Here is a 125,066-nt window from a genome sequence, read left to right as displayed (position 1 = left end):
GTGAAATACAACAGCTCGCAGGCAAGTGAACAAATAAGCAGTCAAGATTAGATTGAATTATCTCACAGGGCAGAACTCCCAAGAGGAAGCTCACTATTCTTTCCCAGATGGCCCCCCTGTTACTTACATTCTTTTCCACAACCCACCCCCCCACCTCACCCCGCATGAGACCAGGAGGCTTATATGCTATTTGAGGCAATGCCCCTGATCAGCACATATTTGTACAAACTTCTGGTTGTTATCAGTACTCCAGGGAAACGCCAATCCTGGCTACTGGCTATGTTTACAGGTCACATAATGGTCCCTTATCATAATGCTGTGGGAGGAGCACGAATAACAAGCAGCAAATGGGGCAATGAGTGACAGCATCTGGGGGTCGACTGAGCCAAACTCCAAAGTCGGGTAAGTAGCTGGGTTCTAATCCACGTTGGGCCTCTTGCCAGCTGTTTGTTACCCCACCAGACTGTTAACCTTTTAAAATTTCAATGTGTCATCTGTAAAATAGGGCAAACAACACCTACCTCTGTAATTGCTGTGCAGATATGAGATGATCCCATAAAGCATGTACTTGCACATTTCCAAACAATTGCAAACAGTTAATATATATATTAAATATATTAATTTGTAAATAGTAATTATAAACATTAATTTGTAAATATATAAATATATATTATTGTATATTTTTTAAATGTTTATTTATTTTTGAGAGAGAGAGAGAGAGAGAGAGAGAGAAAGCACAAGTGGAGGAGGGGCAGCGAGAGAGGGAAACACAGAATCTGAAGCAGGCTCCAGGCTCCGAGCTGTCAGCACAGAGCCCAACAGGAGGTTCGAACCCACGAGCTGTGAGATCATGACCTGAGCTGAAGTCGGATGCCCAACCGCCCGAGCCACCCAGGCGCCCCTAAATATATATATTTTTTATAATGTTTATTTATTTTGAGAGAGAGCATGCTCACGTGTATGTGGGGGAGGAGCAGAGAGAGAGGGAGAGTCCCAAGCAGGCTCCATGCTGTCAGCACAGGGCCCAACACGGGGCTCAATCCCCCAAACCATGAAATCATGACCTGAGCGGAAATCAAGAGTTGGACACTCAACCACTGAGCCACCCAGGTGCCCCAACAGCCAATAAATATTAACAGTGATAAGAACACTTACCTTTGAGACATTCCTGAAACTGTCAACCGTGACCTCTCTTTTTGGTTTTACCAGCTCTTCCTTTCAAATCTCCTTCAAAGGCAGCTACCCACTCTCCAAATAGCTATCTGCAGACCAGCCTCATAATCATTTTTAAATGAAATTTTGAAGGGTTTTAAACAGGAATGAAACAGGCACAAACTCTTTAAAGTCTGAGTCATAATTTATTCCACCAGAGGGCGACATTTGCTAAAATAAACAAAAGGGATTAGCCCACAGGAATTAACACCGGACATTGTTAAGTGAACTGGCGCCCAGGATCTTGGCTGCCCTTAGTCACCTGCGGAAACTGGAAAACACACAGGCCTGGGGTCCACCCCCGGAGACGCTGAATCAGTAGGGGAGGAGGGCACGAAAAGGCGTTGGAATTCTTTTTTTTTTTTTTTAAAGCTTTCCAAGTTTGGGGCGGTGCCTGGGTGGCTCAGTCAGTTAAGCATCCAGCTTTGGCCCAGGTCATGATCTTGCAGTTTGTAAGTTCGAGTCCCACACCTGGCTCTGTGCTGACAGCACAAAGCCTGCTTGGGATTCTCTCTCTCTTCTCTCTGCCCCTCCCTGACTTGCATTTTCTCTCTCTCTCTCTCTCTCTCTCTCTCTCAATAAATAAATAAACTTAAATAAATAAATACATACGTAAATGTTCTCCAAGTTTGGGAACCACTGGTCTAGAGAAAAGTAAAATAAGATTTTGTGAACTCACTTTCTCTCAGCCCCCATCTCCTCATACACATTCAGGTCCTGCTGCTGTCCTTGTTGAATCTGATACACATATTTTTCTTGCCTTGGTGAAAAAAGAGGGCTTATCTTTACACAAAGACCATGACCTTTGCCTTGCTTAGTGGATGCTATTCAATGCAACTTCCAGAAAGGTCATCTACTGTCCACTTTCAGGTCTTTTATATGGGCAGGTACACTTCAAAGGCACCCTACAAAATATTTCCATTTCTGCTCGTATTTATCAGTGATGCCAGCTTTTGCTTTATCATGAGCAAAAAGCTGTTAAAACAGTACCTAACTGTGGAGCAAGATTATGGGCAATGCTGCCATAAATAAAACCAGAGCTTATCAGTATGAGTTGCCAATCAAGTGGAAAGCACATAAAACATGGGAACTGATTAAGTGTAAGAACAATCTAACTGGTATATAAGAAATTCTGAGAACCTATAAAAGTGCAGTTAAGGACCGAAGATTTGGTCCAACTGAGTACAAGATACAAAATATACCAACCTGGCCTGGACTTTTTGGAATGGGCTTTTCTTTTTTTTTTTTAATTCATTGGATCTCTAAAACTGATTTGTGAGTCAGATGAGTCAGATTCCCCTTTGTGTTTTATCTACTATGCTTACAGGGGTCACAGTGACATTTTGAATTGTCAAAGAGTTGCCAGAGTTCCAGCACAGAAAGTTCCTCTCCTAGACTTACTCTGTTTTAGGAAAAGCACCAGAGAAGGGATGTGAAAGTAACATTTTGTAGTCAAGCTTCTCTTTTAACTCAAACACGTGCTCTTACAGATCCAGTCTTCAGCTCACAAGCTGGACAGGTAATCATTAAAGAACTCCTCCCAGTTTCTGTGCTGTTGGCTCCTCCCTGGACACCTGGCTATGCTGCTTGGGACTGATGGAGCCTCTGCTTCCTCACATCCCTCCGTCAATCCCAAACCTCTCTGCATTGAAACATGCCGAAAACACTTTTCAAAATGTGTCTACGACTTTCACAGTTGCCAAGATTTGTCCCACTCTTAAACTGGTGTTGGATTCTCCAGCATTGGTAGAGATTAGTCCCTTGACTTCCATCCAGGCATTGGGGGCTGGGAATAGGGAACTCTGTTGCTGGGATTTGGGCTTCCTCTGAACATTTCTGCCTTATACTTAGATAGGACTGATCCACAGTGCACACAGACCAGACATTTGGTCAGTCCTCTGCTACTTCTTTGCTGTTTTCTCTAGCATTGCTTACTCCAGTCTCCCAAACTCCAAAAAAATCTTAGGCTGTCCTATGAGCAAGTTAGGAAAAATCAGAGAAGTTGCTATCCCCTTGTCTTTTCTTCCAAAGATATGTAAATGTGCTGTGAATCTTACTTTATATTGTAACAAACAATATGCCCTCTCTGTCCACTTCCACCCAAGAGGAGAGCAGCATGGACCCAGTGACCAAATTCAGGTTAATAGTCCATAATCCTCAAATAGATCTTGTATGAGCCTTCAACACACCCAGTCCCTCCAATGGGTTATGACACATGTCATCTCTAGCTTCACCAGGTCACATCTACTAAATGTCACATAAACACAAGACACAGGCTGCTGAAATGGTTTCCTTCTTTGCTTATAATTTTTGGCGAATGACTTGGCTGTGGTTTATTCCAAAAGGCATTGATGGCTGTGGGACGTGACTTGAAGGAAATTGTTGAAAGGGAAGAAAGGGGCCTTCGGACTAGCTGAGGCACAGCTGGAGGACCCCAGAGCTTGTATGCGCATGGCAGAAGTGTTGTGTTTGCTGGAATCCCTGCCAGCTGCTGACCCTGGCTCTGGAGGTTGCTCAAGATTCCATCACGACGACTGGGGGCGCCTGGGTGGCGCAGTCGGTTACGCGTCAGACTTCAGCTCAGGTCATGATCTCACGGTTTGTGGGTTCGAGCCCCGCTTCGGGCTCTGTGCTGACAGCTCGGAGTCTGGAGCCTGCTTCGGATTCTGTGTCTCCCTCTCTCTCTGTCCCTCCCCTGCTTGCACTCTGTCTCTCTCAAAAATCAGTAAACACTTGGGGCACTTGGGTGGCACAGTCGGTTAAGCGTCCCACTTCAGCCAGGTCACGATCTCGCGGTCCGTGAGTTCGAGCCCCGCGTCGGGCTCTGGGCTGATGGCTCGGAGCCTGGAGCCTGTTTCCGATTCTGTGTCTCCCTCTCTCTCTGCCCCTCCCCCGTTCGTGCTCTGTCTCTCTCTGTCCCAAAAATAAATAAAAAACGTTGAAAAAAAAAATTAAAAAAAAATCAGTAAACACTTACAAAAATTAAAAAAAAAAAAAAAAAAAAGATTCCATCACGACGAAAAGACGAAGCGGGGGCTCGGAACACCCGGCACCGCCCGTCTCCTGACCTTTCCCCTGGTCAAGTCTTACGAAGCGGGTCTCTCGGCGGGGTTGGTGAGACGGTCTGGGGAGGGGGTGCACCCGCGTGGCGGGATTGCTGTTCTCCTTCAGCCCTCGGAAAAGCTCCCTGTCTATATCGCTCAGGGCCCCTAGACGCCTGACGCCCAGGCCTGATCCTTCCCCCCAGCAACCGGGGCCGCGTGACGCCCAGCCAGCAGGAGGCCAGCCCCGCCCCGGACCCGCCCCTCCAATAGGCCCCGCCCCGAGCCCGCCTTCGGGCCCGCCCCCCTCGCCCAATTTTGGGTCCGCCCCCAGGCCGGCCCCGCCTCCTGCCCCGCCCCGACCGGAAGAAGCGGCGGCACCCGGTGCTTATAGGGCAGGGCATGGGGGTGCCGCCACCGCCTAGTCAGCTCTACGTCGGCTGAAGTCCTGCCGCCGCGGCGCTGTAGTCGCGGCGCCCCCGCCCCGTCCTCTGCCTGCCCGCCGGCCCGCACCGCCCCCCCGGAGCCGGCCGGCCGGGCCCGGAGCCAGGCCCGAGTCCTCGCCATGCCGGTCCGGCTGCTGCTGGCGCTGCTGCTGTCCGGCCTCGGGGTGAGTGACCGGGGAGCGTGGGGTGGGGGACAGCGCGTGGCGGACCGGGGTCCGAGTTGGGAGCGCGGCGGCGGCGGCCCGAGGCCCCGCGCGTGCCAGCGGAGGTTCGGGCCGGGCGTGGGAGACGGCGCCGGGCGGGGAGCGAGCACCTCCCGGCCGGCCGGAGTGGCGGCCGCGGCCGGCCCCGCCGAGGCGCACGCCACCCGAGGGGCCTGGCGGGTCAGCGCGCTGTCACGGGCAGCGCTTCCCGGACCCCGTGCGCTCCAGTACAAGTTTGTGTCGTCCCGGCGGCACCTCGGGGCCTCTGGAAGGCCCCGCGCGCTTGGGAGGCCATCCCACCTGCCCGACCCTTCCCACAGGTAGGCGCCGCCACTACCTGCCGGAGGCCGTGGGGCAAGGATGCAAAAGGGCCGTGTAACCGAAGGGCAGGGAATGTCTTGCGTTTATAATCCTGGTTTGAACTTTTAAAAATGCGAAAACTTTGGGAGGCACATGCAACTGGGAATGGGTAAGCATTTTTACCTGTGAGCTTGATTCTGCTTACCTGCCTCGCACGTTTCTAGGTCTTCAGAGGCAGGAGGCTTCCAGCACCAAGATTTCGTTAAGCAGGTTAAGCCGAGGGATTTGCCCTCTTTTTAAAGATCGCTTGTGGGACCGCGCGGTAAAGCCGCTTCAAAACTTTAAATGAAAGACCGTCTCCTTCTGGGAGAGCGCGGTGGAGCTGTCTGAAACGCCTTTTCATCTTTTCCTGGAGAGAAGCTCCTGGATTACACTTATTTAACTGTTTAAGGCCTTTACTCAGGCTATGGATTTGGGCCCCATAGCTGGGGAGGACATTTTGTGGACAGACCTGGCTTTTTTTCTTCTGGTTTGAAGAACCTAAATTAGTGGTTTAAAAAAAAAAAACAAAACACAAAAACGCATTGTTCAGGATGTGGGATATGGTACACTGGCCAGGTTCTGTTTAATGACTTCCAGTATGTACTCTTTAATATGGTATATCATGTACCAGCTGTCCAGATTGACACGAGTGTACCTAAGGGCCACAGTGTGAGCTCCTCGGAGGTTATACACTTTTGGTAAATAATAGTCAGTGCTTTTGGAGTAACAAGAATTTGGAAACAGATGAAGTAGAATATAGAAAATCATCTTTTTCAGATTTGGGTGTTTTTGTTTGTTTTTAAAGGAAAATTTGTACATACTTCATGATAGAACTCATGTAAGTTAACTTTTTCTTCCAATTCAAAAAAAAAATCCACTTTCACAGCTAGGGTCATGTTTTGAACTTGAACACTTGGCCTTGAATTGGTTGACTGTTGTTTGGTACCTGTTCATAAATAAGAGTATAAACAGAATGACCAAACAAATGATATGGAAATCGATCATTTCCTATCACAGCCTAGGTATACATGGGCTTTGGGTTTTGCTACATATTTCCATTGGCTGTTCTTTGATGGATTCTAGTATTTTAGTTATTGAGTAACTTAGAGCCAAAAATAACTATTTCGCTTTAGTTGGGACTATAGTTTCAGTTTGTGTAAATATTTCCAAATTGTATTTAGAAATCCACCCTTCTCAAAGTTCATGGTAAAATATCCCAGACCCTTATTAAAAAGTTACATTTTAGTATAACTGCTTTGTAAGTAAAACGTCAGAATTTCACTCCCAGAATTATCTACCAGTAAAAATTTTGATCCCCAAACAGAGTGAGAATTATTATTTTAAATTCCAAACGGAACTCATTGCTGAGTTTGCAGTTAAACCAGGTCCTGCAGAACCCACTGGTTGTAAAATTGGACAAACCTGAGTTCAAACTGGTCACTTGCTAGCTGTGCCCTCAGGCAAGTTATTTTGCTTTTTAGAGTCTGTTTCCTGATATGCGAAATGGGGACAGCCAGCACATGTGAAGGCGCCTTGCATATCATAGGTAATAAATGTAAACTCTCCCCCCACCAGATGCTTTTCACTGTCATTATTTTTGTTACTGCTATAGTGTACCTCTAGGAGGAATATTTTTCGATGCTATCTCTCTTTTTTAAAGGTTTTAGTTTATTTATTTCTTAGGAATCTCTACACCCAACATGGGGCTCCAACTCATCACCCTGAGATCAAGAGTCGCATGCTCTTCTGACTGAGCCAGCCAGGCACCACAGTGCTCTTTGCTTTGATTGATGAAGTAACTAGGGCATTGGAGGCAATACTGTGATTTTTTTATTTTTCAAGAGAGTGTGACTGATTGAGCCAGACATTGACTCATAGGCTGAGACTCTAGGCTACCATATCCAAAATGCAGTGACATCGGTGTTGTTAACTTTAGGCTGTCTTTTGTTCATCCAAATTGTGCATATTTAGTGAGTGTTTTCCCTCCTTCTTAGACCTGGATCTTGTGTCTAATGTTGGTTTGTGTTACATTATTGCTGTCTTCTAGTCCTCATTTAATGGTGTTGCCACTTCTGTCAGGTACCAAAGAGATCCGCAGCATGGGAGGGAACATGCTTTCTTCAGCTAGAATATATACAATTTCTTTTGTTCAGCCAGTGTTTTGGCTTTAGAGGAGAACAAACAATGTCACCGAGAACTAAGGGCCACGTATGTACAGAAACACGCTAAGAATATCATCGGAGTCTTAACTAGAAACGTACTTGCTTATCATTTACTCAGATAGTTATCACTTGCACAAATTATCCCACTAGGAGATATCAAGTATTTATACTGAGGCCATGAGGTGAATGTTTCATTAAGCTCCTATCAGGACTGCCGATCATGAAATTGGACTGTAGTTGTGCACGTGTGTGTATTTTATGTCATTAACTTGCCTGGCCATTGGGCTTTCCACCGTAATATAGCTTCTCAGGGCGCAAGAGAAAATGTATGAGAGTTCCTCTTGAGAGAGTTCAACAGTAGACCATATTCCTGAATGTAAAACTGGTGAAGTACGCAAAGGTTTCTTGTCTGGACAGAATAGTGCCACCTTCATGGCCCTGGGAGAGAGAGTTATTTGCCCACTTCGGATTTTGACTCCCATTTTTCAGGTTGAGGAATCTTGGGATAATGATGTCATTTTTCACTGGAAACCTCTGGTTTGGGGATCCAAAGTAATCTTTAGGCTCAGTATTGTCCACGTGTTAGAATGATCAAATGTGCTCCTAAAGAGATGATATAGGTGGGAAAGATGCAATGTATCATTTTAATGGATTCAGTTTTCATTATGCACAAATAACTCGGGGCCTGTAACCTAGCAATATGATTAGAGTGTGGTGCTGATTAGAGTGTGGTGCTGGCTTTAAAAACAGGGACAGTGAATCATAGTTTGTGAATAATAAACGTGCTGGTTGGCTGTATTTCCCAGGGGTTGGGGATTTTTTTTTTTTTTTCTTTCTATCTTTATCTTCACCTATATCCCATGTTTGGTGGCAGACTTTCCTGCCTCAGAGCAACACATTCTTCGTGATGTTTAAGTGAGTGCAGCAGACAAGAAATGGACTGGGGAAAGTAGAACTTTTAAATGTAATCATAAGCTCCCTGTTTGCATTTTTTCAAAAGTTTTTTAAGTTTATTTATTTTGAGAGAGAGTGCGTGCACGCACAAGCAGGGGAGGGACAGAGAGGGAGAGAAAATTCTAAGCAGGGTCTACCTGTCAGCGCGGAGCCCAACTTGGGGCTCCATTTCACGAATCATGAGGTCACTACTTGAGCCGAAATCAAGAGTGAGAGGCTCAACTGACTGAGCCAGCCAGGCACCCCATGTTCTTTTTTTTTTTTTTTTTTTTTTTTAAATTAAAATTAAGTAAGCTCTACACCCAATGTGGGGTTTGAACTCACAACCCTGAGATCAAGAGTCCCATGCTGTACTGACTGAGCCAGCCAGGCACCCTCTACATCACTTCTGATCATCATGTGATCTTTGTTCATGTGCAAACACACAGCAAATACCACAGTATAAAAATATGTGTTCTATATTTATGTTCTGTTCCTCCTCCCCCCCCCCCCCAAACGATTAGGACATTTTCTGAGTATGTCATTGAATTTGTCACTTTTACCAGCACCTTAGTAAACAGCCATCCATGCCAAAAGCATTTGAGCCTTCTGTGCCCAGTCTGAGGTTGGGGACAAGGGTCATAACTGACCAAGATCGATATGGTAGTAAACCATGCCTTGCATAGTGACCACCCTACTGGGGTCATATAAATTGTTTCCAGTTTTCCCATTACTATAAGGAGAGGTGTATTTCCCTTTCTTTAAATCTTTTGTATGTTTGATGCTTTCTATATGATAACATGGGAAGATTTTCAAAAATCCCTCAAAGTAATCATATTTATTATAGAAATGTTAGAAAGCATGGATAAGTCTAAATTAAAAAAATAAACCAAACAACAAACCTGTAATCATACTACCCAAACATTACCTCTAGTAACATTTTTAAGAGCTTGATTGACCTATAATTCACATATCCTACAGTTCACACATTTAAAGATGTAATTCAGTGGTTTTTAGTATATTCACAGAACTGGGCAACCATTACCCCAATCAATTTTATAATATTTTTATCATCCCCCAAAGAAACTCCACACATTCGCTATGACTCTCCATTTCCCACTCACCTCCCAGCCCCTGGCAATCATGAATCTACTTTCTTATCTATATAGATTTGCCCTGGACATTTCAGGTGAATAGAATCTTAATGCATGTGGTCTTTTGTAACTAACTTCTTTCACTTAGCATAGTGTTTTCATCCATGTTGTATTGCTGTTTTGTTCTTTTTTATTGCTGAATAATATTCCATTATAATGGATATACCACATTTTGTTTATCCATTTTTTTAAAACGTTTATTCATGTTTTGAGAGACAGAGGGTGGGGGGGAGGGGCAGAGAGAGAGAAGGAGACACAGAATCTGAAGCAGGCTCCAGGCGCTGAGCTGTCAGCACAGCCCGATGTGGGACTTGAACCCATAAGCTGTGAGAGCATGACCGAACTGAAGTTGGACACTTAGCCAACTGAGCCACCAGGGCGCCCCTGTTTATCCATTTTTAAGATGATAGGCATTTGGTTGGTTGTTTGCCCTTTTTGGCTATTAGGAATAATGCTGCTATGAACATTTGTGTACAAACTTTTGAATGGCTATATTTTTTCATTTTTCTTGGATATATATACCTAGGAGTGAGACTTCTGGGTCATATGGCAATTCTGTGTTTAACCTTTTAAGTAACTGACAGACAGTTTTCCAAAGCACCTGCACTAATTGACATTCCCACCTGCAATGTAGAAGGGTTCTCATTTCTCCACATCCTCATCAACATTTGATACTCTCTTTTTGATTGTAGTCAGCCTACTGGGTGTGAAAAGGTAACTCATTATGGTTTTGATTTGCATTTCCCTAATGGCTGATCTAATATCTTGATATATATCCTTCCAGACATTTTTTTCTGTGCACATATTTGTATAGATAATATTTTTCTTCCCCAAACTGGAGCGTATCCTAGATCTTTCTGTGTCAATAAATTTAATTCTGTAACATTCTCACTGCTGCATACTTCTCTGGATGCATATACCATAATTTGACCATTCAGCCACTTAGATATTGAGGCTGTTTTTAATTTGCATTATAAGCAATGTGATAAACCTTCTTGTTTAAGCATATCTCAACTGCCAGATTATTTCCTTGGGGTAATTTCCCAGTACCAGAATTTGCTAACCTTATTTACTCTTGCCCTCTCCCCCCAGCCCCCAAGCAGTATTGGATGTTTTAAAAAACACAAAACTAACCTTTAAATTGGTTTTATAATAACCATTTTAAAGTAACCCATTTTCTTTTAGCAGTGTGGATTTTAGGTCAAGTGAAAGTGGAATGTTTAGATGTTGTTTTCTTTTCTTCTATTTTGTAGATGTAAATAACCATGGTGGTCTCGCGATGACAACTTATATACCTAAAAGCTGCTGAGAAATGTTTTATCCTGATTTGTTAAGTAACTTGTTTGCAGAGTCCTTTGGTCTGCCATGGTTTCAGATCAGCTTTCTAGCAGATATGGCTCCCATGAGCACCCTGAAATACCTCGGGATGATTCTGTGAGTTTGGTTTTGAGGGTAGCCCATCTCCTGCAGACAAGATTCTTTCTGTAGTTTGTTGTGAGGCCATTAAATTTTTTTTTTTTAAGTTTATATATTTATTTTCTAGGGGAGGGGGAAAGAGAAAATCCCAAGCAGGCTCTGCACTGTCAGCGCGGAGCCTGATGTGGGGCTTGAACCCACGAACTGTTAGATCATGACCTGAGCCGAAATCAAGAGACCCTTAACTGACTGCGCCACCCAGGTGCCCCAGAGGCCATTTAAAATTTTGCCTCAAGACTGTTTATATATAAATCCAGAGTTGGTGCATTGATTGTCCCTTTTGGAGGCTGCAGTTCTTAAAACATATAGCTTGTCCACACAGCTGTTTTTCCTGGGAAGACTCAGGTAGCACTTGACAGTGGAGTAACATGTTTGGTGGTGCTTTGTTTTGTTTTTCCTATAAACATACCTAAACTGATTCATCCAAAGAAACGTCATGTCTTTCCAAATAATCACCTCTTTAGGGGTCAGGGGTCATGTCATACGGATCAGTTTAAAAAATTTTTGTTTTTAGTTTTACTTTTCAGTATTTCACTTAGGAATTTATTTAACCAGTTTAATAATTCAACTTTAAAACAAAGGAATCCTAAAAAAGGAAATATTTACTTTTAAGCCGGTGATCCTTACCCAATGTGAAACCTTTCCCAGTTTCCTTCCAGTTTTTGCTCGACTGTAACTTCTACATGGTTCACGCTGAAATTTTGATCAAAACTGTTACTCAGACTGATGTATAATTTATTGAGGACACCTGGATCTGATTTTTGGTTTTTAAAAACTAAACACTTGCTATCACTTAGGGGATTCAGCAGTATATTCTTTGAAGGGGATTTCCAAAAAAAATCCACAAATACTGTGAGCATTGGGAGCATATGTGCATAGATGGATAGCCTCCCAAGGTTAGAGTCAGGGTGTCTTAGACTGCTAGAAGGAGTCTTGTGGATCTAGTCCAGTGAGCCTCAGTATTTTCCCCACCTCACGTTAGGAATAGAATGCATATCCATCAGTAACAGTGGGAGTACATTTGGGGCATATGCCATTCCCTCCCCTCCCAAATTGAACAAATGCTCTCTGCCCTTTTCCCCAGAGCAGACAGATGAGGAAGCTGAGGCCAGAGAGGGCTAGTGACCTGTTCAAGGTCATGCTTCAGTGACCTTGCTGCAATGAGAGATTGGGTGTGGAGAAGGACTGGGAAGAGAAGAAAGCAGACTTTCTAGTAAGCTTCAGGAACATGCTCAGATAATGCTTTTGTTCATCCCCTTAGGATTGTGGCCTCATACCCTTTGTTCCAGTACTCGAAAGATGCAGCTTTGAGGGGGAAACACTGCCTTCGCCTGAGACTCTCCATCAGCAAGAAGGACCATTTTTAACTCTGGAGCCGAGTCCAATGATCATGGATAGAGGAGATTCAGGGGCCCTAAGCCTATTTCATAGTTGAAGCTTGTTTCTATACTCAGATCTAATAATATCCAAGCAGGTGCATGTGTTTCAGTAAGATCTTACCCAGAAATGTTTCTGAAATAGCAAAACTGAAAGTTCATATCTTAGAAGCCTTTAAACCAGAGTTGCTCTTCCTTGGTGCAGTCTTTGGTATAGAATCCTGAAAAGATCAAACCTTCTAATCATCAGTCTTGGCCTGGTTTGCCCTTGCAGAGGCCCCTGCCTCCCAGCCAGTTCTGGTACCAGGAAGTGGGTCTGTGGTGACAGGAGAGAGAGTGGCCTTGGCCCTTGGACCACAGTGGAGGGACGAAGGTTAGTTTAGGTGGATTTCAGGAGAGTAATGAGGGAGAAAGGAGGGCGCCAGGAAGGTGCTCCAGGGAGAGAGGGGTATCACTTCTCTTGACATAGAAGGCAGGGACCCTGTCTTGCTTATCTGCATCCTCTGTGGCATTTAGCACGGTGAGTTGGCCATACCCACTGTAGGGAGCACTCAGCAGATAATGATTGAGTATTCCTTTTTGAAGTTTTTTAAGACCAATAAAAACAAGGGGCTGTTTTATCATCAGGCATGTGGGTTGTGGGTTTCATAGGGGGAAGGAGCGGGAGGAAGATGTTCCTGTGTCCTTTAATGGGATCTCATCAATAGTGTTTCTACAGAGGGAGAGGGGTTTCTGGAATCCTTGCACGGGTGGCCATGAACCACACTGTGTGGTGTCCTCTTGATGGGCTTCTCATGTCAGTAACGAGATTAATTTTTCCATTGTCAGACCCCGTGAGATAAATGGTTGGTAATCATTCAAGTCAGTTTCATTTTTCACTCAGCATGATGTTTCATTGTTAAAAAACGAACCTTGATCTAGGGCTGTCCTTTTATGTATAAAACATGATTTCCCTAGTTAGTAGACTAATTTCTAATTATAATTCAAAACCACCCCATTCTCCAGTGGATTATTTTCCCCCCTCTATTTCAGATGAGGGAATAACTGTTCGTCTGGGTTGCAGAAGTGTTTGTCATGGAAACTGAATTTTTTCATACATTTTCTGAACAAACAGTGCTGTCAGAATCCTTAGATCCTGATATTGTCATTGACCTACAGTTGGGTCACAGGTGTTTGTTGACCAAACTGAGTCAGATCTCTTTTAAATTAAACGACCCATGACTCCTGAGGAGCGTCTAAGAGTGAGAGAAACACCTGTCTAGGAGGCCACATCTGCAACTAGGAATGTGTGAAGTTGAGGCAATGCCTCTCAGCCCTGGCCGAATTAGTCATCTAGGGTCACCTGGGGAGCTCATTAAAAACCCTGAGGTGCCACCCAAGGTGACTGAAATCAGAATCTCTAGGAAGGGAGCCCAGCATCCTTTCTTTTAAATAAAATATAATAATTGTATACATATAACTTTAATTTTTTAAATATGTTTTATACATAAGAAGACAGCCCTGGATCAAGGTTCGTTTTTTAACAATGAAACATCAGGGGCGCCTGGGTGGCTCAGTCAGTTAAGTGTCCGACTTCAGCTCAGGTCATGATGTCACAGTTCGTGAGGCATCAGGCTATGTGCTGACGGCTCGGAGCCTGGAGCCTGCTTCGGATTCCGTCTCCCTCGCTCTCTGCTGTTCCCCCACTCGTGCTGTATGTCTCTCTCCTTCAAAAATAAACAAACATTAAAAAAAAAATTTTCACCAATGAAACATCATGCTGAGTGAAAAATGAAACTGACTTGAATGATTACCAACCATTTATCTCACGGGGTCTGACAATGGAAAAATTAATCTCGTTACTGACATGAGGAGCCCATCGAGAGGACACCACACACTGGTTCATGGCCACCCGCGCAAGGATTCCAGAAACCCCTCTCCCTCTGTAGAAACACTATTGATGACATCAGAAGCCCCAGAGGACTCTACTACGCAGCCAGGTTGAGGCTGTCAAGTAATTCCCGTGTCTGAATCCTGGACAGAGCAAGTGTGTTTCCCTGTGCCCTGGAATATCACAGCACCGGACCAGACCGGAGACAGGTTTGGCTCATTTTGTAGAGAAGTTGGAACTGATACGTTCTGCCAGTTAGTGGCAGACCTGATAATGGAGAATTTAGCATTGTTTTTTCTAATACATTGTATTTCCCAACTTTTAAAGAACAGGTAATTCCAAAGGGCTTTTTTTTTTTTTTGAGTACTAGCTACTGAAGTTGCTTTTTCGTCAGCCTCACAGCCCTCAGGGATTTTACAGCAGGTGCACGGGTAGAGGGCCTGACTGTAGAACGCAGGGAGCTGGCCAACGTGTCCTTTTAGGGACTGGTCTCGCATCCGTTGTGACCCCAGCAATCTGAACAGGTGGTTTAGAAGCAAGGGGGACTCTCTTCTAAGTGTCACATTGACCGAGCTGGACCAGATCTAAAATGCTGCTGGAACAATGGTGACAAACGTCAGTAGGATTGGGAAGTCAGTCTTTGATGACAGCTTCTGCATGGGGCTGGGCATCTGACCTAACAGAGTTGGGTGAACCCCGGGACAGGGGCTGTGTTTTCCAGACTGAACTTCATGCCGAAAGGAAATCCCCATTCTGTTCTCCTCAAGTAGATAGGTAGGTGTACTTTGTCATTTTAGCTGTTTTGAAGTGTAGCTTATAGGCATAGTTTTATGTTTTCATGTGTGTTTTGACCCATATGATACACATGTATTTTTTCAGTGAATGGGAGTTGGGAGTTGAGGGAGGGGTTGGTGCTAGCCGGCTAGAAGACTTTGGACAAATGAGTTAGTTCCTCTCTGTTTCCTCATCCATAGAACAAGGCATGGGGGGGCCTGGGTGACTCAGTTGGTTAAGCGTCTGACTCTTGATACTGGCTCAGGTCTTGATCTCATGGTTCGTGAGATTGAGCCCCGTGTCAGACAACATGGAGCTTGTTTGGAATTCTCTGTCTCCCTCTCTCTCTGCCCCTCCCCCACTCGCACGCTCACACGCATGCTCGCTCGCTCTCTCTCTCTCTCTCTCTCTTTCTCAAACATTTAGGAAAAAGAAAAAAAAAAAAAAAACAAGGCATGAAACTAGAAACTCTAAGCTGGCCTATTCCTGAATGTCTTCCCAAATTAGGAACACAATTCAGGTTAAAGTGACTAGTGCCCCCACCATACAGCTTCACATTCACTCCTACCTAGGTGGTCAGAGACGAGAGGGCTACTTTGTTTGAGCCTTCCAACTTTCCTAGCTCCCGAATGTAGTGGATTCCATGTGTTCATTCATTCATCCACCAGTTTTGTTGAGTATATATTATTTGCCAGGCACTGTTTGAGGTGCTTGGGGCACATTAATGAAGAAAACAAAGACCTGTGCCCTCGTGAAACTTCTACTTGGTGGAGAGAGTCAAGACACAATAGCGTGATAAATCCATAAATATATTTGTGGGAAAGTGATACAATTCTACAGAAGGAAAGAAAACAGAGCAGAGCAAGGGAGATGAGGGCCTGGGAGTTGCCCCAGCAGTGGGCTGTGGTTTCATCAGGTTACACTCCCCTGCCCTGTGGGTCCCTCCCTAACCACTGTCCTCTCCCAGACAGGAGCCCTTCCTGTACTCTGAGTGGCATCACATCTCACAGTGTTGGGGTTAATATACAGGTTTAGATTCTAGTTTGTTTCACATCTAATCATCTGAAGGACTGGTATTGATGGCTCCTGTACATTGGAAACTCCTGAGCAACTATGAGGTACTGAGTGTAACTTGCCAATTTTTAATGACAACATAGGAGAAAGTTGAAAATTCTATCAAGGAAATCTCAGAAACCCCCACAACTCAGACAACAGAGCCAGCAAGTCTTTGATTTTTGTGATGGTTCTGTTCCCAAATGTACATGTGCTTGTATGTATGTCTATGTGTGTGTATATATACATATATATATATATATTTTTTTTTTTTACAAACAAAATTAAGTCGTTTTTTTTTTTTTTTTTTTTTCCATTGTAGAAGTATCTATAAGCTCTCCAGATAAATTCAGATACTGCAAGAAAGATGTAAAGCCAGCTTGGGGAATCTGTGACCTCAAAGGCACCACCTTTCTTTGAACAAATCCAGTGACCTCATCCTTTAGTTGTGTTAGGGTTCACTTTCCACTTGCTGTGTTCTGTTTTTGCAGAGCAGAAAACGGTTTCCTTTATGTGTAGAGATTAAGAACAAGTTTATCTGTAGTTCTGGCACTCAGCTGACTGGGAACCAAACCACAGTTGCTTCGAAAAGCAATCCTAAATCATCTTGATCTGACGGTTCAGTACTTGGAAATCTTTAGGGCTTTCGGTGCCTGGGTAAAGTTCAATCACTTATCTGATTTGTGGTTTGGAGAAGACCGAGATCTCCCTTTCAGTTTAGGAGGTGGTTGCTTTTAGCATCTAGAGCAAGAATGTGTGCTTGGGAGTCACCCACTTCCTCCCATATAACATTAGTTGATTTCTATGGTATTTCTTTTCCCCACCCTGAAGCTTAAGTGAATCAGATTATTACTGATTTCCAATGTTGAAATGTTTCGAGATAAGTGGAGACAGTGGGATGTTGAAAGACATCAAGACTTTTAAACTCTCTCAAATTCTTTCATGGGTTTTGGGTGTGTTTTGATTGGTTGGAGCTAGAAGAATCTTCAGTAAAGCCTGAGGATGGACGAGGGCCTGGTAAAGCATGGACTTGTCCCATTTCTGAGACAAATGGCAGCTTCAACCCGGTCTTCTTACTTTGTAGAGTCGGAAACTGATGCCCGGAGCCCAAACCACGACACATGCCCCCGTGCCCCATCTCATTTCCTTTCAGCTTTCCTCACCCAAAAGCGAATGTTGAGCATGTCAAGTTTTTTTAACTTGGAGTTTTGAGAGGATGATGAGCGGGCTTTGGAGTTACAGGAACGCAGGCTTAGGCTGCAGAGTGTGAAGGCCTGAGCAGGGAAGCGTGGGCTTGGAATCTGAGGGAGCTGCTCTGGGCAGGGCCTGAGGGCACTGCCAGGTGCTGCCAGGAGATACGGTTGTGGGGTTCCCGTCTTTTCCCTTGTAAGGTACTGCTTCTCCGATGGATGGTACACTCCTGGGAGGCAGAAGCTTCGCAGGCCTTGGGGCTCCAGTGCCTTATGCATGACAGGACCCCTCTTTCTATGTATCTGGAGAATAAAAGAGCCCAGCCTGGGGGCGCCTGGGTGGCTCAGTCGGTTGAGCATCCGACTTCAGCTCAGGTCATGATCTCACGGTCCGTGAGTTCAAGCCCCGCGTCGGGCTCTGTGCTGCCAGCTCAGAGCCTGGAGCCTGCTTCGGATTCTGTGTCTCCCTCTCTCTCTGACCCTCCCCCGTTCATGCTCTGTCTCTTTCTGTCTCATAAACGTTAAAAAAAAAAAAAAAATTAAAAAAAAAAAAAAAAAGAGCCCAGCCTGGGGGTGGGGTTGGACCGGGTGAACTAGCAAGTAAAATGGACATAGAAGAGTCAGCTGACAGGAAGAGTTGTGAAGCCGGGAGTGCCTGGAAGAGATTGATACATACTTCATATCCTTACCAGCCTTCTTGAGTAATGTGCGACTGTGATCCGGCGACTTCCCTCATTTTATGACAGAACCCCCTGGAATCTGCCTGCAGGAGCAAAAATGGCCCTGGCACTGATCGAGAGGCCTGGGGGGGGGGGGATGGAGCCCCCCGGAAGATGCAAAAGAGAGCAGGGGGCCTGTCTTACTCCTGAGGCTTCAGAGATCCCATGTGCGGTGGCTGCAGAGAGGTCCCTCTGATGAGGGGGTCTCAGCAAGCAAGAGACCTTGTACCGGGGTTTGTTCTGTAGCCGTATTTCGTCACAACAGTCTTAGTTATTAAACCCGCCCATGCGGTTTGGGTGCACTGTGCTCATACTCAGCTGTCAACGCAGCTAAGAAACATTAGTCTAACATCAGTAGAAGTCAAAACACCAGAGGAGACTCGCCTGGGGTGTGAGCACAGACTGTGTGGCATATCAAATACTGCACCTTAGCGGGGAGGGTTTTCTCCTTCCAGATTTGCTTCACACCAATCAGAATAGCACACCTTCCTCTTCTTTCCATCAGCTGCAAGGGTGACAGACGGGCGTGTGAAGAAGGTTCTGATTTTGTGGCCCACTCTGCATGAGTGCACGCTCGGGCTCCTGTCTGCTTCCCCAGCCCCCCCTCGGCCCGTTCCCTGCTCTGCCCTCTCCAGCTGCACAGGCCCACAGGTCTTCACACACAGTAACTTACCTTTAGTCTCAGGGCCTTTGCACAGGCTGTTCCTTCTGCCCAGGCAATTCTTCCCTTCCTTCCCCGCCCTTCCTATAGATCTTGATTCAGATATCACTCCTTCAGGACATCCTTTGACACTGTGATCTTGTGCACCCCCATCACAAGACCAAAGCAGCTTCTCCTGTTAGGCTCTCTTGGTTCCCTGTATGCCCTTTTCATAGCACTTGCTGTAATTTGTCATTCTGTTGTGTGACTATTTGACTAATGCAGTCCCTGATTAGACCATAAACTCCACAAGGGCGGGAATAGATCTGTTATGATTAGATCCTATTGCCTTAGGTAGTTCTTGGTTAATCATACTAATAACAGCCGACACACACATGGTGCTCACTGTATATGAGGCACTCTTCTAAGAACTTCACATACATTGACTCATCTAAATCTCCCAACAGCCCTTTGAAGTAGGTATGATTACCGTGCCCATTTTACGGGCAAGAAAACCAAGGCACAGAGAGCTAAGTGACTGCCGGGATGGTCCGGCTCCAGAGTCTGCCCTTCCAGCTGCCACAGTGTCCTGCCAGGCACTGCATTAAAGCTTAACAAATGGGAGTTGAATTATTAAGCATCATCAGAAAATAGGAGGTACTACGTGAGTGAGTTTCCAGATAATTCAGATACAGCCCCAGAACTTGAAACGTGCTGTTTGGTGAAAATCTTTTCACCAGTTATAGTCTTCTTCCGGCTTAAACACCACAAACCGAACATATTTTAGCCTTTTCTTAATGATTCCAGATTGTCTGTACAGCTACTGTATGCTTGCTGTCTGCCCAGGAGGATACGTAGGGAGCAGTTGAGCTTGTGAGACAGGGTAGATATTCAGGTTTTGAGTTTGTTTAACTTTCTGATGGCATCTTTGGCCCCCACCAATTTCTTAAATAAAACGATCTTCCCTAATATTTACATAACTCTTGTCTTTGACATTCTTAACATTTATTTTGCTTTCTTGGCATTTAAAGAGAGGTCGCTGTCCCTCAGTTTTCAAAAGAAAAAACATTTGAAAGCTTAGCCACCTTGCTCCACAATGCAGATCCCCACATAAGCCACTTTTGTGACTCGGAGAAATCGGCAGTAGGATTGGATGACCTCCAGGTGAGGCAGCAGGTTGATCAACACGGTGACTTTTTAGGAAGAGAGGTCCCTGGGAATGTGGAGCCTGTTGGCAACAGAGTGACTCCCCCCCCCCCCCATCCCTGCCCCGGACGGTCATTTTTCCTTTTTTAGGAGGGAGTTCTGTTCTCCTTAGTGTCTGGAAGGGCTTCTTCCTCGACCCCAAAGGCTTTGTAGCTGCTTGCTGGTAATGCTGTGCTGTGTCTGTTCTCTGCCCACCGCTCAGTAAGCTGGAGGAAGCAGCCTTGTTCCATCGGGACCAGTCCTCTGGCTTCACTCTTGTTTCTCAGCCTTTGGTTTTCACACCACAACTCTGTGGACTTGGTTGTGCCAACACAATCTTCTGAGCAGTCTCTTTTGCGTTTCTGGCTCTGTCCAAATGTGTGAGAATTGCATAGGGATGTTTACATTTGCCTCTCAGAGGAGCCTAGAACACAGGAAGCCTGGCTGAAATGATGGAAATCTGGTGGCTTATGGGTTTTTTCACATGAAAAAGTCAATATTCAGATCTGTGTTTCCTTCCCTTTTTTGTGAGCATCTTATTCTTGCTAGGTGTAGCAGTCCTGGCTTAACTACGTGAGGCTCATCAGTGTGTGTTTGGTTATTAAAATGGTTCTTGCTGTTCAAGGGAGTTGTCCTGTGCTAATCAGTAATGTGTGTTTCCTTGACACTGGCATGAAAAGAATGATTCGCTTCATCAAAGGAGTTGGCAGTGGTCACTATATCATCATCATCATCATCATCAAAGAGCTTTTTTCTTTTCTTTTCTTTTTTTTTTTTTAAGCCAGTGGGACTGGGCTGGGTAAATGTGTATTGCAGGAATTTTTTATGGTGGCCAACCTTTTTCTGGTGTTATTCCCACCCTCTTAGATCTACAGTGGGATCTCAGGAATTTATATCCAGAAAGTTTTTTAAAGACCCCACCCTGTATAATTTTCAGTGCCTTTTGGTATATTGGGTGTCTATGTAGAATCCACAAATTATATTTTGGTCTCCTCTAAAAGCTCCTGCCCCCTTATCAGAGCAGGGTGCTTGCAGATCTTCATCTGCCCCAGCAAAATTCAAAGGGGAGCTCCATGCCTGAAGTAATTTAAGCTTATGGTTCTCGGAGAACCGTGATTTAAAGTAGTAAAATTATAGTGTGGTGTAGTGGGCAAAGGGCCAGACGGAGAGGCGGATGCCTTGGTTCTAGTCCCGTGTCTATGGTTAACTGTCTCTGGTGCCTTGGGCAAGTCACTTTACCCCTCTGGGCCTTGACTTCCTCTCTCTTTTTCATCTCTAAGATGGCCTATCCTGGAAGCTGTAAACGGTCCCTGCTGTTTGATCTGTGTTGTGCGGAGCCATATGGGTTTCAGTGACTGTCCAGCTAAATGGAGAGAAGAACGGGGTGTGGTGCACGGGCCAGTAGAGAATCCTCAAATGTGCTGGGAACAGTGGGGATTCTGTCTAGGGGAAGTCAGGCTGGCCAGGTATCTATCTCAACTAGAGGTGCATTTCATAGTGTTTAACTTCTATTATAAAACTTGGCAACATCTGGGAAGCTTGGGTGGCAATTATGTCATAAACACAGCTTTTTGCAGATAATTTTTATTTAACTAGAGCATTTATTTATCCACTTTCTACTTGACCCCATTCGTTCCCCTCCAGGCGAAAGCAATCTCTAACCAGTATAAAGAGTAAACAATTGACAGTTTCAAATTAGTTGCAATTGTTCGGTAGAAACAATTGACAGTTTCAAATTAGTTGCAGTTGTTCCGACTGAAAAATTTGGTATCTCATTGAGTCCTTTTTTTTTTTTTCCGTTGAAATTTTCGTAGGAGGACTTCCTCATAATATGTTTAACTGCAGATGAGTATGCATACTCAAGTAGATCAAATCCGGCTTTTTTTTTTTTTTTTTGGAGGCTGGTAGTCCCCTACTGCATTTACAGTTTAAGTCAGACCTTTATTAGTTGAGTTTGTTTACGATGCAGCTCCATTAAGGTAAGTGAGCCTCCCAGGTTTCTCAAATTTTACAAGATGTCAACTGCGCTGTTTCTCTTTAGTGAATGCAACGAAGGAATAGCGGCAATACCTGCGTTCTAAATCTCAGCCTCTAAATGATTGTGAAACCTTGGGTTTTAGTTTTCATGTCTATAAATGCCTCAGGACCTCAGGGATTTGATACCACCTGAAACAATAAGGGCTTGTTTCCTTGGCCACAGTGTGCTAAAGGGTTTCACGTAGAACCTTTCATGCCCAATTGTATTTCCTCCTCCCATGGTGTCAATATAAGTTGATGGCAGAGGGACCATGAAGACAAACAGAACTGCCAGCTGCTTGAACTTAGACACTTAGCCTGGGGCCCCAAAGCCAGTTTGGGGGAAATAGAATCACCTGTTGTGAAATTAACATATCTTCACACTCAGGAATAAAGTGGATTTAGGAGGAACCTTTTATCAGAACCATTAGAGGAGTAGCCTAAACTGAAGAATTGTAACTGTCTTGGGTGGTGGTTAATTACACCACACACAAGAATTGCCACAAATGCAAGTTTAACTCTCTCCGTTGCTTAGTTTGGAAACCACACATGGCTGTTCAGTTAGACCTTGCCCTTTTTAGCATCCCATCCAGACATTTGACTCCCATCCAAAGCAAATGTCATGGTTACCTTTATTGACTTTAATATCAGGAAACATAACAGCCAATAGTCTGTTAGAAGGAACTATGTGGTTGATGGATTATTACTGACCTACCTGCAGGTGAACAAAGTATAATAGAGTTTGGAATGAATTTGTAGTAGACTGAGATCATGAAAACAGACACAATTAAACAAGAAAGTCTCTTAATACAATACACTAATGTTTTTGTTCTGTTCTTAATCTTTATCCCAAGTCAGCAGACAGGAGACTGAACACAATGAGTTTTGTGTTATCACCTTGTACAGATGGCCATATAGAACTCTCCGTGTTTGTGAGCAGGTACTTTACTGTTGGATCAGACATGTAAATGAGATGGGAGTTGGAGAGGAGAGTTGGATTAGAATAAAAATCTTTATTGTATCTCTCTAATCAGGCTTTTCCATAAGATACCATAAAATACCCGGTAGGCTTTTGGGAGCTGCTGGCTTAGCCCCCCCTTCCTGATCAGTGAGAGGCTTAAACTCATGTTTTTGTTTGTTTGTTTGTTCTTGTTTTGTTTTTGTTTTTTTCTCATCAAGAGATCTTTAATGGGTGTGTGCAGGCATTTACTGGGCACTGATTTGTGTCCTATGCTGCTTTGGTCATTCTTGATGATTTTTTTTGGCCATCATTTTTGTACAATGGGATCAAATGATATTAGAACACCAGTACTCCATTGAGTACTTTGTAAAGCAACCAGAATTGCAAATAGCCAGGCTTTGTTGAAGTTTATGGTCTGAGGTAGATAATATTGCTATAAATAGAATTATAGACACAAGATGTCCTTTTCTTCAGTATTGTGCCTACCTGGGGACTATGTTACAGAATGCTATTTTAAGGTACTTCTTGCTGAATTGGCCTATTAACTGCGCAGGTTGACGTGTGTGTATGTGTGTGTGTGTGTGTGCACGTGCACACATGTGTAAAGCCCTGTAGGGCTGGTATCCTATTATGGCATGCCAGAAGTGGCTTATTGATCTCTCTTAAACTCAGCTCATCCATCCTGTAGCTTTCTGCTAACTATGAACAGGAGAATAATCCAGTCTGTCTGCCGTTACCCCTCACCTTTACCTTCTTATCCATCAGACACCACCTCCTCTACCACATCCACACATGCACACACACTGTCTTCCCTCCTGTGGCATTGTACATCCCCCACAGAGAATGCCCTTCTCCCCTCTGGGCATCATTGCTAAGGTTAATAGTTAGAAGCTCTCATTCTTTAGCATATTCTAATCCATTCAGAATCTATTATTCTGCATTTGGTGACACGCAGCTTTAACTGGTCTCAAGATTGCATGTGTCCGGGGTGCCTGGGTGGCTCAGTAGGTTGAGCATCTCACTCTTCATTTTGGCTCAGGTCGTGATCCCAGGGTTTTGGAATCGAGCCCTGCCTCGCTCTATGCTGAGCTTGGAGCCTGCTTGGGATTCTCTCTCTCTCCCCCTCTCCCTGTCTCCCGCTCTCCCCCTTTTCCTCTCCCCCTCTTCCCCTCTCTCCCTCTGTCCCACTCCCCCTCTCCCCTGCTCGCACACTCTCTCTCTCTCTAAAATAATTAAAAAAAAATTTTTTTTAAAGATTGCATGTGTCCTTAAGTAGTAAAACAAAAGAACGTGGAAATCTTTCTTATGTAATCCTTCCCTCACTTGGGGACTTTGTTTTATGCCTTACCTGTAAAACCATAATGTGTACATATTAACTAACCAAAACGAACTTGTAAGTCACTTTACCTTCACTTTACCTCTGTGGCCAGCCATCCAGTGGGTTTGAGCCCTGGCAAGGAGCCGCTGCACTGCATAAGGCAGACTGGTTGTTGATGGCAGGTTGTAGTTTTCCAGGAATTTAGGTGCTCACTATGCTGTGTAATAATATTTTATTGGAAACATGCCAGTATCCTTGCTAGAGTTATACAAGCATTGTACTTTTAGTTCGGAGGAATGGTTTTCTTAGCATTAAATTTTTTTTTAATGTTTATTATTTTTGAGAGAGACAGAGTATGAGCGGGGGAGGGTCAGAGAGAGAGGGAGACACAGAATCGGAAGCAGGCTCCAGGCTCTGAGCTGTTGGCACAGAGCCCGATCCGGGGCTCGAACTCACAGACCGCGAGATCGTGACCTGAGCCGTACTCGGACGCTCAACGGACTGAGCCACCCCGGCGCCCCTGGTTTACGTAGCTTCAAATAAATAAAACTAAAGTTTGGATTATGCAATATAACGGTAGTCCAATGAACATAGAGGAAAAATTGGTAAAAACAAAACAAACCAATAGCCTTTGAATATATCCTGGAAATTGGTGTGGTACTCCTAAAAGAAAAAAGAATCATTTTGTTATTAGCCACATTATTGTACTTGAATATTATTATGAATACTGTGGTCTGTTGGAGTGGAGGTGGGAAGTAGAGAAGAGTCACAAAAGATTTTAACTATTTTTACTGCTTCTGCTTATCAGACTAAGCCAGTGCTACAGTGTTGCCATTTAAATTTAACTTTTGGAGATGTGCAGTTGGGTTTGACTTGATTGATTTGCACGCCACCTGAGAAGTGTATGGCTTTCTCGTTCACGGTGGGGCGTCTTCTGGATGTGTGCGTGCACCTTTTTTGTGGGGGTGGGACGCCCCATTGTTGTAAATAGAACCAGCACTGCAACGCTTATCAAGCGTAGATCACTTTGGAGAGCTGGGTGTGAGACGTGTGCATGGCACCACTTCCTCCCCCTGACTTCAAGATGAAAAGTCTGTGCTATTTTTATTAACTTATTTATGACCCTTGTTATTAGGTAGTCAGTTAATGTGTGTGCGGACTATTTCTTGAAATGTGTGTCTGAAACTTACGCATTGTATTTCTTGGGAAGATGCAGCATTTCTGGAAACCCTGATGAAAAGCCTTGGGTTTTCCTCTGTTCTCAATCTTGGAGGCGCTTACAATATGCTTGCCTGCTGTTCTTCCTGGGGCTGGGGGCAGAGGGTGAGTAGGAAGGAGCAGCCACCTCCGTGATAGACATAGCAGCTGAAACCAAGCCTTGGGCTCTCCAGGTACTTGTGAGCTGCCTCCTTGCCTGACCAGTGCTAAGTACTAGTTCCAAAACAGGTGGGTTTTTAAGAGAGGCAGTTTCATTTGTTTCGTGCTGCTTAAACACATACCTATCTCGTGTGTCCATATTCTCTTTACTGAAGACATTCTCTAAACAAAGTTACTTAACTCATTTAACAGTTTGTTTAAAGTAGGTTCCACACCCAATGTGGGGCTCCAACTCACCACCCTGAGGTCAAGCGTTGCATCCTCTACTGACCGAGTCTACCTACTGAGCCAGCCAGACCTCCCTAGAACTCATTTTATTTTTTTAAGTTTTTAAATATTTATTTTTGAGAGAGAGAGAGCGAGCGAGCCAGGGAGGGGCAGAGAGAGGGAGACACAGAATCCGAAGCAGACTCCAGGCTCTCAGCTGTCAGCACAGGGCCCGAGGTGGGGCTAGGAACCCACGAGATCATGACCTGAGCCAAAGCCAGACGCTTAACTAACTGAGCCGCCCAGGCGCCCCCCAAAACTCATTTTAGAAAAGATTTTTTTCTTACCTGAAATACCAGGTGCTGAGTTAATTAATGCAAGAGCAACTAACAATTAGCTGACTTTAGAATATTAGGGTGAAATTGTTGGTGGCTCACCTCTTAATCATCTCTGTATAAGCTGTCGGTAGTTGCTTCCGGGTCTTTGTAGTAAAGCTAAAGTGAGTGTTGCATTTTATGAAATGGTGTGGGTGCTGCACTTTGCTTTACCATCGGAACACTGAACACAAGGACACAGTCCCTGTCCTGCGTTTCTTTTCATGGGAGGGAGATTCTTGCTGAAGTCCAGACTGAGCAGGGCTTTGGTGAGGGCTGTTTTACCACTGAACGAACCTACATGAAATAAGTTGGTTTTAGTAGCAACGTTTGTCCTGCATCATCTGCCCTGAATTACCAGGCTTCCTTCATAGTCCTCAGGCTGGGTGTTTCTGGGATTGCTACCTCAGGGTCACCTCCTGGGAGAGAGCGTGCGTGGCCAGACTTCCATGAGGACCAGCTGGCTAATGGGTGTTTAGTTTTAGGTTAGAGTAGGTTACCTGCCACTAGCATTTTCACCCTCCATAGTGTTACTGGGATTACTTGCTAGAAGTCATCATCCAAGCCAGGAGTACATATCCCACTAGTTGCAAAAATGAGTCAGATTCCAGGGAGTCAACTCGAAACAGTTCTGCAGAATCAGGGTTTTTTTTTTCCAGTTTCAGGCTGTCCGGAAACGAGTGTGTATAACACACACCTATGGCCATTTCATCCATCATAGAGAGAAGAGAGCCCTAATGGCTGAAATGGCTGGGTGAGGTAATGTGCAAGTTCATTACTGTGAAGCAGCATTTTTAGATGTTCAGGTACAAATGGTTCTCAGCTGTGCTCAGTATCCCAAAAGGCATCTAGAAGCTTATTTAATTCACGTTAGTGATAGCAACTGTATCTGAGGGCAGGCAGCTTTCAGAAATGCCAGGGGAAAGGCGAGAAATTTTGTCATATTAATTTGCCATGTGAAAGAATTACACCATTCAGAGTGTCTCCCCAGACATTCTAATTGGAATTTGTCAAGAGCCTTTAAAGAGGAGAGAAGCTTGTGACAGGGTTTGTGACGTCCGTATGGACACTGTGATTAACTGTTGGCACTCTCAGTTGCTAAATTCAACTTCTAGCCAAACCTGGTATTTTTAAGATTTTCATAAGACTGTGTTAGTTATGTGATTAGTGTTTTATTTCGATTCACCAACCAACCATAGACAATTGCTCTTCCTGTGGTTTCCAGGATGATCAGACGAGGCAGGTGGCTTTTGTTTCCACACTAGTAATGAAGCAGCACTGATATGTTTTAGTAAATATTGACCCTTTTTAATACTAATACCGTGATAAGCTATATTTGGGGGCATTTAGTTCATTATCATTGTACTGTAGGCTTTAATAGCAATGACAAAACTCATCTATTCCTGGATGCACACTGTCTTACTGAGGGACCTCTTTGTTTCTAAACTTTTATTTCTGTTTGTTGGATATTAATGATCAAAGGTGGTTGAGTTGCCTAATATGCTGAGGGGCTTGCTGAAGCTCCTCTAACTTTGAGCTTCTGTCCCACCTGCTAACTTGTCCATCTTCTTTCCGTTTTATAAAAAATTCATCGCAGATTACATGATCATATCATAGAAAATTTAGAAAATACAGGAGGAAAAAAACTGTTGCCATAGTTTTGTAATATTTCTTTCATCTTTTTTCTGTGTGTGTGTGTATATATATGTGTGTGTGTGTGTATATATGTATATATATACATACATAGAAATACAAAATAAACATGAATATATGTAATATAATAAACATGAATATATATAATATAATAAACATGCATATATATGTATGCATATATATGTATACATATATATGTGTGTGTGTATATATATATATATATATATATATGTATTCATGTTTATTTTGAGGGAGAGACAGAGAGCATGGGGGAAGGACAGAGAGAGAGAGAGGGAGAGACAGAATCCCAAGCAGGCTCTGCAGTGTCAGTATAGAGCCCAATGTGGGGCTCAATCTCACGAACTGTGAGATCATGACCTGAGCTGAAGTCGAGTCAGATGTTTAACCAACTGAGCTACCCAGGTGCCCTTCTCTCCATATATATTTAAAAAAAAAAATTTTTTTTTTTAACGTTTATTTATTTTTGAGACAGAGAGAGACAGAGCATGAACAGGGCAGGGGCAGAGAGAGAGGGAGACACAGAATCTGAAACAGGCTCCAGGCTCTGAGCTGTCAGCACAGAGCCCGACGCGGGGCTCGGACTCACGGACTGCGAGATCGTGACCTGAGCTGAAGTCGGCCGCTTAACCGACTGAGCCACCCAGGCGCCCCAACTCCATATATATTTTTAATGGTGCATGTGTGTGTGTGTGTGTGTGTGTGTGTGTTTTAGGACTGTTTTGGATTGCGAGTGACAGAAATCTAGTTCCAACAAATGTAAGCAAAGAGGAGGAGTTTCTTGTAAGGGATGATGTGTGTCTGAGCCCAATGACAGGAAGTTGGCCTGAGGAACAGTAGAAGCCAGGGCACTCTGTCCGTCTTTCAGCTGTTTCTTCTCAGGCTTCTTTCTCTGTTTCAATCTTTGTCTCTCTCACATCCAGCAAACATCCACAGAAATCTCTCGAGTTTTAATTTCTTACCAGTTGAGCGACCAGAGAGTTCACAATTCTCGTGTGATCCCGAGACCTGTTGTACAAAACGACAGGTGGAGGGGCCTCGGCAGGCCTTTCCACCTACTGGTCCCCGGGTATGCAGGCACTCTTCCCTTTTCATTCATTCCAGCTCTAGACTGCCCCCAGCTGATGTGATCTCACAGTCCCACGTCCTGCTGCAAACCCATCACCTTCTCAGTGGGGGATAGCCTTAAGTGCCCTTCAGCAACAGGCCTTAGCAGTCTTGTCCCAGGGCCACTGTTCTGCAGGCCCATGTGCTCCGGGCAATGTCCGTTTCTCCAATTCAGGTGCGAACAGGTTCAGATGAGTCTCAACAGCGGTCTTTAATCTGCAGGCTAAAATAATCCTATCCCTAAAACACTTGGTATGCACGACCTCTGGATTCCCAGCTAGGGCAGGCACCACCTTGAGGCTTCTGTTTTCCTAGCCAGGTCGTACCCAGACTAATTTCCTAGTTCCCAAAATAGAGTTAAAAGTCTTCCTGTGATTTGGGGCTTTACACTGAGAATAGACTCCACAGGCAGTGATAAAGCTTGCTCTTGTTTCTTCCATTCCAGGTGAGTGGGCCCCAGGGGCTCTGGGCAAGGTAAAGGGTGGAACTTCTTCACCTCTAGGCCGGAACCAGACAAGAGCGGAGATGAGTCAGGCTCTGGCAGCTGCTTCGCCCCCTCTGCCAGTGGGTCTCCACAGGAATGCAGGGACTGGGGTGTCTGTCCTGCCATCTCAGGCTGCTTTGGAAAGAGCCATCGGGCTTTCCTTATTAAGGTATTAGCTGGGTGCCATCCTGGTTCTTACCGAGAGTGGGCAGGTATTATTTTAGGGTTAGGCTGCCTTGCACACATAAAGCCCCAGTCTTTCCTGTTTAGTGCTACAAGCCAGCCATACTCCTATATTTAAAAATTTTTGTGCCAAAATCCAAACTCTCACAGCATAAGCAAGTTGCGTTGGCCTAGTTTTAATTTAAGACCCACAGGAACCAGGTAGCTTATGGGACAGTATGGTGACAAAGAGAAAGTCTTATTACAGGGTTGGCATTGCTGGGGGCGCCTGGGTGGTTCCATTGGTTGAGTGTCCCACTCTTGCTTTCAGCTCAGGTCATGATCTTACAGTTTGTGGGATCGAGCCCCGCATCAGGCTCTGCTCGGGATTCTTTCTCTCCCTTGCTCTCTCTGCCCCTCGTCCACTTGCACAAATGCCCTCTCTCAAGATAAACAAACATTTAAAAAAGCAAGCTGGAATTGAACACCTCAAAAGGGTGTTGTCTCAGGAAACCTTACCAGCTATCACCTGCACATGGATGTATTGCCTGTGCGCATGCATGAGCCCCCACACACAGCTGTTCCCATGGCAACTGCAGATGAGGGTACAGTTCTTAGCAAAACTGGAGGATAGGCAGACAAAGAAAATTTGTCCAGTATAATTATCACCACGGTGTACATTAAAATTTGGATTCTGTATTTTTCACGTGAAAATGTATAGAAGCATTTTTCTATGTTGCTGTAACTTTACCCAAGTGCTATTTTAATGATTACGTAATATTCCATTGGGTGTTTATAGTTTATTTCAGTCATTTAGATGTTATTGGAAATCCAGATCTTTCTAGTTTCTGTGTTCGTAAATGGGAAATGGGATATGATAAGCATCATTGTGCACACACCTTTTTCTATTTCTGGAACTATTTCTTTAGGATACAGAATGGGAATTATAGGATCAAAAATCTGAGCATTTTTATACTTTCCGGAAAGATTGCACTGACTTATAATTTTTATTGGCACCAACAATGGATGAGAAAGTGAATTTCACCACCTTTGGCTGCTTTCTGTAAAGAGTGTGTGTGTGTGTGTGTGTGTGTGTGTTTTAACACATTAAGCATAAAAAATTTTATGTAAATTACATTTTGACCATAAGTGAAGAACAATTTGCGTTATATTTTTCATATATTTTCTTTTATAACCTGTCTCTTTTGAAATCTTGGTGTTTTATTGTTCTATGAACTTTTCTTTTTCTCTTTTTTTTTTTTTAACTTATTTTGAGAGTGCATAAGCCAAGGAGGGAGAGGGAGAGAGAGAGAGAGAATCCAAAGCAGGCTCTGTGCTGACAGGATGATACGGGGCTTGAACTCAAAAACCATGAGATCATGCAGACACTTGACTGATTGAACCAGCAGGCGCCCCATTGTATGAACTTTTTATGTAATGAGAGCTGCTTTTCCTATTTTGCTTTAAACACTTTTTCCTAGCTCTTTGCCTTTTTAAAATTCCGTAAGTGCACGTGGGCAAGTGTGGGTATGCTGGCGTTCTTCTTTCCCAGTGAGTCTTGCAGGATGACCAAGTTTTAGAAGGTGCAGTATAACCAAGAGAAGGAAGTCCGTTAGAAAGCTGAGCATACTTTCTTCCTCTGTTTCAGTGGAGCTGCCCGTGGATTATTTCAGAATCCCTGTCATTGTTGTGTCAGGTGATAAGCCTGTCTGTCTGCGGGAAGGATTGCTGCTTAGGGAGAATAAAGCAACTAGGATCTAGTCCTGACTCAACTGTTGTCTAGACATGTGCCTTGGATGCGGGCTCTCTAACCTCAGCGTCTTCATCTGTGAGGTGGCAGATTTTAGAAGGATAACTTTTGGAGTGGGGTGGGGCGGCGGTGGGGTGGGGAGTCTGTCTGTGGTTGTACGTGCCCAAGATGAAGATTACTATTGAACATGAACATCTCATTGCAGATTTTTGGAAGTCCCAGCACAGTGACACTTCCCGAAACCTTGTTGTTTGTGTCAACCCTGGATGGAAGCTTGCATGCTGTCAGTAAGAGGACGGGCTCAATCAAATGGACTTTAAAAGAAGGTAATTTGGATATGGTCCTTGATTGACCTGGGCATTTGCTCAGCTACTTCCCAGGAAACATATTCCAGAAAAACAGTTATACATTTTAATAAAATTAAAAAGGATAATGGAGGCAAGGAGAAGAGAGGGAATTATACTCAGAGGGTATGTTTACAGCTTGAATTGTGATTATTCACAAGGTGCATCAGTTGAAGAGGAACCTTTATCTTTTTTTTTTTTTTTCTTTCCAGATTTCATGTTTAAATGGCTCTAGGCTTTTCTATTAATAGTTCTGGCTGGTAGGTCTTTTACAAAGACATGCTGCATTAAATTTTTTTTTAAGTTCTAGCTAATGATTAGAATCTTGTAATCATAATTATAAGAACTATCTTCTGTAACCTCAAATTACTCGTTTGTTTTTACAGAGGCTGAACTACTTGAGGGCTGTAAAGTTTGACATTCATCCAAGTAGCCGCTTTATTGGGTCTTTACGTTGAGGGAAGTGAAACGCTGAACTTGTTTCTCATTTAATCTACTCTGCCTCCGTTTTATGATCTTGTCTTGCTGGTGATAGTTAGCACGATAGAGTCCTACAGCTGGGAAATTGTATTTGATTTACAAAGCAATCGTCCTGGATAAAGCTATGCAAATCCAAGGATTTGGGGCTTTCAGAGTCCAGTAATAATTCTGATTTGGCCCTAGATTAGAGTCTGACCAGCATACTCTCTTTCGTCACTGATCTGTGACTCATTATTTACATGAGCACAGCAAGTGTGTTTCCTTCGCTAATAAAATGTTCTCAAAACAGTGTTTTGAATGGAAAAATATTGGCATATATCGTAAGGTGACACATCATTTTATCAAGCCAACAGCAAACCTGGTTACGGTCCATAGATGGCAGCAGCTGGGGCATCACAGACCACCCTGCCTCACCTGTCTGAGTGGGTCCCTGCTTGGATCAGCAAGAACCTCAGGCAGCCGGAAGGACCAGCTTTCTCAGGAGTGAGTGGCCACAAGAAGACTGTAGGCTTTCAGCATTGTATTACAGCCTCCCGGAATGTTATCTGTACCGTCTCTCCTTCATGTTTAAGCCTTCTAATGTTTCTAAAACAAAAGTAGAGTCCTTTAAATTTCACAGTGTCTGATTTTGTCCAAAGGTGAAATCAATAAATCCTCAACAAAAGGTTTGAGAGAAACACTTTTTACCATTGAATGTTAGGGCTGGGCCACGGTTTTCTAAGGGCCTCTGGGAGGTGGTAGGAACTGCTCTGAGCTTGGCCAGCTGAGAGCAGGAAAGATTTCTGAAGCTGTGGTGAGCTGAGCCTTGTGAATTTCTGTTGGGAGTGAGGCCTGCAAAGGAGGCAGCAGGTCTAGGTCCTGTTTGGGAGGAGCTTAGGGAGTAGAGGTGGAGGGAAAGAAGCAGAGGGCATGTTGAGCCCTACGGTAGCATCCTGGCTTTTGTACCCGGACGAACAGGAAGCTGGGACCATTAATATGACTGAGAGTGAGTGACTCAACACTAATCCTGCAGTGCAGTGTGGGAGTGTGGGCCAGTGACAGGCCAGAGCTGTGGGGCAGACCTGAAAAGGGGAGCAGGGGGATGGGAAGAGGTGGGAAGGATGAGAGGCGGGACAGAAATACAAATCAGTGGAATCCAGGAACAGATTAGGGAGGCAGAACAGGGAGGTGTTAAGAGACACTTAAAGGGAGAATTTGAGAAATCTCAGTAAGGTCTGATAATTTCAAGTGATACTCATTATGTTCTAAGTCTCACTTTTTCTGAGAATAGACTGGCTTTTTATTTATTTATTTTATTATTTTTTTTAACGTTTATTTATTTTTGAGACAGAGAGAGACAGAGCATGAATGGGGGAGGGTCAGAGAGAGAGGGAGACACAGAATCTGAAACAGGCTCCAGGCTTTGAGTTGTCAGCACAGAGACCGACATGGGGCTCGAACTCACGGACTGCGAGATCATGACCTGAGCTGAAGTCAGATGCTTAACCGACTGAGCCACCCAGGCGCCCCTAGATTGGCTTTTTAAAGTTAAATTCAGCCCTGGATACCAATCACTATCTATATTTCTACAATAGATGTAAACACTGTGTATATTACAGTATATCTATGTATTTCTACACAAAGGTTAAGGGTGATAATGCATAGAGACCCTGAGTTTTTGACTTAGTTTTGATCTTGCAATTATGACTAAAGATTTCAAAATTGATATTTCTAAACCATTCATCTGTAAATCGCCTATGATGGTATCCAGATACTGTTCCAGGCCCTGTGGGTACAGCAAATGAAAGAAACAGACAAAATCCTCTCCCCCCTAGAGCTTTCATTCTGGCAGGAAACAAGGAAATAAATTACGTAGTGGTGATAAAAGCTATGACTTTATTGAAGAAAAATAAAGCAGGGGAGTGGAATAGAGAGGGCCAGGGGTGGAGGTGGGGGTGGGGGCTGCAACTTTCAACAGTGAAGGCCCCACAGAGAAGGCGCCATTTGAGCAAGAACTCAAGGAGGCAGGGGAGCCTTTAGGCAGAAGGCATAGTAGGGGCGAGGGGGGAGAGTCCTCCGTGGTGGAGGACTTGGAGTATGAGAGTGGCTGCAGGGGGGGCAGGGAGTAAAGGAGAGGAAGAGGAGTAGGAGATGAGAGCGCCAGTCCTGCGGGGATGCCATGCTCTCTCCATACAATATTTATTACAGAAATGCCCCCCTACTGTCCTGGAGTGAAATCTATAGACAGTAACCAAACCCCCCCCACACACACACACACAGGCACACAATTTCAGAAAGAAATACATGTATTGTGCAGCTGGTAATCTAACAATGGACTAATAGAAAAGTAATTCTTACTCACCTATATGTAATTTAACATGTAAATACCCTCCTACACGGTGACACTCCGCCGTGAGTGAATGTGGTGCCCGCCAATGCAGACTGATAAAAACACCAGGACATTTAGCGGTGCCCGCATCTCCAAGATGGCGAGCAATTCTTGGTAACGCTCCACACGTCAGAAGTGCGACCTTGCTTGCTTTATACAGTAGTTAAAGTCTGGAAAGATTACTTGTATAAAATTATGCAAAAAGTACTTTTGTGCTTTTACATAAGTGAGGTTGTAGGCTCCAGGGAGTTATCAAAGGTTTTTGGCCTGTGGGAGTGTCTGACGGTGTACAGATTTGACGTGATCTTTGGCTGTGCAGTGCCCGCCCCCCCACAGCTCCCACCAGTCTCTGTGACCGCCAAGAAATGCCCCTCACAGATTTCCTGAGTGCTGCCTGGCAAGCTGTGCCCTCCCCATAGAGGTATAGCCTCCCCGTAGAGGTGTAGGGCCTGGTGGCTGGTGTGAGGCTGTTGGCCTTTTTGAAGCCACCACTGGAGACATCTGAGCAGGGGAGCGACTTGCCCTGGTATTGCAGACTGATGTTTGTGTCCTTCCAGAATTCACGTTGAAGCCCTCCCCAACAATGTGGTGGTATTTGGAGGTGGAGCCTGTGGGATTTAGCTGAGATGAGGTCATGAGGGAGGGACCCCCATGATGGGATTAGCGGCCCTTTTGGGAAGAGGAAAAGCCCAGAGCCTTTGCTCTCTCCCACCATATGACAACACAGTGAGAAGGCTGCCGTCAGCAAGCCAGAAACAGGGCTCTCACCAGAACCCAGCCATGCGGACAGCCTGATCATGGGCTTGTAGCCTCCAGAACAGTGAGAGGTAAATGTCTGTTGTTTAAGCCACGTAGACTGTGGGATTTTGTTAAGGCAGCCTGAGCTGGCTAAGACACCTGGCCTCCACTTTACAGGGTTAGCAGGTGCCATGTTGAGACTGAACTGATGAGGCCAGGAGGAAGCTGGAGACCAGGCGGAGGCTGCCGCACCAGTCCAGGCAAGGGAGGCCGTGGGCCTGGGCCTGAGAGGCAGTGGGGGATCAGAAGCAAATGGAAGAAACTTGCAGATGCAAACAGACCCCTTTAACTCATCAAGCCGGGGCTATGCACAGTATCTACCTGTTACTCCATTTCATGGTTTCCTGACTGTTTACTTGTTTCAAGGGCCAACAGACTGTGAGAGTTTTGTTTTCTTTTTTCTTTCCACAGAGTGGTTTTGGCAGGTGCTTTTGTTCCTCACCCAAACATGTGTTGCCGTTCCCAGAAATGAACATTTCTTACACCACAGCAGCGAACTGCACCTAGTACAGAAAACGAGTTTTATTTGCTTTCAGAAACTAACGAGTTCTGACACCACGCGAGGTGCAATCTTTCTAGGCTGTGATTTTGTGACTGTAGCAACAACACTGTCTGGCTTTGTCTGAAATTTCACCAGTGGGAGATAGTTGAGTGTGTGTTTCTTTTCTGCACTTTCAGCCCAGATGCAAACAGAAAACACTGCTGCCCTGTTTGGCGTTAGATTGGTTTTCTAAAGCTTGCTTTGGCTTGGTGGGGTTGAAAGGACTTTCTTTTGGTATTGCCTGGGCTGGTTTAAGGCTTCTTGCATTCACTTTGAGATACCATTTGACTAAAGTTAACGAGCTAACTAGGATTATTTGGAAGAATAATAAAGAATAAACTAGATAGAATAGAATACAAGAATAAAGTTACGTGAAATTGAAGAAAATCTTCCCGCCTGAGTTCACCTTTCTTACGTGTGCCTCTTCCCGTAGTTCCTCCTGGTGCCGACAGCCACAGCCCCCCCAGTCTGGAGAGTACGGTGATGCTCTGCTACTTGATCACTGAGTTCTGTCATGTAGACTGAAGTAGTGTCTCTTCAATGTGGCTCCTTTTTTTTTTTTTTCTTTTCAGTTTTTATTTATTTGTTTCGAGAGAGAGAGTGGGGGATGGGCAGAGAGAAGGACGAAAGCGAGAATTCCAAACAGGCGCCGCACCGTCAGCACAGAGCCCGACGCGGGGCTCGAACTCATGAACTGTGAGATCATGACATGAGCCTAAACCAGGAGCTGGACGCTCAACCGACTGAGCTACCCAGTCCTTCTAGCCAGTATCTCAGCCAGACTCATTTCCTAGGTCAAGAGAACAGCTTCCTGGCTGCCTGCCATCTCTGTTGTCCTTCACCCATCACACTGCTGTCAGACCTGCCCTCTAATGAGACCACGGACCAGGCTGCACCTCTGGCGAGATAGCCTTGGTGCTGTCTAAGGCAGTGCCCTAAGTGTGGTCTGCCCACCTGTGTTACCTGTCCACGAGAAGTACAGAAGGGATCCTAAGAGTCATCCGTGCTGGGTTAGAATTTTCAGTAACTGGTCCCTCGCCACAGAGAAGGCCCCAGTCCACAGAGTGAAGTCTAAGCCCCTTCGCATGCATGCGAGGTCCTTCACCATCTGGCCCTCACCCCATCTCTAGGCCTCAGCAACATGGGGCCTTCGCTCATGTGCCCTCCCCACCGGCAGCCTGCAGCGTTGGACAGGCTCCTTATAGATCTGTTAAGATCCCCTTCACCGGTCACCTTCTTGACCCCTCAAGCAGGGTGAGCTCCTTTCCTCATCTGGATTCGGGGCACTTTGTGCTTGTGTTGTGAAACTTTGTTTACATTTGTCTTCCCACTGAATTCTAATTTCTTTATTATTTTCTATAGAAAAAAAAATTTTTTTTAACGTTTATTTTTTTTTTGAGAGACAGAGCACAAGCAGGGTAGGGGCAGAGAGAGAGAGAGGGAGACACAGAATCTGTAGCAGGCTGCAGGCTGTGATCTGTCAGCACAGAGCGTGATGTGGGGCTTGAACTCACAGAGATCATGACCTGAGCTGAAGTCAGACGCTTAACCGACTGAGCCACCCAGGCGCCCCTGAATTCTAATTTCTTGAGGTTGGGCTCCGTAGACAGCCAGGGATGCTCAGTAGATGTCTCAGGCACCTGATGCTGACTCGGGTCCCAGAACCCTCTGACTAGATGTCTTTGGGGAACCCTGAGAAACAGATGAGCCTGGACTCTGCCCCCTTGGGATGCATTATCTGTCACCTGGACCACTGTCACGGCAGGTTCCAGTTCCAGTTTCTGATCTGGAATTTCGTATGGCTCTTTGTGACTTTTTGCTGTCGGTTTTTCTCTCCTGTCCCTCCGGCAGCGAGCACGTTCCTCTGAAAGAGAGATCTGCCTTCAGAGGTGTGACGGAAACATGAGCAGGGAAGTGTGAGAAGGGGCGGTATTTCGTTCATGGTTCTAATCTGTCTTCTCTTACTGAATTTTCTAGGCTTAAGATATGCATTACTCCCTTTCTACCTCATTGCTTAAGCACAAGAAAAGTGTTTATTTGCTTTCCATTGTTTGGGAGGACTGAAAATTAAGTTGTGAGAGAGGATATGAGAGGGGCCTGTTTTGAGTATCTTGAAAATGTGTTTTCTTTGTCGTGTTTTCCTTTTTATCATGGAAGATTCTAAACATACGCAAACTTAGAGACAATGAGAGGTACAAACCCTCACGTCCTCCTCATTTAGCTTCTGTGAGAACCAGCTCGTGCTCAGTCTCCTCTGTACCCCCTCTGGCGTCCTCCCTCAAGCTTGGGCTTTACCTCAGAGTGACACGTCTCTCATGAGGAGGTCTCTCAAACAGCTGTCACTACGCTTAGTGGCATAGATTTCCACTCCAGTGGGTATTCTTTGCACTCTTACTAGGTCTGTGTCGAGATCCAGCTGTGAATGTTGAAGCACGTGAATAAAATCCTTTTTTGGCTGTAACTTCGTTACCTGTCTTTTCATCTTGGCCTGACCGTACAAGGTTTGATGGCACTCTGGTTACTCACGAACGGATTCTGTGAAGCTCTGACGTCTTGAGAGGCGTTTGGGCTCAGGCCATAGCATTGAATTGTCTTGCCCTCCCCCGTTTAATTCTTTCACTGGTGATTATAGTGTGTGTGTTTAGGTCTGAGTGACTTCTGTCAGGGTGAAGGTGAGTAAGAACATGGTAGAATCCGACTGCCTCTGGAGTGGGAGCTTTTTCAGGTTCTTTGGCACGTCCCCATGATGCTCTCTGTTGAGCGTGACATCTGGTGACTCGCAGAGAAGACTTGTTACGTCCTGTCCCAGTTCAGGTGAGACCTGGAATTCGAGGGTTAGCTTTTGGTGAGATGTCCGCTTTAAAATGCTCTCCTTATCAAAGCTGAACTTTGAGAAACGTTGGAGACTTGCTACCTTACACGTTGGACCTCGCAACTTCAACGGGAACTTGAGGTTCAGATTGCAGAAGCACCTTTCCTTTGGGGGAGGAAGTGAGCTGCTGCTGGGGAGAAGCATTCCCTAACAGATTCACTTGAGTGCGTGGAACATATTTGGGGAAGCTTACCTTTTGAGTTCAGGGGGGGTGGACGGCCTTGTTTTACGAATGATTTCTGTAAGAAAAGAGTATTAGAATCGTAAGCATTTTCTTGAGGAGATGCCAGTGGTTCGTTGCATTCAGACCAGCCAGTCTAGCTTCACTGTCTTCTAGGATTAAAATCCCCATGTCCTCCTGAGGTCCTTTTTGTCCCCTGCGTTTTTTTCATCAGAACTACTTGATACGTTCCCCCTCCTCCTGCCGCCCTTCCTCCCCCTCCCCAGCACCGGTGCAGGCCGCCGTCGCCTCCCTCACTGCGCTTTTTGACTCCTTCCCTGTCTTGTTCACTTTGTGCCCTGACGCCTGCCCATCTGACCTGCCTTCGGAGGACTCCGATCCCGTCTCTCTTTTGCTCGGAAGCCTCCAGTCGGCCCCTGGTTAGCACCCACCATGTCAGTGTTGTCACAGCATTCTCCTCCATGGCCTCGCTGCCTCCTGTCCAGCCTTAGTGTCACTGCTTCTCAGAAGGAACACTTCGTATTCGCCAAGGCTGCGTCCTCGTTGCCACAGATAGGGTGATGCTTCTTCACTCATGCTGTCGGGTCCTCGCCACCCTCTGAGCCAGCCTTCGTTACGAAGTCTTTCTTCCCCGAGTACACAAGCCCTCAGCGACTTCCCTCGCCTGGGAAGTCCTGTGGTGTGTGCCACATGCTTCGGCAGTTCATCAGATACCGTTTGTGCACATCGGCTGTACCGACTCCTTTCTTTATCCCACACAGCGTGGAGCAGAGAATCAAGCTAATAGCAGACGCTCTGTCTTTGCTCTTGAGACGTGTGTGGTAAATCTCAACAGATAATTACTAAGAGTGGGGTTGTCATACTCTTCCTCAGAGAGAACGGGAGAGAGGGAAGGACAAGGCTCTTGAATATTTGGTATATGAGGAGGCTTCGTTCCTGGGTTTCTTTGGTCCATAAATACCTTTCAGAAGGGCCAGCCCAGAAGTGTTCAAATCATTGCTAGAGGTGTACTTAGAAGGGGCTGGTATGGAGAATTTCAAATATTTTGTGACATCTGAGATGTACCTAGAGAAGTCCTCTACTCAGAGAGGAAGCGGGTTTTAAATGCAAGGGGTGTAGGGGTCAGCCAGGTGGTTGTGCTTTGGAAAGGAGAGTGAGGTGGGGCAGGGCAGAAAAGCCAGTGCTCGTCTAGATTCCGCCAGAGAAGCAGTGTGTTCCAGAAATATCAGCGCTTATCTGAGGAAGAGAAGAGAATGATCTTGTAAGGTTCCTTGAGCTCCAGTCAGATGGGCAACCTGTTCTTGTGGCTTCTGTAATCAAAGGAATCTACTCCCTCCCACGTGGAAGAAAGTCTGCCCAGAGCTACCTCCATGGAGAGGCCATTAAATGTGGGCTCTGTTTTGAAAGACCTACTTAAATTTTGGTTGACTTCGTCAGAGACATTTTTCTGTTTTCCTGACTTCTCACCCCCCTGTCTTCCCACATCCTCACCAGTTTTGCTAAGCACGTTAGGGAGGCCTGTGGCAGTGCTGACAAGATCTTTCTTGCTCTCTGAGTGGGTTTCCCTCCAGTCCCTTCAAACCCTGTGACATTGTAGGATCGGACTTCACTTCAGAAAGTGAAGGTTTAGGGTGCCTGGCTGACTCGGTCAGTAGAGCATGTGACTCTTGGTCTCAGGTTCATGAGTTTGAGCCCCACGTTGGGTGTAGAGATTACTAAAAAAAAAAAAAAAAAAAAAAAAAGTGAAGGTTTGTAATTCAAGTGAATGCAGGAGAAACAGGCCTTTCTTCTGAACATATTGGAAAGGCTTTCCTTGCTTGAATGACTTCTTTTTCTTGGCTTCTCTCTTTTTAAAAAATTTATCATTTTAGAAAAACTTCCAACACATGCAAAAGTGTAGAACAGTATCGTGAAACCCTCATGCAACCAGCACCCAGGTTCAGTAGTGATCAACATGTGGCAGGCAGTCCCCTTCCTCATCTCCTTCATTATTCTGAAGCAAATACCATATCATTCCCCCCCCCATACATTTAAACAATTTTTAAATGTGAGTGAACACACCAAACTGTGCCTGGCAGCTCTCTTTAGCTTTTATCACATAGGTTTCTCTGTGGAAAAGTCCTTTTCGTTAGAAAAAACTTGTCGGAATGACACTATGACATACAGGACTGAATATGTTAAATCACGGATTTCCTTTCATTCTGCAGAGAGTATTGTCTACTAAATATGAGAGGAGCAGAGACCTGGACGGCAGCTACCCCAGAGTTCACTCTCTGATTACTCATTAAACCGTACATAAGCTTTATGTACTTTTCTGTGTATATTTCACTTTTTATGTACGTGATGTAGATGGTCCCTGTCCTTCAACATGCTTAAACTTCAGTCCAGCCCCCAGATATTTGAAAGGCCACCTGCACCAACACACCAGCCCTGGAGAAGCGTGATCAATGCATCCTAAGAACATACCCAGTGCGGTGGGTGGTCACTGTCTGATTTCCTGGAGGAGGAGGGCATTTGAACTGGCCCTGATGAACAAGCAGATTTAGATAGCTAAAGAGGAACAGGCAGTGATGAGCACAGAGACCAGCATGAAAGCGCAGGGGTGTTCTGGGAAGAGACTGGATTGAAAGAGAGTCATGGAGAAGAATCGGGCCTGCGTTTTGCACAGCCTTGAGCGCATAGGCCTGTGACTCCCAAACCATCCCGAGGGGCCCTGGGGGCCGCGGTAAACTCACAGAGGCACTGCAACTTGTTTTCAAGTTTTGAGAGAAGCATAGCAGTACTCAACAAACAAATGTCAGACACCCTGTTCGAGATAGTTTGGGGTTTCAACATCAGCTTGTGCTGCTTTCCTTTCAACGACGTATCTTTGCAAGGCTGAATTTTTGGTGGTTGCTGTAATAAAATTCAAACACCACATGAAAAGCAATGCGGAATGGTAATGAGGGTGCCAGTGTCTAATCCGATTATAAGGTTTGGAATATGTGTGGCACCCAGCAGGGACACATCCCATTAGTAAGTAGTTATGGTTAAGAATGAAATAGTTTTCTTTCCATTTACATGTATTCCTTTGTTTCAAGTGGCTTTGAAGTTGCTAGTCCCTACATACTTAGGCCATTTGGAACTAACTGCTTAATAAACGGAACTGTTAGGCATTTCTTTTTTGCCCAAGGCCCTATGAAGAATTTACTGACACACGAAGGGTGTTGTGAACCAAGAAAGTTTGGGAACCTCTGACTTGAGCCACAGAGATGGAAGGTATTCTGTAGGCAGAGGGAGGAAGGAACCATTGTAGGGGTTTATGTGGAGGAAAGACGTGAACAGATTTGCCTGTGTCAGGCCCTTGCAGACAGTAGGTAGAATGCATGTCCAAAAGCCCAAGATGCCAAGATCTGAGACAGGAAGCTGGTTAGGAGACTGCTAGGTAGACCCAGTGAGATGATGGCTGCCTAGTTTTGGCAGTGGTAAAGGAGGACGTAGGTTTTGAGAAATGTGTGCTGGGTCGAATCTTACATGACTCAGCATCTAGTTGAATGGGAGCGGGTTAGGATTAAGGGGAGAGTCGAGGACAGCTCTGTGTTTCCGGATTGTGTGACAGGGCAGGAGTGGGGCTGGCCAGCCAATCTGGGAATGTAAAGGAGGATCAGGTTTCGGGGGGGTGTGACCTCAGGGTTGAGATACACTGTAAGCAGCTTGAAGTGGGGCTGAGTCATGGATTCCACGGGAAGACTTCGTCAGATGCCATGTGGAAACCTAATAATAAGGATTTTCAAGTGTTAGATTTGGTTACTGGAACTGGACAGTGGCAGTTCTGGTCTTACTCCGAGGGTAGGGGCCAGAGAGCCGTGAGATGAGAAAGACACAGAAGGCGAGAAGGTGAAATAAGATCCAGGATAATGGTTTCCTAGTTAAGAACTCAAATTCCCTGGCCTTACCCACAGAATCAGCTTCCTGGGGGAAGGACCCAGGAACCGACATTTAAAAAACCATAGGGAAACTTATCCTCTGCTGGTGGGCACCTAAAATAGCACGACCATTTTGTTTTGTTTTGTTTTGTTTTGTTTTTAACATTTATTTATTTTTGAGACAGAGAGAGACAGAGCATGAACGGGGGAGGGGCAGAGAGAGAGGGAGACACAGAATCGGAAGCAGGCTCCAGGCTCTGAGCCATCAGCCCAGAGCCTGATGCGGGGCTCGAACTCACGGACCGCGAGATCGTGACCTGAGCCGAAGTCGGACGCTCAACCGACTGAGCCACCCAGGCGCCCCTAGCACGACCATTTTGAAGCGCCGTGTGGCAGCTCTTTGTCGAGTCCCATGTAAACAATATGGCTCCACGTTCCAGGTATTTTCCCAACAGAAATGAAAACGTAGGTCCCAGCGAAAACTTGTACCATAAATGTTCATAGCTGCTTTAGTCTCATTTTCCAGCCCCAAACTGGAAAGTGTCCCTCAGCAGATAAATTATAGCATATCCACACAGTGGAACACTGTTTAGCAATATAAAAGGACAGACCATGATACATGTGACGATGTAGATGAATCTCAAAAACATGATGCAAAGAAGGAAGCCAGACACCCAAGAGAACCTAACGTATGAACTGGGTTTGTGCAATTTTAGAACAAACACAACGAACCTGTAAGTGGTTATGTGGGGGTGAGAGTTGGTGCGTGAGAAGATGCTTTGGAGTGATGGGAATGTTCTAGGGTGTAAGGGTGGTTACGTGGATGTGTATGTTTCTCAAGACTCGTTGAATCGTACGCTTAAAGTGGCTGCCTTAGGAGAGAAAGGAGAGCGTGTGCCAAAGAGAAGGGGAGCCCAGAGGTTTAGTGTGTTTGTGGGCTGAGGGGAGGGAGTTAGCCAGGCAGAGGAGGACCCGTGGGTCCTTGGAGACATGGTACCACCTGGGGGGCTGGGCAGTATCTATGAATATGGAGGTGGACGCATTGTCCCTGTATGGAGAAGTGAAGGGTGGGATTGGGCAAACTTGAGGAGAAAGGTAGGAATTTTGGGAGAGCTCACTCTGTCCCCTCTTATTCCTCCTCTGCCACAGAAGGCAGAATCGGGTGTGGAGGGAAGGAGGCCTTGAGGCAAGGAGTGCAAGTTTGAAAGAGGCCAACCAGGAAATAGACAAGTGTATCTCCTACAGCAGGGGGCCCAGTGGGCCATAGATGTAGAATGGTTTTTCCAAGAGTGACTGTAGTGTTTTCTTCAGCACAACTCAGAGCCTGAGTGGAGGAAAGGAGATTGCACAGTAGATTTTGGGGTGACGGATGGTAGAGCATATCTGCTGGATTATTAAAAGTAATTAATGATGGGGGCACCTGGGGTTAAGCTTCCGACTTCGGCTCAGGTCAAGATTTCGCGGTCCGTGAGTTTGAGCCCCGCGTTGGGCTCTGTGCTGACAGCTCAGAGCCTGGAGTCGTCTTCAGATCCTGTGTCTTCCTCTCTCTCTCTCTGCCCCTCCCCTGCTCGCACTCTGTCTGTCTGTCTCTCTCTCAAAAATAAACGTTAAAAAAAAAAAAAAAAAGTAATTGGTAATGGATGTCCAGGCTGGGCACGAATAGAAGTAGGAAATAAACTAACATGTAGTGATTGCTCCGTTCAGTCAATATATTGAGCACCCCTCTGTGCCAGGCACTGTTTTAGGTGTTCAGAATATGGCAGACAACAAAAGATAAATCCCAGCCCTTATGTAGCTAATAGTAGCTAGAGTCAGGCATTTATTTATTTGTTAAGTTTATTTATTTACTTTGAGAGAGAAAGTGAGCATAAGCAGGTGAGAGGTGGGGAGAGGGAGAGAGAGAATCCCAGGCAGCCTCTGCACCGTCAGCGCAGAACCCAACACGGAGCCCGTGAGATCATGACCTGAGCGGAAATCAAGAGTTGGACACTTAACCAACTGAGGCACCCAGGCTCCCCAGAGTCAGACAGAGTAAGTAATGTACTGTACTTCAGAGGTGGTAAGTGTTGTGGAGAAAAATCAAGTAGGGAAGAGGGGTAGGGAATCCTTGGGGCGGGGGGGGGGGGGGCGGTAAGAGGTGGTCATGGAAGACCTCTCTGAGATGGTGATATTTAATCAAAGACGTGGGCAGAGGGGGCAGCAAATGCAAAGGCCCTGAGGCAGGGACAGGCTAGACGGTATTTGAGGAATACAGGGAGGCCAGCTCGGCTGGAATAAGCAAGGAGGAAATAGTGGGAGAGCGTTAGAGGGTGGGAGAGTGGAATTGTGTAGGATTTGCAGGCCACCGTGTGGCCATTGACTTTTTGAGTGAGATGGGGACCACCAAAGGTTTTGAGTAGAGAGTACTCTGACTTCTGTCCTTAAAAGGATCACTGTTCTCTGTGTCAAGGCACAGACTTAAAGTCTTGACAAACATTTAATCCTATTTAATCCACCTAGAGATGCCTCATGAGGTTGGTATTATTATCTCTCTGGGGTTTTTCCTTTATTGATGAAGAAATTCAGGCCCAGAGAGATTAGATAATTTTCCTGAGGTCACTCGGCTGGTAACTGGCAGAGCTAGGATTTAAGCATAGACTCGGCTGAATCCAAAGGCCACATAGACTAGACTCCTTGAAAGGGAAGGGGCTTTGATGATGTTGGAGGGATATTGGGTGTAGGAAACAAAGTGATGATTATTATAGAAATAGACCCTCAAGTTTGGCGACCGATGAGATGTATTGGGGAGAAATGAGTGTCAGCAGAGTCATTGGAGCCTGTCTGCCTTCCAAGAGAATAGTGGGCCGTTAACAAAATAGGGTAATCAAGAGTAGAAGTTGATCTGAGGTAAAAGACGGAGGGCATGACTTTGGGCAGGTGGTAGCTGAGTTCTGGTAGGAAATAGTGGAAGTGTCCAGTTGATCCAGAAAGAAGAGCTCAGGAAATGGGGGCCCTGGACTCTCCCCATGTAGGCTGAAGTTACGGAGATGGGTGTGTTCTCTGAGAGAACTCAGGGGAGCACCCGGAAATGTTCCTCCCTGTTGGGAGTAGAGAAAGAGGGCGCCAAGAGGGGGGGGCCAGAAATCAGGCTGTGCAGGGCCACAGAGGCTGAAGGGCGGGATACCCGAGGGGCGGGGCGAGCCACAGAGTGGGAAGTGGCAGTGGAGGGGCTGCCTCCGACTGCGTGGTCTGGGGCAGTGGGCACGTGGGATTGCCCAAATGGTCGAGAAGCGGCAGAAAGGGTGGGTGGGGCCGTTGGTGGTGCTGGATGGAGCCACGAAGGCCCGTAGCTCAGGAGGGGAGCAGAGTCGAGTCCACGTGTGGCCCAGTCCCGAGGGAGAGGGCATGAGGTCCCAGACAGGACGGAATGGAGAACGAAGGTGAAAGAGGTATTCGTGGAACGACGAAAATTCACATCTTTTGGAAATAAAAATGTCCTTAGGAACTTGGGCAAAAGGAAGGGTGTAAACATCTGTTTTGAGCCATTTCTGTCCCGGGTTAAAAAGGAGGATTCGGGGCGCCTGGGTGGCGCAGTCGGTTAAGCCTCCGACTTCAGCCAGGTCACGATCTCGCGGTCCGTGAGTTCGAGCCCCGCGTCAGGCTCTGGGCCGATGGCTCGGAGCCTGGAGCCTGTTTCCGATTCTGTGTCTCCCTCTCTCTCTGCCCCTCCCCCGTTCATGCTCTGTCTCTCTCTGTCCCAAAAATAAATAAAAAAACGTTGAAAAAAAAAAAAAATTAAAAAAAAAGGAGGATTCAATTAGCACAGCAGTAGCAATGAGTTGTCACATAACCTCACCCACGTTTCTCTGGGTGTGAAGACTGGGCCGTTTCGGGCTCGAGCTGGAGCCACTAGGAAATCGGGTCCCGTCCAGCGTTTGTTCCCTGGGGAGCAGTGAGGAGGTTTCTTCCTGCCCAAGTCAGTTCCTCCTCTGAGATCCTTGCCTTTACCTTGAGTAACACCTGTTTTCGTGCTTGTGAAGTAACCTCCTCTCCCACCCCCACCCCCTGCTTTTTTTTCCTTCTGAAAGTAAAACAGCTTTATGAGATGGCTTTTATCCTTATCAGTCTCCATATAGATAGAGCGGTTTATTCTGGAGCAGTGTTTGTTTATAGCCTTATAGTTAGGCCAGGTTTCTGTTCACATGGCTGAATTGTTTGTTTACTTTTTTTTTTTTTTAAAGCAAGAATCTTGCCTGATACACATTCTCGTTATTAAACAAAAACAACCACTTTTTCACGTTGGGCTTTCGTTGCACATTTTCAGATGACGCCGCTTGCTTTTATTTTGCTGGCTTTCCAAATATTTTTATCTTTAACCTTTCACGTTACGGGAAATTTCGAGCGTCGGTAGAAGGAATAGCCAAGCGACTCCCCACCAGTCCCACATTCGTCTGTAACAGTTACCAGCAGGCGGCCAGTTTTTGTTGTATCTGCCCTCCCCACTCCCCATGTGGGTTTTTTTTTTTTTTTCCTGTAGTATTTTAAAGCAAATCTCAGATTCAGGCGATTCTTCAAGAAACAAACAAACAAATGGGGTGCCTGGGTGGCTCAGTCGGTTAAGCGTCCGACTTCAGCTCAGGTCACGATCTCGCGGTCCGTGAGTTCGAGCCCCGCGTCGGGCTCTGGGCTGATGGCTCAGAGCCTGGAGCCTGCTTCCGATTCTGTGTCTCCCTCTCTCTCTCTTCCCCTCCCCCGTTCATGCTCTGTCTCTCTCTGTCTCAAAAATAAATAAACGTTAAAAACAAACAAACAAACAAAAACCCTAGGGCCTAGGTCACTGCCGTCCCTCAGAAGCCAAGCAGCGCTTGCTCGCCTGTCAGAGCTGATGTAATTAATTAATGGTGGTGCTGTTACCTGGCCTACGACTCCACGCATGTTCCTCCCAGGGACCTTATTTTACCGAGTGGGTGGGAATGCTAAGCCGACCTTCCTCTCCTCTTAAGCCCAGAGAAAGCACAGATCCTCAACAGCTGCGTAGCTGTCCCACTGGTCAGCTCCCGCCGAGGGCCTGTGCCTTTACTGGACACTGAACCTGTCTGGTGCAGGACACGTTTGGGGACTTGAGGCCTCAGTGTCAGGTGACCCGTGGACGACCTCTCGAAAACCAGGAAAATCCGCAGCTGAAGGCAAGACCCTGAGAGTGAGCCGGTGCCCGTACGGCAAAGATAAGCCTGCGAACAGGACTCGAAATCCTGTCAGTCTCCGTGTCTCATTTCTGGTGAAAGTGCTAGAATCTGGCAGTGTCTCCTCTTCCTCTGTGTGTGTGTCTGTGACGCCTTGAAGCAGCTGAAACGGACAACAAAGATGCCTCCCGACTGCCGTGTTTTCTTTGGAATGTGGCATTCCTACTTTTCCTGGCTTGTGTGGCGCCAGGGCTGTGTAGAAGTAGCGGGTTATAATTGCACCTTGACTTTTTTCGGTGGGGTGAACGCCGCGTGTCCGTGTTTCCTGTCTCTTGCATCAGTCTGTTTGTACCGAGAAGCGATTAATGGGAACGATAAACGCAGGCTTACTAACTGAAAGTTCCTCCTGTTTCCTAAAATGTTTTTGGTTTAATGAATTGTTTGTTTGCCGCCCACAGACCACATGTTCTGTGCGGTCTGTGTGGCTTCTGTCACTGTGAACACCGTATGCTTTCATGTCAGAGCTGGGCTTGTAAAGCAGAGTCAACAGATGATAAGGCTTGAAAGCGTTTTCTTCATCTGAGAGTCCCAGGTGACTGGGGGAGTCAGGCAGCCGTCTGTCACCACATGCACAGCCGGTGGAGCCCGGAACCCTGTATCCAAAAATCCTGTCCCAATATTAGCCCTCCTTACCCCCAGCTTTGAAGTGGCGGATGGTGGGTCTGTGTAGCCCGTGGGGCTTTGGTTGCTGAGAACCCCCTCACGACTGAGCTGCCTCATGCCTGTGGACTTTAGCCCTGGTCGTGTCACTGTGTTCTCATGCCGCCATTGACCCCAAGGAACCAGGAGCGTCCTCTTGATTCGTGCCTGGGAGAATCAGGAGAGAGAGATAATGCTGTTTTTGACTACTGCAGATAGAAAATTGACTTTGGGAAAACCCTTTTTTTTCCAGTGTAAAAAGTACTGCCTGTTGTTATACAAGTTTTGGGAAATAAAAAAAAAAAAGAGGGGGTCATGTATACTTCCAACAAATATAATTCACAATTAGCATTTTCTGCCTTTCTGTTTTTTTCTGTGCATTGAAGATTTTCTCCCCAGTTGCATTAATACTCTATGTGTAATGTTATCTTTTCTCTTGAACATCATAATATAAAGATTTGTACCTTTTTTAAAAAATTTTATAAGGCCTTCTAGAAGCTTTGATTTTCTGCCAAGTGGCCAGTCCTTAACTGAGCAGAAATCAAGAGTCGGATGCTCAACTGACTGAGCCACCAGGTGCCTCCTATTTTGTGTTGCTTTCAAACTAGATTTTATAGAAATGGATCAAAGGGAATCAAGGGAAACAAGCCCTTGGAGGCTCTAAGATTGCCCTGTTGCTGCCCCAAAGGGGCATTCATTTACCATTCAACAAAATTCTTATCAACAGGAAAGTTTATTCTTAAGTCATCGTTTTGATTTTCCTAATGGGAGTACCTAGTACCACGCCAGATATCTGACAGGGTGATCATTTAGGTTTTAAAAGTCCTTGATATGTCAGATAGTGACAGTGTGACCCATTGTCCACCGTGGGTTGTGATTGGTTCTTCCTTCAATGTCCATCCCCCAAGTTATGTGCACATTTCTTTTTAAAAAAAATTTTTTTAATGTTTATTTTTGAGAGAGAGGAAGACCGAGTGTGAATGGGGGAGGGGCAGAGAGAAAGGAAGATCCAGAGTCCAAAGCAGGCTCCGGGCTCTGAGCTGTCAGCACAGAGCCAGACATGGAGCTCGAAATCACAAACCATGAGATCAGGACCTGAGCTGAAATTGGACTTAACCAACTGAGCCACTCAGGCACCACCCCCCCCCCTTTTTTTTAATGTTTGTTTGTTTGTTTGTTTGTTTGTTTAGAGAGCTAGCAGGAGCAGAGGAGGGGCAGAGGGAGAGGGAGAGAGAGGAGGAAATCCCTAACAGGCTCCACACTGAGTGTGGAGTCTGACGTGGGGCTCGGTCTCAAGACTGTGCAAGATCATGACCTAAGCTGAAATCAAGAGTCCAGTGCTTAACCAACTGAGCCACCCAGCTGCCCCTGTGTGCATGTTCCTTGACAGCAGTTTTCTTCTACTCTGTTCTCTATCCAGCCTCGGAGACCATCATAAGAGCCTACGTCTGTGTCTTTGGGTGTGTGTTTTCTAAAGTACCTTCACGTACATTATCTCATGTAGGTAAATTTAAGTTATTGGTGTCGCTCGTGAGTGAGTCCTGGGGGCTCTCTCGGAATCCTGATATTTTAGAGTCTGTCTGACGATGCCTTTGTTGTTCTTTTGCACAGATCCGGTTCTGCAGGTTCCAACGCATGTGGAAGAGTAAGTCTTCTGATTTGCTTAAGCACTTTCCTTTAATTCATTTTCTAAACTAGTCAATTAATATTTAGGAAGCTAGCTGTTGGGAGTACATTATGTGCATAAAGGTAAAGTATAATGAGAGTGCTGGAGACAGGAAGTCTTACAGGTTCTATGATCAGGAAAGGGTGGTCAGCTGCTGGGGTGGGTGGCAGAGGCAGGGATATTAAAAAGTCTGATGAAAGTCAAGTTGAGTTTTGAGCTTAAGCTGCCAAAGTCCTGCCAGAGGGTTTAGATCTCTCCCTCTTCACTGTGTCGCACCATGGAGGGGAAACATGGACGTGACCTGCTTGTGCGTTATGGCCCCAGCAGGAGCTCACATGATGGGACATCCTAAGTACAGAAAAGATTCAGCAACAGGTTTCTGAGTGACTAGTCAGAGCGCAGACTTCAGAAGCTTAACGTGACCAAAGACCACGTTGTATCTGCTTCGTGAGGAGCCATGTACTGGACACCATCCATCTCCTTGGCAGGTCCTGTCCGATGTCAGGCTTTCAGAGTCTGCTTTTATTGCCTCCAGTTTAAAAATAAATGTTTGTTGAACACTGAAGGTAGATTTGTCCTACCTGTTTATGTACTGTTCCATGCTATTAAATATTGATTATTAAAGTTCTGTACACAATTGACTTGGAAACTGGAAAGCAGACTTACTGGGTCCTTTTCACTTATTTATCATCATCCAGGATGCTTTGACCAAAAGACAGTTTACTCTTCTGTGGTTTTTCGCTTTTTTTTTTTTTTTGCAGGTTGCTTTTTTCTGCTCAAACATAGCCTGTCACCATAGGGATATTTTATTTGTGGCTAAAAGTGAAAGAGCCGTGGGTGGAATTGTCTTATACGCACACATCCTCCCCCTCCTCCCAATCATGGCTTTGCATGGCTTTGATATTTTGTTTTGTGCCCTGGGCTGTAATTTATTATTGATACTCATTGCTTAATCTCTAGGCCTGCCTTCCTCCCAGATCCCAATGATGGCAGCCTGTATACACTTGGGGGCAAGAATAATGAAGGCCTGACGGTGAGTGCATTTAGCTTCTTTGTGTTCTTCAGAGGTTCCAGACCAGTGGTCCTCAACTGTCGCACACCGAGATCACCTGAGAGCTTAAAAAAAATTCCCGGAGATCCTAATTCAGGAGGTCTGCAGTGAGACCTGGGCATCAATATCTTTTTTACAGCTCCCTAAATGAGCTTTTAACTGGCAGCCAGAATTCAGCAGCATTGATCTAGACCAGCAGGTTCTCAAGGCCCAGCCAACACGCTAGAGGGGTACGATACTCCCTTTAACAGCAGGGCTTACTCCGACTAGTGATTTCAAATTGGGGGTGGAGGGTAGTTTGCAGCCCTGCCCACCTCCACCCGAGCAGACGTCCCTTTACGAGGTAGGGGGGCAGGTGATGTTCCATTCCCAACTTTATCTGAGAATCTAGACCAGTGGTTCTCAACCTTAGGTACACATTGTAATAACCTGGAGAGCTCTAAACCAAACAAAAAAAGACTGAGTCTGGGTCCCAATCCCAAAAGCTTCCGTTTAATTGATCTAGGTCATCAGGAATTTTTAAAAGCTCCCTAGATAAGAGAATTTAGAAACAGGCCCACATAGACGGGCACCTGATTTCTGACAGAGGTGTGGCTGCAGTGCAGTGGGGAAGGGTGGTCTTTCAGCAAGTGGTGAGTCACCTGGGATATCCACGTGGAAAAAGAAGCTGAGCTCTTGCCTCACACCAGACACACACAACTCCGTTCCAGAGAGATTGCATGTCTAAGTGTGAAACGTAAAAACAAAACTTTAAGAAAAAAAAAGAAAGTAATGGAACATCTGCACGACCTTAGAGTAGGAAAAAATTTCTTGGATGAGATAAACAAAACAAAACAGAACCCCCCCCCCCCCGCCCCCCACTAATGAGAAAGGAAAAAAAATAGATATATTGGACTATATTACAATTAAGAATTTTTCTTTGTTAAGAGACACCATTAAGAGAGGCAGGCCACAATGTACTTGAAGTACACCTATGACTCCAACAAAAGATTCATAGAACTCTTGGACGCTGCTGGTGAAAGTGCAGCTTGGTATATCCGGTTTGGAAACTGGCAAAATCTCTAAAGCCTTATGACCCAGTTAATCCCTCCTGGGTCAGCGTGTACCCACAGAAGTGTCTGTGTCTATGTTCCCCAAAGGCAGGTACCAGATGTCCCACAGCATGATGCAGAATAACCAAAAAGTGAAAACTGTCCAAACAGCATCAATAGTGGACAGGATAAGTAAATTATGGGATAGTGATACACCTTCAATGGTCTCCACCAGTGAGGACCAACGGCCTGTGACACTACCCAGGAGCATGGATAAACCTCACCAACGGGAGGTTGGACAAAAGATGATAAACCAGAAAGGCTACACGCTGAATGATTCATTTATGTAAAGCTCAGAGACAGGAAAAACCAGCCTATGCTGTTTTGAAGTCAGGATAATGATGGCCCCGGGAGGGGATGATTGGAAGAGAAGGCGAGGGCTTTCGGAGCGCTGGAAATGTTTTGCTGCTTCATGGGGATGCTGGCTACATGGGCTGGTTCACTTTGCAAAACTTAGCTGAGCTGTGCACTCAGTGTGCTGTTTGTATGTTCTGCTTCGATAGGAAATATTTTTTCAAAAGCCTCCAAGTGACTCTGACGTGCAGCTAAGGCCGAGAAGCAGCGGTCTAGACTATAAGTGGCTGTGAACTCTGATTGGCATATTCTGACATTGTTTTATGAACGCCTGTGACTGGAACAGATGGGAGGAGGGCAAGCCTTGTGGAGAGGTGTGTGTGTGTGTCTCACCTCGAGCATCTCTCTCCACATTCCGGAGCCTGTTTCCGAAGCACTTTTTGCTAGACCCTGTGTGGGACTATCTGTAGAAGTTGTCTCCTATTTCAGCAGCCCTCTGGGATACAGGTGTTATCCCATATAAGACGTGTGGAAACCTCACCCACAGAAGTGAAGGAATGTGCCCAAGGCCAGAGCTTCAAGTGTTGGAACTGGCCTTGAGCTCTAACCTTCAAAGGATGCTTTGACCACCACCCTTCACGCCTTCCTGTGTTCCGGGAGCGAGCGGTGGGTTTCCCCCTTGGGCCAGGGAGTCCTGTAGAGCTGTTTAGCAGACGCTACAGGATTCCAGACTGGAAGCCTTGCGATGACTTTCTGATTCTCCAAAACACCTGACAAAAATCCAGTCAGTCACGACAGCCTCTCTTTGGCATTTGTCCTTTTCTAAGGCTTCATTTAAGTGTTGGGATAATGGGAAAATCCAAACGATTGATTATTTAAAGTTCTGTTTGTTAAAGCTAGAGAGAAATCTTTTTCTTTTTTGGAGAAAAAGATGACAGTGTGGTAGAAGCAGGCATATGTATAGAATAGTTTCAAGAACACAGAATGTTCCAAAAATAAAGTATACTGAAACGAATGTTAACCAGAAGAACCCCTCAGATGTCAGCTGTGTGGACTCAGAAGAATCAGTTTTCTGATGAAATGCAGTTGAAACATGTGGATTCCTTTGAGTTTCTTTTCCTGGCGCCTACCATAATTTCTTTCTAATACTGAAAAAGGCTTAATTTTCTGTGTTTTTCAGTAGAGAATTATTTTCTGAAGCAAACATCAGAACTTCTTTTTCCACCCCAAGCTCCTGGGTCACCCACATAATGCTGACTTCTCCTTTCCCTTCAAGCTTCAGCTGGGTGCTGGGGTCGCTTCTCTTCAGAATGAATCTCTTGGCTCGCACACACTCTGAAAACATGTCATTCCACTCAGCCTCGCTGGCTCTGGGTCAGTTTTCCAAGACAAGAGAATTCTTTCTGTCCACCCCTCCCCCCCCCCCCCCCCCCCCCCCCCCCGCCCCAAATTTCAAAGATTCTGTCACTCTCCATATTTGTGTAAGTGTTTTCAGCAAAGGTTTGTGTCTTCCCCAGAAGTGCTCTGGACAAGACACTCTGAGGGGCTCCTGGAGGGGACCCGGCGGCTGGAGTCTTGTCCACAGTGGATATGGAAGCCTAGGGCATCTAGGCCCCCCTTGTTCTTGGGTTTCCAGTCAGGAAGACTCCCGTCTACCATCAACACTGCTTCTCTCTTTTTCGCAGAATTGGGTAACAGAAAGACTACAGTAAAATTATAATAATTGCACAAGACTTGGTTAACTTATTTTTTCCTTTCCTTTTTTTTTTTTTTTTTAAAGAAACTTCCCTTTACCATCCCAGAGCTCGTACAGGCATCCCCATGCCGAAGTTCAGATGGAATTCTCTACATGGGTAAGAGTTCCTGTTTTCAACACCGAAACTTTGATCTCTTTGAAAACGAGTCCCAGGTTCCGGGACAATGGTGTGTCTGAGAGAGAGGTGTACAGTCAGTCCCCACCAACCCTTCTGGGAAAGGTCTTTCTTGCCTTGGTTGTGCTTGTTCACGCCAGGATCAGCTGACCAATTAAGGAAAGGTTCCCCCCACTTGGGAGCAGACTTGACACATTAATATGGTTACTCATTTAACAAGCTTTTTAGCTGCTGTGTTGACTTACCCCTGTGATTTAAAGATTGCAACATACCCAGAAGCAATTGGATGAAATTTAAAGTGAACACAAGACTCTGAGCCAAGAAAGGGAAGCCAGGTTCTGCCTATTAATTATAGGACTTTCTTAGTATTTCCTGCTATCAGAATATTGGATAAAACAGCACTTAACAGCTTGGCTAGATAAGCTGCCTTCATACCTATGGGGGTCACCTCTTTCAAAGCATCAGATCGCCTCTTTTCTTTTACCATGTTGCTGCCAAAATGTCAATAAAAATGCATTTGTAATACAAAGGAGAGCTGTGTTTATCTTGAAATCATAGTAGTAATAATATCCTGTATTTATACAGCAGCTTTCCTTCTGAGGAACTGAAAGTTCTTATTGCCTATTCATGCCTCGGGAGCTTTATGTGTGTTTCTGGGCATTAAGTGCAGGCTGGATTTTTAAGTTTTTGCCAGGGACGCTGGAGCTGTTGCTTTCTCGCACACCTTCAGAAAGAGGAAGTCCCAAGCCTTGAAATTCAGAGGAAGTGATCAACAGAGGCTTTCTTTCTCCCCTGGGCCTCGCTCTGGGCCCATCTGACCATCTGTGTCCCTGTTTTCTGTCTAGTCTTCTAGCTTTTGCCAGCAGCTCATCCCTTATGATGCATTTAGGATAGTGTGTTTCCATCATCTTCGTGTGGTACCCTCTTAAGTGGTTCATTAAACATATTTAAAATTGTGGCAGTTGCCCCATCCATCATTAAAGAGGTAACTGAGTTACGCAGACTGTAATGGTTCTTGAAGTAAGGGTGCCATGCCAGATGGAAAGGGCTCATGGTCACAGCTGTTGGGTGATGTTTTCACTCTATCTGCAGATCTTTTTCATATTAAGATTTTGTTGTTGAGAACAGAAAGTTATCGACAAGTTTCACATATGTAGACTAGGCATATACATTACATCTGTTAGAACTAAGTGTAGCTTTAGCAAATTCTGACGACCTGTGACCTTCCTGACATCCCTGTACTCTGCTTCCACGTTTCCCTTGAAAGAGGAACCTCGGCCAATAAGTTAGGAAGATACAAGTGACCACGTAAGGCCATGCCTTACAAAACGGAAATGCACACATTACGGTGAATGCGTTGACTTTCAGATGAGAGGCCCACGCTACGGACTCACTATCACCGGGATGATGTTCTGGTGTATGTTCCGTAGATCGTAGATGCATATGCTTTGAGATTCCCCAGGAGTGTTGTTTGGCTGTGCTGTCTGCCTGTTCATACCTTTTAATCAGCTGACCGAGGAGTAGGGTGTAGTGTGTGGCTGGCAAATAACTTGCTGGCTGGCGTCAGGGGCTGAGAAAAGTTCGGCCTCATTAGCACCAGGTTGCAACCGACTACTGCCCGGTCAGAGGTATCAGCTAATGAGAGAGATATAAACAGTGACGGTAGATCCTCTTAACATGTGGGCTCGTTAGTAGGGATGCGGAGATCTATGAATAATGGTTACCAGAGAGATGAACCCTTGGGTCCCTTTCTATATATAGATCCTAGTCTATGGGAAAAGGATTGTCCTTTATACGCCAGGCTTTTCATATATATATATATATATATATTTTTTTTTTTTTTTTTAACATTTTATTTATTTTTGAGACAGGGAGACACAGAGCACGAACAGGGGAGGGGCAGAGAGAGAGGGAGACACAGAATCGGAAACAGGCTCCAGGCTGTGAGCTGTCAGCACAGAGCCCGACGCGGGGCTCGAACTCACGGAGAGCGAGATCATGACCTGAGCCGAAGTCGGCCGCTTAACCGACTGAGCCACTCAGGCGCCCCTTCATATATATTTTTTAAGTTTATTTATTTTGAGAGGGAGAGCGAGCGGGGGAAGAGCAGAGAGAGAGAGGGGGAGAGAGAAAATCCCAAGCACGCCCCGTGCTGTCCGCACGCAGCCGGATCTCACGAACCGGAGCCAAAAGTCAAGACTCGGATGCTTAACCGATTGAGCCACCCAGCGCCCCCCCCACCCCCCGCCCCGAGGCCTTTTTATATTTAAGGCCACTAATCAAAGCAGTAAAATCTATGAGTTATTAGGTTAGTAGGTTTGAAGAAATTTTTAAACCATCATTAGGTTATTAAGTTATTATAAGACCCAGCGGCTCCACAAGTTTTATTATCTCATTTCCACTTACCTTGTCACCCTTGGAGCATCACGGGAATGTCTTCAACATCACAAGAACTTCAGGCCTCTCGGCACAGAGAACGTTTTGGCAGATACATTTTTTTCTCATATTGGATGAGCGTAAACCACAGCGTGTCCTCGTGACCTTTCAGGTAAAAAGCAGGACATTTGGTATGTTATTGATCTTCTGACCGGGGAGAAGCAGCAGACTTTGTCATCGGCCTTTGCAGACAGTCTCTGCCCATCAACCTCTCTGCTGTATCTCGGGCGAACAGGTAAGAGGGAACCTTTTATTACCTGCCAGCTGCCTCTTTCCAAAAAAGAACCCGAAGTAGCCTTTGCTCGGGGCTTCATTCTCTAGAAGGTCTCCAGATCTGTTTTCTCCAAATGCAGATTTTTCCACATTGTTCCCCTTTAGAAGACCCCACAATGGCTCCCCATTGCCTGAGGGATTAGCCCAAACCACCGCAGCCTGCAAAGCCTCCACTGACTTCCCTTTTTGTCCCCTGCCTGCCTTGGCTGTGTTTCCCTCACTCAAACATTTCCCAAGCAGTTCCCGGAAGAAGCAGTGCTATTTTTAAAGATGTTCAGTAGCGGGTCCCTCTCCGCCAGGTATGCACATTTTTGCCCTGATTTGATCGTGACCTTGAGGCCTTTTTTTGCAGTGAAAATCTTTTCCAGCTCAGCTGGGGCATCGGTTCTGAACCCTCTGTATTTTCTCTGTATTCACTTGAAAACTGAATGGTTTCTTCTTCAGCTTCTCTGTCCTGCATTATATTCAAGAAACTACTCGGGGTGCCCGGGGGTCGGGTTACCTCCACCAGATCCACAAAGTTCCCAAGGTGCTTTCTTGCACTTTTCCAAGTGACTGCAAGCACTGGTCTTCCTAATAGTGTGACCACTGTGTAACCTGGGCCATCCCTTTGCAGCTTCCGGTAGCATTTCCTTACTGCTCTTTCAGTCTCCACGGTGACCTGCCAGCCTCCAGCTGCCACCTTGTCCCGGTCAATGCTACATGCTTCGTTTTTTTGTTATGGCCCTACCCCACTTCTAGGTACCCTTCTCTAAGATCAGCTATCTATTGCTATATAACAAAGTACCCCATAACAGGTGGTTTAAAAAAAAAAAAACCATGATAAAAAAAAAAGTGATGTGCAATTAAAAAAAGAAAACAAAACACCAACACCACCATGATATTGATTCGGTGAGTCATGAGTTCAAGGGTGCAGTGTGACTGGCTTATTTCCGCCCCACATGCCATCGGCCGGGTTCACTCGTGTCTGGGACTTCAGTTCTCATCTACGTGGCCTTTCTCTTTCTACGTGGATGGCCTGGACATTTTACACACAATTTAGAGAGGATGTGTCTGTAGTAATTTATTTATCTTAAAGTGTATTTATGTATTTTGAGAGAGGGTGGGAGAGAGAATCCCAACCAGCATGGAGCCCTACACGGAGCTCGATCTCACGAAACCGTGAGATCGAGACCTGAGCTGAAACCAGGAGTCGAGCACTTAACCGACTGAGCCACCCAGGCTCCCCTTGTCTGCTGTAGTTTAGATACGGGCAGCACCTCAGCGGGAGCCGTGGCCCCTCCAGGTAACAGGCTGGTGTGTGTTCTCCAGAGTATACAATCACCATGTACGACACCAAAACCCGCGAGCTCCGGTGGAATGCCACCTACTTCGACTACGCGGCCTCACTGCCGGAGGACGACGGGGACTACAGTAAGTGCTCCCTGGTGGCTGTGCGAGGTTGGCTGGGTATTTGTGACCCATGAGGAAGCAGTCTCTCCTGGACGCTGGGTTTTCTCTTAAGGCACTCTCGATCGCCAGCTTCTGGGCTTCTGGTAAATAATTTGACAGTGTTGAAGGCCGGGGCCGGGGTGAGAAGTGTGGAGGGAAACCTCAGTGAAACAGGTGGGGAGTTTAGCCTGAGAGGAGGGAGGGGTGTGCTTTGGTGAGTCCCTCCGTGTCACAGAAGGAATGCACCAGAAGCCCATGGGAGGCAGAATTAAGCGTCAGCTGTGACATCGACAGCCCACCCCGTTTCTCTCGCAAACAGTCCCCCAGCTCAAGTGGACGCTAAAAAAAGGTTTTGCCATCTGAACACCGATACCTGAAAGTCTGCCAGAAATCTCCTCTGTGGGCAGACGTGGGCAGTGTCGGTGGTCAGCTTTGACTTTCAGCCTGATCAGTCCGTTCAAAATGATTGCTCTACAATATCAGAACCATAGGCCCCTCCTCTGGCTCTTTTCTCCTCCATATTTACTCTCACTAATTGAACAGAGTGCTGAAGAATCTCCCCAAGTAAATAGCCTTCCAGGGAGTGATCCTCTTTTATGTTTAAAGAGCAGGCAGCTCTCACTGTCTGCATCGTGTCATAGAGCCTGCACGGGTTCATTGGAAACCAGCGAAATTGTCGGGAGGATATCTGAGAATACTCCAGAAGTCTTGTTTCCTCTAGCTGAGTGACTGCCACTTGCCAGGAGAGAGAGAGGATGTGGTCACAAGGTGGGGTGAGACCGCATGCTTTGTTTATTTGATCTGTACAGAGATGTCCCACTTTGTGTCCAACGGCGATGGGCTGGTGGTGACCGTGGACAGTGAATCTGGCGACGTCCTGTGGATCCAAAACTACGCTTCCCCTGTGGTGGCCTTTTATGTCTGGCAGCGGGAGGGTCTGCGGAAGGTGATGCACATCAACGTCGCAGTGGAGACGCTGCGCTATCTGACCTTCATGTCTGGGGAGGTGGGCCGCATCACCAAGTGGAAGTACCCGTTCCCCAAGGAGACGGAGGCCAAGAGCAAGCTGACGTGAGTCTGGGTTAACTCGGGGGCAGAAGAGGGCAGCTGCGACCCAGACGTCCCAGTCCTGCTGTAGCGTAGCGTGCCAGGGCTCGAGGCACACATCTCTGAAGCCGTGGGGTGTATAAAGAGCCAAGACGGGCTTACTCAGAAAGCTCATAATACGTATAAGAACCGGGGCATCCCTTGATGCTTCAGAACTTTTGAATATTAAATAAATTAAAATCATGAGCAGGGATAATAAAGACACTGCCAGTATATAGCTACAGTACAATTTGGATATGTCTCAGCTGGCGGGAACTCGGGAGGTGTATTTGTTTTTTAACTGTGGTTTCTGGATTTTTGCTGTTACTGAAACATTGTAAAAATCGGGAAGAGTGTTACAGTGTGTACGTCTAAGACGCCCCAGGCTTGTGTTCGCCATCCCTGCCTGTTAACAACCTGAAACAAGGTCCCTTGGACTCACTGCCTCCCAGTCCCCACCTTACAGAGCTGCAGAAAAGAGCAAAGGGGACTGGAAAGTGTTCTCTGAGTTGTACACCTTTGAAACGTAAAATATTTGTTGAGAGAAGTTTCAAGAATTCAGTGGACGACCAACCCCAAAGTGGCTGTTGACAGAAACCAGAAGGGTCTGGAGGCGCCACCCCGACATCTTCATGCCGACACCACAGCCAAAGCCCAAGCCCACTCACCCCGGGGAATGGAAGTCTTACCCGGTTGGAACTTTCCGTGTATCCCTTGGCTCTAGCCATCCTGATTAGAGCAGTTGACTGTCTCTTAGGGCTTCTGTAGAACCTCTAGACTCCTTGAGAATCTGGAGAGAGAATGGCAGCTTGGTTGCTGGAGCGTGCTGTGGCCGGGACCATCTTATCTTAGAGGCTTTGCGACGGTTGCAAACATTCGGTCCTTCCCGGATGATCACCGCACATGGTTCTTTCTGCAGACATCGTGGGCATGCCGTAGTGTGGCCCTGCCATTTGCAGAGGAGGAAACCCAGGCTTGCACTTAGGTGACTTGTGCACATCTTTGTTTGTAGGCAGTGAGTGACAGCGGGGGCCTGCAGTCCGGGTTCCCAGGACAGTAGCTCGGCCTTTACATCCCCACCGCTCGGAAGGCTAGGGGTTAATCTGGTTATTCTTCTGAGTGGCATTTGGGGCTGGGATACTTCTCTCCAGAAAGTCCCCTTTTGCGGGATGCAGGAATTAAATGGCTGTGGAATGTGTGTGTCTGTTTGTCTCCTAGGCCCACCCTGTATGTCGGGAAATACTCTACCAGCCTGTATGCCTCCCCCTCCATGGTGCACGAGGGGGTCGCCGTTGTGGTAAGTCTACTTTGGGGGGCTCACAGATGCAGCCTCCTCCTAACTGCTCCTGTTCCATTTAGCAAAGATGACTCTGAGTTATAAGTGGACATCCTGTGGGTAAAGCATCAAGACACAGGTCTCAAATCCTCAGAGACAATCCCTGCCCGTACCACGTTCTACTTTGTGAGGAAAGATGCGTGACAAGAGCCCTGGTCGTGCCACTTTGCTTTCATGTTCAAGTCTAGAGTCCCCAGGCTGGTGTTCACGCCTTCCTCAGTCCAGTCACGCAGGGCCCTTCGCCACACTGCTGGCGTCTCTGGGAGAGTCGGATGGTCCATCTTCTCCCCGTTTCCAGAAGTTTCCTGTTCGCCTTTCTCCACCTTTGTTCAGGCGGCGCCTCGCGCTTCAAACGCTCTCCTTTCCTTTCTCCTGTCCGAAGCCTTCCCAACCTTTTGTGACCCGTCGAGGTCTCCTCAGACCTCGCCGGCCTCTTCAGACTGCTCTGTCTCTGCACGTTCGAGGCGTGATGATCGTGGCCGCTGGTCGGGTCCTTCCAGCACTGGAGCTGTCTGGTCGGCATCTCTTGTCTTCTCAGTTAGACTGTCGGCCGCTCCTGTGAGCAGGGCAGCGCCTGCACCCGGCTCCTGGCTGGAACTTGTTCTACCCTGGTCACTGTCACCCTGCGGACTCCTTCACTTCCTCCTCACAGGAGCCTCTGGGAATTCCACACGCCTTCCGCCTGGTTCCCAGACCTAAGAATTTTAAAAGATGGCCACGATATAGGGCGCCTGAGTAGCTCGGTCAGTTAAACGTCTGGCTTCGGCTCAGGTCATGATCTCATGGTTTGGGAGTTGGAGCCCTGTGTCAGGCTCTGTGCTGACAGCTCAGAGCCTGGAGCCTGCTTCAGATTCTGTGTCTCCGTCTCTCTCTGCCCCTCCCCCGCGCACACTCAGTCTCTCCAAAAAATAAACATTGAAAAAAAAAAAAAAATAAGACGTCCGTGATAAAGATGTCAACACGGCCTTGTCACATGTCGAAGGAGGGGCCTCTGCCGTCTTAGGGCCTTTGTGTCTTGTTCCGACTGTCCTGGACCAGCCCCACACAGAAATCCCTTCCCTGGAGGGTGGCCGTCCCTTGGGTGCTCGTCCGCAAGGGCTGCCACAGGCCTCACTCCTGTTCTGTCTTCACAGCCCCGAGGCAGCACACTTCCTTTGCTGGAAGGCCCCCAGACTGACGGGGTCACCATTGGGGACAAAGGGGAGTGTGTGATCACGCCCAGCACAGACCTAAAGTTTGACCCTGGGCTCAAAGGGAAGAGCAAGCTCAACTACTTGAGGAACTACTGGCTTCTGATAGGTAAGAGTGGGTCTCTCAGCTCCTCAGGCAATGGCGTGCTGCCCCCTGGTGGACAAAAGCCCTCCGTGCTAGTTACTGTGGTTAATGCGCTGTGCTCAGTTCAGGTCCAAATTAGTCTTTTCAGACCTGGGAACAGTTTTACCCCCAAGGAAAATAAATAGAGTAGCTGTGTTACCAAGTCACTTCTCAAAAATTGCTTAATGTTACAGAACTCAAGTACCGACTAACATAAAATTCGTGCAGTTATCTGGCACGCTGAACGTCTTCCATGTCGGGCATTGGCAGTAAGCACTTTAGAACCCGTCTCCTTATTTCTCACAGCGGCCCCTTGTGAGGTAGACACTCTTGGCATTTCCACTTATGGGGAACCAGGGCAGCTCCTATGGAAGAATTCCCTTGGGGTTGGTGTGGGAGCCAGGGCTGGGGGAGGAGAGGGTTGGAGACCCGGGAAGGATTGGGTGGGGTGAGGAGTCTGGTTCAAGGCTAGACTTGAGTCAGGGAGCCACAGCACAAGTCCCTGGTGTGTGTGGGGGGGTGGGGATGGGGGTGGGGAGGTGGTCCCTTTTCCTTTCTCTTCCATTTGTTGCTGTCCTTGCTAACGGCCCTTGGGTTGAATTGGGGGTCCTGTGAGCCACAGAGATAAGTTGAGATGACACCCGAAGGCAGTGAGTGTGACAGATGAAGGCAGTCACGTGAGAGGAGCTGTGTCTCTGGCAAGTGTCCCAAGCAATTAGAGCAGGACAGCGTTTTCTTGAATCTGATTTGCCTTCCTGTGCCCTGTCTCCCCCAAATCTGCTGACTGTCAGCCCCAGAGGTGGTGAGAGGTGAGGATGTAGCCTTGTGGGAGGGAAAGAGGGGCCGGGGGTTGCCGAGGCCCAGGGGTCATGGGGGCCCCCCCCCCCACCCCCACTACCCCTTTCTCTCCCCTGCCCCCCTACTAGCAGCTGACTGGAATGGAGGAGAGAGAGGGCAGTGCCAGAGGCACAGGGAAGGGACATAGAGCGGCGTGGGCCCAGGAGGCCTCAGGATCTGTCCCGCAGTGGCATCCGGACGGGGGTGTGTAACTGGGTGCTGCAGACAGGAGCCTGAGCGTCCTGGAGTCCCGATCGCTCCCTTCGTGGTTGTCCCGGTCCTGTTCTTCTTTGTTCTTCCTGACTCCCTGTAGCCACTTTCTTCTGGTTATTTTTACAGAATAATGGGCAAAGGAGATAACAAAGTAATTCTACCTTTTTTTTGAACAAAAGTAGTTTCAAGAGCATGTGTGAGTGGACCCAGGTGAAGAAAAAAAATAGCTGATGAGTGGAGGCTATTAAAATCACAAGGTCACTTAGTTTTATGTACCAGTTAAGGGATACATAAATTGCCCACCAGTGGTCACGAAGTGAACAAACTGTTGGAAACTAAGGAAATGTGTATGTAAGAGTATAAAAAACATGGGGAGAAAGAGTCTTCATGGCTAGGTTGCAAAAAGATACCCTTTTTAAAAAAAAAATTTTTTTTTAATGTTTATTTTTGAGAGAGAGACGGAACATGAGTGGGGGAGGGGCAGAGAGAGAGGGAGACACAGAATCCGAAGCAGGCTCCAGGCTCTGAGCTGTCAACACAGAGCCTGATGCAGGGCTCGAACCCACAAACTGTGAGATCATGACCCGAGCTGAAGTCAGACGCTTAACTGAGCCACCCAGGCGCCGCAGAAAGATATCCTTTTAAGATGTAAAGGTTGTCCAAGTAAGACAACTGAGAAACTCAACAAAGTATAAAGAAGTAATTAGGGGATCCTCTCACACCTCTGAAGTCCCCTTGAGGAGCTCCAGAGCCAGTCATTTTTAAATAAGGCAGTGGAACGACTTGACCATCTCTGCATAGACTCAGGGCCACAGGTACAATAACATACGCTCTTTTACGTCCAGCCTTGTCCTTTGATTTGGTGTTTGTGGAGGACATTAAGGATCGTCCCTCTTTCCCACTGGTCTGGAAAATAAACTGAGTCCATTCACCTTGAGTGGCACAGCCTTAGGGTTTCCCCCGAGCAGTGGCCCTAACCCGGACTGCCCTTGGCTTCTCCTGGGGGCTCTGTCACAGAAGCACGTGTGACCCCTGCAGATCCCAATTCAGTAGGTCTGGGGCAGGGCCTGTGCTTTTTGCTCTGGAGCCCAGACATGGTGATGGGGACAGATAAACCACTAAGACCAGGTACTGTTTGTACACGTTTGAGGATCTCATGATTGGCCTTGTGGAGCCGCTGGTTCGGAGTGTGCAGGATGAGATTCCTAAAGGCCCAGATTCGGGAGAAGTAGCCCTGGAGGAAGCGGGCTGCGGGCTAATCAGGGCTGCAGTGGTCTGTTGTGGGGGAAGTTGCAGGGTTGGGGGAGGCCCCCGCAGCACAAGGCGGCATGTGGAAGGCACCCTGCTTTCCCCTAGAGCGAAGGTTTCTCATTAGTGAACCTCAGAGGCACCGGGAGAAACTCACATTCAGATCCCCGGGCCCCATCAGCAAGTCTGATCTCAGGGCTGAGGTAGGTGGACCCCACCTGAGGACACCCTGCTTCACGGCAAAGCATGTCTCACGGTCCTCACCTGGCGATGGTTTAAAACAAAACAAGGTTTCCCTTAAAGAGCAGTCTTCTCTTGTAGATAGAGAACTGACCTAAAGATAAAGGTTTTTTCCAGATCAAGGAATGTACACAGCTTGGACTAGTTCTTGCTTATTTTTGTCTTGGAAATACAGATCATAAAATCTTTGATAGGTTTGAGAGAACAGTGGAGGGATCCATAGGGTGAGACCCGAATCACAGTGAAAGAACAAAAAAGAAAGTATGTCAGGGGGCTGACAGCCCATCGTGAGAGTGAACTGGTTCTTCTGGGTAGTTAGTACAGGAGTCATTTGATGTTAGAGCTAAACAGACTTTCCCCGCCAGATCAAGTCCCAGTTGCTTATTTTATATTCAACTTTGTCTCTCTTACAGTGAAATGCACACAGTAGGCGCTCAGTCAGTGTGTAACATGTACTAGATAGCGTGGAGAACAGGGAGTGGGCGCTGAGAGAGCCGTGACCCTCTGCTCCCCAGCAAATACACCGTGTTTCTCTTTTATGCATAATTCACCACTTCCCAGGATGGAAGTAGATTATCGGAATAGAACTCCGCCTGAGCAATTTAAATATCAAGGGGGGAACGTGAGCCGCGTAGTAGAGGGATATTACAAGGCAACTGGGGAGAGCTGCGTGAATTTTTAATGAAGCTTCATGATGCTTGGGCAGCATACAGCCTAAAGTAGGAATTACCCACACAAGTCACTCTGCACACGTCTCGAAGGTCCTGATTCCTCTCATGACAAGGACACTTCTTTGTCCCTCATTATGAGATTCAGAATACTGTATACGTGCCACCGAGTAATCAAATTTCTGTCTCGAGATTTTTCTGGTAATTGCCTGTCGTTTTCTCTCACTTTACAAATGTGGGTGTTTGCGCTGTGGGCCCCTCAGCGGGGAGCCACTGTAGGCTAAGCTTAGCGTGGGGGGGCTTTCACCGTGTGGGGGGGGCTGCTCTCATGGAAGGCTTGTTTCCTCTCGTAGGACACCATGAAACCCCCCTGTCTGCGTCTACCAAGATGCTGGAGAGATTCCCCAATAATCTGCCCAAACATCGAGAAAATGTGATTCCTGCCGATTCAGAGAAGAAGAGCTTTGAGGAAGTGAGTGGGGGCGTAAACAGTTCCTGGCTCCTCATGTGAGGTGTTGGGGGCTAAGGCATTTGCCCTTGGCTTTAGAGCTTACGGTGAACTCGGGAGGGGAGAGGGATGCTCGGGAATCCGTAGCACGCATCACCCCATGACAGACTGCTGGGGGGTTGGTGCTGAGGGCTTAGTGACGGCTGTAAGAAGGGTGGAGGGATGGGGGGGGGGGGTCTGGCTCGGTGGGAGAGAGGCAGAGGGCACTGGAGGGAAGAGAGCAGCAGAGATGAGGTCCTGGAGGTGGGACTGACCTTGCCTGGGCACCTCTGGGGCCGATACCTACTCCGAGGCCACTGGGGGGGGGAGTCGTGAGAAGTGGGGCCGTGTCCTACAGAGGAACCATGTTACCAAGGTTCCCTGGCACGTGGCAGTGGAGCAAAGGGTTGATGAAGAGAGGACGTGGGAGACCTGAAGCTTCACGAAGCCAGGAGTGGCCCTTTGGAAGCAGCCTGCTTGGCTGCTCGGTCTGGTGGGGACCCAGGGTGCCCACGGGATGGAGCTTTGGGCAGTGGGGAGGCCCACCCAAGCGGTAGCTGCCATGAGCCTCTGACCTGGGCTGCCCTCCTGCAGCCCTGGGGAGGCAGGGTGCCAGTCAGGGTCTCAGCTGGACACCAGTGGCCACTCAGATTAGGACGATCGGAGGGCAGTGTAATGAAGAGATTGTTCACACAGATGTGGACAGTCCCAGGGCTTCTCTTAGCATCCTTTAGCCTGAAGTTGGGGGGAGGGAGTGGAAAGGGCCCCAGGCCAGGAGCCTAGAGGTTCAGTTGACATGTTCAGCAACCCTACGGAACTGGACCTCATTCTCCTCCCTCTGGCCCATCTGCTGGTGTCCCAGTCAGAAGCCAGGGGGCTGGGAGACCACTGCTATGCCCGTAGGTGGCACAGAGCAGGTGGAGAAGGCAGGAGGGTGGCTCTGCAGGCAGGTGTCCAGCATGACCAGTGAGGTGGGGGCGGGTCCAAAGGTCCATTTGGACTTGGCGAGTCTTGGCATCCTTGCCGTGGAGACCCCAGGCCCGAGAAGGGGCCTGAGAAGGGACAAGGTCCAAGGAAGACGAGAGGGGCTGGCTTGCGGGGGGACCACGATCACGGCAAGTTCACTGTAGGGGTCCAGATTTTATCCAGAGAGAAAGGAAGGAAAAGCATGTGCCTGTTGAAGATTCTAGAGCAAAATATCTTGAGTTGCCTGTTACTCTAGAGGTAGCCAGTTGGGAAAATACATGGAGTCCTAGGACAGTGATTTTGGAAAGCATTGGTGCCCTAAAGTCTCCATCTGATTTTGATCTTATCAAAGTGACTCCTATCCATCCTGGAACGCTTAGAAAATAAAAGTATAGAGAAGAAAGAGGACAGTACCCTTAATGTAACACCCAGAGGTAGCCACAGTTAGGATTTTAATAATCATCCAAACTTGAACAGCGTTTTCTAAAACTCCATTAAAATACTCTGAAGTACATTGATATGGCAGTAAGGCACCTTCTTTAAGAAACACGTTTGAACAGAATCTAACCAAAGGAGGGTTGCTCCTGGTCACGTGCTCAGCAGACATTCCTGAGCTGCCTGCTCCACACCAGCCGTCCCACCCAGCCCCATGCACTGTAGGGGTGGGGCAGCTGCTGGGAGAGAGCCCTAGGCAGGAATCGGGACGGGAGAGGTGGGTGCGTGGGGTCGGGTGTTGGGGGGGATGCCAAACCCTCTGCACTTGCCCAGAGGCCGTGCAGTCACTTCATTGGACAAGCAGTAATGGCACTCCTGGAACCCTGGATGTTCGAGAATGAATCGACGTGTTCTATAAACTGTTCTTGAAGTCCTAGAGCCTCCAAGAAGTTCAGACGGAAGGTCCACTTTTATCTGATTTCATTCTGGGCTTCCCAAGTAAAAGTTTTTTTAACAAAAGATTCTGATGTTTTTCTGAAACTTTGAAACAGAGTGGAATACTCGAGAAAATGATTTTGTTTTTGGAGTTGCACCGAAAGTTTATAAGCCACAGAAGCAAGCTGCTTCATTACTCTTCAGCCGCGTGTGTGTGCACACACATTGTTTTCCTTTTTATTTTTTAAATTTATTTATTTATTTTGAGAGAAAGGGCACATGTGTGCACACGAGTGGAAGAGGGGCAGAGAGTCGGGGAGAGAGAGAATCCCAAGCAGGCTCTGCACCGTCAGTGTGGAGTCTGACACTGGGCTCGATCCCACAAACTGAGGTCATGACTTGAGCCAAAATCAAGAGTCTGACGCTTAATCCACTGAGCCACCTTTTTAATGTGACATGGTATTAATGACCGCCAACATTTTTACCAGACTTTGTTACAGATGATTTCAGAGTTTTCCCAGTTACCAAATCTACCATCAAAGGAGGAGGTCTCTGCCTTCAGTAAGGCTTTTCAAAAGAATATGGGATCTGAAGCCATTTCCCAAAGTACTGCTGTTAGAACTGTTCCTCAGTACTGATACAATCGCTACAATAAAGCATGGCCTCTCAGGGCAGTCACTTTGATAAAGACAGCGATTGTTTGGCTTTGTGATCTTTGATGAGCTTTAAAAAAAACACATTTTACGGTGGGGGTCATTCCTGGTAAATAGTCATGACTACTCTTGACTGTTTGGCCATTTCGTATCTGGCTAGAAATTCTGCAGTGACATAGTCCCTCTGTCCCACACAAGGTTATCAACCTGGTCGAGCAGACTTCAGAAAACGCGCCCACCGCCGTTTCACAGGAGGTGGAGGAGAAGTTCGAGCATGCCCCCGCTAAGCCCGAGGCCCCCGTGGACTCTGTGCTGAAGGACATAGCCACCATCATCCTGAGCACCTTCCTGCTCATCGGCTGGGTGGCCTTCATCATCACCTACCCCTTGGTAAAGCTCGGCCCCTTCCCTTTGCCTTCCTGTATGTTTTTGAACTGTGCTGGTCACCTGATGTGCATGACAAACGAGCAGATATGTTTCCTTTCACATTTAAGAGTAAGTATGTGCTTCTCTTCAGAAACATTGTAATCAAAGAGACACTAGCTTCTCAGGAAATTTTTTTACCTATGTCTTAGAGTTAACTCATTGTAAAAGCTGATCTGTAAACCTTGCTTGCAGATCATTTTAGGGTTTTTTGTTTGTTTTTATTTTTGTTTTAAGAGAAGCAAGTCCTTCTTAAAGTTTATTTATTTATCTTTGAGAGAGACAGAGACAGTGTGAGCAGGAGAGGAGCAGAGAGAGAGAGGAGGAGAGAAAGAATCCCAAGCAGGCTCCTCACTGTCTGCACAGAGCCTGATGTGGGGTTCAAACTCATGAATCCGTGAGATTGTGACCTGAGCCGAAACCAAGAGTTGGGACGCTTAACCGACTGAGCCATCCAAAGTTAACTATTTCCCTTTTTGAGAATAGTCATAATAGATGAAAATCCACTTAACTTTCCTCCCTTACAAACTGCCTCTTAGAGACACTGGCACGAGTGAAAACGGCAGCCCCCCTTGCACTTTCTAGTTGGAAATGAGCGAGCTAAATTTACATGGTTGAATATGTTGTTGTGGGTCGGATAAAACCTTGTAGAAGAATATTCCATATTCGAGTTGCTCAGAGCATTGAAGTGTCATCACCTGGGAATACTAGTGCCCAGGAAGCTCATGTCCCCTGCAGGAATGGCGATGACAGACCCTTCCATTGGTACAGATGGGTCCACTCCACGTGCACTGTTTTCTGTTTTACCTCACACAGTCCTGCGAGGTCATTATTACTGTGCCCTGCCCACAAATGAAGAAGCCGGGCTCTGGGAAGTTAAATAACTTTCCCAGCGTTAGTCAGCCGGTGATGGATTTGAACCCAAGTTCAGAGAGAGAGAGAGAGAGAGAGAGAGAGAGTGTGGGGGGTGTACACGAGAACCAGAAAACTCCCAGGGGGTGTTGGCTACAGACCCATCCCTTCGGTCCCCTTCCCACACAGGCGGTACAATCATGGCTCACTGCTGCTTCAAATTATGACAAAGAATTTCTCAGAACAGAGAGAAGAGTGTGGGGTATGGGGGGGGCAGCTTGATGAAATGGGGCTGGAGTGGGGCCTTGGCCAGGCGCCACATTTCAGCCACATTCTGGCTGTGTGGCCGTGGGAAGATGGCAGCAAGGTTCCGAGCCCCCGCTGCTTCCTCTGCCTGGTCGGTGGCCGTCTGTGCACTCCCCTCTGTCAAGTGCACAGCCGTAGTGGACGGCAAGCCTGGAGCTGCCTGTGTCCACCATGCTCCAAGCTACGTGGCATAACCATTCTTCCTCGGTTTCATTTTTGCAACCACTCCCAGACTTCCGTGAAAGTCCCAGGATTTTAGACTTAAGTGGAGCCCCCTTCATCTGGCCCAGCCTCCACCTACAGCTCAGTCCCCCCTCCCGCCCCTGTCGGGCCCGTCCAGCAGGGGGCGTGGGCTGTCCTGGGAACTCCTAACTGGCGAGAAGCACTCGAGTCTTCCAACCACCCTATCCCCCCTCCTGTGCCTTCTCACTGGTCTCGTCCCGCCCCCCATCCCTTGGGCAGCGTACCTGCTTCCTCTGCCACAGGGAGCCTCACCCTTCCAGCCTCCCTCTGTCCCCGGGGGAGCGGGCTGCACGTGTCTGGATGTGCGTTTCTCTCCCCAGAGCATGCATCAGCAGCAGCAGCTCCAGCACCAGCAGTTCCAGAAGGAACTAGAGAAAATCCAGCTCCTGCAACAGCAGCAGCTGCCCTTCCATCCCCCTGGGGACGTGGCTCAGGATGCTGAGCTCCTGGACTCGTCCGGCCTGTACTCAGAGAGCTCGGGCACCAGCAGCCCCAGCACATCCCCCAGAGCCTCCAACCACTCGCTCCACTCCAGTGGCTCTGCCTCCAGGGCTGGTGCCAGCCCCTTCCTGGAGCAGGACGATGAAGGTAAAGCGAGTTGCCATTTTGGTGCTGTTTTCTCTTTCATTTGAACACAACCCGAGAGGCATGTTCTTCGGGGGAGTCTCCGTGGGACTGTGAAGTGTCGTTTCTGAGGGCTCACCGTGTTCTCACCTAGGTCCCTCTCACTCTGGGGGCCAGGCTTGCATGCCATCCGGGCGTCTCCCACTCAGGGGGCCTTTTGGGGTCTACCTTGTCCTCCTGCCATCTTGCCCCATAAGGGCTGGCAGTTGCTGCTGACCAGAGGTGCACTGGGCATCTGGCTTGGGGGAGTTCCTGCAGCCAGTCCGTGGCCAAGTGTGACTGCTGATCCCGGTCCCTCTGGGAAGTGGGTTCGGGCCGGTTGTCAGGGCCGATGTTCTGAGGGGATGGGTACAGAGCTAGTGTACGAGACCTGAGCCCCAGACCAGGCCACCCCTGGTCTCTTCATTGCACATCCACTGCCTGGAGGCTCCAGGCTCAAATCGTAGGCGGGTCTGTGGAGAAGCCCTGTTTTCTGACAATAATGTAAAGGCAGGAACAGAGGGCAGGAGGCGGGGGAGGTGGCAGCCCTGGGTGTCGATGCCCTGCGGGCGCTTGTTACCAGGGGCTGGGAACCTAGAGCCTGTGAGATCCCATCTCTGAACCTGAGCTCAGGACGCTGCTTCCGTTCTAGCCTCAAGGTGTTTCAGGTTAGGTTTGCTTAAAACAACTTCTTCCTGTTTTGTCCCAGATGAGGAAACCAGCATGGTGATTGTTGGGAAGATCTCATTCTGTCCCAAGGACGTGCTGGGCCACGGAGCTGAGGGCACGATTGTGTACCGGTGAGTGGATTGGAGAGCTCTGTGACTTGCCCTCACGTCCAGGTCTGTCGGCCTGCAGGTGGCACGCCAGGCTGGGGGGTGCCGCAGGGTCACGGTGGTGGCCAAGACGGAGGACTTCACCTCCGGGGAGGAAGTGCTGGCCGCGTGGTGGTCGGTCAGGGGCTATGAGGCTCCCAGGGTGGCTGCCGCATCGCAGAAGGAGCACCGTGGGTCTGCGGGTCTCCCGTTTCCGCAGCCTGGCTCGCCCCCCCCAAACCAGCCTGTGGTCCTTGTCCTCAGGGGCATGTTCGACAACCGCGATGTGGCCGTCAAGAGGATCCTCCCCGAGTGTTTCAGTTTCGCGGACCGTGAGGTCCAGCTGCTTCGGGAATCAGACGAGCACCCCAACGTGATTCGTTACTTCTGCACGGAGAGGGACCGGCAGTTCCAGTACATTGCCATCGAGCTGTGTGCGGCCACCCTGCAGGAGGTGGGTGCCCCCGGGGCCGCTTTGCCTTCGTCCTGCGGCCTCCCTGCTCCTGGAGGCAGGTGGCACGAGAGACTGTCATTTCTTTTCCCTTTATTTCTCTGTATTCACTTTACTGAAGTTACAACACAGCACACTCACGTAGATGAACAGTTGGTGCATGTGACGGGGCTCACACCCACGTAACCACAAACAATCCGGTTGGAGGGTATTTTTATCACCTCAGCTTCAGTTGGGTGGGATGGTCTTTGGTTACAGTTAGTATCTCTGTCCCTCCGCCTCCAGAAAACCTGGCAGTTGTTCTCCCGGTGGGTTAGGGCTGCTCTGGGCTTGGAGGATGCTGGTTGAGGAGTCAGGTCATTGAGACCATCCAGCGAACTCCTTTTGCTCAGTCTCCAGGCTCACGTGACACTATGTCAGTATCAGACACCTGCAGGTTTGCCTGTAGGAGGCAGTGAACTTGAGTTCCTTGCCCTCTTACCTTTCTCACCGCACACGAGCCAGCTGGAACTTTTAAGTTCACCTACGGCTGCCAGAGAAAGTCCGTGAGCAAATGTGCCTTTGGACAGAGTGTGGTCAGTACAACTTCCCGTTTCTTTCTTAAAACAGGATCAGAGAAAATGAGCCAACCTAATCCCAAACATTAATTAAGGCCAAAAGTTGCAGGCAGGACTTTCCTGAATACAACTGAATCACTTAGAGAAAAAAAGTGCTGTGTGGAGGGGCCCGTCCCCAAGGGCTGTTTGCGCGACCTGGCTGTCGTGTGTCTCTTGCAGTACGTGGAGCAGAAGGACTTCGCCCACCTCGGCCTGGAGCCCATCACCTTGCTGCAGCAGACCACCTCGGGCCTGGCCCATTTGCACTCCCTCAGCATTGGTGAGAAGCTTCCCCTGCATTTACCAGCCGCGGCCCGGTGGGGAGCTCCCTTGCTGGGGAGGGGTCCTTGCCTCTGCTGAGAATCTCCGCGTCCTCGCTGGTGTGCCTGTGGGGTTTTTAGGTGGCCTTTTGAGAATAAGAATTTGAGGAGGAATCTTTCACAGCTGCAAACCAGAAAACCCTTAGAGGTCTGGCGGGCCCGCTGGGAGTCCGTGAAGAGTGCACTCCCCGCCGCAGGAGGAGGCCCGACGCCACTGGTAAATACCAGACTGATCTGGAGTGTTCTATTAGTTCACAGAGACCTGAAGCCCCACAACATTCTCCTGTCCATGCCCAACGCCCATGGCAGGATCAAGGCCATGATCTCTGACTTCGGCCTCTGCAAGAAGCTGGCTGTGGGCAGGCACAGTTTCAGCCGCCGCTCAGGAGTGCCTGGCACAGAAGGCTGGATCGCTCCGGAGATGCTGAGCGAGGACTGTAAGGACAATCCCGTGAGTAGTGGGAGCAGCTCTGGGGAAAACTGCCAGCCTCTCGCATCTTCGGGGACGAGAGCCTCCGCATTCAAGACTTGGGGGCTGCGGCGCACGTAGCTGGAACGTGACAGTTCTTTATCAAAGAGCTTCTGTGTGAATAGCATGCTGCTGGCGTTTTCCATGTGGTCTCGTGTTCAGACAAGTGAAAGGGGCAAGCGTGGGCAGTTGTCCGTGTCTCCCCCCTACTTTTCAGTGACTTCCAACCCCAGCCAGTCGGCTCTAGAGCCCACGTTCCACTGCGAACACCGACCCTCATGCAGCCCCTGCGGGTGCCAGCGCTGCTCTGGGCACTTCTGGCGTGCTAGTCCAGTCTCCCGGGACCCTTCAAGGTGGTAGAAGCAACAGCAGCACTCCTGTCCTTGCTGCTTCTCAGTGAGGATGAGAATTTTCCGGAAGCCTCTCACACCCTGCATCTCTCTTTTCAGACCTACACAGTGGACATCTTCTCTGCGGGCTGTGTCTTTTACTATGTGATATCTGAGGGCAGCCACCCTTTTGGCAAGTCCCTGCAGCGGCAGGCCAACATCCTCCTGGGCGCCTACAGCCTCGACTGCTTACACCCGGAGAAGCACGGTGAGGGGGCGGCAGGGGACGGTCGGGGGACGGTCGGGAGCCGCTCCGGCTGACCACGTGGCCCCTGAACCCTGGGAGGGCGCCAGCCCTGTGCTTCCAGAGGCCCTTCTTTCCAACCGCTGGCCCTGTGGGCCTCAGTGCATCGCTGACTCACTCCAAAGCTGGTAGAAGGTTGGGTTGTCTTTGGAGCATCTCCTCCTGAAGGCACACAGCTCTGAGGTTCCTTCAGGTCCCCCAGTTACCTGTGTGACCCGGGCAAGGACCTCTATTTTCCAGCTTGTGGCTTGTGAGCATTTAATAGTCCCTTCCTGCGCTGACATTCAGGACAGTCGTCCGTGCTCCATAAACTCGTGTGCAGGCCAGTGATCAGGGGGTGTGGCTGGGCGGGGGGGGGGGGGGGGGGGGGGGGGGGGGGGGGGGGGGGGGGGGGGGCAGACACCTGGGTCTTGCTCTCTGGGTGCAGGGGCAACAGGTCTTTTTTCCTGACTTCAGCGTTTCCTGTGTTAAAATTGGCCCATGACACCCAGTGCCACCTTTTTAAAAAATGTGAAACTAACTCACTGTTTTGGATTAATTTTTATTATTCCTTGTAGAAAAAGATTAGCATAAAAGATCCATAATCCCATTACACAGTGATGAATTCCTGCTATTAATACTTTTGTATATCTTATTCCAATCATGTATTTAGTTAGATATGCGTACTTTTGTAAAATAAATAAGTAGTACATACTCTTTTTTGGCATGCTTTTTTTTCTTACATGCCTTTATTTTTATTTTATTCTTTTTTATGGGTAATTGTTTTTTTTTTAATTTATTGATTTATTTTTAGTTTACATCCAAGTTAGCATATGGTGCAACAATGACTTCAGGGGTAGATTCCTTAATGCCCCTTACTCATTCAGCCCATCCCCCCTCCCACAACCCCTCCAGTAACCCTCTGTTTGTTCTCCATATTTAAGAGTCTCTTATGTTTTGTCCCCCTCCCTGTTTTTGTATTATTTTTGCTTCCCCTCCCTTGTGTTCATCTGTTCTGTGTCTTAAAGTCCTTGTATAAGTGAAGTTATATGATATTTGTTTTTCTCTATTTCGCTTAGCATGATACCTTCTAGTTCCATCCACGTGGTTGCAAATGGAAAGCTTTGATGCTTTTTGATTGCCGAGTAATAACTCTATTGTGTATATATATACCACATCTTCTTTATCCATCCACCCATCGATGGACATTTGGGCTCTTTCCATACTTTGGCTATTGTTGATAGTTGGCATGCTTGTTTTTTAACATCATCTTGAATATCTCTCCAAGTTGATAGGTATTCCACCAGGGCATCGTTTTTTTTTAACATTTTTTTTTTTTTTTTTATTGTTTATTTATTTTTGAGAGAGAGCGAGAGACCGAGAATCCGAAGCAGGCTTCAGGCTCTGAGCTGTCAGCACAGAGCCTGACACGGGGCTCAAACTCATGAACCATGAGATCGTGACCTGAGCCGAAGTCAGACCCTCAACCGACTGAGCCACCCAGATACCCCTTACCAGGGCATCGTTCTAATAGCACAGCCTAGTACGTGGAGGCAGTGTTACCAAAGCCTCCGACAGTGGGTATTTCCAGTTACTTCTTTTCACAGACTGTGTGGTGAGGACTCCCCTTATCAGCAGAAGCTTGTGCAAGTTCTTAATTACGCTATTGGAGTGAGGTTGTGTCAGTAGAATCTTGAATCAAAAGGCACATGCACCGTTAAGGTTTGAGTATTTCATGGCGGCTGTGGGCCGGTGATAATCAGTTACTTGTTTATTTTCCTCCTCTGTAGAAGACGTCATTGCCCGGGAATTAATAGAGAAGATGATCGCAATGGATCCTCAGAAACGCCCCTCTGCGAAGCATGTGCTGAAGCACCCGTTCTTCTGGAGCCTGGAAAAGCAGCTCCAGTTCTTCCAGGTACATCTCTTGTTTGTGGTTTGTTTGTTATCAAAAGTCTTCATTTAACTTCTTCCAGATTTTGAAAGTACAGCAAAAAGCAAAAATAAAATAAAATAAAATAAATAAAATAAAATAAAATAAAATAAAATAAAATAAAAAAATAAAATATCAAAAAACAAATGGCTCCTAATCCCATAACCAAGAGATAACCATGGTCGACATTTTAACATACCTTTTTCATATAGATAAAAATGTGATTAGGATCAAACCGTATATACAATCTTGTATCCTTCTTTTTTTTTTTTTACAGTACATAATATTTTAATATAGTATTTTATTACAGTATTAATAGTACTGTATTAATATGGTCTTTAATGTAGAATTTTAACATAATCTTTCTCCATGTTAAAGTTCTAAAACTTTAATGACTAGTGCTCTGTCATATGCTATATTCTGGGAACTTTCAAATACACACAAAAGTGGAGGGAATACTGTAATGAACTCCCGTTTACCCATCAGCCAGCTCCAGCAATTACTACCTGAACCTCTGCTCTCTCTCCACCACTCTCCACCCGATTACTTCGAAGCAAATCATAGGCATCGTATTTCATTCAAGTCTCATAAATCTAAACGTTTACTTACATTGGGCTCTTTCTATCCTTTTTAACTCAGTCTTTGCCCAGATCTCTCTTTGCTTGAGGTGGATTCTGAGATGTTAAATTGTAGGATCAGTAGCTGTGAGCTCCTTCAGTGGTTTGGCTGTGTGAAAGCTTTGTAGTCGAGCCTTCTGGGGTCAGATCAGCATGGCTCAATCCAGACACATCCTACCCAGCACACCAGCTCTGAGAAGCAGGCACATGCGGGCAGTGCTTTTCCTCCTGGGCTTGGATCGGAGGGGAGCTTGGGTTTAGGAGTGATCATCAGAGTGTCCTGGAGTCTGACTAGAGCTTTGGTTCTGGTGTAACTCCCAACATGTAAGCGCCTTGAGGGCAGGAGTGGTTGGTTTCTGGATTTGTTGCTGTGTCCCCACTGCCCAGGACATAGCCTGGCACATGGCAGATGCTTAGTCACTGTTTGGATGGATTGGGAAGGGGAGGGTTTCGTGCCCTTCTCCATGGCAGCAGTGAGTGTGGATAACATCAGGCTCGTTCTCTGTGTTGCACAGGTCATAACCTTCGAGTTCTGAGGTCACTTGTCCTGCAGGGACTTCTGAAAACTAGCCAGGTTCCTTTGATGATGATCAGATGTAGGGCAGGAATAGAGCTCACAGAAAGGGACCTCCACCCCTCTGTGGGTTAGGATTAAAACTCTTAAGTTTTGCCAAGTCCCATGTCTTGTGAACACACCAGGCTTCCGTTGTATTGACCAGCTATACCCGCTTTGCAGAAGTTGTCCCTCCAAGGCTTGCCCATGGCAGGTACAAGTCCGAGAGTCGGCCAGCCAGGCTCCATCTTCATCAGAGAAGGAAGAGACCGTGGCCAGTGAGGCTGTGCGGCGTTAACGTGTGTGGGGCTCGCCGCTCCGTTTCCTCGGCTGTTGGAGCTCGTGCCCAGGCTGTGTCCCTCAAACACGGTCCAGGCCCTCTGCAGCCCACACTCTTGTCAGCAGCTCTCTCCCTCTACAAGAGGGCTTCATCTGTCTTCTCTAATTGTTTGCATGAGGACTGATGGCCAGTCCTAGATTTGCGCTTGTCCCGTTGCCCTGGGTGGTGGAAAAGCGCAAGATGCAAATCAGAATTGAGCTCTGGTGGTGGTGGTGGTGCTTGTTGTCCGTTGATGAACACGGGTTGCACACAGGGGCTCCGTGTGGCACGTCGTACGTGTGCACATGGGTGACACGTGGGTGAGGCGTTAGGGTTTGTGGAGAGGTGTGGCACGTCTCTGTCACGGAGATGTCCGTGTGGGCCCCTCCCCTGTGAACCCCAGACACGGCTGCTCACGGGGGAGAAGTGAATGGATCGTGAGGGGACAGAGACAGGACGCTCGCTGCCGGTTCTGAGGCAGACTTCAGTCTGGGCCTGCGGCTTGCGGGGCAGTGACCGTTCCGTGACCTGGTGTTTCACTCCTCCAGCTTCTGCTTCTCTGCACACTGACCGTCACCTGCTGCCCTTGTCACCCTCATAGGACGTGAGTGACCGAATAGAAAAGGAATCCCTGGACGGCCCGATAGTGAAGCAGCTGGAGCGAGGCGGGAGAGCCGTGGTAAAGACGGACTGGAGAGAGAACATCACCGTCCCCCTGCAGACAGGTGACCGTGCCGAGGCCCTGACAGCAGATGTTGGCAGACGCGTTCCAAGAGCAGCGGCCGTTTCTAGGAAGGGAACGTGGAATTGGCAACTCCAGGCTGTTTGGGCTCCAAATCCCCCTCGCAGGGTTGAGGCTTTTGTGGGCGTGTCCTCTGGGGTTTGGGCACAAATCAGACCTTTACACTGACGTGGGTTTCATGTGCGTCCCTTAGGGTGACAGGTGAGTGATGGCTGCCCTGCCCTCACTGGTTATTCCTGGTTGTGGGTGCAACCAGGAGGCAGAATTCAGACTGCCACTGCCCTCGGGTTCACTCTGGGGGGCACACTCCTGTCAGCCACAAGTATGGCAGAGTTATGTCGTGTCTCAGTCTGATCGCTTAATCCCGGGGAACCCCAGCAGTCCTTTTCTTTGGAAATGTGTTTGTTACATCGTAGTCCTTGTTTTTTTCCCTAGATCTGCGTAAATTCAGAACCTATAAAGGTGGCTCTGTCCGCGACCTTCTCCGAGCCATGAGAAACAAGGTAAGGGGGGTGAACCCCAGATGAGACCAGCAGCCGGGGTACAACCACCCTCCTCCTCCTTTCTGTCCTCTGGGGCCTTCCATTCATACTAGAATCCTGACCTCGCGGAGGCTCTTCCGTGTTGCCTTGGACGGGTTTTCTCTTCAGGGACGTTGTGAGGAGTTCCGCTCTGGGAAGCAGGCTCTCTGATGCTGCTGTTGTCTGTGGTGACTTTTGTATGCCCTGTGTCTGCCTGATACAGCGCCGCCGTATAAACTCCCTTAATGGAGACCTTCCCACGCAGGCCTGGCCCGCGGGCCACTCTGGCAGGGAAGCTCCCTCCCGCCTTCACAGCACTGGGCCAGGCCCAGCTCTGAGGCCCCCTCCTGAGGGAGGGGAAGCAAGTAAGATAAACAGATGGACTGTGGGTCCCTAAGCCTTTTCTCCTTTCAGAAAACCAGCTAACATCCTGTCTTCCTTGGATAGTAAGAGGGTCTTTTAGCGGTGTTTCCCAGCTTCCCAGCTGCTAACCGCCGTGTCTGTGTGTCCGCCCTGTTTGCAGAAGCACCACTACCGGGAGCTCCCCGCGGAGGTGCGGGAGACGCTGGGCTCTCTCCCCGACGACTTTGTGCGCTACTTCACGTCCCGCTTCCCCCACCTCCTCCCCCACACCTACCGGGCCATGGAGCCCTGCAGCCACGAGAGGCTCTTCCAGCCTTACTACTGCCACGAGCCCCCAGAGCTCCGGCCCCCCGTGACTCCAGACGCCCTTTGAGCCGGGGTGGCCGCCGTTCTGGTGGCCCCAGCTGTGACTGAGGGCCTGGTCTCTACCAGCCCGAGCCTGATGCCTCCCGGCTTAGCAGGGAGACCAGGCCCCCAAACCAAGTGCCTTGAGCCCGCTCTACAGCCAGCAGAAGATGATGCTCACCCCAGGAAGTGGGGAACACGACCCCCCCGCCTCGGCCTGTAGGATGCTGGGAAGCTGTTGGCCATGAGAGCTTTACGTTCGGGGGTCCTCTGCTGAGGAGGGCCCGTCGCAGAGGCAGCGAAGGAGGCATCCTCCACCTCCTCGTGGACACACGTGCTTCAGACTTACACTTGTTTGTAAACTTCCTGCTTGATGTCGGCCTATGAGGAAGAGAGAGGAGGGAGTGCTACGTTTTGCCTACAGGCAGGACCAGGAGCATCTCTCTCCTCGACCAGCTAGGCTGAGACGCACTCAGTGCAGCCTCTGCTCGGAGTGGGGCTCCAGAGGTGAGCGGCGCTAAGGAGGAGGAAGACGTTCAGAGGGTGTCGTTCCCCGGGGATCACAGATGCCTCACTCATCATGAACGTGCCCAAAGCCTCCCAGGTCACTATAACCAGTGTTCCCTGGGGGCAGCGAAGAGTCTGGAGTGTGGGGCGTGGCATTGGGACAGATCAGCACCACATGCCCCGGTGGCCTTCGGTGGATTTAAGGGGGTGCTTAGGAGCATTTGGGGGCGAGGGGTGGTAAGTTCCCCATCACGAAGAGCAGCACCCAGGCGAGAGCAGGCCAAATAGGACCCTCTCAGCCACCCTGGGAGAGCCCTGGGCCAGCAGGTGGGCAATGAGGTTCCCCCATCCCTGGACCCGGCAGGACGGGCCAGGGGGGCGGAGCCAAGGCCAGGGTCACCACTTGCTTCGTGGGCAGGTTTTTATGTTTCTCCTGGCAGATTTTAATAACTTTCTCTTTTGAACATACTGTAGAATGCTGCGTTAGCATAGGTAAGCTGAACTTGAAGTTTACTTGTGAAGAAGCTAAATGCAAGATCTATAGTACACTTTCTCTTTTGTGTGGCACCAAAAGTCTCCACCCCCTGCAGAAAGAGCGTTCGTGTTCAGAACGTGCTCTACTGCTGAGGAGTAAAACATTAGAGCAAGGCTATATACATCCATGAAACAGCTTCGAAGTGATATTCTCTACATTACGTCAGTACCATCTTTTTTGCTAAAACTAGTTTAATTTTTAACTTTAGTTTCAGTCAAAAATTCCTCTGTCTTTTCTCTACCGAGAGCCTTAGCAGTTAAGTGAGATCAGGGTACGAAGTAAGGAGATGTCTCCCGTGTCCTTTGTCCAGCCGGGTGAGCACATCATCACGCTGCCTTCAGTGCTGGCGACCGACCTCCGAGACTCCACTCAGGAGCGAGGGTGTACTGACGGACCGAGAACTCACTGTTTCTTCTGTGACGTGCTTGCTGATGGATTTGTACGAGGGCCTTCTGCCTTCGTAGAATTCAGTTCCCTTTCATAATGCCTGAAGTCACTTTTTTTCTTAAATTAGCATTATCCTGCGTCTTTAAACCTCATCAGTTACCTCATTGATACCTTGGAACCCTGGCGTTTTTGGCTGACATCGTGGGATCTTCTGCCATACTTCCCGTTTTTCAGGAACACAGCCAGACGCCTCTCCTCTCCCTGCTCTGATGCACCCGCACCATTGTCTGTATGGCTCTGTGGTTGGTCACTTCACAGCCGGGCCTGAGTGGTGATGGCCTGCCAGGCAGTCAGGCGGAGAAGGTGCCACAGGGGACGAACAGGGCCGTCGGCCCTCTGTGCTGCCGGCACCTGGCCTGCTTTGGTCTCATGGCTGAACAGTGTCCTGGGGGGAGTAGTCAGGTCACTTCTGGCTGCCCAGGGTTTGTGTCCTCTCCCTATCTGGGCCCACCTTGTCTCCAGGATGGCTGTTTTTTAAATGCCTTTTCTCTTTATCCCCTTCATTTCTAACCACCCACCTTTCTCAAACTCCTGTATTCGATGTATTTTATTTTGAGTAGTCACTGTGTGAGCAGGCAGGATCCTGGGTGCTGGGGATGCAGAGGTAAACAAGATAGGCAAAACCTCTGCTTTTTAAAGAGCGTGGAGTGAGAGAGAAAGTAAGAAAGTAAGCAGAAAGTAAGCACCAGTACTCCCGGAAAAGCCAGAGGGTGGGCAAGGGCATTCATTTGCTGTTCACACTTCTTCTTTCTTAAAGCTGCCTGTGACCCAGAACCCGTCTGATCTGGTCAAGTCTGCTCCGTTGGCCTTCTGTCCGTCGCTTTTCAGAATCTGGTCACTCATCAGTCCCTCGGGTGGTTTGAAGAGGTCTCTCGTGTGGGCACTTGTCGTGGAAACACCTTGGGCATCATCTGCTATATCTTGTTCTAATCTGTAGAATTCTGGTTTCCTGTTGTGCTCAGCGTAGCGGGAAGGTGTCTTTTGCTAGAACAGGGTTTTTCAGCCGTGTGCGTCGCGTAGCAGCTGAGCTATTTGATCTTTAGTGTGATTTCTAGAAGGCTGTTTAACTTTTTAGAAGTACGCTACTTTCATTTTTTCCGACAGAATTTAGTCGCATCTGTTAGGAACCCCAGGGACACTCTCATTAAATCTTGTCTTGAACCTCGCGTTGAATCGGTCTTCGGTGCGCCTGCCAGAATTTCTCCTGTTGCTTCTTGAGTCTTTTTGACTTCAGCATATAAAGAGCTCACATGTCACTAGGTATCAGAGCACTTGCACTTTTGGGGAATCACTGGTGTCCTTGGTAAGTCACCGAATCATCTAGTGGCCGACATAAAACCCGGGGCGCGGCAGGCTCTCCCTCCCCCTCCCCCTCCCTCTCCATGCCATAGTCCTCCTCGGTTCTTTCCGGTGAGACCTCACTCTGGCACATATCAGAGGATCCACAGGTTAGCGGGTCCAGCGAAGTATTTTCTTTCTGCCAACTCTAGAGGAAAGGTGTTTATCTCAGAGTCAACTTTGGTGAGGTTTTGTGCGAATGTGACTTGTTTCCCGTTGCAGTTTCTCTCACTGCCGTGAAAGATGAACCGGCTGCCCCCCTCGCACTTGTGGGGGGCCTCTGGCCTGTAGGCCTTTCTCCTCTCAGCTGCTGTCTCTTCAGAAGCCGCGCTCTGGCCAGGCCTGGATGTCCCGAGACTGCTTTCATTCTCCAGCCCTGTTCATTGCATCCTTGGCCTTGAAGTCCTCACAGAGGGTAGACTGGTTCTTTGCCCCCCAAGAGCTGGATGAGGAAGCACGCAGCACACCTGTAAAGAGTCTCTAAGTTCTCTTTAGCTTTCTCTCTGCTCGTTTAGTTCCTGAAATCCCTTTTCTTTGTACGTGTCAGTGTCTTTTCCTTGCTGATGCCTTCACCATCCCGGAGCAGTCCTTTCAGTTGAGTTTGGCCTGGCATTGGTCTTTCCTAGGAGAGAGTCACCAGGTGTCCCATACGGATGGGCCCAAATTCCGCCTTCCAAGGCTGGACCATTCCCTTTTAAATCAAAGTGTCCCTTCTTCCCATACTTTGTTTCTTTTATGAAACAGTGATTTCCCGTGAGTAACCCAGGTTCCCGTTTCTTGTATCCGCGCGTAAACCCTTTCTGTTTTCATTGGACAACCACAAAGAAAGCATCTGCGACGAGCCTACCACTGGAGCAGCCTTAACGCTTCTGGCCAAAGCCCGCACCCCGCTCGCTTCACCCTGTGCTCTCTGTGTGTTCGGCGGGTACAGTATTTCTTTTCAGTATCCCAAAAGCTGTGACGGGGGAGTCCCCACTTACCTAGAAAGCATTACCAGTCAAACATGCGGCATTCTCAGATGCAGACCTTACGTAGTGTTCCTTTTGCAATGACCTATTTATTTAACCTATTTATATTTATTTAATTTTTACTCTGACGTATACCCGGTTACAATTGCACTTGCTTTGAAAGCACATCAGATTTGTTTTGGACAACACACCCCTGACCATTTTAAAACTGGAAAAGTTCTACTGCATCCTTCCACGGAATGGATGCCTCACAGTGGTTTTGTCATTAAAGGGTGAATGATTTGGTCAGGATAAAAATTTTCATTTTTAAGTGATTTTTTTTAAAGAAAATTCTGTGCCATTGTGTCTTCTCTGTGGACGGTTGTTTAATGGGTATGTGTTAATTGTGTGATAGAATCCTCTTTGTGAACCTACAATCCTCTTTTTAGCTTTATATTTTATAAACTGCCAGATTGTACAATTTTTATGTGTATTTTTAAAGCTTGATGTGAGGGTAATTATCTAAGTTAAACAGCCTATTTTTGTACCTCCTGTACAGTTTTATAATTCTGCTGATTCATGATGGCGTCTCATGTTGCGCCAATGACAAATAAAGGTAGTTTTAGATCCGGAAGTTGATTTCATCTTCTTAAAGACTTGACCTTGACCCTCACCTTCAGGCGAGGGGTCACTCCCAGCTCTCTTCCTGGGTGTGATGTCTGGGTGGTGAAGGCGAGCGGCTGACTCAGCGGGTAGGGGGACGCGGTTGCCCGCCGGCATCCACGGCAGGGTCCGGGGGGCTGGAACGTCCTCCTTGGAGGCTGTGGGAAAACGTTCTTTGAAACCCTGCAGGGAGTCCCCAAAAGTATTGGTTTGGGCTGAATTCCAGGAAGCTGGCCAGGCTGGGACCAAACTGCCCCATGGCAAGTTTGGGGTGTGTGTACAGTGAATGGGGTACTGGACCGAAAAGCCCGTGAAGGGATTAAAGCCACTGCAGTCACGGCCAGCACAGTGCTGGGAAAGCCATGATCTGAGCGTGTCAGACGCACGTAATCCGTCCACCCACACGCCAGGGAACGAGCCCAGTGGCCAGTCTGGTTGGAATTTTGGATCCTGCCAGCGTGCTTCCTGCTTTCCTCCCCCCATCCCGTCTGGTGAAAGCGGAGGAGGCTCCTCTTTCTCTTGCATCATGGAAAGGGACCGCTCACAATGCACTGGGACTGGCTTCTTCTGCTCTGCCTGCCACCGTCCCATCCCCCGGCCTCAGTGGGACCCCAGGACCGTCCCCGAGAACCGTGGACACGCCCTCCCTCCGAAGCTCTGGGTCTTGGATGTGGACAAATCCCAGGAAGTGTGAGGGGGCTGCGGGATGCCGTGGACGCCTGCCCGCTGCCTCCTACCATCTGATGCAACAGCACAGACCGCTCTTGGGTTCCCCACGGAGCTGCTAAGCCAGGGCAGGGGCCACATGTTGAATTGGCCCAGGCCAGGGAGGCAGACAACTGGCTGCAGCCTTAGCTGGCTCTGAGAGCAGTGCGAGAGGTGCGGGTCCTCAGGAGGAAGGCCAGCAGGTAGTTGGGACACTGGCATGGCCAGGGCCATGGTTCTGGGCCACCGAGGCAGGGCTTGCTGTTTTGCATGCTGAGTCAATGTTGGGCTGTGAAAAAGGGTACTTTTTTCTGAGCGTTTGATACATTTCATGAGGTAAATGTGTATATACACACAACGGTATTTCATCAGCAAAGGCACCCGCTTGTACTCCATTATTTGTCCCCTTCATCATTTATGCTGGATGCATGCCATAGCTAGGAGAGCTCATGAAGAGCCAAGTAACAGCCCCACCTGCCTGCCCTTCCCACTGGGCCAGGCACTGCTGGGGCATCCTGTGCCCTGATCACACGTTGGCCTTCTTCTCTCCCCCTGCAGACCAACATTTCCTTTAAGATCAAAAACATACATCTTTGACTTTAGTGAGAGACTGACCAGACCCTTTGCCAAGGCCAAAGGTCCGGTGATGAGCTTGTATCTGGACCAGTTAGCTGTGGGCAGAGATAGTAGGGCTGGTAAGAACCTGGCAGCCTCTGGGAAACCATATTCAAAGATATCAGGCAGCAGAGGGAGCAGTTTCCAGAAACAGGAGGGGCTGGGCCGGAAGGACAGACCTGAGTGAACTTGGCCTCTGAGAGGGTTGGCAGGTGAATCCAGGAGGTGTTCTTTCCCGCCCTCCCCAGCCTATGCCTCTCCAAATTCACCTTCTCCGTCCCAGGCCTGCTCAGTGTTTTGGGTGAAGCCACTGCAGTGTGCTCATTGGGTTTGCCTGCTGGCAACACAAACCTGGAAAGAGCGACGAATCACCCAACGCAATTCAGGGCCCAGTCAAGATTCCAGAAGATCTCGAGAAACTGGAATGCCAAGCCCAAACCCCAAGGATGATGGGAAGCCCTGCCTTGACATTACAACGGGGTTGGGGGAGGAGAGCAGAGCCCTGAGGAGCTTGGAAACTGTCACAGACACTTGAAACAAGAGCTGTCGTGGCCTCAGACATCTGTCACGTGATGAGAAACTGGCTTTGCAGTCTTGTCCCGGAGGGTTTAAGCTAGCCCAGTGGGGAGCATGGTCCGGACGGGATGTTGAGCTGCCCAACGGTGCCAAAGGAGGCTTGGCAAGTGAGTGAGCGCTGGGTCTCTGGAGGGATCCAGCAGAAGGGAAAGGCCTCATCCTGAACAGATTAGGAAGAAATTCTTCCTTGGGTCACGGGCTGGACTCTGGTCCCTTCCAAATAAGCATCTATGACTAAGACCCACCTCTTGCAGTGATGAGCTTCTGGAAAACACTGCCTGACCGGGTATGAATCACAGGAAGCAGGGAGTGGAGGCCTGCAGGAGAACTGTTGACAATTGGAGGGGGGTGGGGTGGTGTTCTCCAGGATTCTGCCAGGGCTATGTGGTATTCCAGACATGGGTGCCCTGAGAGTGGTTATACAAGGTAGAAAAACCAAGGGCCACAGTTGACTCATTTAGGACAAGTTTGCACCTCAGAATACCAGTTCTAAGGAATATTACACTCAGGGAGAAAAGGTTCTATGACCAAATAAACTTGGGAAATGATGGATTGAAGACGGGTTTCATATTTACTGCAGTACTATTCAGAGGCTTTTCATATACTAACAGAGGGGCGCCTTGGCTGGCTAAGTCAGTGGAGCGTATGACTTTTGATCTTAGGGTTGTGAGTTCAAGCCCCACATTGGGTGTGGAGCCTACTTAAAAAAAAAAAAAAACAACACCATGTACTAACAGGATATTCTCTGAGAAGGTACATATATATATCTCGAATTACTGCCTTCAATTTTTTTTTTTTTAAAGCATGTTTGGAGTGGCAGAGATAATAATGGTTTTGGTTTTTTTTTTAACATTTTTTTAATTTATTTTTGAGACAGGGAGAGACAGAGCATGAACAGGGGAGGGTCAGAGAGAGGGAGACACAGAATCTGAAACAGGCTCCAGGCTCTGAGCTGGCAGCTCAGAGCCCGACGCGGGGCTTGAACTCACGGACCGGGAGATCATGACCTGAGCTGAAGTCGGCCGCTTAACCGACTGAGCCACCCAGGCACCCCTGAGATAATAATGTTTTTAACAAATCTTATTTTATTTTCCTCTTTCTGGATTCCTAGGAAGACAACATTCCCAGCCTCCTCTGAAGTTAGGTTGGGGTGTGTGACTAACTCTGGCCAATGGGGGGCGGGGGTTGGGTGGGCAGGGAGGGCGGAGTGGAAGTAAAATGTGGCATTTTTGAGTCTCAAAGCATTTAAGAGCTGGGGCACAACCCTCCAGCTCTGTCTTCCTTTGACACAGTGACGGGCCAATCGTGGGGTCTACATATTGAAAGGACACAAAATGGAAGCAACCTGAATCATGCAGTCACCACACAGAACGCAGCTGTCCTGAAAAGTCTCCTGACTTGGAATAAACTTCTTATCAGTAAAATAAATAAACAAACAAACAACAAACCCTTGTGTTAAGCCGCCCAGACGGGCTGGGTTAGTTACCACAGCCCAGCTGAGCCCATCTTGACTAAAACTTTAGGTAGAAAGTATCCAGGAGAAAGGCTGCTACACTTCACCTGAAAGTTAAAGGTCAATGCCAAGCCATTTGTGCTTTTAGCCAGCTAAGGAAGTCGTACTGTTGACAATCTGAGGGGTCAGAGAAGAAGGATCCTCCTCCTGCTGCTTTTTCATCCACCTCCCCTACCCCCATCCTGAATACCCTGTTCGGTTTCTATGGTTACCCCCGGTAACACGATGGCTTGGCGGTTAGCTGTGCTCAAGGTGACCCCTGTTGAGAAGTGGCTGAACTCAGCAAGGGAAGGTGGGAGGGGCAGGGCCATAGCACCCCCCACCCCCAACACACACACACACACACACACACACACACACACACACTCTTCCCTTGGCCCCACAGGGCCTGCTGGCTCCATAGTGATCTCTCCCAGGGCTTGGGAGGTCTGGGTTGGCGGAACTAGAGGAGGGTGAAGCTGGGAAGGAGCTCTCATTAGCACCCACCTCCCCAGAACAATTTTAGGGGGAGGGAGGCGGGGACTGAGGGGCAGAAGGTGGACCATTTATGTTAGGCCCCAGGCAGCATGAAGCTGAGGGTCTGACCTCCATTCCGGAAGGCTCAGAAGCCCACCTTCTTGCTCTTATGCTGCAAAGGGAGGAAACTGAGGGATAAACACAGACAATAATGAAGAGAAAACTCGGGTGCCTGGGTGGCTCAGTCAGTTGAGCGTCTGGCTTCAGGTCCTGATCTCACGGTTCGTGGGTTCAAGCCCCACATATGGCTCTGTGCCAACAGCTCGGAGCCTGGAGCCTGCTTTGGGTTCTGTGTCTCCCTCTCTCTGCCCCTCCCTCACTCACACTCTCTCAAAAATAAATAAACATTTTTTAAAAATTAAAAAAAAAAATAACACCACAACAGCTATTGCTTAGCAAATACTGCTTTCTCCCCTTCCAACATGTGTGCCATGTTTTGTCACTCTAAGTGGTCAGGTGGCCGTCACAGGGAGTGGGAGGGCAGACAGAGTGGAGAACACGTTGGTTGGAAAGGAAGCCCTCTCAGGTAGGATTTGCTATAACCAGGATAACTCAACACACTGCTGTTGTCTGTAGGTCTTAGGATATTTAGCTAGGTCAGTGTTTTTTGAACCTTGATCATATCAGAGTCATAGTGTGGGAAACAGGAAATTTACACAGGCCCGGTCCTATCCTGCTTCAACAAGCCCGTAGCTCTGCATTCTTTGATTTCCAGGTGATTCTGGCATACCCCAGAGTTTGAGCACCATTGATCTAGGCCATAGTGCTTATTGCAAAAAGGAAGCTCCCAAGACATACTGTCAATGCTTTGGCATATCTCTCACCTATTAAAAATAAATGTGTATCAGTTTTTAAATCCAAACTTGAATGACATCATGTATACTTTTTAAAAATCCTACTTTCCACAAGCCAGTCCCTGGGGCTGAGAAATAGCTGTGGTCATCAGATTTCCGGTGGATTCTCTTACTACAGCAGAGTGAGCAAGGGTTCATCACCTGGTTTCCTTAAGCTACCAGCTCCCTGAAGAAACGTGGCCAAGCCTGCAGTCAGAGACCCCCTACACCCACCACTGGCCCCCCGTAGAGTGTGTTCCATGGAAACTTTGGGAAGGATCTCGTTATTGCTTGTCCCTAAAGGCGTGTCTGCATGTGGGACTTCTTCCATTGTGCTGGACACTGGCGAGTTCTTTCAACCTCAAGAAAGGTTGACTTGTCTAATTTTTAAATAATTGGCTCCCCTCCATTTTCTCTGTTTTTATTTTCTGGGAGTTTCAACAGTAGAATGTTAGAACTCTGGGTTTGATCCTTGGTGTCGATTATGGTTTATTTCTTATATGACATTTGTTGATTTTATTCCTTCTGGAACACTTTTCTTAGTTTCAGCAATAGTTTTTATTTATTTTTTAAATTTTTTAATTTAATAAAAATTTATTTATTTTTGAGAGAGAGAGAGAGCGCGCACACAAGCAAGTGGGAAAGGGGCAGAGAGAGTGGGAGACACAGAATCCGAAGCAGGCTCCAGGCTCCAAGCTGTCAGCCCAGATCCTGAGGTGGGGCTTGAACTCACGAACCATGAGATCGTGACCTGAGCTGAAGTCGGCTGCTCAACCAACTGAACCACCCAACTGAGCCACCCATGTGCCTGCCCCTCAGCAATAATTTTTAAATTCCAAGGGCTCTGGATCCTTGACCCTTTCTTAAGGGGAAATTAGTATTTCAGGATACTAATTGGACATGGGGGGGGGGTAGTTCTTCAGTTCCCTGTATCATCTGTATATCATTTTGAGTAATTTTTGTTTATCTTGATCTCTCTTTTCCAAGTTGCAGATTTTCCTAAGTGTTACTGATGCTTCATGGCTTATACATACTAAAAAATGAGGCAAATAAAAAGCTGATTGAGGCCCTGTGTTGGTGAGTAGAGTTTTCAGCTGGTACGCCTTGTTTTTAGGTTATTATATGGGGAAATCTTAGATGCCAAAGGGCAGAGGTCTTTGCTCCAAGGTTCTTGAGTGTGTTTGGACAAGAGTCTTCTGATTGTTGGCCTAGGGACTGACGACCACTATCCGTCCTTCTGCGTCAGTGGTCAAATGTTTTATGAACCAACTTCTAGTTCATTCCCATTCTGACATGTCACTCCCAGCTTCCACCGTCTTTCCCCTGAATCTCCAAGGTGAAGCCTCTCACTTGTTCTGCGAGGCAGATCTGCCCCCTCCTCAGCTCTGTCTCATTTATGCATTACTGTAGGCTGAGGCAAGTGCCCTTGGCTAAGGCTTCAGCCTGCAGGGGTAACTTAGCCTGTTGGGGGTGGGGGTACTGAGTGGGCACAGCAAGTGCTAAGAGGGGACACTGAGGGAGTGGATGGGAAAGTGGTTGACCTTGGGGTCCAGGCTGATGGAGGGAGATAGGAATGTGGTCAGAGAAGATTCTGGAGATGAAGAATACAGAGGTGGAGGAGTATTGCATGGTGAAAAAGTAAGACTTGGCTGCAGGGGTGGGTGGTGGAGTGAAGGTAAAGAAGACTTACAGCTTGAGGAAGTGAGTGGATATTGAGGCTCAGGTATAGCAGGGTCTTCTGGTAGACACTAGGGTTGCCCAGGGTGACAGCAAGAGTCAGGGGGCAGGGGAGGTAGGGGTAGGTAGGAAAACAGAGCCAAAGTCCTCTAGGAATCCCAGATTGGGCAATGGCCTTCTCTGAGATGCGGAGTTGGCATGGGCCTCGAGGGAGGGAGGGCACAGCACATGAGGGTGGGTTTGCTTTCAAAACACTGAAGCCATGAGGAATCAGCTAATACCCGACGCCCACCCAGCTCAGAGATACAGGAAGTCTCCACTCAGGAGGAATGGGGGAAAAGAGGCATGGTCAGAGGAGGGCCAGGCTCCAGCCAGGGCAAGGAATTGGAGGGTCTGGGAAGATGTGAGGGATATGGGCCAATTTCTCTCCAGTAAAACAGGTTTCAGAGGGCACATGGGAGGTTTGAGCCAAGGGAAGCACTAACCTGAATATGGGTGAAAGCTCAGGGCTGGTGGGGGCCAAGCATGGTATACTTTAGACTGACAAGACCCAGGACTATACAAGTGGGTGGGTTAATGCTCCTTCAGGTTGTGATCTGAATGGACAGAAAGTTGGAAAGTTGCTCAGAAGCCAGAAGTGACTTGGGGCCCCCGGGAGGTGGTGGGGCCTTGACTTTGTCAGCTTCTGAGGCCCTTTTACACACCAACAGAGGAACGGAGGCAATTCTCTGTTGTTGGAACAGAACCTTACTGGCTGTGTGGCCTCCTTGTGGTTGGAGAGCCTGCGCAGCTGCGGGGGAACAGGGAAGACAGATTCAAGCCCCAGTGCCAGCCCCATGAGGTCCTATCCCTGCCGCCGGGCCCTGACCCTGCAGCAGGTCTCATTTACAGAATATGCAGATTAGAACCATTTCAAAAATACAAAGACCTGGTAGTATCCAATTTCTAAAAAATAATCTTTAACCATATTCAAAAATCTCTTTTTTTGAGAGAGAGAGAATGCGAGCTGGAGAGGGGCGGAGAGGGGGACAGAAGATCCAAAGTGGGCTCTGTGCCGACAGCAGAGAGCCCCATGCGAGGCTCCAACTCATGAACTGTGAGATCGTGACCCGAGCTGAAGTCGGACACTTAACAGACTGAGTCACCCAGGTGCCCCTAAATATCTCTCAGTCTAACGTTCAGGTCCCAAAAGAGAATAGTCTCATGGTAAAATAATCCAAAAAATTACCACATAGATCTCTTCTTGGATTTTTTGCCTTTGTTCTTCCAACAAGCTAAGGAGCTCTCAAGGAGCTGCCTTTGGTGTCTGTCCTAAGGAAGCAGTTCGTTTTCCCAACTGGGTTCCTAGTAAAGCATCTCAGTTTATTCTCTCCCTTGCAGGGAAGGGTAAAGGAAGGAAAAGACAGCTAGTGGCTCCCCTGACATCCATGTTTTCCGGAGAAAAGGCAACCTCCCTTCTGTAAAGACCCTCCCAGCTCTCCCTCCCTCAGCTCTTTGTCTGTTGGGTGTTTATGGGTACATTCACTGCCTCTGTATAGATCACCTTCCTTAAAAACAGCCTCTCAGGATCCCAGCCCATTTCCAAACTCCTTGTGATTGCAAAGAAATGGGATCTAGCACTGCCACAACACTTGGAGAACTCAACTGTCAGGCCTTTCAGACTGAGCAGGACTTCTGTCAGCCTCTAGATGGCGCCCGAGTGCAGCCTCTCTTCCTACTCCCTTGGTGGCAGCGTTCAGGTTCACCCCTGACCTGGGCGTGGCTACTGCTCCTCCTGCCAACTCGGCCAGGCTGCTCCATAGGAGATGAGACCGGAATCCAAAAACAAGGCCAAAGGACCTGGTTTTGTAAACAAAAGTCCTTCAAGAGCCAGTAGTTTTCGAAATAATGCATATTCACAAGCTTTTCTCACTCGAGGATGAACATGTAACATACTATGTACGGGTCCCTCCGTGTATGGAGGTGATCTTGGGGTCTGACATTCTGTGGATCCGGGCAGTAGTCAAGATGTGTACTAAGGCATTCTTGAGCACAAGGACACAGACAGGTGCACGTCCAGGCACCAGTTGTAACAACTATCATAAACTTGGTCAGGTACTTATCATGTACCAGGCTCTGAGCCAATGTTTTACAAATCATTGGATTTATCCTTCCAGAAGCCCTCTGAGGGGGCTCTAAGGTGGGCGAGAGGGCCCTGGAGCTTAAATGTGGGATCCCAATTGCCTGGAATAATCTTTGCGTGGTCTCTTGCTGCTGCTGCTGCTGCTGCTGCTGCTGCTGGATGCCTGTTCGGCTACCACCCACCAACTACTCAACTCCACATCCATATTGGAGTAAGCACAGCAGAAATGTAGTCTGTTAGGGTTTTCTGCATGTTACAGATGAGCAAACAGAAGCTCAGAGAAGTTAAGCAGCTTGCCCAAGGTCACACAGCCAGCAAGGAGCTGTGCAGAGATTCAAACACAGGTTCTTTTAACTCCACCAGACTGACCCCACAGTCTCCATCATTCAGCCTGTAGGCCAATGAGTCTGTGAAGCACCAGCCTTCCAAGGACCCGGTCAGCATTTCTACTCTGAACCTCTGGTTTCTACTTGTACTTTATTTAAACCGAGAGCACTTTCCCATTCTTGCTAAAGCAGCGCGGTCTTAGGACCAGAAGCATCAGCATCACCTGGGAACTTTTAGGGATACAAATTCTCAGGCCTCATGCCAGACCTGCTGGGGTTCTCCATGCTAATGCATGCCAAATTTGAGGGCACTTGCTGTAAAACTCATGTCTCCTAGAACCAAGTCCCTATGCTTAATTAAATCCAACAAGCATTGACTGAGCCTGCTCTTGGTGGCTCAAAGAGGAAGACACCAGAAACCTAGCAGAGAAGGGAAGGAAATAGACATGAAACGTGATCAAAATGGTAGGGAGCAGAAACAGGAGTTGGAGCACTGCCAGTCAGGGAAGGACCCAAATGATCTGTGCAGCTGTTTAAGTGGGCACATAGGGAGAGCCTGGGTGGCTCAGTCGGTTAAGCATCTGACTTTGGCTCAGGTCATGATCTCATGGTTTGTGGGTTCAAACCCCACATCGGGCTCTGTGCTGACAGCTCAGAGCCTGGAGCCTGCTTTGGACTGTGTCTCCCTCTCTCTCTGGCCCTCCCCCACTTGCACTCTGTCTCTCTCTGTCTCTCTCTCTCAAAAATAAATAAAGCATTTTTTAAAAATAAAAAACAAAGCAGGCACACAGGGTTATAATCGGACAGTTCTGGGGTGAACCCAGCACCTCTAGGGGTAAAACCTGCATAGACAGTTCTATTGGAGATGGCTTTTGGGGCTTTACAGCCAGGCTTCAGTCAAGCTGGGCATCCTGGTGGAGTATGATACTGTTTGCAATAGAATAGATGACACCCTTCCTTCTGAAGACGGATCACCTTGGCCTTCCCCTTCCTGAGCTCACTCTTGGGGATTTGCGGATGACTTTGCTGCCTCTTCATGCATCTTCTGTGCTCTGTGCCCACAGCTGACCCCTGCCTTCCCAAACGCACCAAATTAGACCATGCCTTCGTGCGTCTCCTCCCGATTACTTCTGGACTTCTCACTCACATTTCTGCTTTTCCACCCCGTGTGCTGGTCCTCAGCATTGTGCATGCTGGAATTACCTGGAGAGCCTAAAAAACCACAACATACACACACACACACACACACACACACACACAGAGAGAGAGAGAATATGCAACTATTGCGATATGCAGCGAGGGACACATGCTAAAAATAATTTATCTGAAATTCCAATTTAACTATATTTTAGGAGAGTCAGAAACAGCATTGAGGACCAGGTCTAGACACCCTGACAGGAGAACGGGTCGATGAGATCCACTGTAAATGCCGGGGCTCAATCCTGTTTCCTGAACCCCTTCTCTCATTGTGCCCCCTCTGAAAACAAGTTTGGGTCCACAAGGTCGCACTCAGCCAGCAGGGAGGTCTAGCCAGCTTCCCCCGCCCCCCACTTCAAGTTACCACAGTCCTGGTTCTGATTAATGATTCTGGGGCCCGATGTCTCATGAGGCACGAGGGGTCCTGGAGGGGCTCCAGTGACAAGCCTCACATACCTTTCTCAGACAACTCACGTGTTCCCGTGGCCCATGGCGTGCCCTGATGCAGCAAGCCTCTGACAAAAGAGAGCAAGTCTGAATTATGAAGGAACAGTATGTGACGCAAAGCAATCTACAGTGAACTGCTTACACACTCCTACTTTCTTCAGTACTATGCAATTTGGCTCTTACTGAGAATTACGAACGCAATTGCCAAAATGCTGTGTTACTTCCTAAAGCTTGAACCAAAATACATGTGGAGATGTTCTCAAATATTGATGCCTTTTCCCCCATCCTCTTGTGAAGACCCAGCACCATATTAAGCCACTGGTGCTGGGGCCAGTCCAAACATTGTGCAATTTTATTCTGGAACATTCCTTGGTTGACTGATCAGGTTCTCTGGCGCGATTCATGGTTTCTTACTATGGACTCTGGTTGCACAAGGCAGAAACCAGCTGAAACTGGTTTAAGCAAAAATGGCAACAGGATAGGCCCGTGGAAACCAACCTTCAGGAACAGTCTTCAGGAATGGCTGGAACCAGGGACTAGAACATCATCGGAATGTTTTCACCTCTTCTCTGTACATTTTGACTTCCTCGCCTTCTACAGATCCCTTCTCTCCTGTGAATGGTGTGATAACCTCAGGCAACCTCTGTCCTCCAACTTCTGCAACAGGCAGGAAAAGGCTCTTTCTTCAACCTGCTAAACAACGATCCCATCAAACAAAACAAAACTCAGGGTAAGACCTGAAGTTGGGGTACCATGATGCCAACCTTGGACAAGTCATTTGGCAGGAAAGTGGGGTTGAGTCGGAGGACAGAAGCTCCCTAGAAAACCTTCTGGAGTAGGGAAAGGAGGCATTCCCCGCAAAAAGGGCCAAGTCCAGACGTAACTCCTGGGGAAATTACAAGCGGGATATGCATCCCAATTTATGTCTATAACAGATGCCATCAAAACTTTCAAGTCACATGAGCTCCTCCAACTTGGGCCCTGATGCCCTCCCACCCAACATTCTACATTGGCTTTGTTTTGTCAGCATATATGACAGGAAGTTTCCAAAAAGAACTTTTGTGAAGACACTGAGGCACAGAAGTACCAAGACAGATTGTTCCAGAGCCCAGCAGACCCTCAGCACTCATGCCCTTGACTGTCCTGTGGCCTCTCACACGATCTGATTTGTGACTTCGCTAAGCGAGGAATTTAAATGGTGTGCTGTGGGGCTGGCCTGTGGTCGCAAGATCCCCCGCTCGTGGGTGAGCCTCGCTGGCCGCCCAGCCCCCACCTCTGCACCCGGCTTTGATATTTTCTACCTACTGGAGCAAAACCACTCTGCTAGGGTAGGTTTTTTTAAATTGCTAGGCAACGCGGCAGGTGTGACAAGATCTGAGAAAGCAATGGTTCTTAGTCACAAATAGAAGTTTCTCGTGGCAGGGCATGTCAGGTACAGGGAATGCCACCTCTGTGGCATTAAGTAGCCTCGTGCGGGGGGACAACAGGTGGCTCATCCTGGAACTGGCTACTCGACAAAGGCCCCCAGTAGCGCAGAAACCGCACATCAAAAGAGAGAGTAGGGGGAAATGGTATGGCGGTTCCTCAAAAAATTACACATAGAACTATCCCGTGATCCAGTAATACCGCATTCACCTCAAAGAGCTGAAAGCAGGGACTCAGGGACATATTTGTGCCCACGTTCATAGCAGCGTTATTCACAATAGCCAGAAGGTGGAGGAACCCAAGTGTCCATCAACCAATGGATGGATAAACAAAATGTGGTGCCTACCTGCAACGTTGCTCAACCTGGGTGGCTCAGTCGGTAAGCGTCCGACTTCAGCTCAGGTCATGATCCCACGGTTCGTGAGTTCGAGCCCCGCGTCGGGCTCTGGGCTGACAGCTCGGAGCCCGGAGCCTGCTTCCGATTCTGTGTCTCCCTCTCTCTCTCTCTCTCTGTCTGCCCTTCCCCTGCTCACACTCTGTCTCTGTCTCGCTCTCTCAAAAAGTAAATAAACATTAAAAAGAATTCTAAAAGGAAGTGAATTCTGACACATGCCACGACATGGATGAACCTCGAGGACATCACGCTAAGTGAAGTAACCCCGTGACCAAAGGACAAATACTGTACAATCCTATTCATATGCGGTTCCTAGAATAATCGAATTTGTACGGACAGAAGGTAGAACGGTGGTTGCCAGAGCCTGGTTGGGGGGACGGGGGGTAGGGTGGTGAAGTTAGTGTTTCATGGGACAGGGTTTCCGTTTGGGAAGATGATAAAGTTCCGGAAATGGATGGATGTTGGCGATGGCCGCACAACAATGTGAATGTACTGAACGCCACAAAACTGTCTGCTAAAATAGTGACCGCGGTAAATCTTCTGGCGTGTAAATGTTGTCACCATTTAAAAGAAGAGGGAGGGGCGCTTGGGCGGCTCAGTCAGTTAAGCCTCCGACTTCAGCTTGGGTCATGATCGCACAGTTGGCTGGTTCGAGCCCCGTATCCGGCTCTCCGCTGAGATTGCAGAGCCTGGAGCCTGCAGCCTGCTTCGGATTCTGGATCTCCCTCCCTCTCTCTGCCCCTCCCCGACTCGCGCTCAATCTTAAATAAAACATTAACAAAATTGAAAACAAAAACAAAAAAAAGAAGAAGAGGGAGCGGGCTGACAGGAGGTTAATCTGAGGTGGGAGCCCATCACAGGAAGCACGTGACTCGTGAGTGCCGCGGGAAGGGGAGGTCTGAATTCACAGACGCAGAACCACAGGCCCTGAGCACCTCGGCCTCTCTCACGTCTCCAGGCTCCAGACCCCAGGCCGCCCTACTTTCCTGGAACATTCCTCCGTTTAGCAGAGGACAGGTAACGTCACGCTTCTCCTTCCCTCCTGGGAGCCCGGGTCGGAGGGTCCAGGCCTGACTTGTAGTCCCCTCCCCTCTCTGGCCTGATTCCCCTGGACTGAGGGGAAGGCCCACCCCGGCGCCCTCCCGGGTCCCCAGAGTTCCTTCTGGGCCGATGTTCCCTGCGGGGGAAGCTCCCCTTGCGGTCTCTGAGTTCAAGAGTTTACTGACCCTGCTTCTGTGCCCGTTTCCTATTATTGTCCTCCTCTTTCCTGCTCTGTCATCGCTTGGCCGATTTAGAAGCAGGGGGCTGCCTTTTTGACCACGTGGGTATGGCTCTAGCCAAGGGCACTGTGCTCGGAGCTGATGCATGGAGAAAGGCATGGTCCCCTTCCTCCCGGGATTGCATCTGGGGTTCATGATGAGTCTCTTTTGTAACTTCTTACTGTAGGTCTTATACATATTTTGCTAGTTTATTCCTCTTTTTCTGCTACTATAAATGATGTGGTTTTTTAATTCTACTTTTGTACGTTACTGATACACATAAAAGCAACTTATTTTTGGACATTGACCTGATAGCTAGTTGCCTTGCTAAAATCCCTTATTATTTTTTTAATGTTTATTTATTTTTGAGAGAGAGAGAATAGGGGAGGGGCAGAGAGAGTGGGAAAGAGAGAGAATCCCAAGTAAGCTCAGTGCCGTCAGAACAGAGCCCAACTCTCGGCTTGAACCTACGGACTGTGAGATCATGACCTGAGCCGAAATCAAGAGTCGGACGCTTAACCAACTGAGCCACCCAGAGACCCCAATCCCTTCTTATTTTGAATCACTTTTCTGATCATTCTTTTGGATTTACTACCCAGGCTACCATATCATATGAAAATACTGACAGTTTTGTTCTTTTGTTTTTCATCCTTAGGGCTTTAATTTCTTTTTCTTGTCTTACTGCTCTGTCCAGGACCTCTGGTGCTGCTAAATACCAACAGAGACAGTAGGCATCCTCTTTTGGTTCCTGCTTTTAAAGGAAATGTTCCTGGGGCACCTGGGGGCTCAGTCAGTTAAGCATCCAACCCTTGATCTCGGCTCAGGTCATGATCTCACGGTTCATGAGTTTGAGCCCCACATTGGGCTCCTCACTGATAGCGTAAAGCCCGCTTGGGATCCTGCCTGTCCCTCTCTTTGCCCCTCTCCTGCTCTCTCTTGCTCTCTGTCTCAAAATAAACTTTAAAAAAATATAAAGGAAATACTGCTAAGATTTACTTATTAAAAATAATATATACATAAGCTTTTTGTAAGTTCTCTTTATCAGGTTAAGGAAATTTCCTTCTAATCTGCTAAGGTCTTTTTCATGAAAGTGTACTGAATGTCATCATTTTTCCCCCCTGGATCTGTTGAGATGATCATGTGTTTTTCTTCTTAAATCCGTTGGTGTAAATTTTTAGTTTGAGCTCCTTTATTATTATTTTATTTTATTTTATTTTATTTTATTTTAGAGAGAGAGCATGTGAGAGGGGGAGAGGAGCAAAGGCAGAGAGAGAGAGAGAGAGAGAGAGAGAGAGAAAGAGAGAGAATCTTAGGCAGGCTCCACATTGAGCCCCCTGACGCAGGGCTCAATCCCACAACCCTGGGATCATGACCTGAGCCAAAATCAAGGGTCAGACACTTGACCAACTGAGCCACTCAGGCACCCTGAGTGTTTAGTTTGAGCTCCTTGAAAAGCAGAGCCTGGAACAAAGACTTGGGTTCAGGTAGGTTATTAGACAGGTGATTCCAGAAAGGAGGGCAGGGTGACTGAGAAGGGAAGGAAGAAAAGCCAATTACAGGAGCTTGACTGATGTCACGGCTGTAGGCAACGGGAGCTTGACTGTTGGGACCTCTGATAGGCCTGCTAGATGCTTCCCAGAATTGCCCAAGGAAAAGGAAGACACTGGAGCTCTTCATATCCACCAGCTCCTATCCTTCGCTGCTTGAGGGCTGCATCTTAGGGAACTTCTCTCCCACTTCTGGGAAACATTTAGCAGGCGTATCCTAACACTATCCCTAATAAACATTTTTGTTGTAGAAGTTCTCTTTCTCTACTATGAACAGAGATGTCCCATTTTTCTTGTGGGTAGTGTTTGCCACGTATCTTTTTCCCCATTCTCTGACTTTGCAACCCTTCCATACTCTTAACGCCTAAGGTGCGACTCATAAACAACAGACAAGTGGGGTTTGTGTTTTCATGTTTTGAAAATCTAATCTGAGACGAGAATTTAGGAATAACTGAGTCCATGGCTTCCATTAAACCCTGCTGAATAAGAGTGGAGTTTTAAAACCTGCCTTTTCAACAAGCTGGCAAGAACCCTAACCCGGAAGTTTCTCTTCTGAGGTAGTGCGTTTGAGCTATTTTTAAAAATCGGCTTTTTTGTTTTTGTTTTTGTGTTTTTGTTTTGTTTTGTTTTAGAGTAGCTTTAGCTTCACCGCAAAACAAAACCGCCCCCACACGTGCACAGTCTGCCCTGTTGTCAACCTCCCCCACCGGATTGGTACATCTGTTACATTCAGTGAACCTGCATGGACGTGTCATTGTGCATTCATGGGTTTACATTTTTTTAAATGTTTATCTTTGAGAGAGAGAGACAGACAGACAGATTGCAAGCGAGCGGCAGAGAGAGAGGAAAACACAGAATCTGAAGCAGGCTCCAGGCTCCCAGCTGTCAGCACAGTTCGAGTGGGGCTTGAACTCACGAACTGCGAGATCATGACCTGAGCTGAAGTCAGACACTTACAGACTGAGCCACCCAGGCGCCCCATCGTGGGTTTAGACAAACGTATCATGGCACGTGTCCGTATCATAGCTCACACAGAGTAGTTCCAATGCTCTAAAAATCCTCTGTTGTCTGCCTCTTCACCCGTCCCTCCTCCCCTACCCCTGGCAACCACTGATCTTTCCTCAGTTTTCCTCTTGCTCTATCCCCTCATACTTCCATGAGCTGGGCACATTATTAATCCACCCAAGCCCCTGCTTTCTCAAATGCATCATCAGAATGGTTCCTTATTTGTATGGATCTGGTATGATAATTAAATAAAACAACGTATTAACACCTCCGCTCAGTCCCTAGCAGGGAATACAGGTCAACGAAATGTTAGTTTCCCTTTTCTTCTCCCTTCTCTTAGTAATCAGATGTCAAGTTTTGCTGAGAGAAAAACAGAGGGAAGTACCCCTGTGACAGGGTGTATCACCAGAAATCTAAGCAGGGGAGGGCAGAAGTGGTTATTGTCTTCTGAACCCTCTTTCCAACTTGGAAAGTCCCTCCCTTTCTGCTTCCTGTTATCAGGGTTACTGTGCCTGCCTTATCCATTTTCTCAGTCCAACACCTCTGACCTACATCTGACAGATGCACAGGCACCCTCTGCCTGTAAGCTGTCCAGAAGCTAAAATGACTCAGAACTGAGCTGTGTGTGCAGGACAACATGCCTGCCTGCAGGACATCAGAGGGAATCATGACCCAGGTCATGCCTGTGTGCTAGTCACATCAAATCTCGTTTCCAAGGGCATGGCCGTGAATCACATTAAAAGTTTGCAGATTTGTCGAGATAACAGGTCCGTGAACTATTCCTTTTCCCGGCCCTTCTGTTGTGCCTGATTTATGAATACAAGGCTTTGTCCTTGCATTCAATCCAGACACCAGCCAGGAATAGATTAACACAGGGCAAGGACTTGAACAAAAAAAATTTTTTTAAGATTTTATTTTGATTTTTTGATTTTTTTAAATGTTTATTTATTTTTGACACAGAGAGAGAGAGACAGAGCATGAGCGGGGGGAGGGGCAGAGAGCGAAGGAGACACAGAATCCAAAGCAGGCTCCAGGCTCCGAGCTGCCAGCCCGACGCGGGGCTCGAACTCATGACCCTGAGATCAAGAGTCACATGCTCTTCCGACTGAGACCACCAAATTCTTCTGACCCCACAAGGAGCAAGGATTAAAAAAAAAAAAATCGATCTGACAATTTATTCAACTATCATTAAATGTTTCATCTTTATTGTGATTATTATAAATTTGGACTTTTGAATACCACCTTTTTAAAAATTTACACTTGCCCCTCTTTTTCCATGTTTTTCTCCTTTAATTCTTTTGATTAAAGGTTGTTTTCATGCCGTTTTAAGCTTCTCTAGTGGTTTCTAACTTAAATACCCTATCTCTGTTGGTTTTTCTTACAACTTTACCCTGCTTCTATAACTTAAAGTATATCCTCCCTCCTAAGCAACACAGAGTTTAGAAAGCTTGAACCATAATCCTCTTTTAAGTATTATTGCCCAGTATTTTACTTTTGAACATTTTAAGACTTCTCAAATTAAGTATTATAAATATTGTTACTGCAGACAGTGGTTGTTTTGTTTTCATTCATATTCATTTACACTTTTGTTTTCCCATCCTTCCTTCTTGCATAGAAAACGGTCCTGCAATCATTTTTCCTTCTTCTGGACGCACATCTTTAAAAGTTCCTCTAGTGGAGTATCTTGGGGGTAAACTCTCTCAGGCTTTGTTTATCGTGTCTTTATCTCACCTTGGTTCTTGAAAGACTGTTTTGCTGGGAACACAGGAGAAGTCACTGGATTAAGACCCAGTCAGGACAGAAGCCTTCCAAAGCCCTGTGGAGACATGAGTTCACTTCCCAAACTAACGCTCCAACCTCCCCTCCCCTCCAATCCTCTTGAATCTTCTGGAGCATCCTCACTCTTCCAGCTTCATTGTCCCCTTCATTGGAGAACTCAGAGACCCTAAAGAATAAGCCAGGAAGTATTTGGTGGTGGGACAGTGTTCCGAGACGGAACACCAGAATTTCTTCTCTCATCTACATCATGGTCGGTTTCCTTTTGTCCATGGGCAACTTCTTGGCATCAGGAAGCTTTGGTCTTCCTTCTTTGTTTGAAAGCATCCATCATGGCCTTCTAGGGTCTGATCATCAGGCCCCCGAAACCACTTTATTCTCTCTCCCAGAAGACCTCCAGGCCTCATGCAAGTAGAGCACCCTCCCTCCCCCCCCACCCTCCCATTCTGTCCGGAAAGTTCTGTGAGGCAGAACAGGGCTCAAAATAACTCCCTGTGCAAGGACCCGTAGCCAGCCCTGGACTCCAATGGGCAGGTGAAGGGCCTGAAAAGCTCTTTCATTTTTGCCACACAGAATCATCGTGAGCCCTCAACCCAACTCACTTCCTGCCAGAGTCCACCCCACAGCCAGCACGTGACCTGGGGCAATTCTGGGTCACTTTCCCTCCACTGCTGAGTGGAGTTCCTTTCTACCAGCTTCCTCACTTGCCAGGGCATACGCACAGACGGCTGCTGGCTCTTGGGTGCGTACTGTTAGGATCAGAAAGGGAAGGGCTCGTTTCCACCAGTTCTTGTTCAGAGTCCCGGGAAAAACACCGCCCAGGCCTAACTCTGAGTGCCCATCTTTGGGGAGTAAGGGGCCCTGGTTGGCCTTGTTATGTGTTCAGCCCAGCTCCGTGGCCTCGGGGTCGGCAGAGATGTCAGACCCCCATCCAATCTTGCCTGGGTTGTACATGAAGACAAACTATTTCTTCCATTCATTTACTCATCCATCCATCCACCATCAACCGTTTGCCAGGCCTGTCTGCGTTAGAACAGCAGTATGTGACATTCAGCTTCAGCCCCTTGGGTGGGAGGCCAGTGGGGAGGGAAAGAAAGTTGATGTGTAAGCTATCAGAGATAACACACGTCTAACACGGCCGTGTTCGTGGGCCTGGTGTGCCCCAGGCAAGGAGGGCCTGCCCAGGGCAAGAGAGGGAGAGAGCAAAGAGGAAGTGGTAGGTGGGAACAGGGGCTGACAGGCTTAGAGCAGAACCTATGGGCCCCAGGAGCTTCACCCCTGTGGGGATAGAGTCAGGCTGGCCCAGCAGCATGTGTGGTTGGGATTCACAGTCACAGACCCTTCCAGAAGCTGTCTGGAGCTCCCTGGGCATGAGCCACCCTCCTCCCCCAGCCTGGCATGGCAAAGAAGACCCCAGAAATTTCCTCTGGCCTCCTGCTATCTTGCATTCCCCTCCCAAGGGTCTCCCGGGGATGAAGTGTCTAAGAATCCTTCTCTTGCCCCTGCCCTGTGGGCTTTGGCATCACCACAGCTCCTTTCACTCATATAGACTTCACGCTTCCCTAGGTATGTGACGTTGGACACGTCAGTTAATCTCTCTCTGCCTCAGTTTCCCCATCGCTAAGATGGGGACAGTAATAGTACCTGCCTCATGGAATTGGGGGATTGGTTAGTTAATGTTTGTAGAGCCCTTATGATGGTGCTGATCAACAGTCAGTAAACACTCACTATTGCATTACTTTTGTTATTATTTTTGTCGTTATTGCTCTCATCATCATCATTCTTCTGACCCGGTGGAGACCACAGAGTCTCCGCACAGCAGTGCCTGCTGTCCGAGCCCCAGGGCCGCACCCTCAGCCTCCCCGAGGGTTCGGGGAGTGTTTCCTGCAGCCACACGGACCAGATCCCGGGCTGGGGTTACGGCTTGCTCTTTTCTGCATCTTCTCTCGGCATCACTCCAAAGCAGTGCTGTCCAGGGACGTGCCCGGGTCCGGGCTGACAAGCGACACTTGCCCACCACACGTGGTGGTGACAGCCTTTGGCCTCAGCAGCCAAAGAGAAAGGCACGACTTCACCCTCGCAACCCAGGAATGGAGTTTGGCCTGAGCCCTGAAAACGCTGAGGCGCCCCTGATAAAGCAAGGAGACCTGCTCCTCTCCTGCCTCTCCCAGGCTCTGCTGGCCCCAGGGACTCCTGCTTCTGGAGATTCCCTCAGTAGGTGATAAAGCCTCCCTAGAAATGCACGGCAGTGCCTCAGGCCCTGAGCCCCCCATCCCCAGACCAAGGCTCCCTGCCTGGAAGGGCTGGGGGAGACACAATAAACCAGGCCCTGGAAATAGAGGCTGGGGTTTGGGCTACAGCCAGACTGACCCCCATTACCTCTGTGTCTGGGCTGCTGGGGAACGGTTGTGGGAGCACTTCCCTCAAATTGTCCCTATCGGCTGAGTCAGGACAGGTCAAGGTTGCAAGTGGGTGGGTGTTGAGGTGTAAGTAGCTGTGCTGGGGGTCCGCTGGAGTGCCTCCAGTTCCTGCCCAGGTCTCCTTAAAGAAGTCTGGCTCCCTGCCGCTTTGCTGTGGAGACTGCATGTCCTGGACCGGCCTGACTTTGAATACTGTCTTCCCAGAGGGGAACTGGACAACGTGTCCTTGGGATTTGGGGTTCCCAGGTCTGGGGCTCCTAGGCATCACTGCCCTCTATGCACCCACAGTGCACCGAGCCCCATGCACACTCACGTCCCTCACAGACACGCGCAGCTGTCGCTCGCCCTGCCCCCTGCACAGCAGCATGGCAGGAGGCCAGGTTGTATCCCGGCTTATCGGCTACAACCCAGCTTCCTCTGCCTGTGTTCTTGCAGGCCTGGAGCTCTGAGAGCCAGCCTCCCAAGTGACTTCCCGAGAACCTCTCAGATAATGAGAGGAAATGTGGTCACCAGCGCATAGAAGGCTAGAGTTCCGGGCTGCAGCTCCAGGCCACCACTCCCTGACCTGGGCCCACCATCTCTCTCCAGGCAGCCCTCAGCTGTTCACCGTGAGCCTGTGGATGCCGCTCAAGATGTCCCCTTTTGGTTGCTGGGGCCTGCCTGCCACCCTTCTCGCCCTGTTCTGCTGCCCAGGTGAGCTGGTGCCTGGGGTTCCTGACTTGGCGCATGCCAGCCCAGAGGGTGGGCCCCTGCTCCCCTGGCTTCAGGCGTGGGAGGGGGTCCTGGTCCTGAAGTCACTGAGGCTTTGAACACAGTGGCGGCCACCACCGGTACAGGATGCCGTGCCAGCCTGGCTTCTCCATGATCCTGGGGGCGAAGAAAAAAAAGCTAGCCTTTTGGACACAGCTTCGTGGCCTGTGGCAGGTCATGGAGGCCGAATGGTGGGCTGCACGGGGACCTGAGGTGGAAGGGGTTGCTGGGGTTCAAGGAAAAGTGAGGGAGTGCCCCAGCTGTTCCTCAGATGTGGCTTCGAGACAGCAGGGGGCAGCAGAGGACATTGCCTTTTGACTACGGCCTACAGAAGGGAAACCCACACATCTTCCAGGGGGTCAGGGGACTTGAAGGAAAATGCCACCATGTGCTGAGCACTCTGTTTTGGACAACCTGCCAGGTGCTTTTCAAGTACTATCTCACTGAGCTTTCACCACAACCCTGCAGGAAGGGGATTACTAGCCCATTTGACAGATGAAGAAACAGGTTCAGAGAGAGAAAGCACCTTGCCCAGGGTCACACAGCTGGTACCTGGCAAACTCAGGATTTGAATCCAGCTCTGTCTACCTGCAAAGCTCCTTTCTTGTCATTTCATTATATGCCACCAGCTGAGGGCTCAGTGGGGACATGCTGGAGCTGTGGGAGCACAGGGCAGGCCCAGTTGGTTGGGACCAAGGACCTTCTGGCCATCACTGAGTGGGAGGTGAGCACTAGGGACTCAATCTTTATGCATCAAGTACTTCCCGAATGTCTGCCATACACAGGGCATTGTGCTAAGCACTAAGAGAAACCTGAAAAATCTGGGCCCTGCCTTCCAGAAGCTCCAGAACATCTAAGGGAGAGTCAGCATGAATATAAATCATTTGCAATTACCTTTCTAAACTCTTCTCCCCCTGCCTTCCTCCTTGCTGAGCTCCAGCCATCCCGATCTTGCCATTCCTCAAGCATACCAAGCATGCCCTTGACCTGGGGTCTTAGTGCTGGAAACACTCCCCCTCCCCAGATAGCTGCAGGGCTCACCCGCAGCCCCTCCAGGTCTTTGCTGGATATCTTGGTGAGGCCTGTGCTGACTATTAAAATGACGGCTCCACCCACCCCCTCTCTCCTTCCCTGGGCACTTGTCACCACCCGGCAGGCTGGCTATTTCACTTGCTGATTATCGTCTGTCTCCTTCACTATAATGTGAGCTCTGCAAGGGCAGGGTTTGTTCTGCTTTGGTCACTGCCGTGTCACCAGAGCCTAGAATGGCACCTGGCACAGAACAGCTTTTCAAAGAGCATTGGCAGAAGAAAAGAAAGGAGAAAGGGTTAAACCCATGGCCACAGGGGCCAAGAGGACACAGTCCACCTCCAGTTCTGAGAGGCCTTCATGGAGAAGGGGACATTTGGGCTGGGCTTTGAAGGTCAAATAGGATCCCTCCCCATGGTGATGGAAGATGTAAGAAGAAGGGAGATGGAGAAGACTAATTTGAAGGTGATGGGCTGGAGGAAGAGTAACCAGAGGCAGGGAGACAGCTGGGGCAGCAGGGAGACCTCTGTCTAGAGGTGAGGTAATAAATAAGGCCTGAACAAGGGGAGAGTAGCAGAGGGGCCGTCTCTGGACGTTCTTCCTGGGCACCTGTCCCTTGATCAGACAGCCCGTGGTGGGCAGTTCCATGGTGCAGGGCAGCGGAGACATTTGCTGCCCCGTATTTCTGGTCTTCCAGGGTCTGGTGAGACGTTTGAGGTACACACGTATCCAGAGCAGCTGGTGGTGGAGCCCGGAGGGTCCACGTTGATCAACTGTAGTACCAGCTGTGCCCTGCCTGACACCAGCGGCCTGGAAACCACTCTAACCAAGACTCTGGTGGCCAGTGGAACTCAGTGGAAGCAGTACTTGGTCTCCAATGTCTCCCAGGACACAATCATCTACTGCTACTTCACCTGCTCCAGGAAGCAGAAGTTAAAGAGTCTCAACGTCAGCGTGTTCTGTGAGTGCCACACGGACCCTCCTTCCCGCGGGCTGAGCCTGTGTCGGCTGCGTGTCTGCCGGGCTACTCTGTTACTGCTCCCGGGCACTACATATGGTTCCCACCTCCCTGGGCTGCTGGGGTGACAAGGAACAGGACCCCCCACCTTGGGCTCAGAATCTGCTCACACCCTTCACTGGCCTCCTTGAGCCTGCTGGCAACCCCAGGTCTGGGGCTTGCTCAGAGGACAATCTAAGCAAGGTCTGCACAAATCTAAAAGTCATTTCCCGGGCAGGGCCCGCAATCTCCTCCCCGCTCGGTAGCAGTGGACACCCCCCTCCCCGTGACGAGTAGTGGGGCACTAAAAGAAAGGCCAGTGTGCTCTCCAGTCGCCCCTGCCCTTCACGGAGAGAAGGTTAAGGCACCCCCTGGGGCTTTTATATTCCTGGGGGCCCCTGGAAAATGTGTGACCATCACACACACACACACACACACACACACACACATACACACACACACACACACAATTGCATGTGGGCCATGGAGACCTTCCCATAGGCCAGGATTCCCTCCACATCTCAGCACCAAGAGTATGGCTTGGGTCTTTCCCATGACCAACATCAGTGGATCAAGTGAATAGAAAGATGTCCTAAATCCAGCCTATTATCCTGGGGTGACGGGCAAGGTATTCTAGTTCACAAGAGAATCCAGGGTACCACGGAGGGCCCTGTTTAATAGATAAAGGATGGAGGCGGCTATGAATCTGATCCTGGAGAAGCAAGGCAGGTCTGACTCCAGTCCCTGCCTCTTAAGTGAGGACCCCACAACGCGCGGCCCTGATCTAACGAACACTCCCTTCTAAGTCCCAATATAATCATCCAGCTGTTTAATGTGGAAATCTGTGTTTGATTTCTGGAGGAGACCGATCCAAATTTTTTATTTCTAGCTGGCCGTACACTTTCTGGACCTCCTCTTTGTAGACACCTGACCACCTCCATTCTTGACCATTCCAGAAAATATCATGTTGGTAAAACTACCACCCAATATGTCCTTCACCCTGAAGTGTTTCCTTCTTCCTCTCTCTACACTCTAGAGCAGACCAGGCCCCAGCCCGCTTTCCCAAATCCAGCCAAGAACCTGATAACACTACGGTGCCAGGGGCTGGGCCTGGCTGGGTGGGGCCTGCTGGGACAGCACCCTCATTCTGACCAGAACCCCCCGCTCTTTCTTCCCCACAGACCCTCCAAAGCAAGTGCTGCTGAAGCTGAAGCCCACTCGGGTGGCTGTGGGGGGATCCTTCACCATCGAGTGCTGGGTGCCCAATGTGGCACCTCTTGAGAGCCTCACTCTCACCCTGCTCCGTGGCAAGGAGGCCATGCACAACCAGACCTTTAGGACGATGGCACTTGCCCCCCAAGAGGCCACAGTCACACGTAACGCCACAGCTCACAAGGAAGACGGCCGCCACAACTTCTCCTGCCGGGCAGACCTGGACCTGCGGTCTCTTGGTGGGGACATCATTCACGGTGTCTCAGAGCCCCAGACGCTCAAGGTCTATGGTGAGGGAGAGCCCCCAGAAGGAGGGGGTGGGAGGGAGCATTCATCTCCCGTTCCTTAGGGGAAGAAAAAACCTTCACCACGTTCTCTGCCAGCTCAGGGGCCAGGCGCCCAGGGACCCCACACTTAATCCCAGGGGGTTCCCTCTTGCTCTCTGTCTTCCCCGAAGCTCTCTCCATGTGCCCAGTTTGGACCCCAACTAGTTGCTTGACCATTAGTGACCAGTGTGACCTTGACCAAGTCAACCTCCTCTCTCTGGCCACGGCCCCTGTCTACATCTAGAGATTTGGCCCTAAGATCCCCTGGAGCTCTGCCATTCTGTGACCCTTGATGGCCAAGGTGTTCCCTGTCTTCAGAGTTTGGTAGAAGCTCACTCACTTCTGGCCAGGGAAGGGCTTGGTCTGGACCACGCCACTGTCCAGGCCATGGTGTCCAGCAACCATGTGCTGGGGGACATCTGCCCTCATAGTCTCACAGAGGGCTGGCTGGTAGCCTGGACCCTGGCCCACCTTTCCCCTAGGTATTACACCATTAGCCGCTCACGTCTGCAACACGGGTGACTGCAAGATGGGGGAGGGCCGGGTGGGCGACAAGCACACCTCTGGGGCCCTAGCACGTGGGACCGGAAGACTTCTAAGACCACTGCCCCCTCCTGCCTCCCCAGAGCCTATGCCAGACAACCAGATGGTCGTCATCATCACAGTGGTGTCCGTGCTGCTGTTCCTGTTTGTGACATCTATCCTCCTGTGCTTTGTCTTCGGCCAGCATTGGCGCCAGAGGCAGATGGGCGCCTACAGGGTACAAGGTGCTTAAAGGGGCCTGAGTCGGGCCTACTGGGCACAGCCTACATGAGTGGCATGGTCACCAGCACGGCAGCCACTGGAAGTCAGCGTGGCTCCTCAGGGTTGTGGTCCAGCCCTGGCTGCAGGACTCTAAGGAGCAGCAGAGGACTTTGGGACCATTTCCTCTTCTAGTCTAAATATAAATACCTGGACTTAACCCTGTGCCTCAGTGTCTTCTCCTGGGATAGAACTCAGCAGCTGGGAAGGGTACCCACCAGGCCCAGACTTCTCTCTCCAAATGTCTCCTAAGTCTCCCTCCGCCCACTCATTCACAGGGGCCTTCTAGAGCGCCAGCCAGCCCAGATCCTGGGGTGCCCGAATGCTGACCAGCCCGGGCACCAGACACCCATTCTCACGGGGCCCTGAGTGACTAACTTCTGAGGGAGGGTGGGGCAGAGAGACTTCTCTTCCTTCTTGGCCCTCTGGGACCTCAGGCCACTCCCACTGGGAGCGGGACAGGGCTCTGACTTCTCCTTTCTGCCACAAGAACCAGCTTCCTGGGGTGAGGGTGGGGCCCAAGGGAACTGGCTCAGCTCCAGGACCTTTGAGCCAGGCCTCTCCCCCATCACTCTGGGCCTTCAGAGAGCCTCGGACAATAAAAGCAGTCCTCCCCTCACCTGCTCCATCATTAGGCCATCGACACCCCCCAGCCCTAGCCATCCCAGAGAGGGGTGAGTGGAGGAGGTCGAGGGAGGGCTCTGGGTCCCAGACCACGCCCTGTGGCTTCCCAGCCCTGGACGATGCTTAGACGGACTCTTACTCCCGGGCAGATATCAGGTCAGTCCAAGGTTTCAATGGGGTGAAGAGTGTATTGATTCACCCAGGAGAGAGCCTGGCTGCAGCTAAGGGAGGAGAAGGGCTGTTGGGCATGGGTGCAGAGTCACAGGCACTAGAGGGGCACGTAAGGGCTCCAGGGCTCTTTCCAGCCCTGCGGTAAAGCTGGCAGGGTCCCAGGGCTGGCATCTGTCCTCATGGTAGGCTCTCAGCATCATAGTAGTCTGGGGAGAGAACAGCACCTTCGCCTTGGCTCCCTTCCTGCCTCACTGGACCCCAAGGAAGAAAAGGGAAAGGGACAGGCCAGTTGCCTACAGTAGTGGTGGTAGGAGCTCCCTGTCCCCCAAACAGCCCTCCTGGCCTCCTGATCCATCCCCGGCCTGGGCTTGGGCCCCACTGCCCACCCACTCTGCCCCTACCTGAAGCCGGGGGTACATCCGCACCCACAGTCCCTGTGGCACTGGGGGGTGGGGGCGGGGGGATGGCTCTCCTGAGATGGAGAAAAGAAAGACATCCCCCCCCCCATCAGATACTCACCCCCACGTATCTCCACCCCACCCTCAGCCCCTGGTGAGCTCTTCCAGCCCAGCCCCAGAGCAGGGCCCTGGCAATGCTCAGATCCCCAAGCCTCACTTACGACCCCCTTCTCCCAGAGGCAGGAGGGTGGTGCTGAATCCTGGACGTGTCCTGCAAGTAAGGCTGATGTGGGGGCGGAGAAAGAAAAGGGACCGGCCAGGGTAGCAGGGGACCCGGACTGGGCACCGGGCAGGGGAGGTAGTGGTGGTGGAACACCAAAGGCCCTTCCTCCTGGGCTTGCTTCTCCTCCTCCTCCTTATATTCCTCTTGTTGACCCTCCAGGTAGACCTGGGGATTGTGGGAACGGGGGAGGAGAGATGATGATACCAGATCCAGCTCTCCCTACCCCCACTCCTCTGTTCCTCTAATTTCTCATAAAATGGAGCATTGTCTACATGCAAGCAAGCCACCTTGGAGACATTTATTTCTTATTTTTCAGGAGGGAAAACTGAGGCTCAAAGAGGCTGAACAACTTATTTAAGGTCACCCAGCTAATAAGTGGCTGAACAGAGCCTGGAAGCTTCCAGGTATGACTGCAGAGCCCTGGCTTTGCCCCCAACTGTGCCTCATCAGGGAGGTGGGGTGTTCATCCCGGGGACCCCCTGAGGGACGGGGCGTGAGGAACAGCAGCAGGTCCGGCCAGCCTGGACGCTGGACACAACCTGGCCTCCTCTGAGCGTCAAAAGCCTACCTGGCTTTCAAGGGCGGGTTCTAAGGTAACCTGCTCCTCCAAGGAGCCTTTCCCCAACCAGGTGTGCACTCGGGCCTTGTACCTCTCCCTGTGACAGCCACCGCCAAAGCTGCCTTGTCTTCACGGCCATTCGTTTATTCTTTCACTTGTTCAACAAATATCACTTGAGCCCCTAATAAGTATCAGGCCCCCTGCAGACCCAGGGTACAGCGGTGCCTGTCCTCCCGGGCCTGTATTCTTGTGGTGGATGCACTGCAGGGAGACCTTGAAAACAAGACCTGGGTGGTCCGGATTTGGGGATCCCCACCAGATGGAAGCTTCTGGCGTGGGAGTCTGGCACATAAGGGATGCCACAGGGACCCAGCCAGGTCCACTGCACTGTTGTCTGATTCTTTTTCTCAAGGGTCCACCCCTAGATGGATCCCCACCCTTGGACTCGCAGGCCAGGCGAAAGGCCCTGGTGGCCCACCTCCCACGCACGCACCTGCGGGTGGGGCTGGGGCGGAGCTGGCCCTGGGTGGAGCGCTGCTGCCACCAGGCGACTCAGCAGCAGCTGGTGCATCTGCGCGTTCTGCAGCAACATCAGTTCCAGCAGGTCTGGGGCGGAGGAGCTCAGCGGGTCTATGCCAGGTCGCCCACTGCCCACGGCCCCAGGGCCTTTCCCACCGCCCACCCTCCTCCCCACCCCCCCCCCCTCCGATCTCCCAACGCCCAGCCCAGGACCGCGCGGGAGGGATGTGCCTCGAGGAAGCCTAGAGAATGTGCGAGGCAGAGTGGGGTACACGGCGGGTGAGCCCGGAGTCTCACCTTCCTTCACTCGGCCCGGCTGCGGGGGCGGAGGTGGGGCGGCCCATGCGAGCGGCTGCAGGACGGTCACCCAGGGCTGGGGGGAGCGGGAGACTCAGCCAGGCCAGGCGGGCAAGGGATGGGCGACCCTCACCCCCACGCCGGGACACCCCCGCCCCCCGAGTTGCCTCCCTAACCCCTCAGGGGCCGCGTTCTTCTCCCCGCGCGCCCACGGCCTCCCCCTTCCCTGAGTCTCTTCCTCTGCGGCTCACCCACCCCACTTCCTCCAGGGACGTCTCCCCAGTCAGCCAACCTCAAAGGCCGGCTCAGCCCTCACCGTCGGGGCTGCACTCTGTGATGGGAGCTGACCCCAGCTTCCTCCGCTGCGGAAGGCCATGCTGGTTTCTGCGGATCCGGGTTACCTAGGCGACGTGGGCGACGCGAAACTCTCCTTCCACGCATGCGCAGGTCCCTCCCCGGCCCCAGCGCTCCGGGCGTGTTAGGCTCTCCCACAGGAGGTGTCGCCTCTGAGGGATGCCCACCTCCAACGTGCGTCGGTTCCCGGGGCATCGCATCTTGCTCCTCCCTCTACCTCTCACCCTTGTGCACCTCCAATACCTAGCCTGGGGGCTCGTGTTTGTTGAGTGAATGAGTGAGGGGCTGGGGAGACTGGCCCGTAGAAAATTCTGTAGGAGCGGACTTGGCGGAGAGAGGCAGGTGAGTGAGGAGGGCAGAGGATGTGTTTCACTCTGAATCAGAGGGGCGTCCTTCAGGCTGGGAGTGGTTTCTGGAGCAGACCAAGGAAGCGAACATCAACCAAGTTCACAGAAAAGACCTGGGCCCTGGCCAGAAACAGGTGGCTGGCCCCTGGACTCCCCCCTTATGGCCGTTTGCTCCCTCATTCCTGGCTGCTGCTTTACAGAGGTGGAGAACCCCAAGGAGTTCAGCACCAGTGCCCCCATTATTGTCCCACATCCTGGAAAAATTCCCAAAGCATGCATTCTTTTGACAGGAAGTTATCAAGGTCTTCTTTGCTTCAGAACAGGTGAGGGGAGAGATCTATTTCGGCAGCTGTGACCATCCTAAGATAGGCCCTGAGCAGCAGTCAAGGAAAATCCAGACAGGAAGCTGGGATTAGCACCCCTTGGGCTGCCCTTCCCCCACCCTCTACTTCTGTTCAGCTCCTCTTCCTGGCACTCCTGGTGTCTAGAACCAGAAAGACCATTCCCGCCTCCTCCTTTGTGCTTTAGAGTCGGGGAGGGGGGCCTGTGGACCGTGCATTAGCTGTGAGTCTTATAGCTTCCACGGCCATCAACAAGCTGACGTCAGGCAATGTAGTGACAGGCCCTGGGGAGTGGGATGGACACAGACATGCATCTTTCCATCTGCACCCTCGTTGCAGTTGGAGGGGCAAAACCAATCCTCGTGCTTACCATCAGCAAACCTTGACCAAGGAGATGCCTGTGTGTGCAAGGCGCCCTTCTGGACACTGGAGATACAGTAGTATATTCCTGCTGGTTCCAGCATTGCTGGGAAGTGGAAAATGTATTCATGAAGTGAAAGCAAAAATACAAGACTGTGTATGGGGCACCTGGGTGGGTCAATCGGTTAAGTGTTCGACTTAACTTCAGCTCAGGTTATGATCTCATTGTTCATGGGATCTGTGCTGACAGCATGGAGCCTGCTTGGGATTCTCTCTCTCTCTCCTCCTCTCTCTCTGCCTCTCCCCCACTTGCGCCCCCTCCCTCAAAATAAATTAATAAACTTAAGAAAGATACAAGACTGTGCAAAGTCCCCTGTGGGTGAGACATATAAGAAGGGGTCATGGGGCCCCTGGGTGGCTCAGTCAATTAAGTGTCTGACTTCAGCTCAGGTCATGATCTCATGGCTTGTGGGTTTGAGCCCTGCATGTGACTCTGTGCTGACAGCTCAGAGCCTAGAGCCTGCCTCGGATGCTGTGTCTCCCTCTCTCTCTGCCCCTCCCCTGCTCTCTCTCTCTCAAAAATAAACATTAAAACAATATTTTTAAAAGAAGGGGTCTTAAAAAGAGATGAATTGATCACTGAAGGATAGGATTCTGAAGTGGAGGAACTTTGGATGGGGCCAAGCAGTGTGAGAGACAGGGAAGCCCGGGTTGGGGACACAGACTGAACAAAGGCACAGGTGCAAGAATAGACAAGGCCTGAAATGCTCCAGTGGTCACACTCTCTGGCTGTGGTGGAGGAGCTGGGCAGAGAGAAGTTCCAGAGGCCCAGGCAGATGCAGGTCATACTCGCAGGCTGAATGGTGGAGTTCAGGCTGAGCTATGTGGGTAGTGGGGAGCTCTTGGTGAGTTTCGAGCAGGAGAGAAATAGGGCAGTGACGTGTGCACAGACATGTTTTAGGAAGATTCATCTTGTTCCTCCCATCTTTGTTAATGTCAACCAGACTCAGGAAGAGCAAATGTCTGATGGGGATGTATCCTCCCAAAGGTATACAGTTGGTTCCTGCACTCACTTTCCGTGTTCCCATCTGGGGACATTTTCTGGCCACAAGTGAGGCAGGCCGGAAGTCATCCCAGAGGCAACCCTGAAGCATCAAGGGAGAGCAGTTGATGGTAAATTCCCCAGCCTGCTGGCCTCCGGGGGGCAACTCCGGGGGGGATCGTCCCCGAAGTTTTTCAGTAGTCCCTGTGGCTTTATGTCTCAGTTGTCCCAGTGATAATCTGCTCACCAACAAACACACACTTCACTGGTTTTTTCCTCTGTCATTTCTCCACTCCCTCACAGTGCTTCCTGGGATCCCCTTCCAAAGAAACTACTTGCTCCCAAATCCTTGTCTCAGGCTCTGCTTTGGAGGGAATCCAAACTATGACACTAACCTCCCACTTTCTCCGTGTCTGCCCCCAGTCTGCTGAAAACTCCTGGAGAAAGCAATTCTGGTAGCTCTGTGTTAAAATTTGTGTTCGGTGACATCAGATGCAGAAATAGACACGGAGGAAAATTCATCTGGGAGTATAACAGCCAATGGATTCAACCGAGGCAAAGCTGGAGGCAGGGAGGCCAGCGGGAGGCCATCACCCTCAGCCCTCTCAAAGAAGCCCAGAGCGGGCTGGAGGTGGCTGTGGAAAACAGTCAGGAATTGGTGATTATTTCAGATACAAGATCGCATGTTAACCACACACGAAACTTGTATTTTGGAAGGCAGGGCCGAGATAAACGCTATCTGGCTTCTGTATTCAAGCAGAGCTCTTCGTCAAAGGAAACGGAAACATTTGCCAGTTGAAGAATGGAAAAACCGCACATGCTTATCTGCCAGAGCTATTTTGCTTATAGACGATCTAACATTAGTCCAACAGTGGAGGTGACTTTCCATACTCGCCCTGCCTCCTACCACCTTCTTTGAGGCATCGAATGCTCCACCTACTTCCTCTTCATTTTGTCTCGGCGAGGACTCTTGTTTGTATCTTTGCCTTGTTGCTTTATGACTTTTGGGTTTTGTGTGTGTGTGTGTGTGTGTCCCACTGAAATATGTACCAAAGTCCTCCTGTTGCCTTGGTAAATCTGTATCTGGGAATAAACCAAACAGGGAAAAAGGTTTCTACTAAAATGTATTTGTCACAGTGTTATTTTTAAGAGTCAAAGATTGAACATATCCAGCGTCCTTTAGTAAGGGAATGGCTGTATAAATGAAGGCAATTCACTCAAAGGCAGAGTGTGCAGTCATTAGAAAACCGTGAAAACTGGGCTCCCTCATCTCCTCCTCCGATGGAAATGGAGAGAAAAGGGAACTTTTAAGAATTTGGGTTGGGTGGGGCTGCCTGGGTGGCTCAGTCTGTTAAGCATCTGACTTCAGCTCAGGTCATAATCTCATGGTTTGTGGGTTCGAGCCCCACACCAGGCTCTGTGCTTTCGGTGCAGAGCCTGCTTGGGATTCTCTCTTCCTCTCTCTGTCCCTCCCCCACTTACACATGCTCGCCCTCTCTGTCTCAAAATAAATAAGCCTTAAAAAAAAAGAATTTGGGTGGAAATTTCAGTGTTTCTTTTTGGTACAGATGAGGAAGTGCTAAGCAGAGGCAGAAAACCCAGCAACAGACACTTTTCTTGGGCCCCCTTTCTAGCGAGGCACTAACTGGAAGCTAGTTATGACTACTGGCTATGTGGGGAGAAGCCTTGAAAATATCACAGGAAAGAAATTCCATTTTTCTGCTTAGAGGCTCTATGCTGTTTGTCCAAATCATGGCTACCCTTGTGAGATGCGTGTGTGTGTGGTTTTGTCTGACAGGCCCCTGGTGGCACTTTGGAGACTTATAAATGTGTAGATGGCAGCAGTGGGATGCATTGTGAAGGGAACTTGCTTTCAAGGTCCCACCTCACAGGAATAGAACTGTGGGGTGGAGTCCAGAGCCCTCCCCTCCTTGACTCCCAGAATTGGGGTGTCACCAACCACAGGGGAGCACCTGCTGAAGCTCCCAGAAAGTCTCCCTGGCTGAAGACTCAGGGAGAGAACTGACTGCTCAGGCAGGGGTGAGGGGTGGGGAGTAGTGGCCAGGACAGGGTATGACAGGGTGGGTTCCTGTGGGTCACGGTGGGATTTTCTTTTTTGTCGTTTTTTTAAATTTATTTATTTACCTTGAGAGAGAGAGAGAGAGAGAGAGAGAGCATGGGCAGGGGACGGGCAGAGAGAAGGAGAATCCCAAGCAGGCTTTGTGACGTCAGCATGGAGCCCGACACGGGGCTCGATCCTAGGACCCTGGGATCATGACCTGAGCCAAAATCAAGAGTCGGATGCTCAACCGACTGAGCCACCCAAGTGCCCCAGAGTGGGATTTTTCCAAAAGGTGCTTCTAAGAATTCTTTTGTCTGTGGGCACCTGATACTCAGCCTAAACCAGCCTAAGGAAAAGGGACGCTTTTTGGCTCATGTGATGGGGCAGACAGTGACATAGCTGCTCTGTAGTTTCACTGACCCAGGGGTCAAGCAGTGTCTTCAGGCCCCTCTCTCATCCTCCCCCCACCCCCGCATCGTGTGTGGTGTTCTCGTTGGCTCATCCTACAGATAGGCCCTTCCTCTAGGTGGGAAATACTCCTCAGGCACCTTCTGACTTGTTACTTCAGTTACCCTAGACAAACTCAGAGAATCCTGAGGAGAGAGAGTTCATCTTTCTTTTGTATCAATACATATAACTCCCCAGGAAGGACTACGATTGGCCACACTTGCGCCACATATCCAGCTTTTGGACTGGCCACTGTGGCCAAGAGGATCGCCCAGATCTGGGTGACATGGCCATTTCCGTGGCCGGGGCGGGGTCATCGTCCTGCGATCAGCAGCCACCCCAGAATGACCTATTTGGAGTAGGGGAGGAGCAGTCCCCCAAAGTTAGGAGGAATAGTGTTATCAAGAGAGGGAGGCATTCATTCCCCTTGGGCTATGGGGAAAAGTCATATTTCACATACAACTTTGGTTTTCCAATCAGCCTTATTCCTAATCCAAATGACACCTTGTGCAAGTCAGAAAAATTAGCCTTGTCCTCTGGACAGTTTGCTACCATCTGCTAGACAATTATCATCTAAAATACATGAATCTATAATGATTGCAAACGTGATTGGTGCCCAGAATTGTACAGTAGACAACCCGTGCAACTGAATGCAGCAGCCCTCCCCCTCATATATTACAATTCCCTTCAATTACTTCAATCCCTCATTAAAGTCGTTCTTACCCCCACAGAGCTCTTGGCAGGGCCCAGGCAGAGACCAAAAGGGAGGAGCCATATATGGGAATGACAGCTGCCTGCCCACCACCTCTCCTCAGTGCCCACGGACAGGGAGGACTGTGCTACCAAGGGGACAGTAGCCAGCAGCAAAGCAAACTGGAGCCATGGCAGGGCCCTGAGTGATGTCAGGGACCCCAAGGAACAGTTCTGGGGAGACAACTTGGCAAGGATGAGACAAAACGTTTGCTTTTCCTCTGAGCGCTAGAAGAAGAAGATCCTTGCAAAGAAAAGGCAGGGGTGAACAGACACCTGGATTACGTTAGCAACAAAACTACACGGCAAATGTGTGTCAGGAAAGGTCAGCGAGCAGAGCAGGATAAGAACCATGCACAGAGAACACCAACGCTCACACCTGTGGGTTTGGAAGACGAACCTCTGAGGGTGTGAAGTGACTCACCTGGGGCGAGACGTGGGAAGTCCGGGCATAGCAGGAACTTTGCAAGCCTCAGCCAGGCCTGGCCTTCAGGGAGGGGCTCCACGAGGCTGCGGGCTGTGTCCACAGAGGGTCTCTGGGAGGAGAGAGGCCACCCAACCTCCAGGACTGAGGGGGACCACTCCTCAGGCCTCCCTGCGCCCCTCACAAAGGCCACGCTCTGTCCTGGGCTCCGCGCAGCTGGAGAGCTGGCTACCAGAAAAGATGCTTCAGGGATGGTTGTGGGAGAGTGGGTGGGGGGAGCATCGCGGGGAGCTTTGGGGTTCTCTTGTCCCCCTGGGGCAGGCGCTTGAGCTGTGAGACGGGTCATTTCACAACAGCTCCACTAGGGGTCACCACAGACCCAGAAAGGAGGGGGGAGGGGGGCTGAACCAATCTCAACCTGCCCCCCACCCTTTGTCCCCTCCCCAAGTTCTGAGGGACAGATGTCTAGCCAGTGGGATGGCAGGGAGGGGGGTGGGATGGCGGGGGGGGGGTGGGTAGTGGCGGTGGAGAAATGACCCTTGAGACTGCTGTGTTGTCCAGCTAAGAGCTGCGTGTGTGTGTGTGCATGTGTGTGTGTGTGTGTGTTTGGAGGTATGTGTGTGTGAGGGATGTGAGGGATGTGTGTATGTGTGCTGTGTTTCGGTGTGTATTTGGGTGTGGGGGGACGTGGGTGTACAGATAGGCAGACACTTGATGAAAGTCTCACGATCATAGGTGCACACGGGTGGCCCTGGGTACGCGTGTACAGGAGTGTGGACGTAGACAACAGTACGGATGTAAGTAACATGCGTGGAAATGCGTGAGTGCATGAGCGTGACCGTGGGTATGGGCGTGTACACACACAGACGGACACTTGATAAAAGTTCACGCCCAGGGTATGCGACGTTTGTGTTCACCCGGCTGTAAGTGTACAAGTACACGCACGAGCCTGGTGTGAGTGTGGGAGTGTGTCTGCGTGAGCAGTAAGCCCGTTCGGGAACAGGTGTAACACGCAGTGCAAGTGTTTGTGTGCACGTGTGGAGGGTGATTTACACGTATGGCTGAGCGTGTGTGAGTGTGGCATTTGCGTGGGGAGGGGGCACACCCACAGGGCGTACCGGAGCAAGTGTGCGTGTGCCCCCCGGACTCCTGGCAGTGAGTGTGAAAGGAGACTGACACAGAGAACCAGCCCTGTAAGCTCGTCAAGGGTGGGAAAGGACCTGCGTGAGCGGGCTCATACGCGTGCCCCGCTGCGTGTGCGCATGTGCGTGTGCGTGTGCACACGTGTGAGCGGGAGAGTGTGCGGCCGGCCCAGGCTGAGCCTGAGCACACCCGGTGAGGGAAGCGCGGCCCAGGCTCCCACCTGAAGATTGGCCCAGTCCTCAGGTTTCACTCATGACCCTGTGACATCAGCGGCAGCAGCTGTCCCCGCCGCCCGGCCCCCCGGCCAAGTCCCCCAGAGTCCCAGCCCCAGCCGGAGGTGGGCACGGCACTCCAGGCTCGGCTGCAAGCGCTCCGCTCCTGTCCGGCAGTGAGTACCGCACCCCGCCCCGGCCGGCACCCCAAGGGCAGGCCACCCCAAGGAGCGGGGCACCCTGGCCCTGTGCCCAGCTGGCTTTAAGGAAGTCACCACTTCGCTCCGGGCACCGCTGTCCTCCTGCCCACACCGGGCCCTGCTCTGCCCCGGCCTGTGCCTTGACCCTCTGTCCCCAAACTTGCCTCTCGTGGCCCCGTCCTCTGCCCTCTGTGCCCCTGGCTGGCTGTCTTTGCTCTGAGCAAGGGTCCTTGCCCTGGTCACAAATGGCCCAGTGGCGAAGGCTCGGCTCCAGACGAGCACAGGGTGACCCCGGCTGAGTTTCTTCAGGAGGGGAGAGCAGAGGAGCCAAAACAGCCTGTTCACAGTGGCGGCTCAGCCGGTTCACAGTGGCTTGGAAGGCAGGGCTGTGGGGGGAGGAGAGCGGCGGGAGGCCGGGTGGGGGGTGGTGGCGGCTCCTTTGCTCTGCTGAAACAGGAATCTTCGAGATGCCAGCAGAGGACACGTCTCGGGCTGTACCGCCCAGGCTCTGCCCACCGCCCTGGCCTCTCCCGGCCGGCCCGTGGCGCGCCAGGCTCCCTCCCTAGACAAGTAAGGAAGGCAGAAAGCCTGGCGCCAGGGGAAGAAGATGGGGCCACGGCACTGAGGGGATTCTGGGGGATTCGGGAGGGGACTCGGGGGCCACAAGGCCGGTGCCAGGGCAGAACACAGCCCCCCTCCCTCTCCCTGCTGGTAGAGCCAGGAACTGGGGGCACAGGGAGGAGGGTGAGCAGTGGCTAGTGGAAGAGGCGGGAAGGTCTGAGCAGAGGTAGGAGAAGGGGTTTTGGAGGAGTGTGGCGTTGCTTATCAGAGGGGGGCATTTGTTCAAAAGATTGGGAGGTCCCTGCCCAGAGGGCCCGGGGGTGGGGGGGCGGTGGAGGCTGCTTGAGGCTTTCCAAGAAGGCGCTGGTGTGGCACAGAAGGCCTGAGCCCCTTCCCACTCCACCCAGTTAAGTACTGTGTCTCGCTGCCCCTCCCCCTGCTTGGGCACAGGGCCAGGTCCTGGTGAGGCCTCATGATGCCCCAGGGTGGGGAGGTGACCCTCCAGGTGGATACTAAACATGTCCCCCTCCCACCCATAACACTGGCAGCGGGGGGCCTGCACAGAAATAAATCACCCCAGAGCCTGGGAAGGTTAGAGCCCACAGGAGCCTTGAAGGCTGTTTAATTTAGCCTCTCTGGATGAATCAGCTTGAGGACAGTTAGCTAGAGACAAGTTTGGGGCCTGTCTGGTTAGTCTGGAGAGGGGAAGGGGCTGACAGAGAGGTGGGGAAGAGCCAGTGGTGGGCATTGTTGTCCCTCATCTATGACCAAGGCCACGACTGCCCCCAGGGCCCTGAGCTGAGCTAAGGAGACCCCTAGTGGTGGCAATGACCAGACACAGGTGGGGCAGGGCTGGGTTCGGGGGTAGAGAAACACTGGTTCTCCCAGGACCCTCCAGATTCTTCTGGGGTCATCCCCAGTCCCCTGCCCATGACCGGCAGCCTTACTCCTTATGGCCGTGTTGTGGACAGTTGTGGTTATCACACTAGTATTTGGAGCCACATCACGTTGTGTGGGCGATGCAGGGACCCAGACATAAAACACAATGGCACATTTCCATCTGCATCCCAGGCTTCTCTCAGGGGATCGGCTGGGATTTTTAGTGTGATTTTGGGAAGATAATTCCCAGGTGGCCCTGTCCTAGCCTGGCTCTGCTTGTCATATCTGGTTGGGAATCTGCCTGGAGTGGGGGCTCAGGACTCAGGGTCACCTTCCTAGCCATAGGCTGGTCTGAGTGTCAAGGGCTGCCTAGCAGGCTTACCTCACCAGGTTCTCTGGGCCCCAACCCCAGGCCCAGGCCAAGGGGAAGCCCCGAGTTCGATGCCGAAGGCACAAAACTCCTGGTCGGATGATGGGGGTGGTCCTGACAAAGTCCCTGCCTTCGGAGGCAACTCTGGCCACCAGAATAGAGAAAAGTGTAGATATTGGCGGGGAGGGGAGGGGGTGGCCCAACTGGGGGTGGAGTTCAGAGAAGTCTCCCGGGGCCAGGCATAGCCAGAGAGGAGAGAAGGGATTGGACTTCACAGAGAGGAGTAGAAAGGCTCTCTCCAGGTGACAGGAAACAGATGCACTGAGTGGAAATGAAAAATCTGAGGCCTGAGGTTCCCCGAGAGCAGGTAGGGAGAAGCGAGGGGATGGAGCAGGTGGATGTCAACAACCAGGGTACAGGTCATACAAACCTTCAGTTCCTTGACTCCTCTTGGAAGGTTCAGGCTTAGAGGGTCGTCACTCAGCCGAGGCACACAGCTAGCGAGTGGCGCCGATGCTGGGGCAGGGCTGGAGGTGGGGGGCAGAGCTGGCCCCTGAGACTGGGGGGGGGGAGCAGGGGCAGGGGGGTTTCCAGTGGGCAGCCCTCGGGCTGGGGCAGGTGCTGGGCCTCCTGCAGGGGCCCCCAGCTCTGCAGTGGCAGAGAGAGACAGGCCATGGCCCCTAGTGGCTCCTGCAGGGGGTGTTTATGGGGCTGGGGGAATCCCAATTCCTTCCACCTCCACCACCCCTGCCCCAGGCCTTTCATGTGCTCTGGCCCCCATTCTGCCTCATCAGCAACAGCTATTTTTATTCCCTGCAGTTTTCAGTCAACAGCCATCGATGGGGGGGATGGGGCAGCAGGAGGAGCAGGAGGGGCTTGAGGAGCAGAGAGGGAGGGGGTGACAGAGAAGCCGCTGGACCCCTGGAAGGGCAGGCCGCCCCTTCCCCTCCGGTCTTGCTGCCCTCTGCCAGGAGCCCTAGCATGAACAGAAGGTGCAAATCACAACGGTCACCAGACACCGCTCCGTTTTTTAACTGGTTTGTGAAACCAGGTGCCCCTGCCCCCCTCCCCATCCCCACCAGGTAGGTGCTAGAAGGTCATGGTCCAGTTTAGACTTGGGTGGTGATATAGCTCAGTGCTTAAGAGCCAAGGGCTCTTTCGAGAGCCCCAGGAGCCGGGTTTCCAGTCTACAGCCTAAATAACCTCTGGCAAGTTACTTACTTTCTCCGTGCCTCAGTTTCCTCATCTGTCCAATGGAGTGTTAATAGTAGGACCGTGGTGAGGATTAAATGAGCTCATGAATGTGAGGTGCCCAGAACAATGCTTGGCAAGTAGTCAGGTCTCCGTAAGTGTTAACTAGTAGGTAATTATCACAGCTGTTACCAGGCTGTGACTCTGAAATCAACGTGGCCTCTTGGGGGTGGGGGGTTAACAAAAGGAGGGGAGGAGCCACAAAAGGTGGAGAAGGTGGGTCTGCCTGGCAGGAAGCGGGACGACCCTGTCCAGCTCTGGGCACATAGTTGAGAGGGGTTATATATATATTTTTTCCTATCTGGTCTCCCTCAGGTGAGGGAGACCCTTTTATAAAATGGACGGCAGACCCCCTTCCAAGAGGGTCTGCGGTTTATAGATGTTTGCCGTGAGGACTGTGAAACCAAAAGCAAAACAGAGTCCCTTTGCCTTATATTTTAGTAAGATCTGCTTGTGACTCTGGCCTTTTGGGAAGCCTGTAAGTTCTAGATTGGCCCAGTTTGGGAGAAAGAACTTTTATCAGGGTAGCTGGTGGGAAAACAGCCCTGGAGCAGTTTCTGGGGGAAAGCAAAGTTCTCAGAGGTAGTGACAGGGCCACGCTGGCTGAAGGGGCAGGAACAGTCCACCAGCCTTTCTTGTGGGTTTCCAGTTAGAGGCCAAGCTTCACAGGCAGCAAGCAAGGGGGCCACTCTTCCTGATGCTGGTGACCTTGATCCCCAGCCCCCAGGGCCTGGCAGGGCCCCCAGGGCCTGGCAGGGATGTGGGGACCTAGCGGGGAGGGCTCAAAGTTCACTGTAAGTGGATGGTGGGGGGTTGACGGAGGAAAGTGGGAGCCAGGTGGGCTCTGGTCAAGTTTTTTTTTTTTAATGTTTATTTATTTTTGAGAGAGAGAGAGAGACAGATAGCGCGAGTGGGAAAGGGGCAGAGAGAGAAGGAGACACAGAATCTGAAACAGGCTCCAGGCTCTGATCTGTCAGCACAGAGCCGGACATGGAGCTTGAACCCATGAACCGTGAGATCATGACCTGAGCCAAAGTCAGATGCTTAACTTACTGAGCCACCCAGGCGCCCCTGGCTCTGATCAGTTTTGAACAATCCTCTTGTTAGTGTCTCAGTGGACCCACAGGAGGAAAAAGCCTGTCAGCCACGGTCTGGGAAGGGTGAGGGTGTGGGGCAGAGAAGAGAATAGAGGCAGGCATCTCCCAGGGTAGACTGTAGGTGGAAATAGGCAGGGCAGGGGAGACAGGCATGTGTGCAGGGGGTAGATCTGCCCAAAGGTGGGTGAGGTGGGCCCAGATGTTCACAGGAGAGGGTGTGCACGCACAGGTTTTAAGGGTGGCATCCATAGAGCACTGGTGGTCATGCGTGCAGCTCCTTGGGAAAAGCCGAGCTAGCAGAGGGCAGGAAGCCCCAGGCCTGGCTGGAACTAATCAGCCTCCCCACCCTTTGGAGCAGCTGGGAAATGACTCATGGAAGTGATGAGTGTGTGTGTGTGTGTGTGTGTGTGTGTGTGTGTACAACTGGGCTGCAGAGGGAGTTAGGGGGTATATGAGGGTCGACTGGTGCAAAAGAAACCCATACCTCGAGGAAGTCTCTTTACCAAGCTGTTGACCTGTAGTCCCCATTCCCACAATTCTTGACACGAGGCCCCAGGAGACCTGAGTCTAGTCCTGCCAGGTGCCCACCCCAGCTGGTACATTTTAGGGGCTTGGCCCAAGGACCCCAGTCTGCCCTTTGAAGAGGACAGACAGGTGAGGGTCAGGCCAGCCCAGTTCCCCAGGGTAGTAGCCGGCACATGGATTTATGTCAGAGAGCGGCATTCAAATTCTGCCTCTGTCTTTGTTAGCTGGGACATTGCTGGACACTCAGGAAGCACCCAATGAACATACCCATGACTGCT

General features: G+C 49.2%; 3 protein-coding genes across 9 annotated transcripts; 2 read left to right on the top strand and 1 right to left on the bottom strand.

Moving 5' to 3' along the window:
• Positions 1-4,609: 4,609 nt before the first annotated feature.
• Positions 4,610-87,759, top strand: ERN1 (endoplasmic reticulum to nucleus signaling 1). Of its 2 annotated transcripts, none has more exons than XM_049637645.1 (22): positions 4,610-4,863; positions 31,409-31,529; positions 50,165-50,198; positions 51,180-51,252; positions 54,436-54,508; positions 57,075-57,197; positions 58,547-58,648; positions 59,476-59,737; positions 60,971-61,049; positions 62,222-62,387; positions 65,962-66,080; positions 68,783-68,974; positions 70,729-70,996; positions 71,721-71,811; positions 72,091-72,280; positions 73,054-73,153; positions 73,445-73,644; positions 74,112-74,259; positions 76,065-76,192; positions 78,298-78,421; positions 78,874-78,941; positions 87,293-87,759. In XM_049637645.1, exons 1-22 carry the CDS (start codon positions 4,819-4,821, stop codon positions 87,293-87,295), a joined length of 2,709 nt encoding a protein of 902 aa, XP_049493602.1. In that variant the 5' UTR covers positions 4,610-4,818; the 3' UTR covers positions 87,296-87,759. The 2 variants fall into 2 exon arrangements, with proteins under 2 accessions (XP_049493602.1, XP_049493601.1); XM_049637644.1 differs by lacking the exon at positions 87,293-87,759 and adding an exon at positions 79,483-83,946.
• Positions 87,760-97,343: 9,584 nt separating this feature from the next.
• On the top strand, positions 97,344-109,732 carry ICAM2 (intercellular adhesion molecule 2). The gene is made up of 5 exons (XM_049636367.1): positions 97,344-97,467; positions 104,893-105,150; positions 106,934-107,197; positions 108,415-108,735; positions 109,398-109,732. Exons 2-5 carry the CDS (start codon positions 104,958-104,960, stop codon positions 109,544-109,546), a joined length of 927 nt encoding a protein of 308 aa, XP_049492324.1. The 5' UTR covers positions 97,344-97,467; positions 104,893-104,957; the 3' UTR covers positions 109,547-109,732.
• Positions 109,733-110,364: 632 nt separating this feature from the next.
• On the bottom strand, positions 110,365-112,816 carry PRR29 (proline rich 29). 6 transcript variants are annotated; one of them, XM_049636369.1, is made up of 6 exons: positions 112,740-112,816; positions 112,424-112,499; positions 112,101-112,213; positions 110,987-111,213; positions 110,769-110,839; positions 110,365-110,618 (listed from the first exon to the last, which is right to left on the bottom strand). In XM_049636369.1, the coding sequence occupies exons 1-6, from the start codon at positions 112,797-112,799 to the stop codon at positions 110,545-110,547; spliced, it is 621 nt and encodes a 206-aa protein (XP_049492326.1). In that variant the 5' UTR covers positions 112,800-112,816; the 3' UTR covers positions 110,365-110,544. The 6 variants fall into 6 exon arrangements, with proteins under 6 accessions (XP_049492326.1, XP_049492330.1, XP_049492325.1 ...); XM_049636373.1 differs by having other exon boundaries at positions 110,365-110,573; XM_049636368.1 differs by having other exon boundaries at positions 112,716-112,799.
• Positions 112,817-125,066: the final 12,250 nt, after the last annotated feature.

This window comes from Panthera uncia, chromosome E1, assembly GCF_023721935.1.
Source record: "Panthera uncia isolate 11264 chromosome E1, Puncia_PCG_1.0, whole genome shotgun sequence".
NCBI classification, from domain to species: Eukaryota; Metazoa; Chordata; class Mammalia; order Carnivora; family Felidae; genus Panthera; species Panthera uncia.
This window is presented reverse-complemented; position numbering and strand designations above follow the sequence as displayed.

Coding starts and splice junctions, on each gene's coding strand:
- ERN1 (XM_049637644.1), top strand. CDS start 4,819: ATGCCGGTCCGGCTGCTGCTGGCGCTGCTGCTGTCCGGCCTCGGG. Junction 50,199..51,179: donor GTTCCAACGCATGTGGAAGA/GTAAGTCTTCTG, acceptor CTTAATCTCTAG/GCCTGCCTTCCTCCCAGATC. Junction 54,509..57,074: donor AGATGGAATTCTCTACATGG/GTAAGAGTTCCT, acceptor GTGACCTTTCAG/GTAAAAAGCAGGACATTTGG.
- ICAM2 (XM_049636367.1), top strand. CDS start 104,958: ATGTGGTCACCAGCGCATAGAAGGCTAGAGTTCCGGGCTGCAGCTCCA. Junction 105,151..106,933: donor CGCCCTGTTCTGCTGCCCAG/GTGAGCTGGTGC, acceptor CTGGTCTTCCAG/GGTCTGGTGAGACGTTTGAG. Junction 108,736..109,397: donor CCAGACGCTCAAGGTCTATG/GTGAGGGAGAGC, acceptor CTGCCTCCCCAG/AGCCTATGCCAGACAACCAG.
- PRR29 (XM_049636368.1), bottom strand. CDS start 112,799: ATGGCCTTCCGCAGCGGAGGAAGCTGGGGTCAGCTCCCATCACAGAGT. Junction 112,500..112,715: donor GGGCTGAGCCGGCCTTTGAG/GTTGGCTGACTG, acceptor CGCTCCCCCCAG/CCCTGGGTGACCGTCCTGCA. Junction 112,214..112,423: donor GCCGGGCCGAGTGAAGGAAG/GTGAGACTCCGG, acceptor CCTCCGCCCCAG/ACCTGCTGGAACTGATGTTG.